Here is a 130,636-nt window from a genome sequence, read left to right on the forward strand (position 1 = left end):
ACCTATTCTCTCCTCTGCCTCTTCAATCCGAGCTGTGGTGGTTTCCATTTTGTTTTGCATTTCATTTAAAGCGTTTTTCAGCTCCTCGTGACTGTTCCTTAGTCCCTTGATCTCTGTAGCAAGAGATTCTCTGCTGTCCTCTATACTGTTTTCAAGCCCAGCGATTAATTTTATGACTATTATTCTAAATTCACTTTCTGTTATATTATTTAAATCCTTTTTGATCAGTTCATTAGCTGTTGTTATCTCCTGGAGATTCTTCTGAGGGGAATTCTTCCGCTTGGTCATTTTGGATAGTCCCTGGCGTGGTGAGGACCTGCAGGGCACTTCCCCTGTGCTGTGGTGTATAACTGGAGTTGGTGGGCGGAGTCACAGTCAGACCTGATGTCTGCCCCCGGCCCACCGCTGGGGCCACAGTCAGACTGGTGTGTGCCTTCTCTTCCCCTCTCCTAGGGGCGGGATTCACTGTGGGGTGGCGTGGCCCGTCTGGGCTACTTGCACACTGCCAGGCTTGTGATGCTGGGGATCTGGCGTATTAGCTGGGGTGGGTAGGCAAGGTGCACAGGGGCAGGAGGGGCAGGCTTAGCTCGCTTCTCCTTAGGTGATCCACTTCAGGAGGGGCCCTGTGGCAGCGGGAGGGAGTCAGATCCGCTGCCGGAGGTTTGGCTCCTCCGCAGAAGCACAGAGTTGGGTGTTTGCGCGGAGCGAGGAAGTTCCCTGGCAGGAACTGGTTCTCTTTGGGATTTTGGCTGGGGGATGGGCGGGGGAGATGGCGCTGGCGAGCGCCTTTGTTCCCCACCAAACTGAGCTCTGTCGTCCGGGGGCTCAGCAGCTCTCCCTCCCTTTGTCCTCCAGCCTTCCCGCTTTCTGAGCAGAGCTGTTAACTTATGACCTCCCAGACGCTAAGTCGCGCTTGCTGTAGGAACACAGTCCATCAGGCCCCTCCGCTTTTGCCCGCCAGACTCGGGGGCTCTGCTTGGCCGGCGAGCCGCCCCTCCGCCCCGGCTCCCTCCCGCCAGTCCGTGGAGCATGCACCGCCTCGCCGCCCTTCCTACCCTCTTCCGTGGGCCTCTCGTCTGCGCTTGGTTCCGGCGACTCAGTTCTGGCGGTTTTCTGGGTTATTTAGGCAGGTGTAGGTGGAATCTAAGTGATCAGCAGGACGCGCGGTGAGCCCAGCGTCCTCCTACGCCGCCATCTTCCTAGCATCCCTCTTCACATTTTTTATTACCCTCTTCTGATTCCTTCACAGAGTCCTTCAATCTGATATTCCACTTTACTGTTCTTACCTCAGCTGCATTCATTCTTCACTTTAACCCATCCATTGAGTTACTTCAACAACCCAAAGATTAACTGAAGTCCACTGAGTAACCCACATGGAGTAAAAGAATCACCCAGGTGATCTCTGCCCAAATTCCTGATGCACAAAATTGTGAGATAATATTTTCTTAAAGATGTCATTAGTCTGTCACATTTTGGTACATAATTGATAACGAGCTCATCATGAGATGGTGGTAAAGTTGTTACCATGAGAGACAGATGAAGATTTTCATAAGAAAATTAAAATAACCTAAAACTTGTTTAATATAGACTTTAAAAAGAAAATAAAAGCCAGCCCAGACTGGTCCCCATGGCAGATGATCTCTTCCAGGCTCTAACCTCTCAATGGTGTCATAGGAGTCATGGCATCAGAGAAATGTCGAGCTCCCAGGGGTCTTGCACATCACTAGACTCATTTGTGTGAACCATTTGGGGGGGGGGGGTCGGTTTCACAGTGTTCATAGTGTTATGGCCTATTTGTTAACTGAAGTAGCTAGCCTCATTATGAATACACCAAAATGTGCTTGTGTTTGCTCTTTGGATTCTCAGAGTGATTTTTAAAACACCTTTTTGATATGCTAAGAGCCTCTAATGAGGACAGAAACCATCAATTCAAAAAAAAACCACTAGGCTGCAAAAACAACAGCTAACTATCTTTTTTGCTGTTAGTTGACAGTCCACATATGGAGGTCAAACAATGGATTGTCATTCGTCAGTAGGCCCCTCTACACAAGGCAACCTACTACTGACCTTGAATAAAATAAACATGCATTTGCCTTTAATTTGTCTCGATTATGTAAAATTCATAATTGTCCAGGAAAGAGCCAAGTAATGATGTGAGGAGAAGTGGGGGTAGAATTACATATCCTAAGTGCATTGTAGTGTATGGAAAGAGTAGAAAGGTCATGGAGAAAGTTGTTTTTGTTTTTGTTTTTTCTCTACTTAACCTCCATTTCCTCGTCCATGAAAGGAAGATAATAATACCCATTCTTAGGGCTAGTGTGAGAATTTATATCTAAGTTGCCTGAGAAGCACTCAATAAATGGTAACTGTCCCTTTTATTACTACCATCATCACCATCAGTAATATGAGAGGATGAATCTCAGTAATTCAAAACATGGTTAAAACCTCAAGAGACCAGGTAAAGATAGCCTTTTGTCAAGATGTCACTCCAAAACCAGTGAAGTTATAGATTATCTAGAAAAAGACTAGAAATAACCATGACTAAGTCACTTGGAGGTACCAGACCAGAACCCAGAAAGTCAGGTTAGGCCAAGTATTCAAATGGAGTCAAGAGGATGAAGGACTTATAGAGATAGCAAATTTTTGACTTGTACAGCTTGTTCCACTCTCTCTGACATTTTGAAAGGGCAATTTGCCTTGATTAATTCCCACTATAATATTCAAGAGCAGGGAAATCATTTTGATGAGGGGGTAATAAAAATAAAATGGGAGAGAGCAATTCTGTGCCCCAGAACTCCTCTTGAAGAGAGCATTCATTTTGGAAAGGATATTTTGATAAGGGTAGCAGACATGGTTCATATTCAGCCTAAATCTTCTTGGATCCCACCTCCCTGTTTCTTTGTGCCCTTCTGTGCAGCCTTAATGTGCACTTGCCTCTCAGGGCTCACAGTGGTATCTTTTCTTTGATGGACCTTAGGCAATGGAAGCCCTTAGCCTGCACAAACACAGAGCCTCAAATACATATGAGCTTACTACCCTTTGGGTTGGCCCTTTGCCAATGATTGTGCCACAACTTGGAAGCCTAGCCTTCTTGCCTCAAGGCACAAACTATGGGTATAATTTTTACTGCATAGGACTAGATCAAGTCTAGGACTTCATCTAAAGTGTCAACTTTGCTTGGTTTCTTCCATTTCTGTGTTCTACTCCTCTCACTCCTTTCCTAGTTTCTCCTGGGAACACCTTAAATAAATTACTTACACTAAAATTCTCACCCAAGGGTTTGCCTCTGGGAACCCAACCTAAGACAATGAGCCAGTTAGGTACTGGTTACAACCCCAAAAGCAAGCATAAGTAACAAAAGATAATTGCTATCTGCCTTCTACAATTGATGGGTCCTATTAATCAGCCCTTTGTTTCAGTGGGTTTGAGAATATAAATTTAGTAGTAGTGGCTGAGACAGAACTGGTGACTCATGTGACAGAACTATTCCCCACTATAACTACACATACACTATACAAATCATCTCTATAAAATCCCAAGTAATGTCTGTGTCACACTCTATGATGTTTACACACAAGTAGATTCTTTTAAGAATGGGACCAAGTTCTGAGGTCTTCACTGGGATGAGCAAGAAGCAAAAACAGAAATCGTCCTTTTGTGCCTCCTCAGGGCAGAATTAGGGCACATTTCGCTCTGGTTACACATATAAAAGATAATATTTTAAGGTGTGATCAACAACATAGAATGGAAAAATAACAGTAATACTATTAGCAAATCTAGTTGTTCTCTCATTAGCCCTTTAAAAATCCACTCTTCCCATTTTAACCAAGTTCCATTCTTGTCCTTTTACCTTCATCTGGCCAACACAAGTAATCTAGATATATAAACATTTCAAAATGCTTAATCCATTTGTACTAAGTTTCACATCCTGTTATCAAAAGTCTAACATAATTAAAACCTTTGCTTCCCTCCTTCCTTCAGTGGTCAAACACTACTCTCTACCCTGTCAACTCTTCATCAGCTCTTTTCCCATCTTTCCATTTCTCCTTCCTTAGGGTGTCCTCCCACCTTCCTATAATTGAAGGCTGATGTCATCTTGAAAGAACATGCACTCTGTATTTTCAGAGGCTCTGTCATTAATGCAGCTGTCTGGCATCCTGTCACTGCCCATCTCTGTCAGTTAATACAGGAACACAAACCTTCGGTGACATTATGCAAATGTATACCCTTCCCTGGAGACTTTCTGCCTGGATGCCAGTACTTAGGTTGCACTGAAATAACACATTGTCCATTTAGACAGCTGTAACCTACTCTAATATGTGTCAGAAAAACAAAGAAAACTTATCTTGATCTCATCTGCTAAGGAAATCTGTAATTTGTAGAGTGGAGTAGTAACCCAAGACCAAAAGTCCTATAAAGAAAAAATGCTTTGAAATACTGTAACCCAAGCCATCTAGGAGGAGCCCTTGATAGAATTAGAGTTTAAAATTCATTGAGCAAAATTGCCTCTTCTGGTACTCCAATAGGCAATGTAGGCTTTTCATGATCCATACGACATCCAAATAGAAAAGGAAACCACGGAAATCCACTTTTCCCACTTTAACTAACTCCACTCTCCTCTTTTCTCTATTCTCCTCTCCCTTAGGTTTATCAGGCAAATGCAAGAAATCGAGATACACAAACATTGCAAGATAGCAGGGCATATAAACTATCATCGTTCCCTACAATTGCTCATCACGGCCATTTTAGCTACCAACATCCCTAGTCTTCCCCTTTATTCCTTCTTCACTGCACTCAAAAAATATTTCTTAACTATTAACTGTTTTTGAACACTTAATAAGTCCTGGGAAAAATCCAGTCCTTAAATCACCAAGGACCAGTTCTCAATGATCTTCCATCCTAGCAGAACTAAGACATAAAATCAGTGGGAGATCATGCACTGTTTTGATGACTAGAAGTGTTTCAAGAAGAAGGTAACATTTATAAGCAAAGATAGAGAAAGAAGATTATAGTCATTTTCTTGTGGCCACTATAACAAATTACCACAAACTTTGTGGCTTAAACAACACAAATTTACTCTCCTACAATTCTGGAAGTCAAAAGTCTAACTTAAGTCTTAAAGAGAAAAATAAAGGTATCAACAGAGCTGGTACCTTCTGGAGGCTTGGGGGGAGAAACCAATCCTTGTGTCTTTCAGCTTCTGAATGCTACCTTGGCATTCCGTAACTCATAACCACTTCATTCCAATTTCTGTTTCTGTTTTTAAATCACCTTTTCTCAGTCTGATCTCCCGTGTCTCTTACAAGGATCCTTATGATTACATCTGGGTAATAATAAGCAGAATAATCTAATCTCCCATTCTCAATATCTTTAACTAAATCACAGCTACAAAGTCCCCTTTATGCCATATAAAGTAACATATTCACAGATTCCAGGGATTAGGACATGGCTATGCCCAAGAGAGGACATCATTCAGCCATGCCTGAGAGGACATCATTCAGTCAACCATCATTCAGCTATAGGTCATAGAAGTTTTCTAATTAAAGGCGTAGAAGCAGGTAGGGATATCACCATTTGAAAAATGGAAAGGTGAAGGGTTTATGCAATGGAGATAGGGAATCTCCACATAAGTGGAGGACAAAGTGCTACTAAGGAGGCAGAAAACTTTAAAGACAACTAGAATCAGTCAAAAGTATGAAGAAGAAGAATTAAAAAAAATTAACATGGCAGCAATGTACAGAGTTATTTGGAATAGAAGTCTCAAATATAAATGCTACAGTAGCCAACCAGGTACCTTAATGCATGAGATGCTCTTAGCATAAAGAGAATATGGCCCTGGGAGCACTAAGGAGAACAGGAGGGCATAGGCTCCATTCTAAAAAGGCCAGCACTGGGTAGCCCAAGCCAACTGCTGGCCCAGAGAATGAAGGTTCATTGGTATCCATTAGATTTTTCAAAAGAAGTAAGAATCAGAATTTTATGTAACAGCTCAATACCAATAAGTATTTAAAAAATTTTTAAACATTGTAATATCAAAAGCATATCTGTGAACTCAATACAGCCCACAGCTGGCAGTTTGCAACCATTAGGGGAAGATAAGACCAGCCAGCCAGCCTCACCTAGTAAGCAAAGCCAGTCTCTGCTATCTACGTGGCATCTTAACTACATTTTGTTTTGTTCCATTTTGTCTTTTTTTTTTTTTTTACAATTTCATTTAAACAATATTTGTATTATTAGTTGTAAAGGAATTCAGCTCGACTCCATTTCTTATGCATGATTCTGAACATAAAAGTGTAGAATTCTGTCCCTATTTATTGATAAATATATAAATTGTTTTTTATTAGCAAATGATCAACTGATCATCCTGTAATATGTATTTTCTGAGAATGCTCATACTGTTTGAAAATCCAATATAGTTTTAAGAAGCTAGATGTATTTAGAGGAAAATACTACTATTAACTGCTGAATAATTTTCAAACTCAAAAATAAACTTAAGACTATGAATACTTAATACTATTTCACAGGTTAAAATGCAATCTATTTAATGAGTACTTTCTAAAAATCCTACCCTAGCAGGGCTTAGTGAGTTATATTCTTAGGGAATTTGACCAGTATGAGGTAGTTGTTTATTGAAATAGCAACGTTTCAAGTGTCTCATAAAACATAGTATATATGTGTAAGTTTTTTATAGTGTAAAAAAAATTGTATTTGTATTCTCAGATATGTATAATCCTAATGGATTAGTGGTTCTCAATCTTTTTTTCAGCTTCAACAGATATGATAGGTGATGTTCACATGTTTACATTTCCATGGTTATGCAGATCTTGCTGAAACAAAGATATAACTGGGTGGGACCTGAAGCATTTTTGACCAATGCTTGTCAATGAATGTATGCAATGAATGTAATGTAATGTAATGTAAACTTGAATGCATGTAATATAAACTTAAGATTCACAATCTTATTCACATTTTTTCACTTTCTTCCTTGTTATAAACTTAGTTGGTAATTTTTTTTAATACGTGAAACTTTCACGTATTTAAAAGATTCATAATCCCTCATGTACTATAAGCACATTAATAACAGTTACATTCCAAGGACAAGGCTGGGAATTATGTACGATTTTCATCCAGATAATGAATTACAACTCAACCATTTTTCTCCCATACCAGAAAGTAGGTGAGAGAGAGAGGCTTGGGTCCACCTTAATTTTTAACAGAAGGTAACTCATTTATAAACTCTGGTACTCTTGTTAGTAACAAATGACCTATATTGAAGTTCACCACCCATTTTATCATAGCTATATGAATGTGGCTTGACATCATTTTGAGAACTGCTAGCCTGTTAAATGCAAACTAATGTATGTTTGCAAAGAAAAAATTTAATTTCATATGTTTGTGCTTTAAGTGGGGGCATAAGAAAACGTGCCCAGCATAGTAACTCTGAATCATCACATAACATGCATTTGGAGAGCAGGGTCAGTGCATATTAATAATTTTTACCATTTTCTATCTCCTAAAGTCACTGTATTCATTCTACCTATGGACCAGAGTTTAATGAAAATATGAAATGTTATTATAGAAGAAACTGCATACGAAAATTCATTCACCATGCAGACCCTATGCAGATTTTTAAAATCTCATTATGACCTTAATATGCAATTTCTAATGTTTTTCGTGCCTGATGATACACATTGGTGGGGGGGTGGGTGGGAGGGGCAGAGGTGGCAAGGAAAAAGTGGCTGAAAAGATTTAGCAGTTTTGAGTGATAGCAAAGCTCAATATGAGTCAACAGTGGGGCAGGAGGCCATCAAAAAATCTCGCACATTCTTTATTAGAAATGTAATATTCACAATGAGTTCTCTTCTCTGCCTCTCAGACTATGTCTGGATTAATATGTGCTGTTTGGAACTCACCTTATTGAGTGGAATATGGACAAACAGAAGAGAATTAAGAGGAGTGAGTGGAGTTGTTCAGGGGCTTGAAATCATGTTATAAAAGAACTGCTTCAGGCCATTATGCTAGGTGACACAGGCCTTCACAAAAAGACAAATATCTTATGACTCCATTTACATGAGGTTCTTAGAGCAGTCAAATTCATTGAGACAGAAAGTAGAAAGGTTGCCAGGGGCTTGGAGGAAGGGGCAATGGGGAGTTGTTGTTGATTAGGCATAGAGTTTCAATTTTGCAAGATGAAAAGAGTTCTGGATATTGGTTTCACAACAACGTGCGTGTCCTTAACACTACTGAACTGTTCACTTAAAAATGGTTAAGATGGTAAATTTTATGTTATGTGCATTTTACCATAATTAAAATATCAAAAAGAAATCTGCTGAAAGAAAAGAGAAAGGAAAAGGAAAAGACAAAGACTCGTGGTGCAAAAGATAAAGAGAAAAAAAGAGGGCAAATCTTTTAATGAAGAATCACTATTTGGAAAATAAATAAACTTATTCTTGTGACTTCAAGACAAAGCCAACACCAACTAGTATTAGCTACTAGCTACATATTTTAGCTCAATATAAATATGAATAATTTAACAGTCAGAATTTAAGACACAAAGATACAATAAATTATTGGTACCTGTGGTCCATGATTTTAGTTGCTCTGGAATAATTCATTCCTCAGGAACCAATCAGTTGCAAGAAACCAGTTGGTAGCAGTGATGTAGTATGAAAGAAAGAGCATTAGGGAAAGAGTCAAAAAATCTACATCTAAGTCCATTTTTGTCACTTATTAGCTATGTTACTACCTTAATATACTTTAATGTACCTTAAAGTTTTTATTTGAAAATCAAGACTTAGAAAGGATTTCCAAGTTAAACAGTATTTAACTCCATTCTACCAGATTCCTTTCAAATAATCAATTGTGGAAAAAGTTGTGTAGATATGCCAGAAACTAGAAAAATTTTGGCAGATATAGCACACCTGGGTCAGAGCAAAGGAAGATTCCAAGATGCTACCCATAGCTCTTACCAGTGAGAGAGAGCATCTCGAGTAAAAAGACCCTTGGAATATCACATTATCAACCTAATTATCAATATAACTTAAAGTCAAACCTGAATTCATGGCTGAGTCTAGGGAAGTAATTGAAAACATCACTTGGAATCACTGCAGCACAACGATAGATTAGATGTCCACGATTGTAGTTTGACGGAGAATATGCATTGTCTCCTCTCTACTAAATCTCATTCAAAAGACAGCAAAGGATAAAAGACCTCTAAGATTAGATGTAGGTCCTCAGCACATGAGCTATTTCAAAATATTTATAGAAGAGAAAAAAAATATGGAAAAATGACAAATGAGACAACACTGTGGAAGCTGTAGCCCAGAGTTTAAACAAAATGGGATTCAATATCACAGAGCACTAATCGAGTCTCCAGACTTAAGACAAAGAGCAGGTAAGACAAAGGACTGAAGGTGGTGGGGCAGAAAATAGGGTACTGTAAGTCTGTGTACACTACAGAAAAGTCTATTCCCTTCCCACTCTACCCTCACATCCCCATACTTGCATGTAGAGTATTGGTAACTGACATGAATTTCCCAGGAACAAAAAAGAAAAAGTAAATAAACCATTTCTAAACAGTTGTTTTTAAGACCTTGGAATAATAACTAGGATAGCTAGTGAATATGTTTTAATGTCCTTGAGTGTATCCATTCTGATTCTGACACTGTGATCGCTCCTTCAATATAGTATTTTATAATACACACACACACACACACACACACACACACACACACACACATCTAGAAAAACAAATCAAAAGCATATTGTTACTAACCTAGCCCATATACATAGAGCTCTCACCCATCAATTCTTCTTTCTAGAATTTGACTGAATATCCAAGGTCAATATCCAGAAGCTGAGAAAAACCTGTAAGATTAAAGATAAAAACCAAGACAAATGACCCTGGATAAAAGGGAAGCTATTTTTGTATCTTCAGAGATATTCAAGGGGATATTGCAGGCAGAGAACATGAACAAAATTGGAATGATGATTTTTAAGAGTCTTAGCATTTTTAGTAATAAAACTGCAAAGAAATTTTCACTACAATTTTAAAGGCAAGAATATTCTCTAGGGTTCCAAATTTACTTATTTTCCTCATCATTATTTTAAATATCCTACAACTTCTAGGAATATTCCTAGATCTAGATAAGTTATTGCCATGTTAATTCCAAAAAAATCTAATGCACCCCTTAGGAAGATATCAAGGGAGGAGAAAGAACATAAATTGATAATATTTAGAAAACAAGAGCACTCAAAAATTAATATGTTTTTGAAATAAATATTTCAATAGATAATTGGAAACAAGGCAAGGAAATCTCCCAGAAGGCAGACTAAAAGATAAAAGTATGAAAATTCTCAGGAGAGAGAGAGAGAGAGAAGAGAAAAGAGAAGAGAAGAGGAGGGAAGGAGGAAGGTAGGAGGGTAGGAAAGACAGACGAACCCAGAAGTACAATTATTTGGACTAATAAGCATATCAAAAAGGGGGGTGGGGAATATATACAAAATGTATACATTCTGGCTGTTATTTTAAATTTTTTTTTTCAACGTTTATTTATTTTTGGGACAGAGAGAGACAGAGCATGAACGGGGGAGGGGCAGAGAGAGAGAGAGAGACACAGAATCGGAAACAGGCTCCAGGCTCTGAGCCATCAGCCCAGAGCCTGAAGCAGGGCTCGAACTCACGGACCGCGAGATCGTGACCTGGCTGAAGTCAGACGCTTAACCGACTGCGCCACCCAGGCGCTGTGGCTGTTATTTTAAAAAAATACTTATCTGTAAAACCTTATACGAACAGATTCTGATTCAGGATATCAAGGGTCTTATCCCCACAACTATAATTTTTAAGTGCCTCAGATGATTTTTATTTTAGTGGAATTGAATTACCTTCATTTGAAAGGTTGGGTAGAAGTAAATGCAGAGAAAAGAAGGAAATTTATAAGTCAGAAGAGCTAATGAGTTCTCTTACCAAAAGCATTTCTCCTATCTTCCATTCTTAAAGGCTATAAAGTTGTATCCATGGGGGAACATACATGCTTATGTTTTACCTCAAGCCTGAACAGAAGGTCCATTGCAGACTCTATGCTTTGACTTTCTGACAAATATCTCTTCGTAAAAGAACAAGACTTGAGAAATACGTATTGGAGAAGATGCAGAGTTATAAGAAAAGAGTTCCAAGATAATAATGAGAACATCAAAATACTGTGAAGATACTGGTTCTAGTGAAACGACCAGAGGAAGTGGGCCCTCCCAGAACTATACAAGGATGCATCCCTTCCATTAAAGTTAACCCACACCACTGGACCACTGATTGTCCTGCGCTTGAAAGATAAAGAGGAATCAGGCCCTACGAAGTTTACAAAACTCTTTTCAAGACCATAAATTCTAGCTTCTTCCATTATGGTATGCTACCACTTCAAACAAACTCATATATATATGTATTTTTTCAGGAAAAGCTACAAATGTGGGGCACCTGGGTGGCTCAGTCAGTTAAGTATCCGGCCCTTGACTTCCACTCAGGTCATGATTTCATGGTTTGTGGGTTCGAGCCCCACACCAAGCTGTGCACTGGTAGTGTGGAGCCTGCTTGGGATTCTCTCTCCCTCTCTCCCTGCCCCTTCTCTGCTCTGTCTCTCTCTCTCAAAATAAATAAACTTAAAAAAGAAAAAAGAAAACACAAGCTATAAATTCAATACTGAAAAAGTGAAGAAACTATAGGAAGTTACTGTCTACCCATGTAGAAATTCTTTTATAAAAATATTACAATGCTAGGTCTCAGCTTATATTTTTATTGGAAAAAAATTATATATGTTTGGATCAATATTGGCAAACAAATAATATTAATAACAAAAATAAGAGTTTATGCTTTTGAACACTTCATACTAGGCACTGTCCAAGCACTCTACATGTGTCCACTTATTGAAGCTCACAATAACCTGGTGTGTTAGGTTTTAAGAGGTGAAGTGACTTCCTCCTGTTCTCACAGTTGGGATCAGAAGCAGAGTAAGAAGTTCAAGCTAACAGTTTAGCTTCAAAATCCATCCTTTTAACCACTAAACTTAGAAGTCTTAAGCTGACAATGGCAATATAGAAGATAACATTGTCATAACATGACAATAAGAGATGATAGGGAGGTCAATGGCTGTGGCAAAAAGAACAAAAAAAAAATGAAAAGGATAAGTGATAAGAATAATCATCTTAACTTCAAGCATACTGGAACAAAACATGGGAAAATGGAGATAGAACTGTACAGCAAAATTATGCAAATTATTTTAGGTATCAATCAGATCAAATAAAGAGCTATATGTAAAGAAGATATCAAACACTTCAAAAATCAACATATTTGAGAGTGGGATCATTTAAATGAGAACATCCTGGTAAGAATTAAAGGAAAAACAAATGAGAGTTTTGAGAAAGTAGAGAACATGTTGTACAGCCTGGATATGGCTGGTATATTCCTAATGCTCACTGTAAAACTACCAAAATGTAGTCAGCATAAGGCCATTCTCTTTGTCTCTTGGGAGGAAGATGTAGTGGAAAGGATATGGGCTTAGACATGGCACAAAAGTAGGTTCAAATCCCTGATATATCATCTATTACTGTAACTTTATTCAAAATTACTTAATTTTTCCAAGTCTCATAAGTAAAATGGAAACAATTTTCCTTACCACGTGGTACTTCAATAACTTAAAATAACACATAATGGTACCTGGGTGGCTCAGTCAGTTAAGCATCTGGCTGTTGATTTCAGTTCAAGTCATAATGTTGTGGTTCGTGAGTTCAAGCCCTACATCGCTGTCAGCATAGAGCCTCCTTGGGATTCTCTCTCTCCCAATCTCTCTCTCTCTGGCCCTCCCCCACTCATGCTGTCTCTCTCAAAAATAAAAAAATTAACATTAAAAAATAAAATAACACATAAGAAACATAACAAACCCATTAAATTTCAGTTCTTTTGTACTGAATCTCTTGTTATGCTGAAAGTAGAAGATAGAATAAACATATGACTTCTTTGCTGTCCTATTGCTCCCTCAAGGTGGAAAAGACAAAAACAGCTGTTTCACTGATTACTGAACAGTTGGGAAAATTGGGATCAAATTAGAAGAAATATAGATTATTGTAGGTGGTGAAAAAATGATAAAACCTTGGGAAGATCTATCCATACCATCTTAGAATACATAATATAAAAGGAACACAGATGTAAGATGAATATGAGCAATGGCATGTTCTATTAATTGCAAGTAATGTGTATTTAGAGTAGGATCTGCTCCATACAATAAATTATTCTTTTTTTAATTTTTATTTATTTTTGAGACAGAGAGAGAGCATGAATGAGGGAGGGTCAGAGAGAGGGAGACACAGAATCTGAAGCAGTCTCCAGGCTCCGAGCTGTCAGCACAGAGCCCAATGTGGGGCTCGAACTCACAGACGGTGAGATCATGACCTCACAGTCAGAAGCCCAACTGACTGAGCCACCGGGCGCCCCTCCATACAATAAATTATTAAAATTTTTATTCAGTATTTATTTTCCTGATCCTTATCTCATAATCTGACATCAAGAGTAGACATACTCCTTAAGGAATCTACTCCTGAAATCATTGTTTCACTATATGCTAACTAATTTGGATGCACACTTTAAAAAATAAAAAATAAAATTAAGTCAGAGAAAGACAAAAATCACATGACTTCACTCATATGAGGACTTTAAGAGACAAAACAGATGAACAAAAGGGAAGGGAACAAAAATAATATAAAAACAGGGAGGGGGACAAAACAGAAGAGACTCATAAATATGGAGAAAAAATTGAGGGTTGCTAGAGGGGTTGTGGGGGGGGATGGGCTAAACGGGTAAGGGGCACTAAGGAATCTAGTCCTGAAATCATTGTTTCACTATATGCTAACTAATTTGGATGTAAATTTTAAAAAATAAAAAATAAAATAAAGAGTAGACATACTCCTAAATAACTAATGGATCAATAAAGAAATCACAAGGGAAATTAGAAAATACTTTTATATTAATAAAAGTGAAAACACAACGTACCAAAATTTTGAAGGATACCACTAAATCAGAGCTTAGAAGGAAAGTTATAGCTCAAACTTTCTATATTAAAAAAAAAAAAAGATTTTGAATCAATAATGTAACCTTACACCATAAGAAACTAGAAAAAGGAAAGCAAACTAAACCAAAAGCAAGCAATAAATACTAGAATAGGGTATAAGTGAGAGAATAGAAAAATAAGATAGTAAATCAATAAAACTAAAGGCTGGTTCTTTGAAAAGATGAACAAAAATTGGCAAAACTTTGCTTAGACTAACAAAAAAAAAGAGAGAGAGAGAGAAGACTAAAATTATTAAAATCAGAAATGAAAGCGAGAACATTACTACTGAGTTTATAGAAATAAAAAGGATTGAAAAAGAACACTAGGAACAATTGTACACCAAAAAAAAAAAAAATGACAACCTAAATGAAATGGACAAATTCCTAGAAAAACACAAATTTAAACTAACTCATGAAGAAAATTTTTAAAAATCTGAACAGACCCAGAGAAAGAAAAAGATTGAATTAATAATAAAAAAACAAAAATAAAAACAAAAAAATCCAAAACAACAACAACCCAGGGACACAGAAAAAGCCCAGGGACAGATGGCTTTACTGATGAATTCTACCATATATTTAAAGGAGGATTAATACCAATCTTTCATCAACACTTCCAAAAAAATAGAAGAGAGAAATTTTTCCAATTCTTTCTATAAGGCCAGGATTACCCTGATACCAAAATCAAACAAAGACATCACAAGAAAATAAAATTTCAGGCCAATATCCTTTATGAAAATAGTCATAAAATTAATCAACACAATATTAGCAAAAAGTATCTGACAATATATAAAAAGGATTATTTACTATGATTAGTGGGATTTATTCCAGAAATGAATGGGTCTTACAATATACTAAAATTTATCAATGTAATACACAATATTAGTAGAATAAGAATAAACACATGATCATCTCAAGAGGGAAAAAAAATTGACAAAATCAAAATCCTTTCATTACAAAAACAGAAAACTAGGAATAGAAGGGACTTTCTTCAACTTGATAAAGAACATCTATTACATACCTGTAACTAACATCATACTTAGAGGTGCAACACCTCTAAGATCAAGATAAGGATGTCCACTCTAGCCACTTTAATTCAACACTGTAATGGAGGCTGTAGCCAGGGCAATTAGGCAATCAATCAATCAATCATATATTATAAAAATGAAAAGCACCCAGATGGAAAGGAATAAGTGAAACTATCTCTACTCCCATATGGCATTATCTTGTGTATAGAAAATCATGGGGCACCTGGGTGGCGCAGTCGGTTAAGCGTCCGACTTCAGCCAGGTCACGATCTCGCGGTCCGTGAGTTCGAGCCCCGCGTCGGGCTCTGGGCTGATGGTTCAGAGCCTGGAGCCTGTTTCCGATTCTGTGTCTCCCTCTCTCTCTGCCCCTCCCCCGTTCATGTTCTGTCTCTCTCTGTCCCAAAAATAAATAAACGTTGAAAAAAAAAAAAAAAAAAAAAGAAAATCATAACAAATCCAGAGAAAAACTACTAAAGCTAATAACTTCGTTCAGTGAGGTTGTAGGATACAAGAGCAATATACAGACATCAGTTGTATTTCTATATATTAACAATAAAAAATCAGAAAATGAAGTTTAGAAAACAACTGCATTTTCTATGGGGCACCTGAGTGGCTCAGTTGGTTAAGCAACTGACTTCGGTTCAGGTCATGATCTTGCAGTTTGTGAGTTTGCGCCCCACATCAGGCTCTGTGCTGACAGCTCAGAGCCTGGAGCCTGCTTCAGATTCTGTCTTTTTAACTGAAATAAGTTAAAGAAGAACTAAATGAAGACATATCCCACGTATGTTTGTGAATTGGAAGACTTAATATTGTTAAGATGGGAATACTTCTCAAATTTATCTGAAGAATTGAAACAATTCTTACCAAAATTTCAGCTGCCTTTTTTTGCATAAATAGACAAGCTGATCCTAAAATTTATGTAGAAATATATGAGACACAAAATAGCTAAAGCAATCCTGAAAAAGAAAAGCTAAGTTGGAGACCTCACCCTGAGAAATTTCAAAACTTACTAGAATTCCACAGTAATTGAGACTGTAGTAGACAGAGACTAGCAAAGGCTAGTCTTCTAGATTAAGGAATAGAATTAAGAGTCCAAAAATAAACCTTTATGTTTATGATCAGTTGTTTTTTAATTTTCTTTTTTAATATTTATTCTTGAGAGAGAGACAGAGACAGAGCATAAGCAGGGGAGGGGTAGAAAGACAGGGAGACAGAATCTGAAGCAGGCTCCAGGCTCTGAGCCATCAGCAGGGCTCCAACCCATGAACCAGGAGATCATGACCTGAGCTGAAGTCAGAGGCTTACCCAACTGAGCCACCCAGGCACCCCTATGATCAGTTGATTTTTGACAAGGGTACCAACGAATTTTTGACAAGGGTGCTGGGACCATTTCACACACAAAAGAATGAAGCAGGGAACTTACCTAATACCATACATAAAAATTAACTCAACAGATCAAAGACCTAAATGTAAGAGCAAAAAGTGTAAAACTCTTAAAAGGTAATGTAGGAATAAATCTTCATAACCTTGGATTAGGCAACAGTTTCTTAGACATGATACTACAAACACAAGTGACAGGAGAAAAAATAAATCAGATATCATCAAAATTTAAGTTTTTTTTTTTTTTTCAAAAGATACCAATGATAAAAAGACAATTTACAGAATGGGAGAAAATATTTGCAAATCATATATTTGATAAGGGACTTGTATCTTTAGGTTGTAAAGGATTCTTACAACTCAATAATAAAAAGACAACCCCATTAAAAAATAGGCAGAGGTCCCGCCTGGGTGGCTCAGCCAGTTGAGCGTCCGACTTCGGCTCAGGTCATGATCTTACAGTCTGTGAGTTCGAGCCCTATATCGAGCTCTGTGCTGATGGCTCAGAGCCTGGAGCCTGCTTCCGATTCTGTGTCTCCCTCTCTCTCTGCCCCTTCCCTGCTCATGCTCTGTCTCTCTCTGTCTCAAAAATAAAAACGTTAAGAAAAAAAAAAATTTTTTTAAATAGGCAGAGGTAATGAACAGATATTTTTCCAAGGGCAATGTACAAATAGCCAAGAAGCACATGAAAAAATGTTCAGTATCCTTAGTAATCAGGGAAATGCAAATCAAAGCCCAAATGAGTTGCTACTTTACAGTTCCTAGGATGTCTAGAATCCAAAAGTCAGATAATAATATGTGTTATGGAGAATGTGGAGACTCAGAACCCTCAGATACTGCTGCTAGCAATGTGAAATGGTACAACCTACTTGAGAAACAGTCTATAAGTTCCGAAAATGATTAAACATGGTTCACCATGTGAACCAGCCATTTCTCTCCTATGTATATACCCAAGAGAAATGAAAACATATATCTACACAAAAACTTGTATACAGATATTTTTCACAGCACTATTCATAATAGCACAAATGTGGAAACAACTCAAATATCCATGTGCTGATGGATTGATAAACAAAACACAGATCTGAATAATGGAAATTATTCAGTCATAAAGAAGTGAAGTACCCATAAATGCTACAGTATGGATAAACCTTGAAAGCATTATGCTAAGTGAAAGAAACAAGTCACAAAAGGCCACGTATTGTATAATTCCACATATATGAAACTATCAGAATAGGGAAATCTATAGATACAAAGAGTAGATTAATGTTTCCCAGGGACAGGATGTAGGGCTAAATAGGGAATGCTTGCTAACAACTGTGAAGTTTCTATCTAGGGTTATGAAACTGTTTTGAAATTAGATGGTGGTGATGGTTCCACAACCATGAATATACTAAAACCCAGTGAATTGTACAGTTTAAAAGGGTGACTTCTATGACATACGAATTAATTATGCCTCAATAAATCTGTTATTAAAAAAAAAAAGTAGGCAAAATGAACATAAAAACACAATTGAAGAAAATAAATTTTCAGGATTATATTGAAATATTTTTATTTAGGAACTGCATGTGAGGCACTGCCAGCCTTCCAGGACACCCTCTTCCCAGATTCAGTCACAACATGGCAACTGTGTTTGTAAGGAAAATGATGCTGTCTGCCCTGAACCTTCTGCTCCATCAAAATCATTTCCCAGTGAACCACCCAACACCCCTGCCAACCTTCTCCAACCCGTCCCCCCTACCCTCTGCACACTCTCCACTCTCCTTCTAGGACCCCTTCAGCTTCAGGTCTGTTGGTGCAAAGCCCAACATGGCATGACCACAGTGGCCTCGCTTCTCCCCATCCACCTCCTGCCCAAACTGCAGCTTACCCTGTGGTTCAAGACCAAGGGTGTCATCAAGGAACCCTGCAGGGACTGTTTACTGGGTGAGGAGGCATGGGCACTGGTTCATCTATTGAAAAACAAACCAAAACACAAGCAGAGACAAATGGAATTCCTTTCACTATAAAGTAATGTGCAAAATTGCATCGCTTCTTTGAGGAAAGGTGCCACCTTATAGAAAGAAAAATAAAATTTAAACATTGCCTAAAAAAATTCTATTTACATAAAAATATTGCATAATTTTCTTTGTATCAAACATTGATTATATATTAATTGTATTTTCCTTTTTATTTGATTTTAATTAAATTTACTCATTTTCTGCTTGTGACTCAGTAGTGCTCTGATAATCAATAAACATAAAAGAATCGCTTTCTTTGGTGTAGTCTTTGGAAAATTATGAGTTGGCAAACAACAGTCAGAATATTATCTGAGGTCAGCTTTAAAGTTTTCTTAATGTTCCTTGCCTGTAAATGAACATGTGTATACACAATGTTTCTTTCACTGAAGTCACCAAACAAGTTCCAGACCCAAAAGGAAACAAAAAAAACAAGAATTGTGTTTAACATCACCCATAGAGAAGCTATTTATCACCATTGACTACATTTTTGTTAAATTTAAATCCGAGATGGCAGATTTGCTTAGCAGATAAATCAAGTGGGATTAAGCTTGGTTCCTTATAACAACAATAACAAAAACCAAACAGAAGTAGCTTATACAAGAAGACACAACTATATCTCTCATAAAATAGACTATGAGATTGCCAGTCCTGGGCTGATATAGGCTCTCCACAATGATGAAAAAAGACAAATGTTCATCCAACACTTCTTTTGACTGACCACTGGCATTTAATCACACAGCTAACTACAATGGATACCTGGAAATGTAGTCTTTTAGTTGGGCTAAAAGATTTTATATCTATACTAAGGAAGGAGGGGAGAATGAGTAGTAAGAGGCAACAGCTAGAAATCTCAGCTATTTGTAACAATGATCAAAATTTCTGTTGGTCCAATCAAGTCTAAACAAATAATGAGCATAAACAATGTAAGGTTTTTTGTCTATTTTTATGGGCTGGTGGTAACTATTCTGCAGCCATTTTATACATATTTTCCCAAAGATGTGTGCCAGATCAAAAAATCACAATGTTCTATGTATACAAATGAACTTTATTTTGAATTCAGAAGCAATGAAGAAGGATGTTAAGAAAAAGCAACTAATCGTCTAAGTAATGGCAGAATCTGAAACAATTTTTAGGATGCCATGATAATTTCTCACCAGACATGGAGAACTATCTCCCTGTCGTGGATTAAAGATGGCTGTAAATTCTTCAATCTCTCCTTCCATTGAGATGTGAGCTTTATCACCACTCCCCTGGACTTGGGCTGACCCTATGGTATGCTTCCATTCATAGAATATAGCACTAGTGATAATGTGTAACTTCTGAGGGTAGGCCTCAAGAGATTTTGTTTCAAGAGCAGTTTCTTCCTTCACTGCTTGAAATACTACTCCCCCCCCCCCTTTTTTTTTTGAAAGGCAGTTGACATATTCTTAGAGGTCTAATCCAAGTCTAAGTTGAGAGCTGTATGGAGAAGAACCAACACACAAAGGGGTGGTGTAGCCAATACTAACTGCCAGTCACATGAGCAATACATATTAAATGAGTCAAATCTACAGACGTCTTCAATCTCAGCTGATACCATGCTGAGCAGAACCAACCAGGTGAATCTAGTCAAATCAGTTTCGTGAAATATGACCCATTTTTTAAGTCACTAAATTTTGTTATATTAATATGTAAATGACACACATATACCCTTCCATGTTAGACAAGTGATAAAATACGATTTGTCTGACTTAGATTTAAAAGTTTTGTTGCCTTTCAAAATAATCATTTTTAAACTTGTTTAAATCATCAAGAAAATTTATCCTCATGAATCTGAAACTATGTCTTCTGAGGGAAACTCAGTGGCTCAGTTGCTTAAACATCTGCTTTCAGCTCAGGTTATGATCTCACAGTTTGAGAGTTTGAGCCCCACATTGGGCTCCGTGCTGGCAGTGCAGAGCCTGCTTGGGATTCTTGCTCTCTCCTCTCTCTCTCTGCCCCTCCCCTGCTTGTGCTTTCTCTCTCTCTCAAAATAAATAAATAAAACCTTTTTTAGAAAATCATAGCTGTTAAAAAAAAAAAAGAAACTATGTCTTCTCATCTTTAATTCTATAGTGCCTGTATATGACTAACAGTAGAACTTGTCAACAGGTAAATACTTACTTAAGAAACAATGCTTTTGGGGGCATTTGGGTGGCTCAGTCAGTTGAGCGTCCAATGTTGGCTCAGGTCATGATCTCATAGCTCATGAGTTTGAACCCCGTGTCAGGCTCTGTGCTGACAGCTCAGAGCCTGAAGCCTGTTTCAGATTCTGTGTCTCCCTCTTTCTCTGTCCCTTTCCTGCTCACACTTTGTCTCTCTCTCTCTCCCCCTCTCTCCCTCTTTCTCAAAAGTAAACATTAAAAAATTAAAAAAAAAAATGCTTTTGGACAGATACATATTTATAATATGAAAAGTAAATGGGGTGTAAAGAGTGAAGACTTTTTTGGGGCGCCTGGGTGGCGCAGTCGGTTAAGCGTCCGACTTCAGCCACGTCACGATCTCGCGGTCCGTGAGTTCGAGCCCCGCGTCGGGCTCTGGGCTGATGGCTCAGAGCCTGGAGCCTGTTTCTGATTCTGTGTCTCCCTCTCTCTCTGCCCCTCCCCCGTTCATGCTCTGTCTCTCTCTGTCCCAAAAATAAATAAACGTTGAAAAAAAAAATTTTTTTTTAAAAAGAGTGAAGATTTTTGATAAGCAGTGTAAAATTTTCAATGAAGGACTTACTCTTTTGGAAATTATTTTGAGCATTGTAAGAAGAATGCATTGAGGTAGAATGTTTTCCTTCAATAAAAAATCCCCCCCCCCCGACACACACAACAGGAAGGAAGAAAAGAAAACACATTCTTGATAATTTATTTTGTTAGTCATATTGAATTAACCTTGGATTTCTTACTACTTTTCAAAACATATTTCCTGAAATGTTATATAGAATTTTGCAAGTTTACAAGTTCAGAGCCCAATTTCAACTTCACATATTTTTACTACACTCTGAAGAACAAAACTTCAGACTACAGACATTTTTTTAGATCACTTTCATGTGATTATTTTGTGAATTTAATAGTCCATGCCACTTAAAGTCTCCTTTTCTAATTTTTGAAGGAGATACTGAATCTATGCGTGATTGAGAATCCAGTGTAAAGATTAATCTTGATTAGAATTTATGATTCTCCTATGCCATTGAGAGTATGTAATTATGACTAGCTCAAGAAAATATCCTTTATATTCTGTCTTTAAAAATTGAGGTTTAAGGGGTGCCTGGGTGGCTCAGTTTGTTGAGGGTCCGACTTTGGCTCAGGTCATGATCTCACAGTTCATGGGTTTGAGCCCAGTGTTGGGATCTGTGCTGACAGCTCAGAGCCTAGAGCCTGCTTTGGATTCTGTGTCTCCCTCTCTACCCCTCACCTGCTCATGCTCTTTCTCTCTCAAAAATAAACATTAATTTTTTTTTAATTTTGAGGCTTAAAAATAAAAATATTTTCATCTAATAATATCTCCTTATTAAACAATGTAAATAGCCTCTTTTAAGAAATTACTCATTGCCTTAAATTCATATGAAGGAGGGGCGCCTGGGTGGTGCAGTCGGTTAAGCGTCCGACTTCAGCCAGGTCACGATCTCGCGGTCTGTGAGTTCGAGCCCCGCGTCAGGCTCTGGGCTGTTGGCTCAGAGCCTGGAGCCTGTTTCCGATTCTGTGTCTCCCTCTCTCTCTGCCCCTCCCCCGTTCATGCTCTGTCTCTCCCTGTCCCAAAAATAAATAAACGTTGAAAAAAAAAATTAAAAAAAAAAAAATCATATGAAGGAAGCATAATAAATAATCTATTACCAGAACTACATCATAGTTGTATCTTGGTGTACAACAAAGCATTCCATAATTTTAAGAGTATATGGCATTTATTAAAGATTCATTTGATTTATCTGTGATTACATGGCATCTATAAAATATTTCAAATTTAGATAGGTTGTAAATATTCTGATAATAATATGACAACTATTACCAATCTGTCTTGGAACTGGAAAGCTTCTGGAGATGCCATTCCCCTCTAAAATATCAGACCTATTTGATGTCAAAAACTCTCATTTCTCTTGACGGCCAATAACTTTGTCTGCTTTGGTCAAGTACATCTATCAGATGTTTACTCCCCATGAGAGAATAAGCAAGCCCTGAATTTACAAAGGCTAGTATGTTGTCGAAAGCCTCCTAAATTATAATTCCTTATATCTGCAGAGGATCTAAAAATTTACACATGCATTATTACTTGATATATGAAGCCACCCTGGGATAGTGAAAGATTATTTTTTGACACAGGTCAAAAAAAAAAAAACAAAAAACAAAAAACAAAAAACAGACTTTGAAAGGCCTTGTCTTGGTTGACAGTAAATGGCCCAGTGGGAACTCAATCCAGAACTTCCGTCTCCTGGTCTAATGCTCTTGCTACTATATTATGCTGCTTCAAACCACACACAATATACTTTAACTTGAGGGATTGATAGCAGAACCTACAACTGCTGACTTAAAGAGGAAAGTGTAAATTTATTTTATGTGGTGTTAGAAATTATAGAATATTGTAAAGGACAGGAACATAAAGTGTGGTTATTGTCAAGAAGAGCCTTTGCAAAAACAGTGCTCAGAAGAACATATATTTACTTCCCATGTGTCTTCTGATTCACATATGCTTAGTGTACTCAGAAAAAAATAAATTTTTTACTACCACCTCCTGTGCAGAACCAATATTGCTACAGAAGGGCAAAACGTGTGCTATTCTCTCTCATGAATCAAAAATATTATTAAATTCTGAGTTCAGAGTCACCTCAGGTTGGCACTGATATATAAGCCAAGAGGAATCCTTTGTTAAGGAAAAAATATAATGTTTTCCATGCTATGTTCTTAATATATAAAATAAACATAAATATTTGGCAAAATGTTACATTTGAACCCTGTATCAGAAATACTTAAGTTTGTTCTGATAGAGACAGAAATGCTTGACATCTTCAGTCGTGGATATGAGTGTGCTCTGATATGAGTGGCAGTCACCAATCTTATTATCAGGAGGTGGGTGATTTAATTTAATACATCCTTGACTTTTATGTGGCAGAAATATGTAGCAAAGCTTTAAGAAATTGAGAAACATTGTACTGGCCCAACCATGCCTGGCAGTGATTTGAAATTAGGTAGAGCAGAATCCTTCAAGCCATAGAGTACATCTACATAAATACCAGGAGCTTCTGTACGATTGCATCAGCTCTTATCTGTATAATAGCAAAAACCCAGCAGCTGAAGCCAGCAAACTCATCAATGCCACAGTGAAACTGGCTGTACTCATAAATGCAGAAAACAAATATGCCTATCTTCCAACAAGGGCAATGACAACTCAAGCCTACAACATTAAAGACTTGGTTCTGGATTTTTGGTAAAATCCTGACAGCTCAGCCCTTAAATATTTCTCCAAAAATTTTAATGTACTTTTTTCACTAGATGGGACAAATCTGCCTCTTTTATGTGTTCTTTCATTACTAAAATATTTTTTACCTAATAAGCAAGAACCTTCTCTGAAATGACCTATGAGAGGATAAAAAATCAATTTTATCAGATCTCAGGCAAAAGAAATGTATACAGGCCACTGTCCTCTCTCAAATGCCGGCATATTAAAATCACATTACTTTCATATTTTAAAGCAGATGGGGAGACATCATAGTTATCTTTTTCAGCCAGGCCATTTCCCAGCATTATAAGAAATTTGCCATTAGCAGTGAACCTGGACATTATTCTACACGGGTTATATTTCTATCTGTTTCATCCATCTTGCATTGGAACTCTTGAAGATTCTTTTACTACTTAACCTCTCAGAGACTCTCTCATTTTTAAAATGGGACAAAAACAGTCCTGAGGAAATGAAGGCTGTTGCAAGAATTATTTAGCACATATAAAGCAATGAAAATGGTGCCCAGTCCTGGTAGAGCATGCAGCAAGAAAGCATTCATGGCTACCTTGACCATGTAGGCCTAGCTTTAAGGAGTCTGTAGAAGTCAGATCAGTTTCTGTAATAAAAGCCAAAGGATTGTTGACTTTCACCAATAACAAAATTAAAATTTGGTAATTTTTTGATAGCTACATTGAGTGAATGTTGAAGTAAAAGCCATATTCTGGGGTGGAGGGTACAGGAAAAGAAAACCAATAATGGATGGGAGGGGGGTGGAGAGTAGTGTTCCATTGACTCAGGTGGATGAACTTCTGATGGCTTCCTAAAAGTAGATAATTCCAAGAATCCTGAGAAACATATTTTCCTCTTGGATGACAAAGCTAGAAAATAACTGCAGAGTACTGAAGGTCAGAATTTTTGACACTGAATGCCACTGAACAGACAACAAAAGGATCTCAACACGGAGCAAAGCAGGAGAACGGTAGTATCAAAGTCAATGGAAGTCTGGCAGAAGCAAAAAAAGAAACAAAAAACAAAAAACAGTAAGCAAAGGACAACACGATCAGTCTTCTGTTCAAGATGTAGGACAGAGATGGAAGCAGATAACTTACTATAAGAAAAAACCTATTAAAAATATCTGGTGACAGAATTAGCAAGAAGAAAACACCCAAATATAAAATGGAGAAGAAAAAGGAAAATCTACTAATCAAAGACTCTGAACTCCGGTTCTATAACGTTTTTGCTCAGATGTGATGCAACATTTTAAACAAGAAAACTGAAGCAGTGTGCTATTTTTAGAGGTCCTGAAGATCACCTACAAATGGAAATGATTTATAAAGGAACAAAATTTTGGAAAAGTTTCAAAGCAAAAGAAGTTAATGGCTCAGGATCAAGATTCTAATTCACAATTTCTTGACACTCAGCACATGCTAACAAGTTTAGTAGGGATAGTCCCATGAAAGACATATTCAACTCTTAAAATTTTTTTTCTATAGATTCCTTTCCTTCAAAAATTATTGTATATTATTTAAGATATTCCACAGACGTAACTACCTGAATATGGTATTTCTAAAGATTATTTACTACCCATAGTAGGATCACTGGTTTATTGCCCCTAACTTCCACGATGTAGGGATATTTTGAAATTGAATGAATGTATTCTCTTATAGATGAAAAGCCACAAGATGACAGTGAATAAGCTTATCATACCTGCCAATTCTATCTTTTTAAAGAGGTATAATTGAGGGGCTCCTGGATGGCTCGGTTGGTTAAGCTTCTGAGTCCTGATTTTGGCTGAGATCATGATTTCACAGTCGTTGAGATCAAGCCCCGCATTGGACTGTGTGCTGAGTGGTCTTTAAGATTCTCTGCCTCTGCCCCTCCCCAGCTTGGGCTCAGTGCTCATGCTCTCTCTCTCCACACACACACACACACACACACACACACACACACACACACACACACACACAGTTTTAAAAAAGGAGGCTAATTGACATGAAATGCTGTCTTAGTTTTAGGTATACAACATGATTTGATATACACACTGAGAAATGATTACCACAATAAATGTAATTACCATCCACCTTTATATGGTCATATACTTTTTTCTTGTGATGAGAATTTTTAAGATTTACTCTCTGGGCAACTTACAAATATGCACTATGATGTTATTGACTATAGTCACCATGCTGTACATTACAACCCCATGGCTCATTTATTTTATAACTGGAAGTTTATACGTCTTCACCCATTTCATATACCCCCAACCCTCCTCCCCTCTGGCAACCCCCATTTTGTTCTGTTTATTTGTTTTTAGATTTCATATGTAAGTGAAATCATACAGTATTTGTCTTTCTGGCTTATTTCACTTAGCATAATACCCTCAAGGTCCATCCATGTTGTAGCAAATTGCAAGATGTCATTCTTTCCATATCTTGGCTATCATAAACAATGCTGCAATGAACTTGGGGGTGCATGTATCTTTTCAAAGTAATGTTTTCATTTTCTTCAGATAAACAGCCAGAAGTGGAATTGCTGTATCATGTAGTAGTTCCATTTTTAATTTTGAGGAATCCCCATACTGTTTTCCATAGTGGTATACTAATTTGCATTCCTACCAATGATGCACAAGGGTTCCCTTTTCTCCACAACTGTTATTTCTTCTCTTTTTGATAATAGCCATCCTAACAGATGTGAAGTGATATCTCACTGTGGTTTTGATTTGCATTTCCCTGATAATTAGTAATGTTGGCCATCTGTAGGTCTTCTTTGGAAAAATGTTTACTCAGAGCCTCTGCCTTCTTTAAAATATTTTTTATTTATTTTTTGTTGGGGGGGGGGCACCTGGGTGGCTCAGTCGGTTAAGCGTCTGACTTCAGTTCAGGTCATGATCTCACGGTTCATGGGTTGGAGCCCCACATCGGGCTCTGTGCTGACAGCTCAGAGCCTGGAGCCTGCTTCAGATTCTGTGTCTCCCTCTCTCTCTGCCACTCCTCCACTCGTGTTCTGTCTCTGTGTCTCAAAAATGAATAAACATTAAAAAAATTTTTTTTAAATATTTGTTTTTGGTTTTTGCTATTGAGTTGTATGAGTTCTTTATATATTTTGGAAATTAACCCTTCATCAGATATATGAGTTGTAAATATTTTCTCCCATTCAGGTTTCCTTTGCTGTGCAGAAGGCTTTGATGTTGTCCTGCTTGTTTATTTTTGTTTTTGTTGCCTTTGCCTTTAGAGTCATATCCAAAAAAATCACTGTCAAGGTCAATGTCAAAGAGGTTTTTTTTTGAGGAGTGTTATATTTACAGGTCTTACATTCAAGTCCCTAATCCATTTTGAGTTGATTTCTAAGATAGTCTAGTTTTATTCTTCTTTCTGCATGTGGTTGTCTAGTTTTCCCAACATCATTTATTAGAGACTGCCATTTCCCCAGTGTACATTCTTGGCTTCTGTCATAAATTAGTAACCATATATGGATGGGTTCATTTCTGGACTCTATTCTTTTCCACTGATCTATGTGTCTGTTTTTATGCCGATACCATACTGTTAGATTACTACAGCTTTCTAGTATCGTTTGAAATCAGAGAGCATGATGCCTTCAGCTTTTTCATTCTCAAGATTGCTTTGAGTATTTGAGATGCTTCATGGTTCCACCCAAATTTTAGGATTATTTATTGTTTCTGTGAAAAATGCCTTTGGAATTTCAAATGGGATGGCACTAAATCTGTAGATAGCTTTAATTAATATGGATACTTTAACAGTATCAATTCTTCCAATCCATGAGCACAGAATATCTTTCCATTTCTTCAATTTCTTGTGTCTTCTTGTTTCTTTTGTCACTGCTTTATAGTTTACAGTGTATAGGTCTTTCACCTCCTTAGTTAAATTTATTCCTAGGCATTTTATTCTTTTTGAAATAATTATAAATGAGATTGTTTTCTTGATTCTTGCATAATGATTTTGTACCTGGAAACTTTACTGAATTTGTTTATCAGTTCTCACACTTTTGGGGGGCGTCCTTAGGGTTTTCTCTATATAAAATCATGTCACCTGCAAACAGTGACAGTTTTACTTTCCAATTTGGATGTCTTTTCTTTCTTTTTGTTGACTAAGCGCTCTGGTTAGGACTTTCTTTTTTTTTTTTTTTAATTTTTTTTTTTAACATTTATTTATTTTTGAGACAGAGAGAGACAGAGCATGAACGGGGGAGGGTCAGAGAGAGAGGGAGACACAGAATCTGAAACAGGCTCCAGGCTCTAAGCAGTCAGCACAGAGCCCGACGCGGGGCTTGAACCCACAGACCGCGAGATCATGACCTGAGCCGAAGTCGGATGCTCAACCGACTGAGCCACCCAGGCGCCCCATGGTTAGGACTTTCAATACTGTTCTGAATAAAAGTGGTGAAAGTGGGCATTCTTGCCTAGTTACTGATCTGAGAGGAAATGTTTTCAGTTTTTCACCACTGAGTGTGATGTCAGGTGTCAGTTTGTCACACATGGCCTTTATTATGTTGAGGTACATTCTCTGTATACCCCTTTGTTGAATTTTTATCATAAATAAGTGTTGAATTTTGTCAACTTTTTTTACATCTATATAATATTTATCCTTCAATGTGTTAATGTGGTGCATGATCTTGATTGATTTGTGGATGTTGAATCATCCTTGCATCCTTAGAATAAATCTCACTTGATCATGATGTATGATCCTTGTAATGTATTGTTGAACTCAGTTTGCTAACATTTTGTTAAGACTCTTTGTGCCTTTGTTCATCAGAGATATTGGCCTGTAATTTTCCTTTTGTTGTGTCCTTGTATGGTTTTGGTATAAGGATAATGCTGGTCTTGTAAAATGAGTTGGGGAGTATTCTCTTCTCTTCAATTTTTTGGAAGAACTTGAGGATAGAGATTTAAATCTTTGAATGTTTGGTAGAATTTAACAGTGAAGCTGTCTGTTCCTGGACATCTGTTTGTTGGGAGGTTTTTGATTACTGGTTCAATCTCCTTATGGGTAATTGGTCTATTCAGAGTTTATATTTCTTCATAATTCAGTCTTGGAAGATTATGTTTTTAGGAATTCATTTCTTCTAGGTTGTCCAATTTGTTGGTAATAATTGTTGAAAGTAGTCTTTTGTGATCTTTTGTATTTCTGTGGTATCAGTTGTATCTTTTCCTCATTTACTTATTTGAATCCTCTTTTTTTCTTGATGAGTCTAGCTAAAGGTTTATTAATTTTATCTTTTCAAAGAACCAACTCTTAGCTTCATTGATCTATTGTCTTTTTCGTCTCTATTTATTTCCACTTTGATCTTTGTTATTTCCTTCCTTCAACTAATTTTGGGCTTCCTTTGTTCTTTTTTTAAGTTCCATTAGGTATAAAGTTATTTATTTATATATTTATTTTTGAGGTAGACTTGCATCCTGTGAACTTTCCTCTTAGAACTGATTTTGTATAGATTCTCAAAAAAAAAAAAAAAATCTTTTGAGTATCTGCATCTCATACATTTTGGCATGTTGTATTTCCATTTTCATTTGTCTTAAGGTATTTTTCTGATTTCTCCTTTGATTTCTTCATTGACCCATTGGTTATTCAGTAGCATGTTGTTTAATTTCCACATATGTGTGATGTTTCCAGTTTTCTTCTTCTAATTGATTTCTAGTTTCATACTACTGTGGTCAGATAAATGCTTGATATGATTTCAGTCTTAAATTTATTGAGGATTGTTTTGTGGCCTAACGTAGGATCTATCCTAGAGAATGTTCCACGTGCACTTGAGAGGAGGGTGTGTCCTGCTGCTTCTAGATGGAATGTTCTCTTTGTATCTATTAGATCCATCTAATGTATCACTTAAGGCAAATGTTTATTTATTGATTTTCTGCCTGTATGACCTATCCATTGATATAAGTTGGGTATTCAAGTCCCCTATTATTATTGTACTGCTGTCAATTTCTCCCTGTAAGTCTGTTAATATTTGATTTATTTAGGTATTCTTATGTTTGAATACTTATAGTTACAAATGTAATTTCCTCTTGTTGGATTGACCCCTTTATCATTAAGTAATGCCCTTCTTTGTCTTTTATTACAGTCTTTGTTTTAAAGTCCACTTGTCTGATATACGTATAGCTACCCCAGCTCTCTTTTTGTTTCAATTTGTATGGAATACTTTTTTCTATCCCTTCACTTTGTCTGTGTTTCCTTACATCTGATGTGAGTCTTTTATAGGCACATATACACGAGTCTTGTTTTTGTTTGTTTGTTTTTGTTTTTTAATCCATTCAGATATTCTGTGTCTTTGGATTGGAGAATTTAGACCATTTATATTAAAAGTAATTATTGATAGGGGCACCTGGGTGGCTCATTTGCTTGAGCTTCTGACTTCAGCTCAGGTCATGATCTCGTGGTTAGTGAGTTAGAGCCCCATGTCTCTCTCAAAAATAAATAATTATTAAACAAATTTTTTTTAAGTAATTATTGACAGGTACATACTTATTGCCATTTTGTTCATTTTCTGGCTGTTTTATAGTTCCTCCCTTTTCCTTTCTTCTTCTCTTGCTCTCTTCTCTTGTGGTTTGATGACTTTCTTTAGTTCTATGCTTAGGTTCCTTTCTCATTATATTTTGTGTATCTGCGATAGGTTTTTGCTTTGTGGTAATCATGAACCTATCTATACAACAGTCTCTTTTTAAGTCAGTTGTAACTTAGTTTTTATGAGGGAGCTGCTCAGCTAGTTTTCAGGTCTTTTTCAGAGGGAACTGTCCCATACATAGCTGTAGATTCAGTGTGTTCTTGGGAGGCGGTGAGTTCAGAATCTTGCTAGGCTGCCATCTTGGACCACCCCCTCCACATTCTGGATACTTGCCTTTTTTTTTTTTTTTTTTAATGTTTATTTATCTTCGGCAGACAGAGAGACAGAGTGCAAGCAGGGGAGGGGCAGAGAGAGAGGGAGACACAGAATCTGAAGCAGGCTCCAGGGGCGCCTGGGTGGCGCAGTCGGTTAAGCGTCCGACTTCAGCCAGGTCACGATCTCGCGGTCCGTGAGTTCGAGCCCCGCGTCGGGCTCTGGCCTGATGGCTCAGAGCCTGGAGCCTGTTTCCGATTCTGTGTCTCCCTCTCTCTCTGCCCCTCCCCCGTTCATGCTCTGTCTCTCTCTGTCCCAAAAATAAATAAAAAAAAACGTTGTGAAGCAGGCTCCAGGCTCTGTGCTGACAGCTCAGAGCCTGACGTGGGCTTGAATGCATGAAGCACAGGATCATGACCTGGGCCGAAGTTGGACACTTAGCTGTCTGAGCCACCCAGCCACCCCTGGATACTTGCAAATTCTTAAGAAATTATTATAGTGTAATATAAAAAGACAAAAAACAATTATTCTAAATATTTCAATTTGTCCTTTCTTCTTCCTCAACCACGGTTACAGGAGATTAATACAGTTTCCACTTGATATTCCACCAGCCAAAATGCCCAATTGGTCATCATCAATTGACCTTATCTTTTTGTGTTATCATTGATAGCTCTTTCTCTTATACTTTTTAAAAACTCCCATTACCTCCCCTACATCTAGATGGCTTTCTTTTAGAAGATCTCCTAACTTTTAGATAGATCTTTTAGATCTCCTATCAATACTGCTTTTACTTTTAGGTTATAAGAGTTATAAATCCCAACAATTCTACCTAAAGAAAAAAGTCCCTGGCCAAGAGACTTAGATTGAAAGGCTAAAAAGATTATCCATGAAGTACTGATATTTTGTTATAGAGTACTATGAATAGAATCAGTGGGCTTATCAGGGCAGGAAACGATTCAACCATTTAAAATCATCATTCAAGGGCCCAAATCGCATTCAGAAAAGAAACTGTTGATAAGTTATGTTAGTAAGTTGTCCTAAGCCCCACATGACTAACCTGCCTTTTTTTTTCATCAAACATTATCTCAAAGGGTCACATTATACCATTTAAGACAGGAGTATGTCCAATTATTTCCAAATGGCATAAGTAAACCGAAGCATCATTTTGTTAACTTTATGTAAAAGGTAGAGTTATATGTAATTATATATAAAACGTTATCAGAAGAATGAGTACAAATGTGCTTGCAGCTACCTCTGGCTAAAATCCACTGAGTAATCTGACTGACCCCTGGACACAACATATGGTAGGTGAAAATGGCTTCGTAGATAACAAAGGTCAAAACCAAGTGCCTGCAGACAGGCATAGACAAGAGATGCTAATTCACTTCTCAAAACCTCACTCTGAAGGAAAACAATTGCCACAAAAGAATTACTTGCCAAACCAAAGTCAAAATCACGAGGGATAGCAGAATGAAAGTAAGTCGCAAGATAAAAGCTTTGCAGTAGATTTCATTGGCAAGCAGTCCAGTCCACACTGAAGAGAGAAGACAGAAGCCTTCACGAGGAATGCTTCTGGGAAGAACTGAAGCTAGTCTGTTACCCAAACAAGTTTTTGTCTCAGAGAAAAGTTATATTTTGAGACTTTTTTCAAAGATGTCAGAAAGTAATTGAAGATGTGGACATAGGTTGAAACCTTTAGACAGACATTTAAAAACTTATAAAATTTGGGGCACCTGGGTGGCTCAGTCGGTTAAGCATCCAACTTCAGCTCAGGTCATGATGTCACGGCTTGTGAGTTTGAGCCCCATGTCCAGCTCTGTGCTGACAGCTCAGAGCCTGGAGCCTGCTTCAGATTCTGTCTCTCCCTCTCTCTCTTCCCTCCCCCACTTGCATTCTCTTTCTCAAAAATAAATAAACCTTAAAAATTAAAAAAAAAAAAAACTTACAAAAATTTAAGAGAAACAAAAAATATTTATAAAAAGGAAATGCAATCACTATAAAAAAAACACACAAAACTTGGAAGATCAGGGAATATGTCCCATAGCCATCATTGTGAAAGTCCAAGAAGAAATTTAAGTTACCTGTTTGGAAAGATTTGGAAAGGAAAGAAGAATCTTGGAGCACAAAAATAAATGAATGAATGAATGAATGAATGAATGAATGAATCAGCTACCATAATAGATCACAGATGTCTAAAATAGATTAATCACAAGAATGCAGTACATACGTATTTACTCATGTAGAAGGTAAATGCCAATATAAACTTCTAAAAGAGTACAAAGTGATTGTTTCTGAGTAGAAACTCAGAAATATAGGAGACTGACACATTTTACTCTAAACCTTTTAGTACTACTTCACTTTTTAAACTATGTACACAAATTAATTCCCTATAAAATGGAAAATTTCAAAATAGCAACAATTCATTTAAAAATGTTTTTTACATTAAAAAAGAGAAAATCTTCCTTCTAATGACTACATCTGAATTCATAGAAAACCAGTATGAATATTAAAATGATGCATTTTTTTTCAAAAAGGTAGATGAAATAAATCTAGAGAGCTTCAACTACTCTTTAAATTATCTTGAGATTAAACTTGCTAACTTAGCAAATTAAACACTGATAGCAAAAAACTCATTTCCTATTCATGGCTTCAGCAAGCTGCATTTCCTATTTCTGACTTGTCTTCCTAATTAAAGGAAAAAAATAATTTAAAAAATCCCTCTAATAAAATATGGATAAAATGTCATTCTCCTCTGCAGAAGACAAGACATATCACTCAAGGGGAATCAAAAAAATGCTTAGTGAATATCATGGCAAATATTAAGTCATCTGATCCTAAGAACAAGTCCTCAGTACCCTTTCAAAAAATACTTGATTATGTCCAGAACAAGCACTGGTTGTTTCTTCTGCCAAGTAGGTGAGGTAGACCTTTAGAAGTATGTCCTGGGGCACCTGGGTGACTCAGTCAGTTAAGCTTCCGACTTCTGCCCAGGTTGTGATCTTGCGGTTAGTGAGTTTGAGCCCCGCATCGGGCTCTGTGCTGACAGCTCTGAGCCTGGAGCCTGCTTCAGATTCTGTGTCTCCCTCTCTCTCTCTGCCTCTCCCCTGCTCACGCTCTGTCTCTCTCTCTTTCTCAAAAATAAATAAACATTGGGGCGCCTGGGTGGCTCAGACAGTTGAGCATCAGACTTCAGCTCAGGTCATGATCTTGCAGTTCGTGAGTTCAAGCCTGCATAGGGCTCTGTGCTGACAGCTCAGAACCTGGAGCCCGTTTGGGATTCTGTGTCTCCCTCTCTCTCTGCCCCTCCCCTGCTCGTGCTCGCTCGCACGTGCTCTCTCTCTCTCTGTCTCAAAAGTAAAAACTATAAACAAACAAACATTAAAGAAAAAAAAAGTAGAAGTATGCCCTGACATAGACATGCCCATCGGTGTGCAGGACTCCACCAAGGCGTTTCTCCTGCATAGGTCTCAGGGTCCTGCTTCCCCAAGAGCAATGCCTGTGCAATCTTTACTTTCTACTTTACTCCTTTACTTGTTTGGCTCTCCTGCTAGAGCATAAGCCCCTTAAGGGTTGTAGCCATGTCTTATTCATCTTGGTTGTTCGAAGTGAACAGAGCCTGATATCCAGTAGCTTCCCAATAAATATCCAATGAATCAATGTACACATTAGTGAGTAGACCAGTATCAGACTCTTTTTCAACCTCTTTTGAAAATTTAAAGCCAGATGTATATTTTTTTCAAAAAAAGAGAAAACTCCTATGCATAATGCCAGTGAATCTTTGCATAGCCCTTTAAATAAGAGGATACTTACTGAAAGTCAACTGCCTACTCTTCATGCTTCTGTCACATAGCTGCAAAAGAAAGGTTAGTAGAAGAAAACCTTCAGACTTGGTTTACTTTTAAGAATGTATTAATTCCCTTTTAAAATAAATTAAATATCACCCTTGCTAACCATTACCTCCACCACCCAGAAAAATAATCCCAACTTACCACCAGCTGTCAGAACATCAGCACTCACAGGAAAAGAAGTCATTATTACGATGGGAACAGTAGCGATGGTGAGGCATATGCATCACTGTATTCTCCATCAAAGTCCACATACCTCAATTTCAGAAATGCTTGTCTTAGGGAATCAGACACATTACATTCAAAATATATGGTCACGTTTGGACATACACACACACACACACACACACACACACACACACACGTTTTGCATTGCACTAGGTGCCTGAATCAGAAATACAATTTTGAAAGGAATTTTCCAACAATAAATGGTGCCAGGCAATGACTTGCAGCTGTGGTAAATGATGGCATTAAAAATCACCTAGAAAGCTTTTTCAAATATATTTCTCCTTCCTACTCTTTCCTTATCTTGGAGTATTTTGTTTTTGTTTTTGTTTTAACCCCTTTAACTCCCAACTAAGAGGACATGCCCTGCCAGTTGAGAACCATTTCTGTACCGAGCCACAATTATTGACTGCAATATGTCCCTATACTTTTGGCATGCTGTGGGGAAAGTAATAAACACATGAAGATCACTTCAATTTTTAAGGCATGGTTCAGTTTAGTGATGGCAAAAACGTCCTCTGATAAACCAACTTCACCAATTGGTTGTGGCTGCCTGAAACACAAGCTAAAAAAGATTTTAAGACTCTTTTTGTTCTCAAAACAGATGTAGTAATTAATAATGTTTGCTGAGGTAAAAGTGGGGGCTGCAGCCCATTTGGGGTAGATGCCATCTCGCCTTCTGGATGTCCAGACTAGCCCAATAAGCTCACTTAAGTACAAGATGACAGGCTCCTATAATAGCAAACACTTCAATTTACTTAAAGCAATGTAGCTTGGGAAGTGGTTTGGCACAATAAAGGGAACACACACACTTAATCTGGGCCCTGCCAATGAAAGGTTCTTGAGTTCCCCAGGCCTGTTTCCTCATCTTAACACAGGCAAGGTGATCTCTGAGGTCTCTACCGAAAGGCCTAAGATTCCTCTTTTTTTTTTTTTCCTTCCTTTTTCTTTTTTTCTTTTCTTTTTTTTTTTTTTTTTTTAGGTTTTTTAACATTTATTCATTTTTGAGAGAGAGAGAGAGGGAGAGAGGGAGGGGCAGAGAGAGAGGTAGACACAGAATCTAAAGCAGGCTTCAGGCTCTGAGCTGTCAGCATAGAGCCTGATGTGGGGCTCCAACCCACGAACCATGAGATCATGACCTGAGCCAGAGTCAGACGCTCAACCGACTGAGCCACCCAGGCACTCCTTCTGGTTAGTTTCTAAACCGTAAGAGTGGGAGTGTTTTGAACCTTATGTGTAAAGTCTCAGCAATTCATGAAAATCATAGCAATCAATTAAGGCTCATTTTCTAATTTTTGTATTTTAAGTGTAACTACAGGTCTTAATTTAATTGTGTAGGGTGCGCACTGCATTTTTTAGAGATAGTAACGACAGGTGGTAACTTAGCTTGACATTGTAAAGAAAACCTCCTCCTTCCCCCAGGACCTACGTTTATCACAACAATGTTTATACAGACTTACCTATAACTGAAATAACCCAAATATACAATAGCAGGGATTTAGTTAAATTATCATCATCCTGTTGATAGGCTACAACTATTGGAAATTACATACAATAATATTTAATCACGTGGAAAAATATGGGAAGTCAAAGTATATTCAGGGTTTTATTCCTTAGTTATAAAAGCTGTGTGCACTTGAAAAGGGAAAAAAAAAAAAAGGTAAGAATGGTAATAGCGATTTTTCTGGGTTGTAGATTAACTTAGTATGTCCAAAACCCAAGTAAATGAATAAAGGGGTGTGTATGTCAAGTGTGGAGACCCAAGCATTCCTGGTACCCAAAATAGATGCATCCATGGGATGAAAGCTAAATCAAGTGTTCGCTGAATGGGCAGGATAGGCCACACAGATGGGGACACTTCAGAAATGGGGAGAGAGGTCAGAGAGGAGAAATTAGACAGGCCAGGTCCTCATTGTTAAGACTAACCCCAGCAACGTGAAGACAGGACAGCAAACAGTAGAGCAGAGGCTGGGGACAACAGGCAGGACTACTCAGGACTGAGATGAGCCTTGCTACCCAAAGCCACCTTTTAATGAGCTGCTTTTAGAGCGGTCTCTGATGTATATTGCTCACCAAGGTTTCAGGAGGTTGATCCTGTGAGTGCCACAAACAAGGTGCTCAATGCTTTTTCCATCTTTACGTCTACGTGAGATGGGGAGCATTTTTCCCACTTCATAAACGCAGACACAGGTTAGCTAAACTAGTAAAGGGATGATACACAAATCCAGGTCTAACAGACTTCAAAGCCTGCACAGGAGTCACGCCCTCTCACCACCCCTCCCCCCATCCACACCCCCGCCCCCCCCCCCCCCAGTATCTTTAATCCAATCTCCAAGCCTGACAGTAGGCTTACTGACCTTCTGGAAGTGGCCTGCACAGGCATATGGGAGCACTGAGGGCCAAAGGAATCCTCCTTGGGTCTGGAGAGTTAGTCATCAACCTTCTAAGCCAGGTCACAGAACAGTCTGGTGCCTTCCCCACTTCTCCCACAATGCCATCCTAATTAACAACTTCCAGTTATCAAAAGGTGCAGTATGTGCCTTAGAAAGGCACACAAATAATCAGCAATCCTTAATTCATAAGACAGTATGCAACTAAGTAGCCAAACATAGTATGTATTAGCTGACTGAAAAAAAATTTTAATTGCTTAGTTTTTACTTATTGGGTGATTTGATGATAAAATCATACGTCAAGTTCACAATTTGTAGGGCAGTCCATCTTCAAACAAAAAAGTGGCTTACAGCCTTAAATATTATTTCCTGTCATTTTAATGTGTTCTGGTTATAGAAGAGAATATACATCTGTGACTGTGATGAGGTCCACGAACTTTCAAATCACAACGGACACTGTTTTTGCCCCAACCCAAGGAGATAATTACAGGTAATGTGCAACCTGACTGCCCCTCCCTGAATCTTCTTAGTCCTACAGGAACATCAAACCTCCCAAAACATACAGAGGTCACCTAATCACCAAATTCACAAAGCAGTCTCTAAAGAAGTCAAGACAGGTAGAATAAATAGTAAATCTTATCTACAAAATTGAAGTATCTAACTCATGGGTGAATCACCAAAACCCTCACACATTCTTTATCCCCATTTTGCTCGTAATTCTAATATACTTCCCACCTGGTTTTCATTCCTTAGCAAGTCAAAAGAAAAAAAAAGTTAGATAGGGTAAAGTATTAACAGGAACAGAGAAGTAGTGACAAAGTAGCGGCTGCCAAGGGGGAAAAAAACTACAAAACACAGGCAGAACTAGAAAGCAGCCATGTGTAATACTGTGGCCAAGCCACCTACCCTCTGGCTTTAACGGAACCATGAAGGAATCATCCTGTTAATAACTGATGCCCTTAATGAGGATTCCAACTATCAAGGTTACATTGTATTCAGACAAATTTATGTAATGTAATAAAGTGCCTAATATACTTTAGAAATATTTCTATCCAAAATTAATTGCAATGCATTAATGTCCCAAAAGATAAGCTTTTGTTAGCACAGGTCTTGCTAACCTGTGTTGTTCTTCAACGGTGCAGAATGAGCTACTTCTATAGAAGATACAGAGACACAGAAACACAAGTAACTTTAATGATTTGTAGTAAATAAAAAAGAAGCTGGAATCTATGATCAAAAAATGGAAACAGTTACAAGTGTATCTATACGGAAATCACAAGATTTAACAGCTTAACATCAACCAACTGCTGTCAAAATATATTTAAAGAAACCAAAGAAAAACTACAAAACAACTGCTTAATAGTGGTAGACACAGTAGAACGAAGGGAGAGGGAGGATAAACCCAGAAAATGACTGAAGGAGAGTGAGCGGCAACCGTCAAAGTTGTTTCACAAACAGGGATTCATATCAGAGGAACACACACAAACCTGTCTAGGAAATGTGACCAATGAGGCAATAGAAACTGACTAAAGGTCAGTTATAAGTCAAAAATGACAACCCAAATCCCAGAGAGTCTTAAATTATGTAATCCAGACATTATCTAACCCCTCAGATTTGTTTGGTGCTATGGTGTTCATCATTCTCCATTAGGATGAAATGTGGGACAAACGCATTACTGGTTGGAGAGCTTTTTCAGAGCCGATTCATCCTTGAAGGTCAGGGTCCACAGTTTATCACTGCATTTACATAATGTATTTCTTGATATGGAAAAGTAACATGTCAAAAGAGGAATTACAGTAAAATTTATTTTTAAATAATCCACAGAATCTCAAACTTACAAATAAATGAACTTTAATAGGTTTATTAACTTCACACTCTCAGTATTCTCATCCAGGACTTAAACTGTTCTCTAGCCCACCAGGGACCAAACCTGGCCGGGCCCACAGTGTCTCCCTTCCTATGTCTTTAATATTAGCACTAGATTCAATTTCTAGGGAGACTTACTCAAGAATTCTGCTTCTTAAAGAATATTTTTAAATGATCTCATTTACCTTGTCGATTCATTCACAAATGAGAACACTTCAATCAGAGGAACCTCCCCCAGGCCTCCCGTTCTCAGGTGGTGTCCTGTCCACTCTTCTCATCAAACCTTAACTGTCTTGGTATTAGAAGTAAGTCCTTCCCACTCCTACCCTTAGACTTACTGTTAGAGCCTTATGTATCACATGGACAAAAATCTGTTCTAAATCAAGTAATCCCCAACTTCTGCCTCCACAGCAATCTAAAGTGGAAAAAAAAAAAAAAAACTTTACAAAAAAAGAAATTAAGACCTTCAAAAACAATTATTTTAGCATATATAGCAAGGTCTACCAGAGAAAGACTGGATCCTAATTTGTTAATATTTGATTGACAATTTGCTAGTCTAGTAAGACCTTCCAAGCAATATTGATACTAAAATGTGTTAAAGAAAATGCTCTAAGTGTGTATATGTATTTATAAGTGTATATATACATTCATATACTCTAAGTGTATCTATACATACATATAGTGTAGAGAAACACAGTTACAAAGTGATAGCTAACAATAAGCAAGCATATACAATAAAAATATGTACCATAAGCCCAATGTTTTCACCACCAAAGAATAATGTTATGGCTTCAGTCATGATTTCTTGATGAATAGATAAAAAGGGATAAAAATGTAGGAACTGACATCCACGTACATTATAAGAAACTAAACACAACGTAAGATGACGACAATTGTAGACAGAAGAATTTAACACCTGTGGTGGTACATTCGGACCAGGTACTCTACTTTCATTACAATAAAGCCAGAATCAATTATTTGACAATATTCCTTGTTCACCAAAGGATGGGAAGTATTTTTGCTGGTGGCAGCAAGTGTGGATTTTTTTTCATCAAAGAACATTAAAAGGCTGAGATGATAATGATACTACCTGTATATTTAACCCATAGTTCTGAAACTCTCTCCTTAATCTTTAATAGCTGATAATCTGAATAAAAAGACATGATGAATCAAAACATACACCAGTTTTAAAAAGAAACATCCTTCAAAGCAATCTCAGCATCTAAATGGCAAACACAGAATGAATTCCTAATCTGGCCTAAGTTTTTTTTTTCTTTTTTAATTCGAGGAAAAAACATGTATGAATGAGTCTACCTATTTGTAAACATGTTTATGATGAAAACAGTGCAATGGCTGGTTCTCACACTGTAAGTTCAATTTGAAACATTAATCTGATGCTATATTTAGCTGTCAAGAGGGAGCAACTCAAAGGACATCACACAATCTATAAACCAGCTGGAAGGAGCCATCCAGACTTTGCCCTGCCGCACCCTCTCTGGGCGATGGTTAGACAGATCCTCATAGATGATATACTGCGTGCAGAAGCGCTGATCGGAGTCAGCTTTCGCATGGTACGCGACAGTATTGATGGTCTGAGTCACGTCGCTGTCCGGCTTGGGCTTTCTACTGAGAACCTGGCCCCCAGCTGCAGTGACAAGCTTAACAAGGTTGTCCTTTGGATGGTGTTTGAAGGCTCCCCCAAAATAGAAGTAGCAGCCATCAAACAGCTTTGGCAACTGAAATAACAAGAAAAAACTTGTTAAAAGCAGATGAAAACATTTAAAAACACTGCATAGGAATGAGGAAAATAAAGATAAATAGTCATGAGCAGTTAAGAAGCTGCTTCAAAGAAGTGCTGGGATAAGCTGCATTTCAAGTATACTATTTGGGTCAGGAAAAAGACTTCGCTGTATAGATTTCCTATTTATGATTTCTTCCTTGAGTCACCATCTCAGGTACTTTCCCCCCTTCAGATTTTAGGTGTGCTTTGCGTATGCGTGTGGGAATGAGTGTGTGTGGGTATGTATTTTAAAAAGCAAACAAACACTGCTCATCACACTTCTTTTAACAGAATGTTATTCATATTTGGTGGGACTTAAAGCCTCAAGAATTCCTAGGGTATCTGAAATGTGCTTCAGGGATCCTGGGCTACATTTAATAAAATTATAGGAGTAACATCATTTCTCTGGATCTTTATCCAGTTCTGCCCATCCTTACTCAGGTCTCTATATGTTACCAACCTCAGGTCTCCAGGACAGTCCTGGCGGGCGGGTGGCCTCCAGGGTTCCAGATACATATTCCTTGGGGTAGAGTATGTTATGATGCCATGGCTAGGGATCCAATTAGCTATGAAACACATTTCTTTGTGTTCTATTGAATAAAAAAGTTTCACAGTTGCCTTCTGTGAAAATTCTTCTTCGTCATTTCTAATATATATATGTACACAGGATAATGGAATAGCATCCATTAAACCTGCAGTATGTGGCAATAAAGACATATGGGAACTCAATCCAAGCAGCAGCCATAAGTCTTCTTTCAAGTGATTTTCTGCATCTGAGACTTCTCCCCAGATTCTGAAAGGTTTATGGGAATGTTCAAGATGCCAACAATCCATTAACAGTATGAAATTATCACCTTCTGGATTTTACTGCTCATTGTGATCATCTCTCAGAATCAAGTGCTTGAAATAAGCACAATTAAAATTTTAATCAGTCACCTGTACTTGTTGAAAGGGCAAGAGAAGTTTTTCCTGATGGTGATGATATAAAGTTATAATAAGAACAATGAAAGTAGTAACAAAAGAAAAATACCAGCTGTTCTTTGTTGAGCCTGCTTCGCTGTGGTCCTTCAGGAATCTCATACTTTTCCTCCTGTTCACATGCTTTTCTTTGTAGACATGCTTTCACCCCTAACAAAAAAAAAAAAAAAAAAAAAAAAAAAGGATAAAAGGAAAATAAATATCAAGTATTTGTTTCTTACTGAAACAATTTACCTAGATGACTTTTCTTCTCCATCACTGTTTTAAGTATTATTCTGAAACAGAAACAGACACCTTATTTATGTTAAAAAAATATATTATTAAAAATGTTTTCCACATAAAGAAAATATAAAAAAATCTTTCCTTCAGAGGACTGAACAATGAAGTAGTACTGAACACTAATTTTAGTTTCTTTTCTGAGAAACCTAAATCAATACGCTGTTCACAGCAATTATACAAATCTAAATTTTTATTTATACCAATTACCAAAATGAAGGTGAATAAAAAGTCCCTCATGTAGTGCAGCCCACAATGGTTTGAACCTGAGGGCCTACCAGCAGCACCTCTCATTTCCAGTCCTAGGTCTACCCTCCTGTTAGATTCTTCAGTGGGTCCACACACCTAGCTCAGCTGGGCACCCAGTAGGGACACTACAGTGCTTGTCCCAGAGCCTGGGACAGGTCTGGGATTTGACAGGTACATAATTGAAGTCTCCAGTCCACGGACGACTTGGAGAATATGCCAAATGCTTTAGAGATGTTTCAATAGAGATGATCCAAGATGCTGCTTTAATATATAAAAGTCGGAAGATTTTAACAACAGAATTCTCCATCTCTCCAAAAGCAGAGCTCTGTCAAGAGACTGAACTTTTTTCTTAACCTGGGACTATTAATAACGTATATTCAAATTCAACATTCAACTCTGGGATATCTATAATTCCCTATCATGTGATTATTAATTTGTTAGTTTTGCTTATGCTTTGGTGTGCCTTCTCCCAATGTTTTTAATACAAAATTCATATTTAGCCAAGTTTGTTATGATGAATTTCTGAATCTTATTATTCTCACTAACTTATCATAAATATAATGGCTCTATAAAAACTGTTGGGGGGCGCCTGGGTGGCGCAGTCGGTTAAGCGTCCGACTTCAGCCAGGTCACGATCTCGCGGTCCGTGAGTTTGAGCCCCGCGTCGGGCTCTGGGCTGATGGCTCAGAGCCTGGAGCCTGTTTCCGATTCTGTGTCTCCCTCTCTCTCTGCCCCTCCCCTGTTCATGCTCTGTCTCTCTCTGTCCCAAAAATAAATAAACGTTGAAAAAAAAAAAAATTAAAAAAAAAAAAACTGTTGGGTTTCTGCATTGCATAAAAATTGCATTTTAAAAATACTGTAATTTTTAATAATTGCCCACTGAGTAAAAAACTATCTTTCTAATGGAGCTAATATTAAAATATGTACTGTCTATTGAAAAGGAGTCTCAAAAATTTTGACTAGGTCAAAGTATCATACCAGAGGCACTGCCAGTGTGCTTACATCATATACTGTTTCTATATTAAAAACCAACCTAAAAAACATTAGCAATCTAAATCGTGGACTTACCTTAAACTCATTATTTTACATGTGAATATTTTTTTTTTACTTCTTATGTCTTCAGCATGAGCCACCCCCACCCCCCCCACCCCCGCTTCCTAAACCTCCTTTCCTATAGCTCTGCAGAACATTCCTATCAGTATCTTTAGATGAACATGCCAGCATATAAAGTCAAGGACTGAATACTCCCATGGTAACTACTGTAACAAGTGAATGGCAAATGTCTAACTACAAGGATAAATAAATGGGCTGTGCCTATGCCGGCTGCTTACCCATTTTGCAAATTTATTTGGTTGATTATTTAAACTGTCAAAAAAGCCTTATTTATTACACTGGTATCTTTTGATCCTGGCACTGTGCTGGCATTAGTATCAATCAGCAGACACAAGAATGTCACAAACTGCCCAGGGCAGTCACAAACAGGGCAGCATGGCCGTTTCAGTGCTTCTGTAGTGGGAAGGTGCCCCAAATCATAAAACTTACAGCTTTATAGCAGATGCTCAGTACAGTTCTATAGGGTAAGACAGGAAAATCCATTGCTCTAATTAGTGAGTTGAATTAAGAATACATTCCTCTGATGTTCTCTTATTCTAAGCAACAATCTGCCAACTCTCTGTGCCACTTATATCAAGTTAAAGAAGAAAATAAAGCATTTTCCCCCTGAAAATTAAAGAATAGTGTCCAGGTCTTTAATAACATGTTTGAATGATGACTAAGTATTGTTAATTGCTGTCACAGCACAGAAAACATCAATTTTTGAAAGTCAGGAGTGACATCTAGTCCAAGGGTTGCAACTCGAGTGTCTCCGAGGGCCCTCAAATTAGGTAAATGTGTGAGAAGCATCATGTTAAGTGGTAGGAAGCTGGGGAGACTGCAACCACTAGGAAATGTACAGGAAACTTGAAACTTGAATGGCTACATGGGACAGAGCTGGTCCACATAAGTCGTATCTGCTCTGGTCCTCAGGCTGCCAATTTGAAACTCTTGATGCTTTTGTCTAATCGACCTCTTCATTTCAGATAGAGACTGAGGTCTTAAGAGATTTAAGCAGTTTTCTCAGTGACACAATGGAGATGAGAACTCTGATATCTTCCAATTCCTAGAGCAGTTTTTTTAATCTTTTTTCTTCTTTAAGCTTTACTCTTTGTTTAAAAAAAAAAAAAAAAAAAATGAAGCATCTAAGGAAATGCCAGGCATTTTCTACACAGATTTAAGGTATTGTACCTCTCTTACAATAAGTCATATAACCACTTGATAGATGACTAAGTAGGAGGATCCATATTTTTTAAGAGATTAGCAAAAAGTATAACGAATGGCAAAAAGTGCCGACTATCCTGGGGGAGGGGGTATGGGGTGAACAATGCATTTGGCTTTGTTTTCAGTGAATCAATGATTTTACTTAATCTGATGCCTAAGTTGCTACTCTTCTAGACACTTACAAAAATTACAAATTCGTATCAATTTTCTAGTGAACCTCTTTTGAGGTAAACCAAGATTTACTAAAAAAAAAAAAAAAAAAAAAAAAAAAAAAGAAACTTTCAGCAATTTAAAGTGAGACATTAACATCATCAATGAAATGGAAGAATCTACCAGGCAAAATATGACCTAATTAACAAGTCAAAACAATGGATGGTATTTACAAATTTTTATTTATTCAATAAAAAGTTAAGCAAACTGCAGCAAAAATTCTTAAACCCATCTTCTGTGTTAAAGTATCAGAACTTTCATAACATCCACTGACATAAAATCATCCAAAATACAATATATACTGTAATGCTTATTCTCTCTATATGTATGTCAAAATTTAAAAATAGACCACTTTCTGGGGCACATGGGTGGCTCAGTCAGTTGAGCGTCTGACTCTTGATTTCCACTCTGGTCATGATCTCGCAGTTTGTGCGTTCTAGCCTTGTGTTGGTCTCTGTGCCGATATCGAGAAGCCTGCTTGGGATTCTCTCTCTCACTCTCTCTGCCCCTTCCCTGCTTGCTATCTATCTCAAAAATAATAAACATTAAAAAAATTTTAAAAATAGGCACTTCCCTCCAATTAAAAGATAGTTCTTAAAATTTAACCAAAAAATGTTTTATGTTTATACCATGTACTTGGCAAAGTCGTCATTATTCCATCATCCGTCACTAAAATAGTTCAGTAGAAAGAACTTATCCTTTACCCTCTCTTTTGAAGAAGTAAGCAGCATATACAAGACCACTTATTAGCTTTCTCAGCTAATAATTTCCAAACTGAAATAACTAGGTGAATAAGCTATGTTATTTATGTAAACACAGATTTCTACATATGCCGGAATGATAGATACTTTATAATGTGCCCAGCCACTATCCTTATAAAAAGTTTAGATCCTTTCTTCCTTTTCACATGTTCATTGTTTTGGGATTTTGACTGAAACTACCATTTTCAGAAATATAGGAATGAAGTACCGGTTTTATTAAAACTCAAAAATTCTTTTAGCCCAGATATATTCCTGATCATGTCTACCATTTCAGGTAAGCTTTCCTTTGGCCCCGATCTTATTACTTTTTTATATATGGGAAGCAGCCCAATTCCCCAAGTGCTGCTTAACTCAAAGTCATTAACTCAGTCATTAAGGTAGCTCTGGCTACCTTAGTAAAGCCTGGAATCTTTGCATAGTAATGCAGCCTATGGATTCTGGGCTACAATGGCTTTAAGAGAAGCTTGTACTATACAGAAAAATATTCCTTCATTCTAAATCTCTAGTAACCACTCTTAACCTCCTATATCTCATAACATCACATATATCAATGAATGTGTATTTTCACAAACCGCTGATGATGTTTGTGAATCTATACTAAGCTTAATCAGCTTTATCTTAATCTAGTTTTAGAAGGGGGGAAAAATCTAGTTTTACATCATGGAAATGGGAAGGAGTAGGAAAAAAGGGGTCCTTGAAACCACAGCTATACACAAATGATTACAGAATACAATGAAGATGGTATAAAGCTTTGACATGGAGGTCTGTTAAATGTCCAGAGGGGGAAACTACCCCTCCATGAAGGGCTATAGAATCTGCTCTTTTTCTTCAAAACCTAGAGCAGTAAATAAACCCTTATTTTAAAGAACTGCTATTTTTCTGGAGCTATCCATAGCTGAAATAGCACTGAAAATTTCAGAATTAAAGATCACTCTCAGCCAACATGTAATGTCCTAAAAAAATAAATAAAATACAGAATCAAACATCATTCTATGTCAAAATTAAGTCCTAATAAATATGTCATTATATCCAAAGTGGACACTTATGGAACTCAAAATATTAGTAAAATAAATATTGAAGAATTTACCCTCTGACTCTATTAAAAATAAATATCCAAATTGTACAAACAAAATAATTTATTTTTCAAATGCTTTTCAATTGGGCTTTTTAAGCAAAGAGCCTATGATATCACTAAACTTTAGAAAAAAGGAAATCATCACAGGAAACCTTACACAACTGTGACAAAAAAATGGAAAAACAACTTATGCTCTCCCTGCAATTTCTGAAAACCTGGGTGGCCAGTACAAGAAGAAATAAGTCCCATATTACAAAATGCCACAGAAGAGAGTGGAAGGACAATGAAATGAAGGCTGAAAATATAAAATAAAAGCTCAGTGTTCCACTCAGGCCATCATCAACATCTAGACTTGGGATATCACAGGAAACACTACTGCAGATCATTAGGTTTTGTAATTCTATATAAATACCAGTTAACAACTGGCTATTTCTGGCTACTTTTTAGGCCAGTATTCTAACTACAAACATATTTATATATAAAAACAGATTTCTTCATGGGATAGTATGCTGAATTTATTTTACTTAATGTATATTGAGAAGCAGGTCAAATTCTATCTTAAAAATGTATTATAGGCTGTATCATAAAATCTTCTTAGGCAAAATATGGGTATCAATTCTAAAACCCTATATTATTCATAATATCAAAATAATTCCCTTTTTAGAGTTGTCGTTAAAGATCAAACTCAGTCTAATATCCAAAATCTCTTCTTAATAAAATAATTTAAAAATTCATACGTGGTATTCTTTTTTAGTCATATATTTAAAGTTTATGTATGTAGGAATTTCCTCTTTGATTGGCAGGACAATCACCATAACAAAATGTCCTTGGTAGTCTAGAGAACAGGTGTAAAAGATCTGGCATGTTAGACTACAGAAATATACACACCGGTTCTAATTTCCCTGATAAACACTGAAGCTCTTACCTATACAATTAATCTTTGGAAAGTTGAAAAAGAAGATATACTTTCTAATTGTTATTCAAATTTGAGAAGCTAAATTTCTTCCAGAGAGCATGGATTTCACCCAACCGACACACATTGGTTTCAAAAGTGTTACAAATAGGACTCTGCCTATTAATCCACCAGTTTTCTTTTGATTGTTCCTTTGCCTGTATGCTTTCACACATTTATCTAGGGTTAAAAGTGAAGATATAATTGTTTTATGCTTTTTTAAAATGTAAACAATCCTTTTTTATAATACTTCAAATGTAACCATTATCATATAATAACATGATTTTTTTTTTCAGAAACTATCTTTAAACTTTTCTTAATTCTTTCATATTTATTCCCCCTATGTCCTGCTATTAGAAATAACAATGAAAATGTTATTTTCCGTATTTCTTCTGTATTTCTGGCTTAGGACAAATTCTCAGAAGTGGGGCTATTAGATCAAAAGACGTTCTTTTTTTTTTTAATGTTTATTTATTTTTGAGAGACAGAGAGACAGAGCATGAATGAGGGAGGGGCAGACAGGGAGAGGAGGACACAAAAACCGAAGCAGGCTCCAGGCTCCGAGCTGTCAGCACAGAGAGCCCGGTGCGGGGCTCGAACTCACGAGCTGTGAGGTCATGACCTGAGCCGAAGTCAAAGGCTTACCTAACTGGACCATACAGGTGCCCCGAAAGATGTTACTTCTTAAAAAAAGTAATCCTCAGAGCATTTTTGGTGAAGGATTTCTGTAAGCATGAAGTTGCCTATCAATCTTAGTTGATAGAATGCTTTGGTATATTTACTTTTTGGTAATTAGCAAAGTTTAAATAAAACTGAACAGATTCCATTTTATTGAAGTGAATAAAATTTGAAGAAACATTGTAATGGAAAAGTGTGAGTCTGTTAACCTGACTACGAGGTTATATGATGGTATAACGATTGTCTTTTAGGCTCCATCGTCCTCAACTAAAACAAAAACAAAAGCAAAAACAAAGTACCCTATGTGGTGCCTCCTCACCTCACAGACGCCAGCCCAATGTAAAATGTTGGGCACGTTCCCCCAGCAATGCCCTCTGGTGCCAAGGAATTTCAAACCTTCTCCAGCAGCAACTGTATTTAAACTGAGATGAGGGTGGGCAAGAGAGAGAGATTACTAAAGAAAAGATGACAGCCATCTGCTCTCCTCTTCACACTGAGATGAGAAATGAAGAGGCAAAAGAAATTTTTTTTTAAAGGTTAGGCTGGAGGAAATTTTGAAAGCAGGGTACTACAAGGACAGGTCAGTAAAAGATGTTTCCCCCTTTTGAAGGCTAGGTGACATCTTTAGCATGCAGTTCCACCTTACTCACAGTCTAGAAGGGTGATAAAAATTACGTATTCATGCATCTTCTGTTTTTTTTCATTCTAGACATGTTTTAACAACCTTTGTACAATGATGGTTCTACATTGCCTGTGAGGAACTGGCACCAGACCAGGGCTTAAGCCCTAAAATTTAATCTTAAGGAACTTTTCCTATCTCTATTTCCCATTTCTACTAAATAAAAACTACAAAACAGATGGCTGGTACAATAGTATCACTATGGCTTAATCTCAGAATCTTCGTTGGTATATGCATTAACTACGACACTGTAATATACTCTCACATATCACATGGAAAAAAATAAGAGATGGACCAAGTAAGACAAAACATGGTTAAACAGAAAATATCCAATAATTAAATTTAGCAGTAATTCTTTAGTGTTCGTTTGTTTAAATGTGTTTAATTTGTTAAATGAGTCAATTATCCACAGAGAAAAGTTTAGATAAAATTTCCTCTTGACAACTCTTGGGTAGTTCAGTTGTTAAGCATATGACTTCGGCTCAGGTCATGATCTCACGGTTCATGAGTTCGAGTCTCACATTGGGAGAGCTCAAGCCCTGTTTTGGATAAGCTTGAGGCCTGCTTCAGGTGTACATGAGCCCTACTTCAGGTGAGCCCTGCTTGCTTTTTTCTTTCTCTTTCTCTTACTCTTTCTCTTCTCTCCCTCCCGCCCTTGTGCCACTTCCCCTCAAAAAAACCCAAAAAAATCCCACTTGAATCTTCTTGGTTTATGGAAAATCCCATAAAAAGATAATAGTGACATTTCTGTATAGTTAAGCCAATAAAGATTTTGTCTACCAGCAAGCTAATGGATATCTTCAAACACAAGACCTAGTTTTAATAAGTCATAAATCTTTACAACTAATTTTGAAAGCTTTGGTCCACTTCATCTTTCTTCAGTGTGGATGTTTTCAGACAGTTTTGAATAGATTTGAACATTTTTAAAAATCAAACTGACACGTCTGACATTAAGATCAATGTAGTGAGAAATAAAGACTAGAAGAGAAGGTATTTGCAGTTTCTTACCTTCTGTTGATACACCCAGTGACTATTTACAGTAACTGTCTTAAAATCTGACCCTATTTCTCTTTGGATTCTGTGTTAGAAAGTACAAGCATATGAACTTCAATAAGAGATCCCATGCATCCCTTATCCTACAGAAGCACTGACACTGGAGTGTTATTCACAACTGAGAATCACCAAATAGCACACTATTGAGTCAGTTTGAGTCCATGGTGATTCTATAAAAATGACATGGCTAAGCCATTAAACTGATAAAACTTCCATTTCTTAAAGGCAGATTTTATGGAAACCAATCACGTAGCCTATATATTTAACCAGATGCAAGTTGAACATATGCACAAGAACTAGACTTAACCGGCAATGCCTTAACATTCAAAATTTCACACGACTTCTTCATTGTTAAGACCTTATTATTATGAAAACCCACTCCTTCTGATAACCACTGGCAATATTTCTGCAGCAGGTTCAGTAAAACAGCATCTACCATCATGGAACCATTTTAAATCAATGTTTTAAAAGGACTGAAGCCCAATAAAACTTGCCACAGATTTGAAAGGTAAAAAGAGGTTCAAAAATAAGAGTAAAGCAGAAATTTTTTTTCTATGTACGTAATAACGCAGTCCAATTGCTTATTATACTTCTTAAATTGGCCATGACCAGGAGAGACTAAAGGAGAGACTAGTAACAGTTAGGGATGAGAACAGATGAGTGGCAGTGCTAGTCGTAGCCTCAGCTGGGTCTGACCCCTGGGTGGACACGGGCATCGCAAGGAAAGTGGCGGCTGCCTTTAAAAAGGACATGAATACCAACTGCTAAAGGGAAACTGTTCTACAAACCAAATTAATTTCAAACTGAGATTAAATTAGTAACACAATTAAGATCTTGGTAAATCAAGCATTTCTATCATAAAACCTTCAAAGCACAAAGCCATAACATAAAGTTTCTTAAAGCTAATTCTAATCCATCATTCGCTTCTTACAAAGAAAGTTTCATTTAAAATACTATTCTTTTTTAACTTTTTAACCTGAAATAATTACAGATTCATAGGATGCAGAGATGTCCCATACGCCCTTCCTCCAGTGTCCAATGTTAACACCCCACACACTACAGAAGAATCTGACACTGATACAACCTATAGGGCTTATTCTGATTTCATGGTTATACACGCACTCAGCTACATGCGTGCACACAAGTGTGTGCAGATCTATACAATTTAATCACATGTGTAGCCCTGTGTGATGTACCCACCACTGGGGTCCAGACACTCAGCTGCATTATCACAAGACTCCCTGGGCATTTACAGGGAGGGCTCTTTACAGCCATTACTCTTTTCTAAAAAATTAGTTAACAGAAAAGGTATACACATTGTCCTACTTCAGCCATCACATCAAAAGTAGATACTTTAGCTACTGAAGAATAGGAAGTAACTCCATATGAGCTTTCTTTTTGTCTGAAGTCCTAAGTGAATCCAAGGTCAGGAAAAGCAAACAAGTGAGAGCAGGGGAGGTAGAAGGCAGCTCTGCAGGTGGTGGTGCTGGACCAACCAGAAGCAGGTAAGAGTTTGGATAATGGCTGGTGCAATCGCCCCAAATCAGGGAGTACAAGGCAGTCTAACTCCTAACAGCTTCCTAGAATATACTGGATCACTAAGAAAGCATACACAGTTTTTAGAAATCATAAGGCAAAAGCAACAAATTATTTCATGTCATGGTAGTATACTTAAAATGTGTTTAAGTTACATATATTGTTGGATTGCTGGAAGCTTAAAACCCATTTACTCTTTATTAAAATAGTTCCTATTGTGAAAAAGAAGACTTTAAAAAAGACTAAAAAATTCTGTGGACACTCATCAAGAACATCTAAACAATACCACCAACATAGGAAGCTTTTTCAAACTGCAGCGACTAACCAGAGGTAAGAAAAATTAGCGTTAAGTTCCTTAAATAATTATTGGCAGTAGTACACCATAAAAAATGAAATTAATTGGGGTGCCCGGGTGGCTCAGTCAGTTGAGCATCCGACTTCAGCTCAGGTCATGATCTCACAGCTCGTGAGTTCGAGCCCCACATCGGGCTCTGTGCTGACACCTCAGAGCCTGGAGCCTGCTTCTGCTTCTGTGTCTCCCTCTCTCTCTGCCCCTAACCCACTCACATTCTGTCTCTCTCTCAAAAATAAATAAACATTAAAAAAAATTTTTTTAAGTGAAATTAATCTACTCAATTCATTTTGTAGTTCTCCCAAATCTAATACTTACATTCAAATTTTAAGATCCAACATCCATTGAGAATCCCAAGCATACATTTTAGGGTACTTTGAACTGTATCTCCAGGAACAATGACATGAGTTACTAGAATACAAAAAAGAAGTAACAGAAACAAATATACACCAAAAAAATTCTTCAATGATTATAACTAGTCTGTGCTTCATAATCTGAATTTTCTTCAAAAGCAACCATTTGTATACTTAGATATAAGACTTTAAACTGAGTATCACTCTCCATCCTGGCCAACAACATGAAAAACCAGATCATAAACCATGTTATCTTAAAGCCACATTAACATATATTTTTCTTTTATTTTCAAATTGTAACTGAAGAATTAAAGTATTACATTGCACACAATTTATTTGTCATTAGCAAACACATAAGTTTGCCCTTCTGACACACTGTTCTGTCCTAAAATATGTGCAAAGCTTTAAACTTTACATTTCCTGACTAAATTAGGTCTGTAAAAACATTTTAGATTATAAGATTCAAAGTATACTGCCATTCCCCAATGATTAAAACATGTAATTGATGAGGGGAATTCTACAAATAAAATAGGATTGCCTATTTAAAATTTTTTTCAGACAAAAATAAATAAGTATATAAAAATCCTCACCTGTACTGTCGAATTCAGCACATTTTTTAGCCTTAAGAATCACTGCAAGCTCACTGAGCATTTTTTGCTGTTCTGAAGAAAGCCCACTGCCTATAAGCACGAGAGGTCCATCCCTACGCTGACCAGTGTTTGTCTATTAATGAAAGGGGAGATACCACAGTGTTAAAATCATTTAAAAACTAAAGAAACCTATTAACTTTCACTTGATAGAAGCTTGAATCTCAGTATTTATCTTCCTTTATCTAGTAATTCCCCATAATTTCCATCGAATTGTGGCTCAGAACCTAATGCTCAGTGCATTTGAATAGTTAATTTATAGTCCTTCCTCCCCACCTCACCCCAGAATAAAATGCTAAATAGTAATGTAAACGCAGGACATCTTGTTTCCTTGATTCTAAACTGGATCTCTCTAGAATTTTATAACTTCATTCTGTCACCAGTAAGCCTTTCTTAAAAAAAATTATTTATAATCTCTGCACCCAACGTGAGGCTCGAACTCACGACCCTGAGATCAAGAGTTGCATATTCTACCGACTAAGCCAGTGAGGAGTTCCACCTTCTTTTCTTAAGTAACCCAAAACACCCACTTAAAATTATTAATTCCCTATCTCCCCTCCACTAACTTATTCTACTAAAGTTAAACTTAGTTTGGTCTTTTTTTTTTTTTTTTTAATTTTGAGAGAGTGTGTGCAAGCAGGGGAGGGGCAGAGAGAGGGGGACAGAGAATCCAAAGCAGGCTCTGCACTGCAAGCATGAAGCCTGATGCCAGGCACAAACTCACAAACCATGAGATCATGACCTGGGCTGAAACCAAAAGTCAGGGGCTTAACCGACTAAGCCACCCAAGGCACCTCTGGTCTTTTCATTTTAAACTGAGATTATGTAAAAAAATCAAAGAACACTAGAGGCGCCTGGGTGGTTTAGTCAGTTAAGCGTCCAACTTCGGCTCAGGTCACGATCTCGCTGTTTGTGAGTTTGAGCCCCACGTCAGGCCCTGTATTGACAGCTCAGAGCCTGGAGTCTGCTTCAGAGTCTGTGTCTCTCCATCTCTCAGCCCCTCGCCTCCTCATGCTCTGTGTCTCCCTGTCTCTCAATAATAATTAATGTTAAAAAAAAATAAAAAATAAATCAAAGAACACTAAAGAGTCTAACAAGACTGAGCTCAAAAACAGAAAACAAATTCTTTTTTTTTTTTAATTTTTTTTAATGTTTATTTCTGAGAGAGAGAGAGAGACAGAGGATGAGTGGGGGAGGGGCAGACAGAGCGGGGGACACAATCCGAAGCAGGCTCCAGGCTCCGAGCTGTCAGCACAGAGCCCGCCGCGGGGCTCAAACTCACAGACCACGAGATCATGACCGGAGCCGAAGTTGGATGCTCAACCGACTGAGCCACCCAGGTGTCCCAAGAAAACAAATTCTTAACATCAAAACAGTTACCTATTAAAACCAAGACAATTAAAACAGACAAGAAAATACAGAAGTTAGACCAGATCCACCAACAGTAATAACTCAATGCAGCTATGAAAAAGAATTGCTCTAACAAAGACCAATATTTTCAGTTGTACAGAAAGAAGCAGAACTTCCAGGAGACAAAAACAACAAGTATAAAGAGAAAACACCAATGGATAGCGTTAAGTGAAAGATTCAAAGAAACAATGAGCTAATGCCTTCAACAGAAGCCAAGAGAATTTAACAAATGGAATTGGAATGAGAGTCAGCCAAAAGCTACCTGATAAAAGACAAGCAATGTCCCGGCAAAGAAGAAAACAAAAAGTAAATCAGCACTATTGTGTTAAAGAATAAAAAACCAAACACAGTACTGTAATTTTCAAATACAAGACAGAAGGCCCTCCGATGTGTGTGACTTTGTATGCATGGGATTTTGGGGTTCTCAAAAGCTCTGAAGAACAAAGTGAAACAGTAAGGTCTGATCACCAGTGCAGTTCAACAACTAGATTAGAGAAAGTTAGTGTTTAAATATTCACATATCAACGTAGTGATAATTCATAGTCTGATGCCCTACCATATAACACTAAGTTGTTAGCTACATCTATAAACAGATCGATTCCAATCATTCATTCGCTCAAAATATATTCAATGAAATTCTGCCATGTATTAAGTAAGTACATACACAACATTTTAAAAAAATTTCTGGGGGCGCCTGGGTGGCGCAGTCGGTTAAGCGTCCGACTTCAGCCAGGTCACGATCTCGCGGTTCGTGAGTTCGAGCCCCGCGTCGGGCTCTGGGCTGATGGCTCAGAGCCTGGAGCCTGTTTCCAATTCTGTGTCTCCCTCTCTCTCTGCCCCTTCCCCGTTCATGCTCCGTCTCTCTCTGTCCCAAAAATAAATAAACGTTGAAAAAAAAATTTAAAAAAAAAAAAATTTCTATGAAAGGTTTTTCTAATGGCGATATTCAGCACTTGAGTGTTGAAACTTGAAAACTATTTGAAAACTGAAAGTTGATGTCCAGTTTCCTGGGGCGCCTGGGTGGCTAAGTCAGTTGGGCATCCAACTTCAGCTCAGTTCATGATCTCATGGTCTGTGGGTTCGAGCCCCGCGTTGGGATCTGTGCTGACAGCTTGGAGCCTAGAGCCTGCTTCGGATTCTGTGTCTCCCTCTCACTCTGCCCCCCCCCCCCGCCCCCGACTCGCACTCTGTCCTCTCTCTCAAAATAAATAAACATTTTTTTTTAAATTAAAGAAAAAAAAAAAAGTTCCGTTTCCTAAGTGCACCTGGGTGGCTCAGTTGGTTAAACGTCTCACTCTTGATTTCTGCTCAGGTCATGATCTCATATTCATGAGACTGAGTCCCACATTGCTGAGCATGTAGGCTGCTTAAGAGTCTCTCTCCCTCTTGCTCTGCTTCTCCCTGACTCGCATACACATGCTCGCTCTCTCTCTTTCTCAAAAAAATGTTGTTTCCTGAATTATTCATCTGAGGTTCAAGTTGCAAAGGTCTGACTGGACATGCTATACACATCACACACATATTGACATCACATTTCTGTATATGTTATCTTTCCTATTCACTAAGTTATAAGGTGCTTTAACTATGTCTAACCTAAACACTGTAAACATTCCCTAAGATGAAAATAGTGTAGTGCACTTGATGGATCATTCAATTACTAAATAATAGTAAAAAATAGTGATTCAATAACTGTCAGTTATACAAATATGTGCCATAAAAATAGCTCTAAATGGAACACATTACTTTCCAGTTTATGTAACTCCACTTCAGCTGAATGAGTTCTCTGTACAAAATACAAGAGTGAAAAGATATCAATTCTATATATATAGCATATGATACTATCTCCATCAGCCCAAGAAGAGCACCAAAGTGGGCCAAGCATTTTCCTATCATCGCTTGTAAGTCTGAACAAAAAATAGAAACCGACACTAATTTCTCATAGTTAAGGAATACTATTAACAACAACAACAACAACATAAAGCAAACAGCCACCAAAGCCACACATCTGTTGGGGGCAGGAGGTGCGGGTGAGGAGGCACGTGGTTTGAATAAGCAGAGGTTATTCACCATGAGGTTCAAAAGATGTTCAGAACACATCCAAGGGTTCAATACCCTGATTTTATAGATATTAGTTGCTATGTACATGGCATTAAACTCTTATGAAAAATTTTCTTAAATTCTTAATTAATGTTTATAAAAAATAGGGTTTGAAATTATGAAAAGAAAAAGGATAAAAATGCTACTCAAAAGGAGCATGGGCAGAGAAGTAACAAAATGAACACAGCAACAGCCTTTTAAGTCACTAGAGATAGCTTCTCAGATTTCAAACAATGCCTTCCAACAGCCATGAAACAAAAATTCTAGATTGGAAGTAAAGACACTCAAACCCCACACACTTATCACCCAATTCCTTCCACATGATGCTCTTCCTGAAGCAGCTCCCAGGACTTGGAAATCACAAATCTGAAGGAATTCAGACTCAGCTACTAAGCACTTGTCCTGGTTTTAGGAGCAAGCATGTATCAGGGAGGGCCCTCCAGTACTCTCTCATGCATTTAACATACATTTATTGAGCGCCTACTATTTGCCAGACACTGTTGTCAGTACTGGGGTTGCTACATTAACAAAAGAGGCAAGTCCTCGACCTCATGCAGGTTATAGTCTAACTGGAAGGGAGGGTGGAAACCCAATAAAATAAAAATGTATTTTGTCAAGTGATCAGTGGTGAGGGAAAATAAAGCAGGGTTGGGAGGATACGAAGCCCTGGGAGGCTGCTACTTGACAAACAGTAGTACAGAACCCTCTCAGATAGGATGACACCTGAGTGGGATTTAAAGGGAGTGATGCAGAGTGCCACATCTATGTCCAGTTCCCTACAATTGTCCCTGTCAGAGAAAACAGCTCGTGCTGAGGACTTGAAATGGGAGCATGTTAGTGGATTCTAGAAACAGTGAGGTGGTGCAACGTGGCTGAAAAATGATGAGTGAAAGGGGGTCTGGCAGCAGCTGAGGGAAGACAGATTCCAGAAGGACACAACCCTTTCACCTTAGGACTTACCATATAACCATTACCTTTTCCTTCACCAGAAATCTACCATGAATATAGTAATAATGATACTGTGAGGCCATGTCCATGAGACATGCAGAAGGTACAGGCTTCTTACACTTTATAAAAACACAGCAGTAACTGGGTAGAACTGGGGGGGGTGGGGTAAACAACTTCCTCTTCTCTGAGGACAACGCCATGTTCACACTCCAAGACCACCATAAAGGTATCTTTGTTTTTGACACATTTGATGTAATTCTTCTCCAGCTTTTCATAAAAGGAACATTGGCAAATGACAACTCAGTTATGCTATGTTCTGCCAGTAGAGTTCAAGTCCAAATGAATAAATACATGCCAATTTACACCTGTTAAGTATGGTGGAACTGAATGAGTACTGACCTAAGATTTAAGAAATTCAAATTCTCACTGATCCATTCAAAAAAACCCTACTTTCTTTCTTCCGTTTTTTTTAATGGCTCGTTAACCATGAGCAAATCATACTAGGTTTCAGCTTTCTTCTTTGTAAACTAGTAAATTTCTACTAGTAAAGTAGAAAGATTTCTACTTTCTCCTGTAGTTCATTATGAAAACCACCTTGGTGCACACTTGCAGGGCTGACGTCCAGGAGAAGGCAAGAGATAAACAGTTGTCAGAGCACAAAAGTAACCAGCCTGCGACAGCAGCTATGACCACATCTTTGACCTGAACTCATCCCTTTCTCTCTTCTTCCCCTATCTGAGCAGCTGAGTGTACCCACCACACCCCTCTCTTGAAAAACCCTCATCTTCTCTCCCTGCCCACATCACACCACCATTTCCCATCAGAGTTCTGTTTACCACACAGCCTCCTAACCAGGTTTTGGTCTTGGCCCACTCTCGGCTGTCCTCTGCGGTCCCAATACACTGAAAATGCACAAGAGTGCCCTGTTGCGTAGTAATGTCTAAACTCCTCCTGGGGGGAGCCAAAGCCTTTTACATTCTGATCTCAACTTCACTCTTGACCTCTGGTTCTTCTCTGATAATATACCTTGTGCTCCTCTCACACTAACTAGTTTCTCAGATTTCAAAGATTCTTTATGCTTCCTTGTCTATGACTGCCATCCCCACTTTGTATACCTGACTGCAGTGCGGCAATGCTCACTTCCTCCACGCTAACAGAATCCCATTTTTCCAGATATCCACTCTTCAAGAACCTTCCCGGCCTTCAACCATGAAGTATGTCAACACGAACTGCGTGACCAGTTCTGACCAGTAAGACATAAGGGGAAGTCCAGTGGAAGATTCTAGGAAGGGTTTTAGTCCTTCTTTTAATGGTGGACACAGTCACATGTGCAGTTGTGGCTATCACCCTATAACCACTGGAGGGAGATTGGTGAGGACAAAGCCACCAAACTGAGGATGGCAAAGCAGAAAGACAAAGAATGTGGGTCTCTAGCACAGCCATTTAATTGCTGAACTCACCAAAGAAAGCTATTCTAAATTGGGATTACCTTTATATAAAAGAGTATACTGCCTTTAGGCATTTGAGTAAATGTTTTGTCATCTGCAGCCAACAGCATTCTATTAGATGCCTTGCTAAAACTTTTACCTTTACAAGTTTACAAGCTTTCTTGTTACCTTCTCTGTGAAGCTCTTCTGATCCCTTCTGGAATCAGCTTCTTCCTTCTCTGTGGATCTCCTGTACATTTTTATGGCTTCTATTATAAATTTATTACAGTATGTAATGAACTTTTTTTATATCTATATTCACCATTAAACTGTAAATTCCTATGGAATAAGCATTCTTTTCACTTTCTCTAGCTTGTAGCTCTTTCCTGAACTACAGACTCACGTGCCTGTTCAAGATCTCCATTTGCTCCACTTATGCTGAGACATAAAATTGGTCAAGAGAATTATTGATTTCCTTCCCCCACAGCAGGAAACGGCCCCACCATCTACTACCCCTTTGCTAGTCATATTAATTCTACTCTTTATCCACACTTCACATATAATCCATCAGAAAGTATGGTACCATTAACTCAAAAATAGACACTCAACTTCATACTTCTCGTAATTTCCACTATTACCTTAATCCAGGAGGTCATGATAGCTCATCCTGTCACAATGAAATAGTCCTCAGTGATCTCCCTGCCTCCACTCTTGCCCCACCTCAGTCTCTTTATTACAAAGTAGCCAGAGTGAACTTCCTAAAACATAAACCAAATCATGTCACTCCCTTGCTTTAAATCCTTTCAGCGGTTTCCAGTACTCTTAGACACTGACTAGTCACCGTCAAGTAGGACCTTCTCTCTAGCCTTCAAATATGCCACACTCATCCACTAAGGGACCCTATACACTTGCTTGGAACACCTGTCCTCCAGATGTTCACCTGGATACCTCCTCCTCCTCATTCAGGTTTCAAATCAAACATCAGTTCTCTAAAGGCCCTCCAATGACTCCAGCTAATGCAGTGCCTTTTCTGGAGCCCTCAAGCTCCACTCAATTATACTCTACAAAATCTTCAAACCACACAATTTAAGTTCCTGAAATTATTTCATTTATATTAGTTTACATATTTACAGAGTGTCTCTGTAAGAGACATCTGTCTTACAGACATCTCTGTCTTACAGACATCTCTATTAGAATGTGAGTTCCTTGAGAATAAGAGTTCTATCTGTCACACTGATTGCAGTATGAATGCTCCCTAAAATATATATGGGAGTCAATAAATATTTGTTGATGGATTTATTCTGATTATAATAGTCTTTGAACTCACAGTAGTTAATACAAAGAAAATGTTGAATAATTTTTTGGTGATTGAAAGCAACTTGCTAACTGGAAATTGATGTATTATGTTCCTTTCATAATCAATTTCAACAAAAGACCTAAATTTCCCAAAGCCTAATCCATACTTACTACTGAGCAATGGCGAGTTGATGATGATTCATTCTCCTCTGGTAGCAGCAATAGTGACTTCATATTTTCACCGTCTGCATAATCCACAGGCCGCAAACCAAATATGTTACTGGTAAAGTAAGTGCAGATGGGTTTAAGTAAATAGAATGTGTGACTTGATATTTAACTAAATGGATGCACCAGGGGATGAATTTTTTCAACTTCCTTAATAATACACAACTTTTATACTAAAATAAATGACTCAGAATTCATACAAAGCATAAGAATCAAGTACCACAAGCTGTTGAATTCAACGGAAAAAAACACGTGAAATTTCAATTTGACATTACACCATTCTAGGGAGTATTTTTAATTGGATATATTGTTACTTACACATGAATTTTTTCACAACTCTGTATTCTTCTGTATTCATATTCACATTTTTAATATAGCTTTATAATCATTAATCACCAAGGGTAGGATGCTTTCAAATGCAAATAAAAATAATTTACCATACTTATTATAGTCTCTGTATTCTATGTCAACAAATACAGAAATTAGATAAATACACAGGACAAGCATTCAGATCCACTAGAAAGAAAACCGTGCCACATGACAAACAAATGAATAAAGTAGTGGACAGGGCACTTTTAAAATTAATTTTAATATGTATGTACATTATATAGTAACCACAGCCATCAAGAGAACCAACTGTGGTTTAGGGAATAAGTTGATGCAGACTTCTCAGAATGTGCTAATTCATAAGTCACTGAATATTACACTGGAAGGGAATTCAGAGACCTGTAGAAATCTGTTATTTCATAGATAAGAAAACAAAAAGGTTCCAATGACTTAACTAAGGTTGTGTTTTTCCTTGTTTATTCCAATAATATTCAATACTGCCCATCATTCATTTTTTAATTATAAGTTGGTAAAACTGTACAACTTTTGTCTACTATTCCACTTCCTTACACATGGTTTCAAAATAATTTTAATATATTGTATTATGGTAAAAAGTTTTCTAAAATGATAGAGTTAAGATGGTGGAGAAGTAGAGGGGACCCTGGGCTTTCCTTGTCCCTCAAACACAGCTGCTTTGAAGTCAGAGTACTTGGAACACCCCGGAAATTGATCTGCAGAGTGGCAGAAGGACCTTCATAGCTGTAGGGAGACAGCTTGGCAAGTACGAGGCGCATGGATGTGAATCAGCAGAGAAAAACAGCTTAGCTGTGGAGGAAAAGGGAACCTTTCCATGAAGAGACAGAACAGAGAGGTGTTGAGATAGGGCAGCATTGAGACAGCACAAGAAGAAAACCTCCCTGGACCATGGATGGGGGAACAAGAAGTACTGAGGTTTCAGTTCTTTTTTGCAAACAGCTTATGGAGCTCAAACTCTGAGGTTGTGGAAGTGCACAACTCTCTTTGGAGCAGAACTGTGGAGCATGCTCCTGGAGAGAAGGGACGAGGTACTTGAGTGCATAGTGTCGTGTAGTGATCTTTGGGATACACTGGGAGGGAACAGTCCCCTTCCTGGAGTACTTTTGGAAGGGGGTTTACTGCCCCCCTAAGGACAAAAGACCTTGCAGGTGCCAGCCAAGGGCCTTTCTTCAGCAGAGAGGCTCTGCTCTGGAGGAGGAAGGGAGTGAGTCTGAGTGATGCCAGGTCCTTTAAGACTTTGGGTTTTGAATCCCAGCTGTGCGCCAAAGAAAAAACACAGGAGAGTTATGATGCAGGGCAATCTGACTGCCCTAGCTATTCTGGGAGTAAACAATCAACAAAACTAAGAGGCAACCGACAGAATGGAAGAAGATATTTGCTAATGACATATCAGATAAAGGGTTAGTATCCAAAATCTATAAAGAACTTCTCAAATTCAACACTCAAAAAACAAATAATCCAGTGAAGAAATGGGCAGATGACATGAACAGACATTTTTCCAAAGAAGACATTCGGATGACTAACAAACACATGTAAAGATGCTCAACATCACTCATCATCAGAGAAATACAAATTAAAACCACAATGAGATACCATCTCACACCTATCAGAATGGCTAAAATAACTCAGGAAACAGATGTTGGCAAGGGTGTGGAGAAAGGGGAGCCCTCTTGCACTGCTGGTGGGAAAGCAAACTGGTGCAGCAGCTCTAGAAAACAGTATGGAGGTTCCTCAAAAAATTAAAAATAGAACTATCCTACAGCCCAGCAATTGCACTAGTAGGTATTTATCCAAAGGATAAAAAAATGCTGATTTGAACGGGCACATGCACCCCAATGTTTACAGCAGCGCTATCAATAGCCAAATTATAGAAAGAGCCCAAATGTTCATTGACTGATAAATGGATAAAGAAGATGTGGAATATATATACAATGGAATACTACTCGGTGATCAAAAAGAATGAAATCTTGGGGTGCCAGGGTGGCTCAGTCAGTTAAGTGTCTGACTTCGGCTCAGGTCATGATATCATGGTTCATGAGTTCAAGCCCCACATCAGGCTCTGTCTGGGCTGATGGCTCAGAGCCTGAAATCTGCTTCAGATTCTGTCTCTCCCTCTCTCTCTGCTCCTCCCTCACTAATGCGCTGCCTCTCTCTCTCTCTCTCTCTCAAAAATAAATTAAAAAAAAAAAATCAAAAAAAAAGAATGAAATTTTGCCATTTGCAACAACATGGATCGAACTAGAGTGTATTATGCTATGCAAAGTAAGTCAGTCAGAGAAAGGTAAATATTATATGATTTCATTCATATGTGGAATTTAAGAAACATAACAGATGAACATAGGGGAAGGGAAGGAAAATCAAGATAAAAACGGAAAGGGAGGCAAACCATACAAAACTTAAATACAGAGAACAAATTGAGGGGAGGTGGGTGGAGGGGATGGGCTAAATGGGTGATTGGCATTAAGGAGGGCACTTGTTGGGATGAGCACTGGGTGGTATATGGAAGTGATGAATCACTGGGCTCTATTCCTGAAACCCATAAACACTGCATGTTAACTAACTTGAATTTAAAATAAATAAATTTTTAAAAATAAATTTAAAAAAATATGCCAACATAAAAAAAAAGTTTTCTTTTAAAAAAAAAATTTTAATATTTATTTATTTTTGAGAGACAGAGAGAGACAGAGCACAAGTGGGAGAGGGGCAAAGAGAGAGACACACACAGAATCCGAAGCAGGCTCCAGGCTCTGAGCTGTCAGCACAGAGCCTGACACAGGGCTTGAACCCACGAACTGTGAGATCATGACCTGAGCCAAAGCTGGACACCCAACTGACTGGGCCACCCAGGAGCCCCCCAGAAAGTGTCCTAAAATGAGCATTTCTTTTATAAGACTTCATAGTTTTTAAGATTATGGTATGTCCATGTAATGGCCGTTAAAGTGAGCCATGAAAATGCAATGTGTTCAACTAGATATAAAATGGCAAACATGGTACAATACCAGCTTTTAAAATTGCACTGAATGTATAGAGAAAGATCTGGAAGGAAACAGAGTGGAAGGAAGAGGGAGGAGGAAGCTGTCAACTCAGATGCTGCATGAAGGGCACATAAATGAGGGACAAAAGCACCAGTTTGGAGACAAGGTCATTAATGACCATGGGAAAGATGTTTTGATGGCATAGCAGGAAGAGAAAGCTAGTGATCAAGAAAAGAAATGAACCACAGCAAACATTTCTCTAATCACTGTTACGTATCACTATCAGGTTCAGTCACTGTTTCTTTTTGGATTAGCACTGGTAAATATCGATAAATTTGTACTCTCAGATTTCCCTTTAGGCCTAGGTTCAATAACTTGTAACCTTCCTCCGACAACAGTCTTTCTCTACAAGAACTGTATTGTGTTTTGGCTCTCTAATTTACAACAAAGTGACAAGTCATTGTGCTACATTTGGGGTCTTTCCAAATTCCCATACACTTAGAGCAAACAATCTCAGTTTATTTCAAAAGGCAACTAATTTCATCCACTATACTTGATACTTCTCAGTTTCATTCTCTTAAAATACTGTGCTCACATACCAAATAAACAATCTCCTCACACATATATTCTGTAAGTATGACAATCAAAAAACAGAAATCTGAGATAATGAATCCATATTCTGGGTCTTAAACCACCAAGTGCAAAAATGAATAAACAACAAAAAACCATGTCACACTATAAGCCATCAAAAAAATCACTGTACACAAAAAGACTTTTTTAACAAAACAACTGAAAATTTCACACTTCACAGACATAAAAGGTAGGAGCCCAATCAAGTGTACTTTAATAAGTAGTAACTATAGCATAGTTGTTTTTACACAGGTATGAATAAAAGTCCATTACGACAACATAGAATAATATTAATGAAATGACTTCTCAAAGCACCACCATCAGCTTGTGGGCTTCAAACAAAAGTAACCAGTAAAACAATTGTCTGCACAAGTAAGATGCTTGTACTGAAGTTTTCCTTCATAAAATGACAGGCAGGATTCTAATTTACATTTAGAGTCCTTACTACACAAAGCTTACTATCTCATATGGTCTTTAAACATGCACTTGGATTATGGACAGCTTCTGCTTATACACAGTTCACTAAACCCTGAGCCCTCCTGTATTGCTAATGAACTGGAGAATGGCACATACAAATGCTACAGATTGAAAGATAATCAGTTAAGCCTCAGTCCTGCATCACAGGAGACAGAGCCTATTAAATCCTGTCATGTTTCTCCTTTGTCGTGGACTACTGAAATCTGAAATTAGAGACAAGTTTTTATACGGCACCTTCGAAAAACCAGAGTAAGAGGAGACAGCATATCACATGGGTGATATGGGTACAAGAAAGTCACACCTCTTTCCCCATAATGATATATTTGCATGGACTAACATTTTCTTTACAGACTTAGTGTAAAAAAAAATCAGTTTAAAATGTACATAATTGCAGGGCACCTAGGTGGCTCAGTTGGTTAAGCATCCATCCAACTCTTGGTTTCAGCTCAGGCAGTGATCTCATGGTTTGGGAGATCAAGCCCTAAGTTGGCCTATGTGCTGACAGCGCAGAGCCTGCTTGGGATTCTCTCTCTCCCTGTTTCTCTCTTCCCCTACTTTGCTCGTGCTATCTCAAAAAAGAACAAACATTAAAGAAAATAAATAAATAAATAAATAAATAAGTAAATAAATAAAATTTGAAAAAAAGGTAATACTTGAAGAAAAGTGACATGTCACACGTACAGGAGACTATCACTGTGACTGATTATTAATTGAAGACAGAATAACTGTCCTCACTAGGATTCTTTTTGATCACTAAGACTGATGAGAAGTAAGTTCTTACTAAAGAGTTGAACTGCTGTGTGTAACTATTCAGCTTCACCCCAAAAGCAACAGTTCAGGTCACAGCATTAACCCTTTCATGTCCTTTCTGTCCAAGAATATGGTGGAAACTGCCCATGACTATTCCCAAGAGAAGTCTCACCACTTTTAAAAGGGGAGAAGGAGAGGTGGGCAAATTTAGACTTCCATTTGCATACATAGATCATTCAGTCCCAGATACTCATGCAAAAAGCATTTTTACTAATACTAAACCTATCACGCATGACAGGCTACCAAGACAGTCCATGAATGAAATCCTTTATGAATCCTATAAAATTGCAAACACATAGATTTTAATTTTTCAAGTCACTTGGCTTGCTGTGAAGCAGGAAACAGCACAGAAATTCAAAAGAGCAACATTTATTTTTTAAGCTGTAAAACATAAATTATCTGTTATAGGAGATTAATTTTTTAAAAAATTAACTAGGGCAATGGGACAATTAATAGGTCCAATTTCCATATAATATTTTCCAATTACGAATTCTACACGCTTGCAAGGGAAACTACGCTAATGGCAGACCATGTGCCAAATCCTAAACTTTATATATCTCTTAAAAAAAAAAAAAAATGCTATTCTCCATACAGTCAAAATAGTTCTGATGGGATGTAAGAGCTTTGTTTTAGGTTCGCATTGGATGCACTGAAGGCAGTAGGGAAGATAGATAGCCACTGAAGTTTTGACCAGTCACCAATATAAATATTCACAGACACAGAAGAAGCATAGAAGATATGAAACTTTTTATCTGAGTTTAAAACAGAAGTAATTTTCCCTCTTGGGTAATGGGCTCTTATTTTAGTACATAAGAGGTAATTTCTCATGCAAAACATAAGTAAAATCAGAGTTAAATGAATTAATATTATATTTAAATGTAAAATGTATTTTTAAAAGTGGCAAAGTTCACATAGCAAAAGGCCAAAGCAAATAAGAAAGTATTGTAAGTAAATTGTGATTTAAAAAACAGTAAGGTATTAGAATAACATTAAGTCTAAACAAAAGATAAAGTTTGAAGTAGATATATATGACCTTCTACTATACACATATTCCCTCCATTATCGTAAAGACTTAGGGCCCCAAAACCTTACAGTAGGAAGTTCACAGCGGAGGATCACAGCCTCCATGAGAAAATACAGGACTAGAAGACTTCACTGGTGAACTTTTAAAAGTCCCTGGATTTTTTAAATTAAACAATGAAGACAGTAGATAAAGAATATCAATGATAGTACTATACGTAGTTAATTCCTAGTTACCAAGTCTTACCTTATAAGGTTTCAAGATTTCTTCCACCAGTATTCAACAAATTGCTTTTAAATTCATTTAGCTTTGTGATAAACCATATTCCATTCTTTCTTTTCTCATACCTGGCCTTCCATAAATATTCAATTCCTAATTATATTTCTGAGTTGTTGACTCTTTCCACCGCCTGGGCTATAAAAAGACTGTTATTTTCACACGTTATAAGCAATACTAAAAAAAAAAAAATGGTTCTTGAGCCTTCTCTCCAAAATTTTAAGTTACATGGTCTTTTTGGTTAATTTTTCTTTTTAATGTTTGTTTATTTTTGAGAGAGACAGTGTGAGTAGGGGAGGGGCAGAAAGAGAGGGAGACACAGAAGCTGAAGCAGGCTCCAGGCTCTGAGCTGTCAGCACAGAGCCCAACACAGGGCTCGAACTCGCAAACTGTGAGATCATGACCTGAGCCTTAGTCAGATGCTTAACTGACTGAGCCACCCAGGCACGCCAAGTCTCATGGTCTTAGCACCATTTATGACAACTTAATAGCAGAACATATCCAAATACAGAACTTTCTAACATGGATCCCTTAGTCCTCATATACAAGCTTTGCTACATTCCAAAGACATCCAAAAATACCCTTAGTCTAAGGCTGGATTTTGTCTCAGGTTTTCTTCTCCCTCCCAAGACTAAATTATAAAAATCTTTACTCTTCTCTACAAGTTTGCTTTATATCCAATTGAAATAATTCAAGTTAAATTCCTACAGTAGCAGAAAAGGTATAAAATCAATCAAAATATATCAAATGTCAAGTAAAAAGAATCTACGTTTGGTGTCAAGGACATAAGTCGTCTATTAAACATGCTTTCAATAGGAACTATATTAACCACCAATTCCTTGTGTCTATACTACAGTGCAAATCAGTGGACCCAAGGCTGGCTTCCATGTCTCCTTAGCTTAAAGGGCCCTGAAGTATGTAGAAATAAAGACAGTATTTTTTAACATTCAGTACTCAAGAACGATCACAGCATTTGACTAAATCATATAAAGGCAGATCCAAACCTTTATGGGTTTGCGATACTCTGCTATACATATAAGAAATATAATAAATACAGTATTTCCTCACAGACCCTGTCTCACTGGTATGCCCTATGCAAAGCATCAGTAAGATGATCTTCATGGGCAGACTCCTAAAAATCACAGTCTCAGATAAAACTGCAAAATAAGTAAACTTTATTTTTATAGTATACAGGGAATATGTAAAGATAAATTTAAAGGGCATCTGGGTGGCTCAGTTGGTTAAGCATCTGACTCCTGATTTTGGCTCAAGTCATGATCTTGCCATTTGTGGGTTCAAGCCACATGTCAGGCTCCTTGCTTACAGTGCAGAGCCTGCTTAGGATTCTCTCTCTCTCCCTCTACCTCTGCCCCTCTCCTACTGGCACTCTCTCTCTCTCTCAAAATAAATAAACATTAAAAAAAATAAAATATAAAATATATGTAAAGATAAAGTAATGAGACAACAAAAAGTCCATCTTCACTCTAGTTCCTGTATTCTACTATCAATACGTTACTATTTCAGAGTGGCAACTACTAGTAACAAAACTAGAGAGATTTTCAAATATTATATACTATACAAATTATCAAAATAGATAATGATGTGCCGAATGGAGGGAGAGCTTATTTCTGTAAGATACTCCACGCGTGTTCCAGAGACCAGAGAAGGCAGAATGCATCCTTGAGTATCTTTCTAGGAAGTGGAAGAGAAGAGGCTGGTAAAATGGAGGAGTAAGAGGACCCTAAGATCACCCTGCCCCACGGATACAACTAGGTAATACTCATATCAGTGTAAATAACCCAGAAAACAACCCAAAGCTTGGCAGAACAAACCCCACAATGAGAGAGAAGAGTAGAGGTCACACTGAAGAAGGTAGGAAGGGCATACAAGTGGTAGGAAGCTAATTGGACCACAGTCTCCCTGGGAGGGAGGGAGCCACAGGCACAGAGAAGGACCATCGTGGGAGCCTACACAGGTAAGACAAATCCCAAAACATTTGGCTTTGAAAGTGAAAGAAGCTTCACAGTTCTTACAACCAGCAGGACTTAAAGCCTGAAATTTGAATACTCTCCCTCTGGGAGAGCCCAGAGGGCATTAGGAAGTAGAATTCAGGTCTTAAAGAAAGCTCAACATACAGCCTGGGGAGATGCAGCAGCATCTTGCAGCAGCAGTTTGGAAACACCTGGGGGATACGGGAGAGTTATTTACTCATCTCAGAGCAAGGGGTAGGTTTTGCAGGGAGACTACACCGAGAACATTTCCCTCCCCTGTTGCCAGGCATGAACACACAGCCACCTGTGGGCAACAGTGCAGCGCCAACATTTATTAACTTGTCTATAGCAAGCCCCGCTCCCGCCAGTCGAGCCGGCCTCAGTTCCAGTGCTGTGGGTCCCCTCCCCCAGAAGACCCGTGCAAGCCTTACTAATACCACATCTCCCTACCTGCAGACTTCACAGGGCCTTGGTCGTGGTAGTGGCAGAGGGCCCTCATGGAATATCACGCATTCTGTTAAAACTGTGCACCCCACCCTTGCCAGGGACCCAACACTGCCCACAACTGGCAAAGAGAACCACTGCAGATGACTAGATTGAAGGAAAAAGCAGTCAGGACACAATAGCCGGGCTCATGCAACACACACAGGAGACACCCATGAAGTGCCATGTTCTGGCGAACAGGGGACACTGCACTGCAAGACACTACAGGACCTCTTCTTCATAAGGCCATCACTTCACAAGGCAGGAGACTTGGCTGACTTTCCTAACACACAGAAACAGACACAGAGAAGGACACCTGGGTGGTTCAGATGGTTAAGCATCCAACTTTGGCTCAGGTCATGATCTCAGTTCATAGGTTCGAGCCCAATGCTTTGGATTCTGTCTCTCTCTCTCTCTGTCCTTTCCCCACTCACGCTCTGTCTCTGTCTCCCTCTCTCAAAAATAAACAAACATTAAAAAAAAAAAAAAGAGGGGCGCCTGGGTGGCGCAGTCGGTTAAGCGTCCGACTTCAGCCAGGTCACGATCTCGCGGTCCGGGAGTTCGAGCCCCGCGTCAGGCTCTGGGCTGATGGCTCAAAGCCTGGAGCCTGTTTCCGATTCTGTGTCTCCCTCTCTCTCTGCCCCTACCCCGTTCATGCTCTGTCTCTCTCTGTCCCAAAAATAAATAAACATTGAAAAAAAAAAAAAAAATTAAAAAAAAAAAAAAAAGAAAGAAACAGAGACAAAATGATGAAACAGAAGAATATGTCTCAAATGAAAGAACAGGACAAAATCACAGCAAGAGAGCTCAATAAAATGGAGATAAAAAAAAATGCCTAATAAAGAATTTAAAGTAATGATAATAAAGACATTCACTGGACTTGAGGAAAAGGTGGAGGACATCAGTGAGACCCTTAAAAAGAGCCAGAGATGAAGAATAAAATAAATGAAATTAAAATTAAAAATAGAGTACACAGAATAAATAGTAAGCTACAGGAAGCAGAAAAGTGATTCAGTGACTGAGAGTACAAAGTAATGGAAAGTAATCAAGTGACCAGGGGTGAGAAAAAAAATTATACAAATTGAAAACAGACTAAAAGAACTCAGGGACTCCATCAAGTGTAACATAATGCAAATATTAGAGAGACCCCAGAAGAAGAAAGAAAGAGAAAAAATGAGGCAGAAAATTTAATTGAAGAAATAACTGCTAAAAACTTTCCTAATCTGGTGAAGTAAAAAGATATCTAGATCCAGGAGGCACAAAGATTCCTACAACAAAATCAAGCCAGGAAAGTCCACACCAAGGTACATAGTAACTAAAACAGCAAAAAGTAATGATAAAGACAGAATTTGAAAAGCAGCAAGAGAAAAGAAGATCGTTGTATCCATACAACTATCAGCAGATTTTTCAGCAGAAACTTTGCAGGTCAGAAGGGAATGGCATGATATATGCACAGTGCTGAAAGGAAAAATCTGCAGCCAAGAATACTCTACACAGCAAGGCTATTATTCAGAATAGGAGGGGGGGAAAAAAGTTTCCTAGACAAATAAAAGCTAAAGGAATACATAACCATTAAACCAGCCCTGCAAGAAACATTAAATGGAACTAAGTGGGAAGAAAAGACCATAAGTAAGGTAAGAAAAGTAGGAAGCACAAAAGCAGTAAAAATTAGCATGTCTATAAAAGTCAAGGGATTCACAAAATAAAAGGATGTAAAGTATGACACCATATACCTAAAACATGGGGCAAGATAAGTAGAGAATAGATTCAGATTTAAACGACTATCAATTTAATATAGACTGCTATATGCAGAAGACATTATATACAAAACTAATGGTAACCACAAATCAAAAACCAGTGACATGCAAAAAATAAAAACAAAGGTGTCCAAATGTATCACTAAAGAAAGACAGAAAACTGTGAGAAGAGAGCAAGAAAAGATCAGAGAATTATAAAAACAACAGCAAAATAAGTAACAAAATGGCAATAATACATACCTAGCTATAATTACTTTGAAAGCAAATGGACTAAACATTCAAATCAAAAGACACAGGATGACACGATGGCAAGGCTAAAGAAACAAGAGCCATCCATATGCTGACTACAAGAGAGTCACTTCAGACCTAAAGAGACATGCAGATAGAATGTGAGAGAATGAAGAAACATTTATCATGCAAATGGATGTCAACAGAAAGCCTAGGTAGCAATACTTACATAGGACAAAACAGACTTTAAAACAAAGACTGTAACACAAGACAAAGAACACTATATAATTAGTAAGAGGACAATCCAACAAGAAGACAGAACAAATATAGGGGCACCTGGGTGGCTCAGTCGGTTGAGCATCCGACTTTGGCTCAGGTTATGATCTCACAGTTCGTGGGTTCAAGCCCACATCAGGCTCTGTGCTGACCACTGGCTCAGAGCCTGGAGCCTGCTTCAGATTTTGTGTCTCCCTCTCTCTCTGCCCCTCCCCTGCTCATGCTTTGTCTCACTCTGTATCTCAAAAATAAATAAATGTAAAGAAAAGAAATTTTTTTTTAAAAGATAGAATATAAATATTTATGCATTCAACATGGAGTACATAAAACAGTTAATAACAAACATATAGGAAACAATCAATAGTGATACAATAGTAGGGGACTTGAATACCCCACTTACATAAATTGACCCATATCAAAAGAGAAAATCAACAAGAAAACAGGGGCCTTGAATGACATACTGGTCAGATGGATTTAACACATATATTCAAAATATTCCATCCAAAAACAGCAGAATACACATTTCTTTCAAGTGCACACAGAACACTGTCCCAAATAGATCACATAGGTCACAATACAAGTCTCAACAAATTAAAAAAGATCAAAGTCATACCATGCATCTTTTCAGACAGTAACACAATGAAACTAAAAATCAACCACAAGAAAAAATCTAGAAAGAGCACAAATATAAGGAGATTAAATAACATGCTACTAAACAATGACTGTAAATCAAAGAAGAAATCAAAGAAGAAAGCAAAAAATGCATGGAGACAAACGACAATAAAAACACAATGGTCTGAGGACCTGGGTGGCTCAGTCGGTTGAGTGTCTGACTTCAACTCAGGTCATAATCTCACAGTTAAATCTGAGTCCCACAATGGGCTCACTGCTGTCAGCACAGAGCCCCCTTCAGATCCTCTGTCCCCCTCTCTCCCTTTCTGTCCCTCCCTCACTTGGGCTCTTCCAAAAATAAGTAAACATTTAAAAAAAAAAAACAAAACAAAAACACAAAGGTCCAAAATCTTTGGAATGCATCAAAAGGGGTTCTAGGAGGGAAGATTATAGCAATACATGCCTACCTCAAGAAAAAAGAAAAATCTCAAATAAACAACTTAATCTTATACCTAAGGAGCTAGAAAAAGAAAAACAAATAAAACCCCAAACGAGAAATCATAAAGACGAGAGCAGAAAGAAATGATACAGAAACTAAAAATGAATACGTAAATGAACAAGCAAATCAATGAAACCAAAAGAGGGCTCTTTGAAAAGATCAACAAAGTTGATAAGCCTCTAGCCAGACTCATCAAAAAACAAGACAGTACTCAAAGAAAAAAAAAATCACAAATGAAAGAGGATAAATAGCAATCAACACCACAGAAATACAAAGGACAGTAAGAGAATATTATGAAACAAACTGGACAAACTGGAAGTCATGGATAAGTTCCTAGAAACATGTAACATACCAAAACTGAAGCAGGAGGAAATACAAAACCTGAATAGACCAATTACCAACAATGAGGTTGAATGAGTAATCAAAAAACTCCCACCAAACAAAAGTCCATGACTAAACAGATTCACAGATGAATTCTACCAAACATTTAAGAGTTAATACCTATTATTTTCAAAGTTCTCCAAAACATAAAAGAGAAAGAAAAACTTCCATTTTCATTCTATGAGGCCAGCATTACCATGATAGCAAAACCACATAAAGACATCAAGAGAAATACAGGCCAGTATCTCTTAAGACCACTGACAAAGTATCCAACTGAATCCAACAATACATTTAAAAAAAATCAATTCCTACAATCAAGGAGGATTTATTCCTGGGATGCAAGGGTAGTTCAATGTTCACAAGTAAATCAATTTGATACATCATATCAATACAAAAAAGATAAAAAACATATGATCATTTCAATAGATGCAGAAAAAGCATGTGAAAAAGGACAACATCCATTCATGATAAAAATCCTCAACAAAGTAGGTTTCAAGGAAACATACCTCAACATAATAAAAGCTTTACATGAAAAACACAGCTAACATTATACTTAATGGGGAAAAACAGCTTTCCCCTAAAGTCAGGAACAAGTCAAGGATGTCCAATCTCACCATGTTTATTCAACATAGCACTAGAAGCCCTAGCCACAGCAATCAGACAACAAAAAGAAATAAAAGGCATGCAAATTGGTAACTTTCGCTATTTGCAGATGACATGATACCATATAAAGAAAACCCAAAAGACTCAACCAAAAAACTACTAGAACTGAAAAATGAATTCAGTAAGGTCAGAGGATATAAAATCAATGTGCACAAATCTATTGCACGTCTATAACACTAATAATTAAACAGCATAAAGAGAAATTAATAAAATAATCCCATTCACAACTGCACCAAAAATAGTAAGATACCTAGAAATAAATCTCACCAAAGAGGTGAGAGACATGTACTTTGAAAATTATAAAATACTGATGAAAGAAATTGAAGACAACATGAATGGAAAATAAGAAGGCATTCCATGCTCACTGATTGGAAGAACAAATATTGTTAAAATGTCTGTACTAGCTACCCAAAGCAATCTACAGATTTTTTTTAATTTTTTTTTAAATTTATTTATTTTTGAGAGAGAAAGAGCATGAATAGGGGAGGGGCAGAGAGAGAGGGAGACACAGAATTTGAAGCAGGCTCCAGGTTCTGAGCTGTCAGTACAGAGCCTGACACTGGGCTCAAACCGACAAGTGGTGAGATCATGACCTGAGCCGAAATTGACACTCAACTGACTGAGCCACCAGGAGCCCCAGCAATCTACAGATTTAAAGCAACCCCTATCGAAATACCAACAGCATTTTTCACAAAACTAGAATAAACAATCCTAAAATTTGTATGAAATCATAGAAGACTCAAAGAGCCAAAACAACTTTGAAAAGGAAAACAAAGCTGGAGGCATCACAATTTCGGACTTCAAGTTATATTGCAAAGCTATAGTCATCAAAAGAATATGGTACTGGCACAAAAACAGCCACATAAATCACTGGAACAGAATATAAACCTCAGAAATAAACCCACAATTATATGGTCAATTAATCTTTGACAAAGCAGGGAAGAATATCCAGTGAAAAGAGACAATCTTTTCAACAAATGGTGTTGAGAAAACTAGACAGCAACGTGCAAAAGAATGAAACTGGACCACTTTCTTACATCACACACAAAAATAATCTCAAAATAGATAAAGGTCTAAATATGAGACCTGAAACCATAAAAATCCTCTAAGAGAGCATAGGCAGTACTGTGTCAGACATCAGCCATAGCAACATCTTTCTAGATGTATCTCCTGAGGCAAGGGAAACAAAAGAAAAATAAACCATTGTGACTACACCAAAATAAAAAGCTTCTGCATATTGAAAGAAACAACCAACAAAACTAAAAGACAACCTACAGAATGGGAGAAGATATTTGCAAAGGACATAGCAATAAAAGGTTTGTATCCAAAATATATAAAGAACTTCTACAACTCAACACAAAAAAACACCCACAAATAATCCAATTAAAAATGGGCAGAAGACATGAACAGACATTTCTGCAAAGAAGACATCCAGATGGCAAACATACATATGAAAAGATGTTCGACATCACTAATCATCAGGGAAATGGAAATCAAAACCACACTGAGCTATCACTCCTGTCAGAATGGCTAAAATCAACAACACAAGACACACACATGTTGAGGAGGATGTGGAGAAAAAGGAACCCTCTTGCATTGATGGTAGAAATGCAAACTGGTGCAGCCCCTGTGGAAAACAGTATGGAGGTTCCTCAAAAAAATTAAAAATAGAAGGGCTCCTGAGTGGCTCAGTCAGTTAAGTATCTGACTTCGGCTCAGGTCATGATCTCATGGTCCATGAGTTCAAGCCCCATGTCGGGCTCTGTGCTGACAGCTCAGAGCCTGGCGCCTGCTTCAGATTCTGTGTCTCCCTAGCTCTCTGCCCCTCCACTGCTCAAGCTCTGGTGTCTCCCTCTCTCTCTCAAAAACAAACATTAAAAAAATTTTTTTTTAATTAAAAGTAGAATGATCCACTATGGATCCACTAATTGCACTACTGGGTATTTACCCAAAGAATACAAAAACACCAAGTTGAAGGATACATACACCCCGATGTTTATTGCAGCATTATTTACAATAGCCAAACTATAGGAAGCAGTCCAAAGGTCCGTCATTTGATGAATGAATAATGATTCAGTATATGTATGTGTACACACACACACACACACACACACACACACACACACACAGTGGAGTATTATTCAGCCATAAAAAAGAATATAATTTTGCCATTTGCAACAACATGGATGGATCTAGAGAGTAAATGCTATGTGAAACAAGCCAGTCAAAGAAAGACAAATAACAAATGATTTCACTCATATATAAAATTTAAGAAACAAAACAAATGAACAAAGGAAGAAAAAAAAGGGGAAGAGACGCAAACCAAAAATCGACTCTCAACTGTAGAGAACAAACAGACAATTACTGGTAGGGATGTGTGGAGATGGGTGAAATAGGTGAAAAGGATTAAGAGTACACTTACCTTGATGAGCACTGAGTAATGTATGGAATTGCTAAATCATTATATTGTACACCTGATACTAATATAACAGTATGTTAACCATACTGAATTAAAAATTTTTAAATAAATTTTTAAAAAGAAACTATGAATATGATTTTAATATAAAAATCTGCGGGCAAAAAAATTAAAAATAAAAAAACAGATAATTTCAACTCATAACTAGAAATGCAAAAATACTAAATAAAATCCTAGCAAACTGATGTAAAGTATTTGCTTAAAGAATAGCACAGTGTATTTAAGTTTATCACAGAAATACAACATGGTTTAATATTTTAAAATGTAGGGGTGCCTAGGTGGCTCAGTCAGTTAAGAATCTGACTTCGGCTCAGGTCATGATCTCATGGTTCCTGAGTTCAAGCCCCGCATCAGGCTCTGCGCTGACAGTGAGGAGCCCGCTTGGGATTCTCTCTCCTCTCTCTGCATCTCCCCAACTCATGCTGGCATTCTCTCTCTCTCTCTCGAAATAAAATAAAACTTAAAAAGATATTTTAAAATGTATTAATGATACCAACAGGCAAAAGGTCTAAGATCACCTCATTATAAGCTAAAAATCATTTAATAAGGTATAGTCTTCTTAAAAAATAGCAAAATAAATAGAAGATCTTTATTTTTTAATATTGATTTTAATACTGACTGTAAACCTAGAGTCAATATTTTTGAAAAATGAGAATAAAACAAGTATGCCAACTATCACCATTATTTTATAATATTGTTCCAGAAACACTGGCAAATGCAATAAGAAGTTAGAATTGATAAATGATAATCAGATCCTTAGAATTAGGTGTTGGCTAGATATAAGAGAAATGTACTAAAATCAACAGCTTCCCTATACATCAGGAATGACAAGTTGTATTTATTAACAGAACATCCAGTTAACCACAGCAACAAAAGAATCAAATGCCTAGAAAAATCTAATAGTTAAGTGCATGCATAAATGCAGATACATATAAAATAGATGAAAAACTTTACTAAGATGTGTAACAGAAGGCTCAAATAAATGGAAAAACATACTGTTTCTCAATGAAAAACCAAATTCCACTATAATCCACACCCTTACCCAATTTTAATCACAACCCTAGTAAGATATTTCTTAACTTATCAGACTTCACGTGAAGGAAGAAGCTGATGAAAAGAGTGAATTCTCTCCCTCCCCTCCCACCCCCAACACTGCTCACTGTCACTACCTCAGCTCAGACTCACCTCTCCAGGTTATTGGACACACCTCTTCACTGAGGTCCTGGCCCATGTGCAGGAAGAACTTTCCAATGTAGCATTTGAACCCTGTGGCACACTATGCCTCTGTCTGCCTCTGCCACCTTCTCCAGCCTCTTACCATTGTCCCTTTAATACCAGTCTTACCGTCACTAATCGAAGCTCCTAGAACTGAACAGACAAGCAGTCTTGGCCGTACCACCCACCATCTCTTTCTGAAAAGCCCATCCCCCTATTCTTCAAAATTCAGTAGAAGTGCTCCTTCCCCTAAAAAGTCTTTCATGACTTCCTCTAGTCTCACTTACAGTCCCTACTCTAGGTTTTCACACAATCTTGTGCACTGGCCTATGAAGGTATGTGTCACATGGCTCTGTAATCAGTTTACTCCACTAGAACAGAAAGAGCAGATAACCAACTGGGGGATGAGGAAGTAAAGGAGCAGGGCAAGAGTAGGAGAAAACCTAACAGGATGTCACTGAAGAACCAGGAAATGAAGGCATCTAAGTAAAACAGACTACTTGAACCTTGAGGGAATGAAGAAGACTGCCAAAATGTTACGGAGCTGAAGACTGCCATTTAGAAACACAGATGAAGCAGAAAGACCCTACCCACCTACAACTTCGAGCAAAGAACTAAGCCATAAAAAGCAAAGGACAAACAACAGCCTTTGCCCTTTCCAGTTCCAAACCTTCTTCCTAGTCCTGGTTATTGAGAGAAAAGTTTCATTCCATGTAAAAGAGATACAAGCAAACTGATGGTTGGGGAGTGGGACACACAGGCTGCCAGTTATGGAACGAGTAAGTCACGGGAACATGGGAAACAGCACAGGGAATACAGTCAGTGGCACTGCAGTAGCACTATATGGTGACAGATGGCAGCTAGACTTGTGGCGAGCGTAGTGTAATATGCAAACTAGTTGAATCCGTATGTTGTACGCCCGAAACTAAAGTAACGTGGTATGTCAACTATTCCTCAAAAAAAAAAAAAAAAAAAGAGTAAAAGAGATAATGAGCAGAGAAAATAAAAGTAATATACTTGTGAGTGATGGATCACTGAATTGCACTCCTGAAACCAATATTGCACAGTATGTTAATTAACTAAAATTTAAATTAAAAAAAAACAACAGAAAGTATTATGCTTGCCAACTCAGATTCCAGAGTCTGAGATATTAATGGCTTATAAGGTGGCATTAAGGAGCCATCTTACCAGACAAGAGCTTCAGGAGAAAGGGGGAAAAAAAAAAAAAAAAGAGTACTAAGAAGCCCATACAGTTCCCATGCCCCTCCCCATGCTCCTCTTAAATGGAGGAAGTCAAGGAATGAATTTCATCTATAGTCACTTGTCAGTACTTAATTCAAAAAGACAATATATAGAACTCTGGCAGAAAAACAGATCTTAAAAACACCAAGGCTATAGGAATTACTTTGGAAAGCCATGAACCCACAAAAGGTAACATGCTATGGATTATGGATGCCCAGTGGACAAGAGACTAACAATTCTGCCTGGGGAGCACGTAGGAAACCAGTTCTACCACCCTAGCAAAGGTGCAGCTTATGGAAACATGGCTTTAGACTTTCACTCCACACTTATAGTGAATTAGGGAGCAGAGGGAAGCAATTCCTGTTGTCATCTCATAGGACCCTTTTTCAAAAGAGAGGAAAAAATATACCATCTTTTCATGCATTCAAATACTTACTAACTTGCACCACAAATGAATGTCTGGAAGTTTTGAAAAACATTAAGAGGTGCCAATGAAGGGTTTTAAGCTAGTAAGTGATTTTGCCAGACTTGTGTTAGTTAGTTAGTTAGTTAGTTAGTTATTTTTTGAAGTTCTTGGGTTGCAGTAATGGGGAATGAACAAAAGAAAAGCCATCTGAAAAGAAGGAGACCAGTTAGGAAACGGGTGAAGTCAATTAGGTGAACAACCACTACTAGGAAATACAGCAGCGAAAAACACAGCAAATACTTAAGGATGATGACCACCAACCAGTCTGGAAAAAAAGGAATAACAATATTTAGAAACAGCTATCACACTCTTAAACCCTAGATTCAATCTACTGATGCATTCTCTCCACGGTCCCCTAACCGTCCTCTACCTAATGTTATTCCCAGCCTTTCCCCAAATAAATCCTTCTTCCCCACTATCCTAACTATATCAACCAGCTGTCCAATTCAGTGGCCACTTGGCACATGTGGCTATTCAATTAAAATAAAATACATTTCCAAATTTAGTTCCTCAGTAGCAACAGCCACATTTTAAGTCTTCAACAGCAGCAGATGGCTAGTGGCTACTGAGTGCTCAGCACAGATATACAGCATTTCCATCAATACAGAAAGATCTACTGGATGGTGCTGGGCTACAGATATACCTAAATCTGCCACTTCGCTAGGTAAGCCTATTTAAAAACAACATATTTATCTTAGGGGCACCTGTGAAGGCAGACTAGGCTCACTGTCTCATGCCCACACCTTGTATATTAATAAGCTTCACAGTATAGTGAAGAATCATGGTGTACAAACCACAAGACAGGCCCTGTGTTTTGGCTCATTAATCCTCCCTATACTCTGAAAAAAACAGAAAAGCAGCAGGCATCACCCATATTTTATAGGTGAGGACACCAAGGCACAGAAATTAACCTGCCTGAGGCTATAAAGTCAATAATGGAGTCACAAATAAAAGCTGAATTCCCTAACGCCCTGACCAGTGCTCCATTCATTAAAGTAGTCATGGCTGATTTAAGAACCCACGGATGGAAACTATTCAGTTTCACCTGATCCAAGTAACCATTTGCTTTATCAAATGGCTGGCTATCCCCCCAGGAGGGTCATATCTGTTAGGTCCATGTGTATATATATATGTAATGTGTGTGTGTGTGTGTGTGTGTGTGCACGCACGCGCATGAGCACACACACTCACAAACCAGAAAAATAAAAATACATAAAAATATGTACCCCTTGAGTTTGCCCCAACTATCTCATCACATGTGATAGACATAAAGGATATTAGACACACTTACCAAAACTAACAGCACCAAGATATGGTACATTCCTGCATTATTTATTAATTTTTCAATTATGCTATAAAAAAATTACAACCTAGAAGTTCTGCATTTTGTAATTCTTATTTGCCTCTGTAACCACAGTAAGCCTGATTTTCAGGTGCTCTTTCTAAACCTATTGAAGCAACGGGGACATGAAGAGGCAATTCTTCTATTTCCATTTCAACTACCTCATTAACTGAAAAGAATAAAATAATATATAGGGAGACATGAACCAAGTTATATAGATTAAAGATATAAAATCCACATATGGCAATTGCTTGTGACACTGTTGACAATAGCGATTTTAAAATGCAGCCGCCAGCATTCACTAATGCATCTCTGTGCCCTGACACTGCAAAACAATTTACCCACAGCTTCATTTGAATGATGTGAAAAATCTAAAAAATAACTCAATAGCACTTGCCCAACATCAGAATTCTTACATATTTTACCTAAATATGCAGGAAAATCATAACAAAATAGAATATTTAAAACAAATTCTGAAATACTGGGAAGCATACAAAACAGTTATTTCTGTGCTTCTAATTCTTTTCTTATTAATAAGTATGACTCAATCTACAGACTCTAAGTAAGTGAATTTGTCCAAAATTAACTTGGCAATTGTTTCTGAATTAAAGGAGCAAATCTCCCTCAAATATGTAAGTATCACAAAGGAAAAGAGCATGAGTGCTGATTTTAAATACAGAATATAATGGTCATGTCTAACCTCAGTTGTGAAAGACAAGAAAGACAGCCACCAACTTCGGTATTCAAGTCCTTGCTTCCTCACAGCCTTCACTCAAGAACACAAGTCAACTAAAAACCAGGTTTTAAGTTGAACAACTTACACGGCGTTCCTGGAGGCTCCGTAAGAAAGTAAGAGCTTGACTATATCCATGTGCCCATTCTTGGCAGCGTCATGAAGTGGTGAATCATTCTGATACCCAGTGGAGTTCACCAACGCCTTGTGCTGTAGCAACAATTCCACCACCTTCAGGTGCCCATGGTTGCAGGCTTCGTGCTGATTAAATAAGAAGTGAAAAAAGTGATGAGGAAGAATAATGCATCATATCATAATAAAATTGCACTTTAGAAAAATAAATGTGAACTTCAGTCAGTAAATTGGTCTAACCTAAATATTCATACAGACCGTTAAGTGTCGGCCCGGAGTAAAAGCCCTATTACCAATCTTAGTGATGACATACATGATGATCAAGATGTATGCAATTCATGGAAAAAGATGGTATTTATTTGAGACTTCAGTCAACTGCTCATTTTTTAAGAAGAAAATGTAGCTATAAACCAACTCTAGCTCCTCAACTGTTCCACAGTAAAAAATTAAAAACAAGAAACTTAGAAAGTATTTAACAACTAGATCATGCATAAAAGGTGAAATTCTCCAAGGCTGAATAGAATCTACTAAATCAGGTACCTAGCCATACCCTAAGTGGTGCACCCGCATGTATACATAACCACCCCACAAAGTGAGTATCCTGGAGAAGAGTATTTACAAGACAAGACTATTTGCTGAAGCTACAGATTACTGTATGGCTGGTGTCGATGATAACACAAATAACATAGAGTAAAAAGAGCTTACTGACATTAACAGGGCATTCATTCAAGGCATTCAAAGATGCCTCGTGTGCAAATCTTTCCTTATGTCTAATGAACTGTTAAAAATGCCACTATACTATATTCTAATAAACCACTGACATACTGTGCTTTTTAAGAACATCTATTCAATTCATAATGGGCAATACCCCACCAAATATCTGTAGGTCTATTTCCAGGAGAAAATAACAGAAATTAGACATCAGGTGTTCGAATAAATCACTCACCAATCTTTTTTACAACTTGCCTTACTGGCTTTAAAAAAAAAAAAAAAAAAAAAAAAAAAAAAAAAAAATTGACCTTTCTTTGAAAAGGTTAACTAGCCTGCAGAGTCAAAAACAACAAAGTGACTCTGATCCAGACTAAACCCTCCCAGCTTAAAAATTTGGCAAGGAGAAGTCATTCTCTACAACTTTAAACCTTTTTTACACCTGGTTTAATAAGACTCTCAATTTTATGATAAATTTCCAGCTTACAGGGTAAGGGCTTCTACCTCCTCTGTTGACACTTCTATAGCTGTCTTCAAATTGCATGCAATTAGCTCACACAGCACTTGTTCCCATGTATTCGTGCTATTCGTTTTCCAGACTATACTCCACATTGCAGTTTTAGTAATAATAAGCAGATTTTTAAAAACGTTCACTGTAAGCAAAGATTTCTACTGCCTCTATATATTTGCGATTGGGTAGGGTATAAATGAGGCTACAATAGATCTTCAGTAAGAATCACTGCCTTATGATATAATCCTATACCCAGTCCCTCTGACCTCTCTTTGTTCCAAGAAATCTGGTTCCAATAATTTGGAATGTGGCAAAATGAGGCCTGATGTTGGCTCCAATAGTTACCTCCATGTTATTAGCTACATTCAGCAATGTGGTGTAACTGGATTCCTAAATCTAAAGGTAGTCAGTGAAAAGGCAGCCAATTTCTTCCCTGTCACAATTGAAAAGCTAGATGAAAAGTAATCATTTTCTCTTGCTTAGTGAAATGTATGTTCTTCAGATTAAAAAGAGAGTGTATAGACAACTGCATACAGTATAATAACTATAAGACATAAAACGAGAATGAAAAAACAAATAGAAAACTACCAATGGTGTCCATCCAGCATGGTCTTTAACATTTGGGTCACTTCCATTTTGTAAGAGGTATTCCACAGAAGGTAGGTCGCCCTAATAGAATGAAAAAATAAAAAGAAATTAAAAATCATCAATAAAAAAAGAAGATATTGAGATTTGAGTTCTGTTTTATTTTTAAAATTTTGTCTTCTTAAAGATAGAATCAAATTTAAATCTCTTCTCTAATGCCTACTGCTCATGAGTAATAAATAATAAGTCATGTATAGATGAACTGTTCTAAGGTACCAAGAAGTCATGAAGTCATATGGTCCATCCTTGAATATCAAGTTCAAAATCTCTAAGATTAGCAACCCTTATCAAAAGTCATTTCAAAATACCAAATAAAGGGCACTAACCAAAAATCAACGGATGATAATGAAGTATTTAAACTCATCACTTCATTTGTGAAAAACATCCTTTTTGAGCATGCATTAAAATGATTTCCAAGTACTGTTTAAAACAAAATCAAGGTCAAGAAGGCCACTCAGTTGAAACTTCCAAATTGTTTTTTTATCGACAGTTACTCCATTTATCCTTAATACATTAATTTAGTTTATATTCGCCTTATTTGCTATAAGATATTTTTCTAGGTAAAAGCAAGGCTATTTTCTCCAAATATTACTGACAGAGTTTACTCTGAAAAAGGCTGAATAAATAAATTACATATGGCAAATGGGGCACCTGGGTGGCTCAGTCGGTTAAGTGTCCAAGTCTTGGTTTCCGCTCAGGTCATGATCTCGCAAGCCCCGCATCAGGCTCTGCGCTGACAGGGAGGAGCCTGCTCAGGATTCTCTCTCTCCCCCGCCCCCTCTCTGCCCCTCTCCTTTTTGTGCTCTCTCTCGAAATAAACTTTAAAAAAATTTTTTTTTAAAAATTACATATAGCAAAAGTTACCTATGACACATAGGTGTTCAACTGGTTTTGTGAAGAGCTTCTTTAGGGAGAAGGAAATCTCTCCTCTCTCACCCCCATCCTCAATATTCTAAAATGAGTTTTTCCCCTATTGGTTTGATTATATGCAGAAGTCACTAAGTCTCCTAAAAACACTAACATTTGCTTTTATTTGATTGTTTTGGGCTGCTGCCTCTCAAGCACAACAAATCTTAAGATGGTAGCTTACTTAGTTTTCTAAAAAATAAAAATAAAAATAAATAATCCATTTGCTTGGGCACCTTGGTGGCTCAGTTAAGCATTATGACTTGATCCAGCCAGGATCAAGTCATGATCCCAGGGTTGTGGGATAGAGTCCCATGTTGAGTTCTGCACCGACAGCACAGAGCCTGCCTGGGATTTTTTCTCACCTTCTCTCTCTCTGCTCCTCCCACCACACATGCTCTCTCTCTCTCTCTCAAAATAAACTAAGAGAAAATCCATTTGCAACATACTTTTTTAAGTTCCTAAATTACCAAAATGACCCTAAATATTTAATGGATCTAAAAAATAAACATTATATATGTTTCAAATCAATTGTCCCAGTTCCAATAAAAACATATTTTCCCACAGTTTCTTAGGGGTGCAAATTCTATATTAGTAGTACAAATTACCATTTATTTAGCAACCTTTGCTCTATATTTAAGTCCATTCCCAATGAAACTAGGAATGTCTGTCAAGATACTTGAATTTTTTTAAACAATCCCATGATTATTGGGGCAGATGAACTGCCAGAACCACACACACTTCCAACCTTCAACATGAAAGTATCCACACACAAAACTACACAAAAAGCCTTCTGAAAGATTTCCCCATTCTAATTCTACATAGTAATCACAAAAACATATTAACCTAACAAAGCCCATAAATATAAATACAACTGTGGAATGAAAAGTCACATGAGGACACTCACATAGAAACAGAGACATTTAGAAACTAAAAGCAGATTCTCTTGGAAAGATGCTACACAGTGGTATTTTTCTTTCTTGTAACCTTGTCAAACTATCAAAGGGTCTTCTATTACAAAGCACCCCTAGACTTCCCCGGAACATATAGCCCATTTGCAAACTGCTTGTTTTTCATACTCAATATGCTTTCTCTTCCCTAGTACTTAAGTTTGTCACATTTTCATTGTTCTACTTTATGTAAATTTAATGTCATGCACATAAATAAAATTATGAAAATTAGACAGAGTTCACAGTAACGGAGTAAGCTTGAACCAATATGGAGTTTCTGGGAAATAAATGAACTTTTGCTTCTAATTTTTTTAAATTACTTTCTTCACTACAAAAATATTTTCTGAGTAATAAGAACTCACTTTCAGACTCTCCACAACTTAAAAGAGTAACTGAGAGTTTCTTAAACCACAGCAAGAAAAAAAAAAAAAAATCATCCAAGAAAAGTATTTACCAAGGCTTACAAGAAATTTTAAATGGATTTGGTATTTTCAAGTAATACCTTAAAGGCTGAAAACAAACGAAACGTGTGTGCCACAATGAATTTTCTAATTGCTAACCTTTCATTCAAAAACAGATTCTTCACACATCCGTTCATATTACAGCAATATAAATTAACTTTCCAACACACACACATTTTTTTCCTTACTATAAAGGTTAGCTCTTCTAAAATACAATTAAGAATAAATATCTTGATAAAAAAGGTACAGGGCATTACAATGACGATGACTTATCCCAAATGGTTAAGCTTTTCCACATATGTGAACTAATCAGTTACCTAGAACTTTTCCTTTGGCAAGTAGATATTGTTTAAATTTTTTTTTTTTTTGTCATCCAGAATGAAGCTCTAAAATATATTAAACATTTCCCTAGCTTTTCAAGAGTTTACTGAATAAAATAACTTCACAGAAGCTTCTGACAACCTAGTCTGTGTAATGTTAAGCTACTGGTATTAAGGAGGTTCAGTATTATAAAGGTGGTGGTTGACAGAGGGAAAAATGGATACTGCCTCCAAGAGATGTTCTAGAAATTACAATCTTGAAAATATCATAGATGCCAGTTTGCTCAGGAGTCCTCTGCAACTTTCTCAGGAAGCTGGTATGAAGGACGAGCAGTAAACGGGGTTCACACAATGTGACTGCCTAAAAATACGATGAATGACAAAGTCAGACCCTGAAGGAGACTCTTCACAAGGGATGTTCTTTCCACCCAGGAGATCCTCATCACCTTTGCTATGTTAAGTGTATCATGCCTTATAAGTTGCCTGAAAAATATGATTCGTTCTCTCTGCATCAAAAATATATCATGACATGCCAACGTCAAGCCTTCTATATCATGATACATGCAATGCTGTGGCATGAATTATGAGCAATCATTACCATTTGAAGAATCTGTGTTAGAAATCTGAGGCTAATTCCAGCAACCACAAATCCTACATGATAAAATAACAAATCAAAATTTTCTTTATGTCTAGAGAAATATCAAATACTAAGTTTTCAAAAATTAAATCAAAAGAATAAATGAGTGTTTATCTTAGTTTCTACCTAGGCACAGTAACACTTTCTCATAAAATCTCTCATTTATAACAAAATGTTCTCAGTAGCATTTTAACCATAGGTGACATCCACATTCAAATAGAAACACGGGCAATAAAAAGAGCCAACTGAATCACAAATTTGTTCTGGTTACATGAGAATACACACAATATCCCAGACATCATATTAATGAATATTCTGCTTGAAATTCTGCAGTATAATAAAATGAAAGTATAAATAAGGAATTCAAGAAGAATCCTGTAGGGTCTGTATGGTTTGTATTCATACAGGGCTGAATGTCCAAAAAGTAGAATGGCTCACCTGTAAATCCAGGATCCTGAGGGAAAAAAGGATTTGAGAACTGACAGTACAAACAGTATCTGCCGGTGACATAGTAGTGGTCTAACATCCAGCAGCCTGAATTTAGGCAGTCTGGATATTTACCAAGACCCTTCTATTGCCAGGTATGGAGGTTATCAGGGTAAATAAGGTAAGGGATGCTCTACATTAACCCAGAAGTCGACTTCTAGGAATTTATCCTAAAAATACACCTGGTCACATATGAAACAAAGATTCCTTGCCACAGCACTGTTTATAAAAGCAAAAGAATGGAAACAAACAGACATCCATTAGTAAGGACTAGTCAAATAATAAAAATGTACAGAAGGCAATGCTACTATAAAAACATACAGAAAGCTGTGTACCAATATGGAATAGACTTGCTTATATTTACATAAAGAAATTCACAAAGGACACACTAGTAAGGTGGTTAAGCAAAAAGGGCTTGTCAGTAATAGTGCAGCTAGGGGTAGAAACAGGAGTGAGGTTTTCTACTATAAATACTTTTATTCGTATTTTTGAAACCTGCAGTTATTACTCATTTTGAAATTAAATTTTAAATGAAGAATATATTCTGGATAACCACAGAAAGCTAAATGAATATAAATGCAAACAAAATAATGTCACCATAGAGGAGAAACTAACTCTAGGAATCCTGAGAAAGACTTATTAAGAAGGTAGGATGTAAACTGGATTTTTAAGGTTACATACAAAGAGCCAGGAAGAAAAAGGGAAGCATGTAGAGGAAAGAATATAAATCAGAGAAAAGAACACATGCAAAGTATTGGTAGCATTAATGAACGTACTGAATAGCTCATAAGGCTAAATAAAGTTCAGTGTGACAGGAGAATGGGGTTCAGATCATGACTGAGTGGAAAATTTGCTCATTTATTCATCAAATTCATCTGCTATGTTCTAGGCAATGTTCTAGATCCTGGAGATCTAACAGTGAAGAAACAGAATTCTTGCTCTCATTCTAAAGAGAGAAGCAAGAAACTAAGAGATCTATAATAATAATGTCAGGAAATAGAGGGACCCAGGTGGTTCAGTCAGTTAAGTGTCCAATTCTTGATTTTGGCTCAAGTCATGATCCCAGGTCAAGGGACTGAGCCCCACACAGAGTGGAGCCTATCTGGGATTCTGTCTCTCTCCCCCCGCCCCTCTCCCTTACTTGCACTCAAAAAATAAAATAAATCTTAAAAAAATAAAACATGTCAGGAAATAACTGAAAGAAAACAAAACAAGCAGGACTGCTTGGTTAGGTAAGCGAGAAAGTCTCTCTGAAGACGTGGCATTTGAGCAGAAGCCTGAAGGAGGAGGATCATACAGGGTTGTGTAGACCATAGGAAGGACTGTGGATTTTATTTTCAGTGGGCTAGGCTTGGCTGCCTGAAAGGTCATCAAATCTACATTCTGTTCAGCAGCAGTAACTTTTACTTCCCTGTTTCTTGTTCCATTTTTAGTAATTTAACTTCAGAGCCACCTCAAATCTTTTTCTAAAGTAGGTGGACACAAAAAATAAAATAGCAGAATCACAATATTTGGTTTTCTAGTATACATTTGCAGCCGCAAATAAGAAAATTAGAGCAGAAAATGAAATGAATACTACTTATAAAAAGACAAATATACTGACAAATCAACTGTTTTTTCGCACGTATTTGTTCTATGAAAATCAACCTGGGTGGGGGTTTACATTCAACTCATAACATATTTTTAAAAGAGAGCACTCTTATTAAACAGTGATTTAAAAAAAAACAATAGAAATCAATTACCTTGTCTTAAATGTACTGTATCAGAATCTGCCAACTAATGACAATAACAGTATTTGATAAGTGCAAAAGAATCAAATGGGTAACTTTAATGCTGGCAAGAAGACTCTTCCTAGGTAAACTAGTTATACGACAAAACTTGTATGAAGCAATCTTCACTGGAAAAAATTCACAAGACGCATCTTATTTTTCCTGTCTTAAGACTCTTTGTCTTTTTTCCACTGCTGAGGCCAAGGGTAGGCAAACTATGGCCTGTAGACCAGATGCATGATTTTGTATGTCAACTTTTATTGGTTTATATATTGTCTATGGCTGCTTTTGAACTATGGGCAGACATGAATAGTTGTAGAGACTACATGGCCTGGGAAGCTAAAAATATTTGCCCCTTTAAGAAACAGTTTGTCAAACCATGGCCTAGGTCTTAGAGATCTTCATTAGTAAAGATATGGTTAAAAGAAAAATTCTCTACCCATGTAAATGGAATCCTGCCTGGTAGTCTGAAAATAATTCCCAGAAAGGAAAATGTAGAAACTAAAGCAGTCTACATTCTTATATATTAGTCAGAAATGAAAACATCATTATTATGCTAGCTACTTGGGTCTATGAAGCATTTATAGCAATATAAAGTTAAGATTATAATAGCTTATTCGCATATTATTTACATAACAAATAGGACAAAAATATAGTCTGGTTTTTTAAATCAATACTTTGCAAAAAAAAAAAAAAAATATATATATATATATAACAGGGACCAATTGAAAATTCAAGTTGTTCAAAGGATATGTGTACAGAAACCGGCATGTAGTCATGTTGCAGTTTCCCTCCTCACTGGTATCAGATATAGAGTACTCTATATTCATCATTTATTGAAAGATAAAGCAAGGAAAAAAATAAAATTAAAGCCCTAACAGTTGGGGAAGCTCGTTTTTGTGCTTTTCCCTTTCTCCATACAAAAATACAGGAATGTCTGGACTCAATGTCTATTCCATATTCTTCCCAGATGTTGCCTGATGCTCATCAGCCTTATATGCGGGGGCCTCCAATGGGTTCCTTCCAGATCTTCCAAAGATCTCTATCTGTGCAAAACACCCAAGGATCTCCTGGTGAACTTATTAAAAGATCATAAAAGCTATCCTAATTTAGTACTAAGCTCACCTGTATTTGATTCGTATAACACTTGCATGAAATCACAAAGTCTGTAAAGCTGTGGTGCTAACTGCTCCCCTCTATGTGCAGTTCTTGAGTCAGTTCCAAAGGTTAACCCTTGCACGTATACCTCATGCTTGACAAATGGGCTAGTTTCCAAAAAAACTAACACTGCCATAGCCCTAGGGTTGAGGCAGTAACTAAAGAGAGGTAACTTTAATGAACACACTATTAAAAGAAATGTCTGGCTGTGGGATACAGACACGTTCCTTCAGCGTCAACCACGGGAGCCATTTTTGATAATCAAATTTCCAGGTCATTGGAAAAATGTACAGATCACATCTTTCAACCTTGCAAATTCTGGCAGTGCCCACTACAAGTGTCAAACATACAGAAGTCTGTCATCTCCCACACTGTCCCTAGCTCTTTGGCTGGGTAACAATGTGTTGCCAGCAGTAACTTGGCCCCTGTCTATATTCCTAAAGCATGAGAAACTGGTGAAAACTGAACAAAATCATTATGGAATAGAGAAATGAAAGCCCTTGGCAAAGGAGAAGCTGAAATACTGAAATACTGGTTTTCTCTTATAAGATTATGTTCCTCAGGCCCAGGGGCCACCGCTCTGAGGTAGGGACACAGTCCCTACGAATTCTACTTCTCTGGTTCAAAGGAGGTATCACATGAGCAGGTTAATTATCCTAGTAATCTCATGTCACTGTTCACAGGCCCCACAGAAATTGTTTCTTATAGTCGGTCTCATTCTAAAATTGTATTTCACAGCAAGCATCCTACCTTAATTGAAGCAATATGAAGCAAAGTCTCTCCTCTATGATTTCTTTTCACAGCTGTAAGGCTACCGGGAGACAGCTTCATTGCTGAAGGGCTGAACATCATCCGTCTGTAACTTGGACTATTCAGTGTAGAAGGTGGTGTACCTGGTGAAAGGCTCATGGATTCGTCTGATATATTACTGTTTTTCCTCCTTAATGTATCACCAACTTTACGTTTGCTTGGAGGTGGTGAAGAGCAGCCAAGCAGTGGTTTGTTTTCTGAAAGCAGCATTTGCTGCCCACTCGTGCCAGGAATGCTGCTTCTGCATCTCTTAGAAATGGGACTGGACCGTCTGCTGCGACGTCCAGGTCGCCCATTATGACCTGATGGCAAGGGCTGCTTAGATGTAAGATGATTCACACAAGCATTCTTCTCGGGAGTCGCGTCTTCATTCCTGCTCTCTGTTTCTGGAGACTCTATTTGCTCAGCCAATGGTAAAGAGACTTCAGTTAAGCTTCTAGAACACTCCGATTCGGTTACAGAGTCACTTGCTAGTAAGTCTATGTCACCATTTGTCTGAGGACTAGCGATAACAGATGGCTGGCTACAGAAAGACACCAGCTTTTCCTTAAATTCCTCTTTGGAGTCAGGTTCACCATCTTCTTTTTCTGCCTCGAAATTCCATTCTTGGTTGATTTCAGCTAAAGTTTTCTTTTTTTGTTTTTTTCCGGACCTCGTGGAAGCCTTTTTAGCCCTCTCAGGAACACTGGTTGGAGGACTTGTAGAGACAAATTTGTACACTGAGGCCTGCTGAGCGTTCCCATCATCTATCACTTGAGGCTGGGTTTGCACTGAAACTTTAGTCACAACATATCTGACCTTCTTACTTCGAGGACTAAACCACATTTTTATTGAATTCTTCTTATTTTCTGCATCATTGAATACATTTTGCCTAGATGTGTCTTCTTTCAAATCTGATAGAAAAAAGGAAAAGAAATCTGTTACACAAACTTAGTCTCCCCCATCTTGAGCTCCCAAAGGATTTTGTTCATAGTTCTCCTAAGGTGTATCACACTTCATTTGTGTACCTTTCCCTTTTCCTAGGCTATGAACTCCTTGAGAGGAGATATTCACTCATTCAACAAATATTTACAGAATCCTACTTTAATTCCAGACAACATTCTAGGGACTGGAGATACAGCAGAGAACAAAATATGGAACTTCTATTCCACTGAGGATGGGCAGAACATACAAGTAAATTAGTAGAACATACAGCATGCTGGTGACAATAAGAGCCATGGAGAAAAGATATGCCAGATAGATAGATAGACAGGCAGGCAGGCAGATATGGGATTTAATAAGCAGTAGTAAAAAAAATTAACACTTGTTCATTGAGACTTCTGAAAACCAATCAATAACCAACAATTCATTACAACAATAATTCACTACATCAACAAACTAAAGGAAAACCATGTGATTTTGTGAACAGATACAGAAAAAAATGACAAAATCTAACATTCATTTATGACTTTATAAAAAGACCAACTAACAAGGGATAAAAAGGAACTTCTTCAACCTGATGAAGGGCAAAAATACACACAGCTAATATCATGCTAAATGGTAAAATACTGCAACTACCATTTTGTTCCTATTGTCAAGAACAAGGCAAAGATGTCTGTTCTCACCACTCCTAGTCAACATATACTGAAATTCCTAGATAGCACCCCAAGGAACAGATATGAAAGGCACACCAATATAAAACCATCTATTTATAATTAACCTGAATCACTACATAGAATATCTCAAGGAAAATTTTTTTTAAAAAATTAATGAAACTAACAGGTAACTTTAACTTAACAAAGCCTCAGAATACAAGGTCAATATAGCAAGTTCAACTTCAACTATGTTTCTATATATCATATATAACAAAAAAATGCAGAATAAATTAAAAAACATTAGTACCATTTGTAAAAGTACCAAAAAAGTCCATAAAATACTTAACATAAATCTCACAAAATGCATACAAGTTCTGAAAATTATAAAATATTTACGAAAGAAATCCATACAAATGGAAAGACATTCCATGCTCATGAATAATAAGACTCAATCTTGAGACATTGATTCTCCCCAATAGAACTACAGACTGTAATATAATCCAATAAAAATCTTAGTTGTTTTTTTTTGTAAAAATAGACAAGCTGATTCTAAAATTTACATAAGAAAGCAAAGGAGCTATAATATGGAAAGGCACAAGACCTAGAATAGCCAAATCAATAATGAACAAAAACAAAATTGGAGGACTCACACAACATGACTTCAACTTATTTCAAACAAAATGAATCTAGGGGATTGAAGATAGTCACAACTCTTTAGGTGTCATCTCATATAATCTCAAGCTATGTAAACAAGAAACTAATGCGAATGAATGAACTTTAACTACATACTGAAATATACACTTGAGCAAAAGAAGCCAGATACAAAACAATACATAAAACCAGCTGAAACTAATATGATGTGTTAAGTCAAAATACTGACTATCCGATAACTATGGGGAAAGGAGTTAGTGACTAAAAAGGGGCAACAAGAGGCTTCTAGAATAGTGTTTATTCTTCTAGGATACTTGTATTGTTTATTGGGTGAGTTCAGTTTGTGAAAATTCATTAAGCTATACAGTTACAATATATGTACTATAAGAATTTCTTCAACTTTTTACTAATAATCAGAAATTAGGGGCATTTGGGTGGCTCAGTCGGTTAAACACCCAAACCCTTTATTTCAGCTCAGGTCATGACTTCACGGTAAATGAGTTTGAGCCCTGCATGAGTTGAGCCCTGCAAGCCCTGCTTGGGATTCTCTCTCTCCTCTCTCTGCCCCTCCTCAGCTTGCACTCTCTTTCTCTCTTTCAAAATAAATAAACTTAAAAATAAATAAAAATAATTTTAAAAAGTAAAAATAAATAATCAGAAATTAAAACACAAAGAATCAGTAGACTTTAAAAAAGAAAAGAATCACTGTCCCCAAGTAGATAAGGTGCCACAATTTGTGAGTACTCGTACAAACACTTTCCTGCGTTAGCTAAGGTCATCAAGGAAGGCCTCTCTGTAAAACTCATTTTTGAGTTGAGACCTCATGACAAATTACAAAAGGGAAGCAGTCACATAAATATCTAGGAAAGTGGTTCCCAAGTAGAAGGTAAAACAAGTGCCAAGGTCTTAAGGTAGAAATGAGTTTAGCATATTCAATGGATAAAAAGCAACGTGGCTAGAGCTTAGCATACAAAGAGCTCAGCATATAAAGCATATAAAGAAAGAGCTCAGCCACAAGTATTACTTCTGGTATTCCTCATTCCATCAATCTCTGAAGTGGGAGGGCTTGAGACTTCTTCACCTGCAATCACCTCCTTGGTAATCTTATATATATACATACATACACACACACACACACACACACACACACACACACATATATATATGTGAAAGATATATATATGTGAACAGATATATCTGTTTATATATATGTATGTGAACAGATATACATATATGTTTATATACATATATATATCTGTGAACATATATATATGTGAACATTATATATCTATCTATATCTATATATATCTATATCTATATATATATATCTGCTTATATACAGGGACAACTTCAAATGTGTATGTGCCACCCAGACCTCTCCCCTCAACTTCAGACTAATATTCAACTGCCTACTCAACAACTCTTAACATGCACGTCTACTCCTAATAAGTATCTCACACAGAGCATGACCAAAACTGAGTTCCTGATCCACATCTTCCCAAACCTGCTCCTCTTATAGCTGTCCCCATTTCAGTAAATGGCATATCATCAATCCAGTAGCCTAGGGCAAAAACCTTACAATCAAACTTGCCTCTCCTATCTCTTTCATGCCTTATATGCAAAATGCAAGTTCTATAGCTCCAACTGCAAAATACATCCAAAATCGGACTTCTTACTGCCTCCATTCCTGCCAGCATGGCATAGGACACCATCATCATGCACTAGATTAGTAATGATAACCTCCTAAATCATCTCCCTGATTCTGTACTTGCTTCCTCCCCCATAAGTCTATTCTCAACAGAGCAGTCAGCGATCCCTTTATAACGGTCAAATTATGTCACTAAAACCCTCCAGACTTCCACTTTGGCTCTGAAAAAAAGCCAAAATCTTAGTAGCCACCTAACAGGCCAGAAACAACCTGATCTTCCACTACCTTCCTGATCTCCTGTTCTCTCCTTACTTGCCATTCCAGCCACTGGACCTCCTCGCTGCTCTTCAAACCAATAAAATGTTTTATGTATGTCAGATGGCATGAGTGCATCTGTGTTTTACAAAATCAGTCTTGAGTGGAGCGAGAGAAAAGAGATTGGAAGAAGGCAATCGTTAAGAGGCCAGAATAAGAGTGTAAGTAGAAGGTAACAAGACTGGAGAGGTGGTAAGAGGGAAAAAAAAGAAATCTTTGAAAAGTATTTAGGATATAAAATTTATAAAATTTGGTGATGAAGTGAATACAAGAAGGTGGCGGTGACAAGGATGAGTCACGTGCTTCTGGCTTACACCACTGAAGGCAACTAGAGAAGAAACGCTGATGGGGGGAAGGGGGGAACATGAGCTGCCAGGGGTTCTGAGTGTCCTGCATGCGTCTGCAGGGTGTGCCAAGAAGGCAAGGCCCTGGCTGCTCTGTACCCAGACACTTCTCAGGACTGTGTTTGCAGCGCGCATATCTGAGGGACTGGGCAGTGTCTCCCAGCAGGAAAAAAAAAAGCAAGCCCATTTGGGCTTACCACAAAAAGTCAATTCCCTAAGCTTAGAGTTCATGTCCTGTATCGCAACCCACTCTGTGTATGCAGGAATCCATGATGGACCTTTTGCCAATTACAATCAAAGTTGCAAAACTGCCAAATAAAACATCAGCAAATCAAATCCAGGAATTTCAAAGGCAATATGGTAAAATACTTGCAAATTTTAAATGTATACACCCTTTCACAAAGCAATTTGGCCTCTAGTCATCTATCTTACCAAATATAGAAAATATCCATGCATGTACCTGCAAACATAAACGTGTAAGAATGTTAACTGCAGCAATATTCCTAATAGCATAAATCAGGGGGGGAAATCAGTGTTCATCAATTGGCAATGAATTTATTACTATGGATCGTTTACACTACAAGATCTTATGTGGCCACTTCAAGACACTTGTTAAGTGTAGCACAATCTCATTTATGTTCTAAAAATTCTATTGCATTTATGTCCAAATATCTTCATAAATTCGTGGAACTAGAAAACTAAACAATGAAAACAGCACCTCTGTAAAAGAAAGCAATTTCTACTTTTCAGTTGAGGTAAAATGGTGGAGGAGGACTTTCACACTCTACACTTTTATATAGCTTAATCTGTTGTAAAAAGAATGCTCTCTTATATTTCTTATATAAATTGAACAGAAAACAAAACTTGTTTAAGGTCATACACCTAGTTGCTGAAAGGGCTGGCATTTGAACTCATACCTATTTTCACAAAACATTAAAACTTTTCACCAAGTATCACTACATGCGATATTGTAATTTAAAGTAATAAAATATATTAGGTCTTCATCTACAGTTCTTGGTACAAAGGTCCAAAAACCTTTGTAATTTCCCAAGAGAACCTATAGGGGCATCTTTTGTTATAAATATTTAGTTATGTTTCCAGTTTCTAAAATAGTACGAGTGATAAAGAGAAAATGGGTGTCTTTTCTTCGTAACTGCTTCTTTCAACCACACCTAAGCTTACATTAATGAGGTGACTTCTTGGAGTCCCTCTAAGGATAAAGGCTGGTTGCCTGGGGAACCAATCAAGATGAAAAAGTTAAAGCTTTCAGTCCCACCCCCAACCTTCAAGAGGAGAGAGGAGCTGCAAGTTGAACTAATCACTAGAAGCCAATGATTTAATCAATTATGCCCAAAAGGAAGGGTTTAGGAAGCTTCCAAGTTGATGAACATATGGAGGTCTTGGGAGAGCAGCACACCCAGAGAGGGCAATAAAGCTTCACACCCCTTCCCACACTCCTTGCCCTATGAATCTCCTCTATTTGGCTGTTCCTGAGTTACATCCACTTATAGGGAACAGTAATCTAGTTAAGTAAAACATTTTCCTGAGTTCTGTGAGTCACTCTAGCAAATCAAACTCAAGGAGGTCCTGGGAACCTCCAAGATACAGCCAGGTAGCATCTGAAGGGTGGGGGAGGGGGGGGAGGGGCGGGCAGACTTGTGGGACTGAGCTCTTAACCTGTGTTGGCTCTTAATGCTATCTCTGGACAGGCAGTGTCAGAACAGAGTGAAACTGTAGGACACCCAGCCAGTGTCACAGAACAACCTAATGTATGGAAAACCCACACATCTAGTGAAGTAGAGGAGGCACACAGGAAAAGTGAGCTTTTCTTTCCTCTCTATATATTATCATCTCTATATGTATTGTATTTTTTTAGACCTACCAATCTTGCCCATTAACAGATGAGTAAGAAATAGTGAATGAGTTGTATAGTGATCTACTTTCGGATTCTGTCAGTGATCCTCCTTCAAGTTGTCTTATTTAGTTTCTGCCTTTAAGCCCATTTGTTTTTCTTTAAAAAAATATTCCCAGGGCACCTGGGTGGCTCAGTTGGTTAAGCCTCCAACTCTTGGTTTCAGCTCAGGTCATGATCTCACAGGTTTGCAAGATCAAGCCCCACATTGGGCTCTAAGCTGACAGCAAGAAGCCTGCTTGGGATTCTCTCTCCCTCTCTCTCTGCCCCTCCCCAATTTGTGTTCCCCTTTTCTCTCAAAAATAAAAAAATGTTTAAAAAATATATATATTCCCTCAAAATTCTTTCCTCCCGCCCCACACAGGGGTGGTAAAACCAACCCAGGTCAGCCCAGCACAGTGGTGAGCACAATCAGTGGTGCTCGAAAAATACTGGCGAATAAATTATTTGATATCTGCTCTTAAATCTTGAGAAGCATTTATATAAGAGAGGTTACGTTTTAAAGGCTAGAAGAAAACTCGAGAGTCACTCAATTCTCTCACTTAAAGAATTAAAGCTAAAAAGAGAGGAGAGGCAGGGAGGTCACCCATTCCAGCATTCCTCTCCACAGGAACTGGATTACCAAGATGCTGTTTCAGGTATAGGAAAGAACCCAGGAAAGGCAGGGAAACTGGAAAAACTACCACCACCACCTGACAAGGTTAACAATGCCTAACAAATAATTTCCTACTGCCTGAACTCATTCTCCAAATTGACAGAATTAGTAATCTCCTTTGACCAACAAAGGTACTTGGAGTATGTTTTATTTGTCCTAAGAAAGAAAGAAAAGAAAGAAAAGCAAGAAAAGAAAGAAAGAGCAAGCTATCATATTAATGTTTTTTTCCTGAGAAGTCACTCCTCATTCAAGATGAAGAGAACTCTTTATTTATAAAACTTTTCTTCCATTACAGACTCTAAAGCAAAATTTTAACAAACTTCGTTCTAACACTATGCTACTTTAAAAAGAAAACCAGTGGTATCTTTTTCCTAAGAACTGGTAACATCTGCTATGTAGGAAATAAATGTGTCTGATGCTACTAAGGTGTTATATAAAATTGCCAAGTGTGCTTATTCCTGAAAAGTTTGAATACTTAAGAGATACAACATAATTTTAGTTTCATTTTTCTTATTTGTTTCTGGGAATAGATTTCTTCTCAACATTCTCATGCCTTAAAATATTAACAAGAGAAAAGGAAATTATGAAGGAAGTTATTTTTAAATTCCTTTTAGGTATTTTTTATTCACACAGAACATTTTTTTATTTTATCATTTAAAATTATTAATACACCAGAGGATGAGTAAACTAAAATCTCCAATCTCTTTAGTTCAAAACTGATTTTTCTATTCCTCTTTCACCTCCTATTTCGTGAGCATAAAGCTCCTATGTTTATAAATAGATCCGTAAAGACAGCACTTTAAACAGATAAGAAAAATGAAAAATAGATTTTAAAAAACAAATAATTTGTATTTAGCTCTGTAGAAATTTCATAGACATGATCTCTAGCGAAGGAATTCAGTCAAACTCCATTCTATTCCAAAGAAGCCATCCCTTCCTCCTGGTGCAAATGGTAACATTATACTGGCCAGAGAGTAAACCAACAAACCCAGCTGAAGCCAGGAGTGTGTAGCTGAGTAACATCAGACTCTCTGGCATCCTTCTTACATCCTAGCTGAACATCACTTGGTCCACAAAGTGTTATTATATTAGGATCTTGGAAATAAAAACAATCAAGATGAGGTATCTTGGAAATAAAAACAATCAGAGTGAGGTATCCATTCACACAGAAGACTTAATGTCTAATTTCTAACAAGGTCTTTCCTCTGCAGTGATTGGTAGATTTCAAAAACAAGTCATTTCTGATATAATTTCACGTCTAGAGGAAAGGTCAACATGAAATGTTACCAGTGTTACTTTTTAAGAATCTAGATTACAAAGATTTAACAGTTAATCCTCTGGTAGTCTGTAAAAACTTGTATTTGATTTTCCAAAATTTCTTTTAAAGATAGATGATGACATTTTCAATTAAAAACAAGTCAAATGCTAGGACCCTCGGGTGGCTCAGTCGTTTAAGTGTCCAACTCTTGGTTTCAGCTCAGGTCATGATCTCAAGGTTCATGAGTTCAAGCCCTGCATGGGCTTTGTGCTGACAGTACGGAGTTTGCTTGGGTTTCTGTCTCCCTCCCTCTCTCTGCCCCTCCCCCACAGGCACACTGTCTCTCTGGGTGTCAAAATAAATACATTAAATTTTTTTTTTAAAAAACAAGTCAAGTGCTAAAGTCCTTAATGCTTATAAAATTTACAAAATGTAGAATTTCAGGGTGCCTGGTTGGCTTGGTCAGTGGAGTGTGTGACTATTGATCTTGAGATTGTCAGAGCCCCATGTTGGGTATAGAGATTACTTAAAAATAAAATCTTTACAAAACAAACAAAACACAATTTCATACTCAGGTCTATGTATCCCTTAAATTACAAAGTAGTGAATGAAAAGAGCATATATTCATGTAATTTATACATACACAATAATCTCACTAATCATCCAGTAGCAATAAATACTCTCAGGAAGATTTCATTTTGACCTTTTTTCTAGACTTGCAATTGTATCAGAAATGACTTGTTTTTGAATTTACACATCTTGTCCTAACTAAGCAAGGACCACAGCAGCAAACATGATTGTAAATTCTGCATTTTACACAGCATTTCTAAGTTTAACCTGGAAAAAGCAAAACCCCCACCTTGCTGGAACATAAATCACAATATTAACAGCTACAACAATTTTTATGAGTGAATGCTTCTAAGCATTATAAACTGTCATATTCATTTCATGAAGAAAAATATTGGTCCTTCCTCCACATAATAAATTTCTTAATGATGACATTTTTAAAAATTCTATCCCCGAATATAAATATTTCCGAGGACACCACAAGATATCGAGGAACAGAGATGCACATGTTGCTAAGAAGCAGCTTTGCCAAGTTTTTTCTTAAAATTTAATAATAAACTATAGAAAAAAGAGGCAATTAGAAAATGTGATTTAGCTATCATTAATCTACATCAAAGGATTATAATGATGTACATTGTGTGCCTTTCAAATTATTCTCTATTATAGGTTTCACAACAGAAGTTGAGAAATCTCTTTGACAAACTAGTCCCTTATTAAAAATCAAAGGAAAGTACTTTGCTACCATCTGTGCAACATTAACGCCTTCAACCGCAAGAATGATTATTTTGTAAGTTAAGAAGTATTCAGTTCTATTTTAAAAAAACAACAGCAACACAACTATTCAAATGTTCATCTTCATCTATTATAAGAAAGTCATAACATATATGAAACACTATGTAATTCACTATAGAAAGACAAGCATCTCTTTGGAAGCCAGAAAACAGAAAAGGAAATTGTGATCCCATGAAAGCATAATCAAAATGTTGTTTTTTTTTTTAGACGTCACCACCAATACCAACAAATGCTTCACAGAGCCTGACCAGCACCTGCAAGGTCTGATTTAATATGATGGGAAGCAATATAAAATACAAACTTTTAAATTTAACTCCATTAGAAAACAGATTATGTTATAAAGAATAAGGTAAAATTATCCATAAATGGTTTTCAGAAAAATTTGTGACAATCTTTTCTCTTGAAAATACACTGAACTGAGGAAAACCTGTTCAAGTATTTAGAAGCTCATTTTAAAAAGCATTACTATAAATCAGGCTTCTTTATCTCTAGTATATCATATACCATGTCCATGATTTGACAAGTTCTTCCTAATTACCCACCTTAATTACAGTAATTATATATTTCATAGTAAATGCAACTAACAAGGTTCTTTTGAAAGATAAATTGTGAACTACAGGGCTTAAAAAAAATAGAGATGTAGATATCTGACCATCCCACTTAATTCATCATCGTCAACACCCATTTAACAGAACTAGATGATTTTCAAGCTACACCTTGGGATCACTTAATCTAACACCCTTATTTTATGAGATCTGTTTCCAATTTCCTCATTATAAAGAGGATAAACCAGGATGCCTGGATGGCTCGGCGGGTTAAGCATCCAATTCTTGGTTTTGGCTCAGGTCATGATCTCATGGTTTGGGGCATCAAGCCCTGTGTTGGGCTCTGCACTGACAGCATGGGCCTACTTGGGATTCTCTCTCTCCCTCCCTCTCTCTCTCTCTGCCCCTCCCCACCCCACACACCTGTGTTCTCTCTCCCCAAATAAATAAACATTAAAAAAAAAAGAGGATAAAACATAATTTGTCCCCAACTGTTAGTTCCCTCTACCTAGTAACCTAGTACACCTTACACCACTTTAATTTTAGAGGTACTTGCTACATAAACTAACATAAGGTACTACATAAAATATCGAATACACTATAAAGAAACAGAGAAATACCCTCAAAAAAACTCCAATGCCCTTTGAGGCTAGTTTGTTTTGGCAGAACCTCAGGAGGAAAAGTTAATGCGATGCCACTAATCAGCAGAATAAGCTTGGCACCATGTAAATTATAGCTCTGGACAGAGATTTATATTTCAATATGTTTACACTCTAGATTTACCATCTTCTGTAAAAGGAGAAAAGGAAGATGTTACCATTATAAAATGAATTGTTGAAATCAAACCTGAGAATTTGTTTTAAAATTGTTTTGGGGATGCCTGGGTGGCTGAGTCAGTTAAGCGTCCAAATTCGGCTCGGGTCATGATCTCATGGTTCATGAGTTCAAGCCCTACACAGGGCTCTCTGCTGTAGGCCAGAGCCCACATCAGATCCTGTTCTCCTCCCTCTCTCTCTCTCTCTCCCCCCTCTCTCTCTCTCTGCCCCTCCCCCGCTCATGTGCACTCATGCACATGCTCTCTCTCTCAAAAATAAATACACATTAAAAAAAGTTTTTTAAATAAAATAGCTTTAATTAAGTTTAGTCTCTGGGGTATGAATTAACCCTTACCACTGCCAATTTGTCTCCAATTCAACAAGTATAATGAACACCTATACACCTAACCAAAGCATTGTGCTAAATGTACAGTGTAAGTAAGTAAACAAACTCACACTGTGACCTTCCTGCATAACGTAAGTCCTCAATTTCCTCACCTACAGAATAAGTGATTTAGGATGACCTTCCTGCTCCTAAAATTTTGATTGTATGTTATCCAAACTGTGAAATTTCAATTCATGCTAAAATAAGTAATGATAAAGCCAGCACTGCTGAAGTCTGGTCAGACAAAAGTAGTTACTACTCACTATAATAAGGAAAATGAACACAAAACGGCTTTCGAAAAATGAATCACCATAATCCTCTCCTCAAACTCCCAATCTATTTTTACATGACAAAGACAACATTCTAAAAGGCCTCTGGCCCCATGCAAAAACTTATTCTAAACCTGATAATTTTTATAAATATCCTTAGCAGTGATTAAATATGGAGACATTTCATACATGGTCCACAAAATATGAAAACCATACTAAAGACTCAACCATCATTAATGACAGTAGAATTTCTGGAAAAGTCCCCTACCTTATTCTTCTTTGCACCCCAAGGCACTATACCCGTACCCCACTATGCTATAATTCACTACCCATCAAGAGTTACTCCGCTCCCTTTTTATTAGCATTAGAAAGGTCACATTACACATTACATTGTTATGGGTTAAACTGTGTTCCTCATAAAATTCATCTATCCAAGTCCTACTCCCAGTACCTCAGGATGACCTCAGGAAACAGGGTCATTACAGATATAATTAGTAAAAACTAGTAGAGTGGGACTCTATAGTGCAAAAAGACTGGTGTCTTTATAAATATGGGGAAATTTAACATAAACACGCATGCAGGGAGAACACCATGTAACACGAAGACTGCTATCTACAAACCAAGCAGAGAGGCCCTCCTCTCACAGACCTCCCTCACAGACATCCTTCCCTGACAGACATCCTTCCCTCACAGACTATGACGGCACTAACTATACCAACACCTCAATCTAGAACTCCTAGCCTCCAGAACTGTGAGATCATAAATTTGTATTATTTAAGCCACACAGTTTGTGGTGTTTTGTTACAGCAGCCTGAGCAAGCTAATATATTACTACACAGAAACTGGAGAAGAATCACATCAAACCATCACAACAGACAGAATTCTCAGAATAGCACCTCAGATGTCAATGCATGGCCAATGTTCCTAAGAGGCCACACATCTTGAAGATCTGACAAAAGCCACTTTCAGGCAGACATGAACATTTTTCATATTGTACACTTAAATCAAGGGTTTAAGGGCACCTGGAAGACTCAGGCTGTAGAGAATGCAACTCTTGATCTTAGGGTTGTAAGTTTGAGCCCCACAGTGGGTGTAGAGATTACTTAAAAATTAGAAAATCTTAAAAAAAAAAAAAAAAAAAACACACTAAGATTTTAATCCTCCCCCTCAACTCCCTCCAAAGATGCATGAACTCTCTTTAATCAATGGTATCTGTATGGGGGCGGGGAGGGGGGAGGGAGGGGCATATCATACACTAATCATTTTAATTAGAAAATTAAACACTATCAGCCCTACCTCTGAGTAAGAAGGAAAAAAATACAGATGATAATAATGAAGTTTCTTCATTATGCTCTTAAAGAGATTAATAATGCAGTATTATTTTTTCAAAAAGGTAAATACTTTTTGAAATGTATATAATTACATCTGAAAACATGTAAAACTTTATCACATAGCATATTATATCCTAAAAGAATAGAGTCTAATACAATGATGAGATGAAGAAAACTTTTCATAGGTAGACTATGATTTAAATTCTTCTTAAAAATAGGGACCTAGTCAATAAAACAAAGTATTTGCCTTGTTTCTTTAATTTGTCTAATCAACTTCACCTTTAGTAGCTGACAATAACAAAGCTTGTCAGAAATCTAAGATCAGAAGATTTAGAAATGGAAATTCAACCATTTTATGTGAGCATTATCAATCATTCACAGCATCCTGCCAATCAAGAAAAGGTTATCCTATAAACATAAGCTAAAATGACATGATCTGATCAATAAAAAGACAATTCCAGTATCTAATTATGAAGATTCGAAACCCTTTACTTTCTTTCCACAGCTAATTAGTTCTCAGCAGAAAGCACAATGGGAAGATATATAGTTAATACACAGAGTCTAAGAACAATTTGAAAAACATTAACCCCCATTTAAATAGAAAAGAAAATGAATATTAGATTTTTGCTCTTTCAAAATGTGCTCATCTAATTAATTCAGTCTAGAAAAGCGATGCACAGAAGGTTGTATTCTATCTTGTAAAAGTGTATTTAAGTGAATTTAAGGACAAAATCACTTTTCCATGTATATTATTCAGAAATTATTATAACTGTAAAAAGCAGGCAATGTAGGTGGTGCAAAGTGTCTGGACTGACAATCAGAAGAAATGGGCTCTATTTCTCATTTCCAGTACTAACTACACATGTGATGTTAGGTGAGATCATTTAACCTCTTTGGACCCTGCTTTCTCTAAGTGATCTCTAAGTTATCTGTCACTTCTCAAAATAATTGCAAACGCTGTCAATCTTCAAATCTGAAATATGCCATCAGAATTCCTGACAGATCTTTACATACTTTCTGCGATCAATATGAATTCATCATCAGATATTTCATGAAGAGAGAGAGTGATCTTTCTCACCTGATAGCTTATTGTCATGCAGCAAATTCCGGAGCTTACTACAAAGCTGGATCATGCTGTCCAACTGTCTATTTATCTTCACATCTTGTATCCAGGCTGGGGTGTAACACACTGGACATCCGGTTCCAATGCAGTCACTTACACAATTACTTTAAAAATGTTAAAATATATATATATATATATATATACACACATATCAATGCATTCAGCAGAATTTTAATTCCAAAAGATAAACATAAACAGTTTGAACAGAAGTAAATAAAGGTTGTCTTAACAAGCAATGGGCAATCATATAATATTTGTTACAATGATGTTTTTGAAAGAGTATGATACATACATACAAAATCTGTACCTAAAGTCACTTAGGTCATTTGATATGAAGAGATTTTACTTAGACATTACTCTGCAAATCTTTTTCATGCAAATAAATCTATAGCTTCTAAGGGGTAAGAGTACAGAGAGGGACATAAATAAACATATTTAGTACCAAATGCATAACAGCCATGCATTTCAACCTTTTCTATCCTAAATCTTAACACTATGTTTCATGGAAAATTACTGCAAAGAGACTGGAAAAGGTAATTTTTGTTTTGTGTGCAGACAAGTGTCTAAAGGTTTTAAAGTAGTTTCTGAGAAAAGATACTTGATTCTTTCAGACATTTTTATAACCTGTAGACTCAAATCATCTCAGGTTATCTGTCTAGGAGTTAAAGTCTCACAGTTAGGGGGATTTTCTTAACTTTAGGGGTTACAAACCCTTTGCAAATCTGAAGATATACATAAGCTCTTGTAGAAAAAAAGGGGGGGGGGTCACAATCCCCCTCCAAAGCTTATCTGTGGATTCAGAAATAATAAACCTAACAATCCACTCTTCCCTTAGCCTCACCAAAGGAGCTCCAACAAGACTGGGTAACCTAACTGATAAAAACCACATCTCTCCCAAATACCACATTCCTTTTCATGTGACCCACTCATTTGTAGGCACAGAGGATTCTTATGAGATCCTTCCAGAAAAAGCCTGTGGTTAGTTCTATTATTTGTATCTTAGATTCTGGCATGATTTCTGATGCAAAGTAACTCAATAAATGTTATAAAACAAATCTGTAATCCATACCTGGGCTAAGAGAGAGTTTCCAGATGAATGTCAAATTTCTTTAGCAAAGAAAGGGACTTCTTTGAGTTTCTTTGCTTGTACTTAAGAACCCTTAACTTAAAACTCCAACAGAGAAAATAGGGAAACTGATTGCACAGGGGACTGAAATCGTCAATTGTTATGTAATACTTAAGTATTTGAGGAACACGATGGACAAGAGTCACAATCCACTCATCAGGAAATCATTACCTTATTTTCAGATAAAGAAAATGAGATCCAATTAGGTGAGACACTTACCCAGCACCACACCAGTACTCAGTCTATTTTACACATTCTATAATGTTCATCTTATAAATGTTCTCAAATTATTTTGTAAACATTAATCTAGAATTCTGGGGAAAGATATCATTTCTCAATAGATCTGTATAACTCAGTAAGCCAGTATTTTCCAAATGACCGACAGATGTGGTCAGGAAATCATGCCGGGTGAAAGATCCATTCACAACATAGGATAAGTCAATGAAATTTATTGGAACAGAATACAAAAAGTTCACTGGTATCCTTTTAAAGTCCACACTGTAACAAATCTAAAGAAACTAGCACTTGCTAAGTAATGGTGTCGTATCAAAGAAGAATATCCATAATTATCTAAAAAGGCTATTTAAAAATCCTTCTTTTTTCCAACTATGCATATGTATAATACAAGATCTTCCTCACTCACATACTGCAATCAAAACATTAGATCGCAACAGAATGATTACATAAGTAGATACGAGAATCTACAGTCTTCTATTCATCAAAACAATGAAGAGATTTGCACAAATATAACACAGTGTCACTCTCACTAGTTTTTCTTTGGTTTATAAAATGGTTATTTTTCCTTAAAACAGTGTGACTTATGTTACTACGTAATGAGTTTATTACTGTTATTTTTAAGTGAATGGTATTTTTTAAATGTCTCAGTTTTACATGGTAAATACACACATACACACAAAACTGCTTTGGGATCCTCAATTTTTAAAGGCGTAAAGTGATCCAAAGCCAAAAAGTCTGCGTATGTCTGCCATATGTTTTAAATGATTTCTACCTTAGAGAGAATACATGGACTACTTTTATCAGGGATTGACACAAAAGTACCTTGGAACTACCACAACACTGTCAAGGACATAAAAATCTGTGCCCCTCCAACCAGCACCCCTCCACTTCAATGCTTCAACTAGACTGGTACATATCAAACCATCTTTTAAAACTGCATGGTATTTACGGGGTGCCTGGGTGGCTCAGTCGGTTAAGTGTCTAACTTCGACTCAGGTCACGATCTCACGGTTTGAGTTTGAGTCCCATGTTGGGCTCTGTGCTAACATCTCAGAGCCTAGAGCCTGCTTCAGATTCTTTGTTTCCCTCTCTCTCTGGTCCTCCCTCCCTCCCTCCCTCCGTCTCTCTCTCTCTCTCTCAAAAGTAAATAAACATTAAAAAACTGCATGGTATTTACAACATTGCTTAGCAGTTTTACACAGCTGCAAATCTGCAAAGAATACAGTTACCCAATTCTTGGCATCACATAATCAAAATTTGTCACCGATCTATTACATACAGCGAGTACATCAGCTGAAACAAAATACATCTGCTTACTACCAAGTAAGGACAGGAAGTGGGCATATTTCATAAGGGCATCATGGGAGGAGGTCTTTTGGAGGTGGTGACATCTGAGTTGAAATGTAACTGATGAAAAGTTAGCCTCACAAAAATTTGGCAGTACATTCTAGAAGGAGGAAATAGCAAGTGCAAAAGTTCCGAGGCGGGAATGACTTTGGTGTGTTTAATGAACTAAAAGGAGAAGGTAGCTAGACAGGGTGAGCTAGAAGGAAGTGTGGCTGGAGAGACAGGCAGGAATTGGGTCCTGTACAGGTCTTCCAGACCTTATAGTGAAGAGTAAGGATTTTATTCTAACTGTAAAAGAAGCCACTAGAGGACTTTAAGGAGGGTAAGGATATGGATGTGATTTACGTTTTTAAAAGATCACTATTAAGAATGTAGAAAATGAGGAAGGGGAGCAGTTAAGAACTTATTATACTAGTCTGAGGAGAGATAATACAATGGTGGCTTGGATCAAATAAACAGTAGTAAACACAGAGAAGAGTGGGAAAATTCAAGATTCAAGGCACATTGTGAGATGGAGGTGACAGAACTTAATGATGTGACAAGGAAGAAAAGAGCAGTTGGGTATTACTTGTGGTTTCTGCCTTGAGCAGCTCTGTAGTTGGCAGTCCGCTTTATTGCCATGAAGATCTCTGACGTGGGCACAGGGGAAAGGAGGATGACTGACGCACGTGCCCTGCCCACGTGAAGTCCTTGTCATCATCCAAACGGAGAGTGGATGGGCAACATGTACTATTCCCTATCCCAGCCTCCAGCTGGATATGCCCCATATATCACATCCATGTTTCCAGAAGGAAAACTGGGACCCCAAGCATAGTCACTTCCCACACATCAGCCCACAGCAGTCACACAGTAAATTATTTTCTTGTGTGCTTAAACTTCATGCCGAAGTCGTTCATGCCAGATAGTCATGCGTCATTACTGAAGTCATTAAAAAACTGATGCAAAGGAGGCTACATGGACCCTGTCTCAGAGACAATTAAACCAAGACATTCAGTCCTTTAATTGATTTCTCCAGAATAAGAAATAGAATGAGATGAAAATCTAATATTCTAATCTATATGCCAGGGCTTTCATACTATAACATGGACATAATTCCATAGTAACTATTATGGCTTGAACTGTGTCCCCCAAAAAGATGTTGAAGTCCTAACCCCCAGTACCTAATCTTATTTGGAAATAGGGTCTTTCTCGAGATCAAATTAACATGAGATTATCGAGGTGAGCCTTACTCCAGGAAAGCTGCCATTCTTACAAAAAGGGCAGGTTTGGACACAGAGACAAACATGCACACTAAAGAGAAGGCTGTGTGAACATGAAGGTCAAAATCAGTGATAGACCTACAATCCAAGGAAGGACAAAGATTGCCAGAAGACAAAGGTTCTCCAGCACCAGAAGGTAGGACAGAATCATGGGACAGGATTTTCCTCACAGCCCTCAGAAACAACCACCCTGCTGACACCTTGCTGTTGGACTTCTAGCCTCCACAGCTGTGAGACAATACATTTCTGTCATTCCAAACCACTCAGTCTTTGGTACTTTGTTACAGAAGCCCCAGAAAATTAATCCAGAGCAAGATTTTCACAATCTGGAAGGTCTAGACTCCAAAGTAACCAGAAGGGAAAAAAAAAAAAGAGCTGTATTTCAATTACATAACAGATTTTTCTCCCCAAGCTACTTGCTAAGCTATGCAACTCTGAACAAGTCACCCCCTTTGAGCTTCGATGCTCTTATTTGTAAAGTAAGACAGTTTTATGCATCAAAATGAGACAATGTACAGTAAGTTATTTGTAGCCTATGAGAGTTACACAAACATAACACACAACATATTACTAATATGGTTACAGGAGGATGACCTAGTAAAAAATATAGTTACACTATGGATCAAGTCATAATTACTTACCTACAGAAGATGTGCTCACATCCCCCTAAACACACAGGCTCCCTCAGAATATTAGTGCTGTTTGAAGAAAGGAAGACAATCAAGACTTAGGTCATTGTGAGATAAACACTTATTACCCAACATTTCATAAATCCAAGGGCCAACACTATTGTATTTCTCTTTCCAAAGCAGAAGATTAGGATATATTTATTTGAAAGGCTGTTACTCCCTGATTAAATATTGTATCATCACACATCTGCTGAATTCAAATAGCTACTAGCAAACTCAGTACAAACTGTAACATTTTTTATAATGCATGTAGTGGGAATTCAGAAAGAAGGAACTTTGTGTAAGTATCCCTATACCTTTATAGAGGATGGCAAAACCGACCACTGACTGCTTCTTTCAATTACTAAGATACATCTTCGCTTAATGATTCAAAGTATAGACCATAAATTTCAAAATAAGGCCTAAAAGGCAGAATGACCATATAACATATTGTCCAAATGAGAACATTTCTGGGAGTGACAGGGCATGACAACTAAACAGGACACTGGGATAGCAGGTGTAAACCAGAACTGACCCAGGAAAATCAGAACATCGGACCACCTTGACCATAAGCATTCATGGTTTCCCATAGGAATGCACTGGTTTCTGGCTATTGTTAAGAGGCAATTTATTTTACATAGATGCCTTGTCAAAAATACAGCCATTCTTTCAGTTCACAATTAACTGACTGTTTTGTTCGTTAAGCAACTGCAAACAGGAATCATCAGGTTGACATTCTATGGACTGAATGAGAGTCATGGCATTGGGGAAAGAGAGAGAGAAACACAATTACTGTGCATCAAAATACCTGCTACATTTGATAATCCTCAGAAAGTAACAGTACGTACTTACTAATAAACACCAAGTCATTGTATTCAGAGAGCGTAATGCAGCAAGAGCAAACAGGAGAAAATAAAGCTTTTGAAGGATGAATATTTTTTGTGCTTGGTTTATTATACTAACCTTAGGACCTTTAGGTATTTACAGCATTATTATCCAATTACCTCTGTATATGTACCACATATCAATAAAAACAGTTTTCCACATTTCTTGAAAGATCAAAAGTATCAAATAGCACATTTAATAGATGTGAACATTAAAGTGAAATTGAGCTTTCAGAAAGAATGTTAAAAACAGAGTACACACCTATAATGTTATCCTCAAGATACCAAAAATGGTGCTCACTGACATTATAAAACCCATTGCTTTTTAAAAACTCACAATATCTGATTTTTCTATCCCACCACACAGATCACAGTGTAAAAATATGACTTGTGAAGTGCCAGGCACTTTTGTGACTCTGGCAATGAAGATGATCTCTGCTACAATGCTCATGCTCCTCATAATTTCTGCTCACTATTTCACCCACCAAATCTAATCTGATCTCTCCTAATCAAGTGTGTTGAATTCTACTTCATCACAAGTTTGGCTCTAAGATCTCAGAAGTGATGTATCTCACTTCCTCCTATCATTATATATATACTCCCTATATTTTTTTTTATTCCACCACTCTGACCAAACCTCCACCTTCAGCTGCTCTCTGCCTTCAGAGAAGGCCATTCAGTTCATTAGCTCCTTGGATTCCCAGGCCACAATTACTACTTCACGGACATCTCCACCACCACCCTATCTGCACTGACCTTTTAGACACTCACAGATGCCAGTAATACCAGATAGGCCCCACAGTCCACTCCTTCCTTGCCTACTCTCAGGGGATGAATAACAATGATAAAAAGATATATACAGACAGATAAATACACGTGTCTCTATAAATTCAGTTGGTACTTTCTTCACCTTTGTATAACAAATGCTTGAATAGATGGCTATTCAAAACAATCTCCATGTTCCTAAACCCCATTAACCTGACTGTGAGCTTTTCACCACCTGAGCCTATTCCTTCCTCTTCACCCATAACCCTGTCCCTCCCTCTGGGCTCAGGGCGAAAGATGTCCTGCAGTCATTCTTCCTTCTTAAAATGTGCTGCTCTCCCTGTCCCTAGATCCAGTATCTTCCCTGTCTCCTAAAGTAGTCGATTCTCATCATTATACTCAGCAAAATTGCTTCTTCTATCTGCAACTAAACACGCACAGGTACTCTCTCCTCCACCCTAAAAAGTAGCCCTTTCTTCAGCTCCTGCCTCACTCTACCTTCAGCCCCAGCTCTTCCCCTCTCTGTGGATGTAAAGTCCTCAGAAAGGGCTCTACTCGGTTCTCTCCATCTCCTTATCTCCCTAGGTTGAACTCCCAACTCCGCTGAAACTGTTCCCCAAAGCATTTTTAGGCCTCGTTCTCCCTGACTTCTCGTGAGGCAACACTGATCTCACATTCTTTCCTGAAACCTTTCCTTCTGTTGAGTTTTAATTTTCTTATAGCACATTTATCCGCCTCTTCCAGCATTTCGTTAGCTGCTTCTTTTCCTGTCTCTCAATTGTAGGCTTATCCCCAGGATGCAGTTCACAGTCTTCTGGCTTTCTATGGCAGCACTCGACTCAATGCCTTGATTCTATTTCTAAACTTAAATTTCCTTTTTACGATGACTCTGAACCCTTTATCTCTGGTTCTGACCCTTCACCCTAGCAATGAGATGCTATAGTGTGATTAGCAATGATTCTAGTATCTATGAATAATTGATAAATTATACTAATTCTAATTAGTGAGCTAGAATATATTTTTTGTTGCTGTTAACAGATGAGGAAGGACACTGGAAGACTGACAGAGAAGTATGTGCATGTGCAGAAAAGTATGTACGCATGCATAGTGGAAGGAGCAGGGAGAGGGGTGTTATACCCAAGACTGGGAGAGGGAGGTGTGGTGTCAAGTTCAAAAAATTGTTAATGAAGAGCTCACAGAGCAGATAAAGAGTGGCACTGATCTCTGTCAAAGCCAGGCTTTCAGACAATGGCTAGAGCTTAGAGGAGAAGATACTCTGCAATAAAACAATTTTTATTACAACCAGACAATAAGTATCAAAATTTTAAATGCATCCACTTTTAATTCAACTATTCCTGTGTCAGGAATTTATCCTTCAGAGATACTTAGGTGCTTGCAAAACTGAAACTCTAAAATACCAAAGATGTCTATCTAGACAGGATAATAAAGAGATTCCAGAGATTAAGAAATAAAACGTCATATATATATGTCTGTATACACACACACACATACATATACACATATACATACATACATACACATATATACATATACACATATATATACATATATGCATATAAATATTTTTTGTTTTAAGGATCCAGAACAGCATATGACATCCCAAGGGTGACAAGGATACCCAGCCTTCAAAATAATGATTGAAAATTATTTTGTCCTTCAAATTTTATACCCAGTCATCTCCCACAGTAGAAAGTGAATAGATAATAGTAAGAAAACTGATCTTTTAGTGCAGGAAGTTAGAAAGTTAATAAATAATGTCTAAAATGGAAAAAATCAAGAGGTAGCGATAGAAACCTATTATTTGGAAATGTAGATGTAAACCATGAAGAACTAAGAGATGAAAGAGGTTGTATCTGGAGTACAGATGAAGCAAATGAATATTTTTATTATGTCTCTGACTTAATGACTTTGTTGATTATAGTCATGCATAATTTTATTTTATTTTTTTAAGTTTTTTTTTAAGTACTCTCTACACCCAACATGGGGCTTGAACTCACAACCCTGAGATCAAGAGTTGCAGGCTCGGGGCGCCTGGGTGGCGCAGTCGGTTAAGCGTCCGACTTCAGCCAGGTCACGATCTCGCGGTCCGTGAGTTCGAGCCCCGCGTCAGGCTCTGGGCTGATGGCTCAGAGCCTGGAGCCTGTTTCCGATTCTGTGTCTCCCTCTCTCTCTGCCCCTCCCCCGTTCATGCTCTGTCTCTCTCTGTCCCAAAAATAAATAAACGTTGAAAAAAAAAAAAAAAAATGTAAAAGAGTCGCAGGCTCCACTGACTGAGCCAGCCAGGCACCCTGTTCACAAATAATTTCAACTAAAACTTTGTAAAGGCCATGGACAAGGATATTCACTCCAGCACAGCTTATTAAAGCCAAAGACCAGAAACAATCTAAATTTTAACCAACAAGAAAATGGTTAAATAAATCATGATACATCTCCCGGATGTATAGTATCTTCTCATCTGAGGCTTACAATGCTTATACAAACACAGAGAACCTCTTAAAGGACACATAATAAGTTGATCATAGTGGGTTCTTAAAGAAAAGGATTCAGGCCCACCTGTCATTTCCTTAAATATTTAATCACCATATACCTTAATATTTTAATGCATGTATTATTTCAATTTTTAAAAACTTAATATTAGAAAGTTCTTCACAATCCAGTTAACTCCAAAGCAAGCAACATTTTCTTGCACTGCTCCTCCACAAAAAAAAACCTCTGCTCTCAGCAGGCCAGTGTCTGTAACATTTCTCAAATAATACCCAAGATCCAAAACCAGACTGCTCAGGCTGTTCTCCCATCCTAGAATACACTTCCTCCTCACAACTCCCAAAACTATTCAAGCCCAACACATTATCCAAATATTATACAGGATGATATAATAAAAATGACACTAAACAAAGCACAGAAATTCTTGAATTTTAGTTTCCATACCATCACTCATGCAAAATCTGTACCTTACACCATACATGTAAAGAACACAAGGTTGATTGCAATACAATCTATATTAAGGAGCTTATAATCTAACTAGGTAATCTGATAAGCAAAGTTAGTGTATGATTTAAGAGAATTACATAATGTTCTCAAGTTCCAGAGAGATGGCATCTCATTGGAGCCCTGGAAATCAATGCTGAAAGCTAAATTATTTTGTATTTTATCTGCTTGATTCCTTATTTTTCCCCCTGGTCTCCAAATAGATTCTAGCCCTACAAACAAGAGATCTTCACTTTCATTTTTTCTGAGCTCCCCACCACTACCTCCCTAGCATGGTGCTATACGAACAGCAGAATTTCGATAAATCCTCAGTGAATGAAGCAAATGGAAGAGTACATGCAAAAATGAATTTATATTAAGAATTCTATTTTATCTTTACCCTATTCTTTGTTTGATATACATATATATTAGAAAGAAAAAAGTCCAGAAGAATAAGAAAAGACATTTGCATGGTAACAGGATTTTTGTACCTTGAAAATTCAGCTACTCTACTTTTTCCAATCTGCAGTCATACTTCTGTTACTTCACATGTAGTTGATTTGGAAAGATCAGCGCAGTCAGAGGATTATAACTTGGGGAAGAACTAAGTAGGGAGAACAAACAATTTTTTTTTTTTTAAAAAGGGCCTATTTATATAAAAATTTCTTTGCAAAGAAGAAAAGGAAAGTAAATTCAGTTGAGATTACAATACTGAGGCAGACCTATTTCTTAACAGAATGGCTCCCTAAGCTTACTGAGATAAACTGCTACTTAACATTAGGCAAGATAGCTACCACAATGCTCTTACATTTTAGAAAATCGCCAAGTTATCTTTAAGTGTGGACCTACACATTTAACACCAAAATGCACAGGCTCTTCAAGCCAATTAAACAATCTGTTGTATTTGTCTTCAGAATAAACAAAATTGTTAACAAGGGATATGAATAATGACACAAAGGCATCTTATTCTGTGTATTTTGTATGCCAGATTCAAGTAAATCACATGGGAAAAAAATTTTTTTAATCATGTCTAATTATTTAGTGTTGATAAATATTGAATAAATCAAGGAGCCAATATCCCAAAAGCCAAATGGGCAATAGACTCCTGTCTATTAATGACTGATTATAATGGGATCTATTGTTATGAGACAGATGAGCACAGAGAATATTACGCATACCTGCCTCATATACTTCTGGTTATTCTGTCCTCTATTTCTTTTCTTCCAAAGCAAAACAGTATCTAAGTAACTGTCCTTAAAGCTTTACCTCTTCCACCTAATGCTCAAATGTTGATTTTAAGGCTCTTTATATTCTCTTCCCTGCTCACTTCCAGAAGTGTGCTTTCAAACCATCTAATGCAGATGACTGTCAAGAGTGCACTCCCAGCCTAAAATCTCTCCTCAAAGTCCCAGGTTCATATTAACAAGAACTTCACTTGTAAGACCATCCCCAATGCTATGGGGAACAGGTGCTCAATGTCTCTGGTAAGTTTCTCTGGCAGACACAAGCACTATAGAACACCAGGTATGTGGAGGCCTATAATGGGTCTGTGTAACTCATGGTTCTACCTTTACCTCCCAGGGCGAAAGACCTTGGCTTCTACATCTGCTCAAGACCCTAGTCATTGTTTACTATGGGTAACTAACCCCAGGAACCTACAGAGGATTCTAGGTGAGTCAAGTGAAATTAACCAGGCCCTTATAGGTATTTCCACTTGCAAAGACTCCTTAAATGTGATCCTAACTTAACCTAGATTCTTTCATGCACTAATTTAACACTAAGAAACCACAAATTCAGCACTGTGGCCACAAATGTGAACCTGTCTTTATGAAATGTGTATCAAAGAATCAAAATACCACATAAGTAAATACATTCTACATTTAGAAGAGATATAGGATACATGCTGAACACCAATGATTTGTGCCCTTTTCTGGATGTATGTTAAAAGTCAATAGAAAGTTTTAAACAATAATTTGTATCCAAAGGAAACTCATAATTATGGAATCTGCAGAACTAGAGGGAGTCTTAGAAAGCCCTTTGTCCATTTTCCTCATTTTATAAATGAGGACATCAGAGTGACAGGAAAGTTACACAAATTGCTCTACTTAGGAATTATGTGAACCAACTGAATAGTCAGTTGTTAGGCTACCAATTACTCTCTGCCCATCTGACTCACTTCCCCTTTATTCTACAGTACCTTTTAGCATATTGTGATTAGCATACTCCACCAGTCTCCATCTATGAAACTCTTTCCGAGGCCCAATTCAAAAGCCATGAACCTTTCCTCCACTGGCACCATCCAAGTACACTTCTCTACATCTCCTTGGCCTTCATCATAATTTACCCTGAACTCTGTGTGCACTTTACCCCTTATAGGTAAGCGTGTGCTCCTTAAAGGTAAAAAATGTCTCAACATGTCACCACTAATGTGGTCCATCAGTGATCACTTATGGTCCTAAAGAAGAACCAGCATCAGAGCAAGCTAAAGGAGTAATCATCTCACTTAAGGATCACTGGCCTATTAAAGTGCTTCTGAGCAAAGCTAATGAAGACAAAAGCTTAATGGTGGGGTCAGGAAATCTATCCTTTATTTTACAAACATCCATATAGCACATAGAACATAATAGGCACAGCTCTAAGAATCTTATAAATATTAACTCATTTAATTCTGGTAATCTCATAAGATAGAAACTACTACTAATTCATTTTCACAAATGAGAAAAGGAAGCATACAAGATAAACTAATTTACCCAAAAATCACTGAAGCAGGATTTCAAGCCAGGGTTCAAAATTAATGTTCTTAATCACTAAGCGATGCTATAAGAGAAAATAATCTTGATCGCCTTTAAAATGACAAAAAAAAATTTAGAAAAATAAAATCATCTATGCCCAAAATCACAAGATTGCTTTTTTACTCTTTACTAAAAGTTGATTTAAAAAGTGCTAGAACTCCAGGGGCGCCTGAGTGGCTCGGTCGGTTGAGCGTCCAACTTCAGCTCAGGTCATGACCTCATGGTCTGTGGGTTTGAGCCCCGTGTTGGGCTCTGTGCTGACAGCTCAGAGCCTGTAGCCTGCTTCGGATTCTGTGTCTCCCTCTCTCTCTGCCGCTCCCCCACTCTCACTTTGTCTCACTCTGTCTCTCAAAAATAAATAAATGTAAAAAAAATTTTTTTAAAAATGCTATAACTCCAAATTACACTATAGTAGAGGTCAACCTGCACACACCCAAAAATGTCAAGAGGTACCTAATTTTAACCCACAAAATAGTGTCATATGATACTTGGGGTTTACATTACAGCCCTTATTATTTTTTCCTACTTCCTTTAGGAACACATTATTACTATGCTTTCTGTCAGCCTCTCAAATGATACAGTCTTCCTGTCTCATTTTTCCAAATCTTTAAATAGCTTCTATCTGGTGTGGGGCTTGGACCGAACACAAATGTCACATCTGGCCTCTTGAAAAAATTTCATCAGCTTCACCTTGGAGTCCTACTTATGTTAAAGGTCAAGAAAGGATGCCCTGTAATGTAGCCAATCCACCCTCACCCACAAGCAATGCTTCCCGTAAAACAGATGCAATATGCTGTATAAGACAGGTGACACCTGGGAACACAATATAGATGACAGCTGCAAGCTGAATGTGAGGGTAATCGGGGTAATCCCTAGTCCACTGGGTAGAACTTTGAAACTCTGTAAAAGGGCATACTGACACACAATTTCAAGTAACAGGACACTGCCAGGAATGGTAGGTAGCAAAGCAAGAAGCAGACCATCCTGAGTTGTTCTTTGAAGCAATGGCGTCAGGCAGCTACAGGGAAAGGCACGGGTGGGAAAAAAGGGGTTATCTTCCCCGGGTAAGAAGAAACGGGCCACGCTTTATACACTGTAGACAGTGCCAAGACATACAGAGACACCAACAGGAATGCAAAATCACTTCTAAATATTAAATCCCATGTCATATAAAATTTTACACTGAGGATTTTTAAACTTAAGACATTCTACCTATTAAAACAGTTCAGCAAACTATAGCTTATGCACCAAATCAAGTCAGTAGACTGTTTCTGTACATCCTTGAGCTAAGAATGCTTTTTATGTTGTTAAGGGTTGTAAAAGACAAAAAATATTAAGAACACAGATGGTGGTCAGCATCAGTTATTATATGACTCTTTACAGAAGAAGTTTGCCAAGCCCTGGTGAAAATCTGCAAAGACACCATTGAGATTTAGTTGTTATTCCATCAGTGGTTCATATATTAACTTTTTAAGAAAATTCACTACAGTTCAGTATTATTCTCCAGCCAACAGGATAAGTTGTAATAAAAGTCTGGACCTAGTTACTGATGTCTACTTTCAGTCCTGTGGCTCTTATTGTCTGCTCACTTTTGTTAGAAACTAGAAAAATATTTGGCAGGGATAAAAACTGAAACTGGCAGGATGCATGGATGGCTCAGTTGGTTAAACGTCTGACTTCAGTTCAGGTCACGATCTCACGGTCCGTGGGTTCCAGCCCCACATTGGACTCTGTGCTGACAGATAGGAGCTTGGAGCCTGAACCCTGCTTTGGATTCTGTGTCTCGCTCTCTCTCTGCCCCTGCCCGCTCACACTCTGTCTCTCTCTTAAAAACAAACAAACATTACGGGGCACCTGGGTGGCGCAGTTGGGTAAGCATCCGGACTCTTGGTCTCCACTCAGGTCATGGTCTCACAGTTTGAGTTCAAGCCCTGCATCTGGCTCCGCACTGATGTTGCAGAGCCTGCTTGGGATTCTCTCTCTACTTCTCTTTGACCCTCCCCCACCCGTGCTCTCTCTTTCTCAAAATAAATAAAATTAAAAAAAAAAAAAAATTTAAAAACAATTTAAAAATAAATAAAAATAAACATTAAAAAATTTTTTTAAGTGAAATTGGCTGTATTATAGTTCAGGACAACCTACAGATTATTCTTCTTTTTATAAAGCACCTATTTTGCCTTCACCAAACCATTCAGCAAGCAGGCTATGCTTTTTTTGTATTTTTATAAGACACCTATTACTTATCACTTATTCTATAACAACCACCATACTCAACACTTTACACATATAATTTCATTTAGTTTCCCCCTTCCCACAGAATGTTAGCTTCCTAAAGACTGAGGTTTTTGCCTGCTCTGTTCACTAACGAATCCCCAACGCCAAAATAGCACTTTGCAGGTGTTCAATAGTATCTTTTATTAGTAATGAATCCCCATAGGTGGATAAGCAGAGCACAATTATCACTCAGATGGGGAAACTGAGGCACAGAAATTAAATTACTTGAGACATGGTATGCCTGGATGGCTCAGTCGGTTAAGCATCAGACTCTTGATTTCAGCTCAGGTCATGATCAAAGGGTTGTTGGGAGCAAGCCCCGCCATAGGGCTCTGTGCTGACAGCACAAGCCTGCTTGGGATTCTCTGTCCCTCTCTCTCTCTCTCTCTCTCTGCCCTTCTCCCCACCTCATGCATTCTCTCTCTCTCAAAATAAGTTTAAGAAAAAAAAAAATTAATAAATAAATAAATGACTTGGGCCATGTCAAAGCTGGAACCTGAACTCAGGCATCCTGACTCTACACTCTAAGTGAAGCACTATGATGTTGCCTTAGTGCCTTCCATACAGAAATGTCCCATCTGAATGTCTAACTTTTAACTACTAAGGTGTTATTATAATTGCTTCTATTATAGCAACTAGCAGAGCTAGTTTTAAATTTCTTATTCTCAGATGGAGGACCCCTGTGTTATTAAAAAACACACACAACTCAGAATGTCTCCATGTATTCTAGCAAAAGTGCCGCATTTCTAAGGAGCGCGGTGATTTTTTAAGTTTTTGTAAAACCAAATATAAGTGCAAAACTCGGTGACAGTTAAGTCCTCATTTTTAAAGAAACAGCTGCGGTAACTTGTGCTTTACGTAAGTTCTGCGGGTTGGAAATCGGGGGGGAAGGGGGGGGGGGGGTCAAAACAAAGTCCAAAAAAGAAATAGGCCAGCTACAAGCAGAGAGAAAACCTGAGTTATATCCATGCAGAAATATAGAGCTGTGCACACAGCAGGTGCTCAATCAATGCTCTTGGAAGAAATGATAAGGGTGACAAGCCCTTCTTGGTTTGTATACTAGGAAGAGCTACAGGAAAAGCATGGAGTACCAGTCATGAACATGATGTCTTCATATATAATGAAAACCTTGAAGTGAGAGCGCTCCCATGGTGCAACAGCATGAAGGAAAATAAGAAGCAAAAAATGATAATAAATAGCATCTCTAAGAGCCGGAACCCCAAGCCATACAGCCTTTTGACTAAACCAAGGAAATGAGAAACTGAATGAGAAATAGAATGGCGGTGTCCATCACACTGCCATCTTCAATCTACCTCCAGCAAGGGTCCCCCAAACTCTCCTCTCCCAAGAAAGAGCTGCTACGGAGTAATGGTCAAAGGGTCAGCTCAGCAATGAGTGACAGCTGTTTGAAGCTTAGCGGGCCCCTTCAAACTTGCGCAGCCCTGGGCAGGAGGGATCCCAAGCCGAGTAAAAAGTCCCGATGCCTTAGCCCCACCCCAGCCCTACAGATTCAAAGTATGGAGGCGGGGCCTGAAATCTGCATTTTTTTAACCACACCTCCAGACGAGTCTTCGGCCCGCTAAAGTTCGACAACTACCACCTTAGTCGGGTTTGACGAAGAAAAGACAAGCAAGCAGCTCGGAAAGGAAGGGGATGGGAGCGAGGGAGGGGACAACTAACACCAGATCCCTGGGCAAGCACAAAGTCCGCTCGCCGACCCGCCTGCGGGGCAGGCGTGGAAGGAGAGAACCGGGGGTTTGAAAAGATCCCCTCCCCCCGCCCTCGCGGCAACTCGCCCGAGGGTCCATCTTTACCAACGCGAGCAGCGCAGCAGCTTCTCCAACCGGTCGAACGCGGCGCGGCTGTGGGCCCAGGCCCCGCGCCCCTCCGGCTCCATGGCGGGCGCGGGACGAGGCTCGTTCCCGGACCGGACCCTCGGCTGCCGGTTCCGCGGCATCGCCCCGCCTTCGCCGGAAGGGCTCTTCCCAGAGCTGGAGACGCGGCGGGCTCGGCGGGCTCGGCGGGCTCGGCGGGCTCGGGCAACGACCGAGACGCCACCAACCTCCAACCCGACCCCAGCCCGAACGGTCCCAGTTTCTGTGCCGGCCGGGACGCTGGGAGGGCGGGGCCCTGGGAGGCGGAGCCCCGGAAACGCGCGAAAAGTCCCGCGCGCGGGGCCGGAGGGGTGGGGCTTGCAGTTGGCGGGAAAGGGGACGGGTCCAGGCCACCTGGAGGGAAGAAGACGTGAAAAATCGAGTCCTTGACTTTTATGAACCGTGGGTTTTAGGGACCTCAAAGCGAGGAACTTTTAGTAGAGATTAATCTCTAAGGAGTGCTGTTTTGACTACCATAGAACTTGGAAAAGTCTTGGTCCTGACACTGAATGTGCCACCTTCTTCACTCCTAACAAAGTTAACTTTCTCCTTCCCCTCCCCCTTCCAGGTTTTTTTGTTTTGTTAAAGATATGATGAGGGAGCTTGGGGAAAGCTAAAGGCAAAATACAGGCTGGCCACCACCCACCCCCAGGCGCAGGTGGAAAACGTGATAATCCTCAGACACTTCCTGGCTACCCAGAACAAAGGAAAGGGGTTTATGCGCTTGCGTGGTAATGTGGGAAACTAAGGCAAATGAAAAATTAAATTCCTTTACTGCCCATTGACAAATTCCTTTACTGCTCCCTCTAGGAGCTCAGCTGCTTCAAGGATGACACTTTGGGGGGCAAAAGAGAAAATTAACATTGTCCCAAACTCCAGGATCCTGTAAGTCAACTTCCTTTATCTCAGCTACCCCAAGATATATGCTGGCAATCATACTCCAAGTTTGTGCCCCGCCCCCATATATATCTAAAGGGTCTCATGGCTGAAGTTTTATTAAATGGTAATAAATAGTGTTTCCCTAGCAACAGCTAGCCCCTCAAGGTCCTGGAAACCTTGTTTCCAAAATTCCTTAAAGACTTACTCTATCCCAGACGCCCTCCCATCCTGAGGATATATAATGACCTGTCAGGACCCCAGTGCAGCTCTTCCTGCCCATGGGTCTTGTCCCCATGCTTTAATAAAATCACATTTTTGCACCGAAGACATCTTCAAGAATTCTTACTTGGCTGTCGGCTTCGAACCACCCCACCATCACCCCAAAACTTCATCAGATCCGCACAATGATCTTTCATTGCTCACCATATTTTATGGATAACACATACTGAGCACCTTCACCCTCTCCATCCAATCCGCTGCCAAATCATTGCATTTTCCCCTCTGACTTATTCTCAAATCTACCCACTTCTCTGTCTTCACTCCACCACAGGCCCCTTGTCTCATTTTTTACTTAGATTGTTGCTGTAGCCTTGTGGCTGATATCCCTGTGTCCACCCAAGTCCCCTCCAATCCTTAGGCTACACTGTAGTCATCTAAAATATTGCCAAATAACCACTTGGTTAGTGGAAACAGAATAGGTAAAACTAAGGAAGATCTTAGAGGGTGTTTTAACTGACCTATAATAGCATATTAAACTAACCAAATATTTTCTTAAACTCACAGGCAGTGAAGAAATTGATTTTGATTATTAACCCTGTTAAGCCATTGCTTACTCTTTGCAGAGCCTCAGAGAAACCAAACTCTAGAAAAGTTAAAACATTAAATACACTTACAGATGCTATGGTATATAATGGAGTAAATTGGGGATTTCAGGAGCCAGACATCCCTACTTCTAATCCCACTTCCTCTTCTAAATAATTGTGTGATTTAAATCAAGTCTTAAGTCCTCTGAACATTAGTTTCCCTATCTGTAAAGTGGGAATATTTATTTTGTAGATCTGGAGGATTATTATATGAGATAAATGTAAAATCACCTACATCCTAAGTGCTCAATATATGGTAGGTAATATGAAAATGATTACATATATAACCAGTACTTTTTTTTTTTAATGTTTACTTATTTTTGAGCGAGAGAGAGGGAGACATACGTAACCAGTACTGTTAATGGTTTACTTACCACAGAATAACACTGAATATTTTTATCAGATGCTTTTGTAATTAGGACTTAATGTAACTGGGCAGAGTAAATGCAAATTTCACACTTTGGACCAAACAGTTGTTACTGAACTATATGTACAGTGCTGTTAAATGAGTTGTGGTGCAGGGGCAGTGAGGTTTTCCTGCTGTCAGTTTCCTCTTCTTTCCCTCTGCCATTGCCCCATCACCTCTTGCTTCATCTCATGAAATTCTCAGCAGCTGGTTGATGGCAGCCGTAGTAAACTCATCAAGAGAATAAGCAAGGTTACTCTCTCATCTGCAGCTTCCCTTTCCATTGCCTTCCTCTGGTGCTGCTCTGTCATTATTTTTGAGAGACAGAGACAGAGTGCAAGCAGAGGAGGGGCAGGCACAGAATCCAAAGCAGGCTCCAGGATTTGAGCTGTCATCACAGAGCCCGATGTGGGGCTTGAACTCACAGACTGCAAGATCCTGACCTGAACTGAAGTAGACCGCTTAACCGACTGAGCTGCCCAGGTGCTCCCGCCAAATTTTTTTTTTAAAGAGAGAGCACACAAGCAGAAAAGAGGGGCAGAGGGAGAGAGGAGAGAATCCCAAGCAGGCTCCACACTCAGCACAGAGCCTGACTCAGGGCTCAATCCCAGGATGCTGGGATCATGACCTGAGCCAAAATTAACACTCAGACGCTCAACCAACTGAGCTACCCAGGCACCCCACTTTACCTTTCCTTTTAAATTTTTTTTTAATGTTTATTTATTTTTGAGACAGAGAGAGACAGAACGGGAGAGGGTCAGAGAGAGAGGGAGACACAGGATCGAAAGCAGGCTCCAGGCTCTGAGCTGTCAGCACAGAGCCCCACGTGGGGCTCAAACTCATAGACCATGAGATCATGACCTGAGCCGAAGTCGGATGCTTAAGCGACTGAGCCACCCAGGCGCCCCCTACCTTTCCTTTTTAATTCCAGTATAATTAGCACAGTGTTATATTAGTTCCAGATGTGCAATATAGTGATTCAACAATTCTACATATTATTCAATGCTCATCACAATTAGTGTACTCTTAATCTCCTTCATTTATTTCACCCACCCACCTCCCCTCTGAGAACCACCAGTTCTCTATTAATAAGACTATTTCTCAGTTTCTCTCTTTTTTCCTGTGTTCATTTGTTCTGTTTCTTAAATTTTGCATATGACTAAAATCATATGCTGTTTATCTTTCTCTGACTTACTTATTTCACTTAGCATCATACCCTCTAGATTGATCCATGCTGTTGCAAATGGCAAGATTTCATTCTTTTTTTATGGCTGAGTAGTAGTATACTGTGTGTGTGTGTGTGTGTGTGTGTGTGTGTAGATAGAGATAGACACGTAGATAGAGATAGACACGTAGATAGATAGATGATAGATCAATCTTCTATATACATTCATCTATGGATGGACACTTGGCTATTTTGGCAACTGCAAATAATGCAGCAATAAACATAGGGGTACATATATCTTTTCTAATTAGTGTTTTGGTACTCTTTGGGTTAAATATCCTGTAGTGGACTTACTGGATCATATGATAATTCTGTTTTTAATTTTTTGGGAAAACTTCATACTGTATTCCACAGTGACTGCACCAGTTTGCATTCCCACCAACAGTGCATGAGAATTCCTTTTTCTCCACATCCTTACCAACACTTATGCTTTCTTCTATTTTTGATTTTAGCTATTCTGACAGGTGTGAGATGGTATGGGATATGTGTTTTTTAATCAACCTTTCCTCCCAGGCTTAGATCCTGAATTTTAAAAGCTAGTCCTTTAGGGGTGCCTGGGTGGCTCAGTCGATTAAGTGTCTGACTTCGGCTCAGGTCATGATCTTGCTGTTTGTGAGTTCGAGCCCCTCATCGGGCAGTGTGCTGATAGCTCAGAGCCTGGAGCCTGCTTCTGATTCTGTGTCTCCCTCTCTCTTTGCCCCTCCCCTGTTCACGTTCTGTCTCTTAATAATAAATAAACGTTAAAAAAATTTTTAAACATAAAAAAAATAAAAATAAAAATAAAAGCCAGTCCTTTCTCCCATGTGCATTTATGTGTACAAAAGATGGGCCAATCCAGGATGAGGTACACCAAGAATGCCTAAGATCCTGTAACTCTGCTTCCAGAGAAAAACTTCCCAGGAAAATCCATTCCATCTGTGGGGTCTTGGTAAAGCCTTAGCTTAGTGTATTAACAATATCCTGTCTCCAGTTTAAAAGGGACTAAAATGTCTTAATTCCCTTTTTGTGTCCCTGCAAGGACCTCCTGAGTACATCAGAGTTTAGGTTCGTTGCTCCATTTTGCTCCTAGTCTGTTCTCTTCCAGCTAAGCAGTACCTTAGACTCTTCCAAAATTATTCAGCCCACCCAGTGTAACATTTGGGTCCTACGGGCATTGTGAGGCAGACAAATTGGTTTGCTTTAGCCTGTTTGTACATCCTTCTCTCTTCATGCCCTTCCTAACTGCATTGATTACCATCTGTAGTGCTGTTTATACTCCAAAGGCATCTCGGTCTGTTCTCTTTCCTGATCTTCAGGCTCAATATAACAGTTTGTTGAAAACAAACTGTCTAAATGCTAATTTCTTTCTTCTGTTGTGTTGTGAAGGATTTCACATAGTAAATCTCCCTCCTATGCACTTGGATAAACATATTTAACAAGCAAAATGGGACAGACATAATGCCAAGGCTCTCCTCCCGTGGAATGCGAAGCTACCTCACAAATTCAGCATGTACCCAAATTCTTCTCTGACTTTTAATTATGGTGTCACACGGTGGAATCAACTGCTTTGACTCTTTTGAGTGCATTGTCTTTTTCAGATATAAATTTGGTTTGCAAGGACCTCTATGAAACCTAGACCCTCCCCCCTGTCCCTGCAAAAAAATGCAGTTTGAGAACAATCGATAAGGAACACTTGAATGGAAGAAACCTCCACAGCATCCAGGAGTGTGGTCTGTGCTCTCTACATTTGACTCACTGGCCTTCCTGCGTGAAAATGCTCTTAACCTAAGTTAAAGTCATAAGCTCTGTGCTATTTTTTCTGGAATCCAATGTGGCATAATGATTAAGTGCATAGAGCTGTGGAGTGAAGCAAAACTGGGTTATAAACCAAGTCCTGTCATTTCCTACGATTGTACCCAGGGGCCCGTTGTGTTAACCTATTTTGGAACTTAGTTTCATCTCTTGTAAATTTAGGATTGACGTCTCCCAACCTCACACTGGTAGGGTTGTGGTGAGAAAGGAATTACAAATTGTGAAAATGTTCTAAACCAGTAGTGTAGCTCAACCAATGGAAATCCCTTCATGATGGACTGGACTGAGCTTTAATAATACATCAAAGCTTAATTCACAATAGGCATTGAATACATTTTCCCAATTATAGGACTAGTTCTGGCATTGTTGAGCTGCACTAAGCCAGTTATACTTGCTTTAAAATCCTCTTAAGAGGGGTACCTGGGTGGCTCAATCGGTGAATCGTCCAGCTTCAGCTCAGGTCTTGATCTTGCGGTTCGTGGGTTCAAGCCCCGCATCTGGTTCTGTGCTGTCAGCTCAGAGACTGGAGCCTGCTTTCGGATTCTGTGTCTACCTCTCTCTCTGCCCCTCCCCTGCTCATTCTCTCTCTCTCTCTCTCTCTCTCTCTCTCTCAAAAATAAATAAACAATTAAAAAATTTAAATTCTCTTAAGAAAGAGTGCATATTGGGGCGCCTGGGTGGCGCAGTCGGTTAAGCGTCCGACTTCAGCCAGGTCACGATCTCGCGGTCTGTGAGTTCAAGCCCCGCGTCAGGCTCTGGGCTGATGGCTCGGAGCCTGGAGCCTGTTTCCGATTCTGTGTCTCCCTCTCTCTCTGCCCCTCCCCCGTTCATGCTCTGTCTCTCTCTGTCCCAAAAATAAATAAACGTTGAAAAAAAAAAAATTAAAAAAAAAAAAAAAAAGAGTGCATATTCTGAGTAAGAAGGAGCCACTTATTTCATGACTGTTGGATCAGAGATGCTTGCTGGAGTAATTGCTTTGCAAATATGACTCAATAACTCTGAAAGGAAGCTTGAATTTTGTTTAACGATCCTAATCTCTTTCAGTATCATCTCAAATGAAGTGTCCACTGGATTTCTAACACCATCCATGGAATGATGTTAGTACTAGATAATAAAAAAATCTTTATAGTGTGTGTTCTATTAAGTTGGAAATTGTTTACAACATTTTGTTCATCCTCTAAGAGCAAAACATCCTCAGCAATTAAAAACAGTAACTTTGTTCTGTGTGCTATAGATAGCTTATATGAACCAAACAAAAAAGTGTGGCCAAAACTAATCAGGACCCACCACTCATACATGCCATCATGACCGATGTGGATCTCTTCTTGATTGGCACAATTGTGCATATGATCAAGTTATTGCTGCAATGGATTATACTGAACTTTTCTGACATGCTGCCGTCTCAGACTTGCACTTAAGGACAGAGTCTGAACGTCACATAGACCTTGACATTTACTGAAAAATTACCCACGTCTCTAGAAGCATCTAGATATTCTGAGATGGTGTTTGAAAGAGTGTTAACTCCATTCTTGTGGGCATCTGCCAAATTTCTGTCACAGGCTCAAAAGTAACTAGTCTAAGGACATAGTTACATTAATGTGTCCCTATAGCAGTGGTTTTAAAGGTTTTGGTATCTTCTGTATTTCCTGACCATTTATCAAATTTAGCCTGACACAGATATTTCACTGGTCATTGTTTTTTGTTCAATAGACTTCAGAGTTCAGCCCATTCCACTGCCTTTTATTGCTTGCTATTTTTAAGGAGACACCTCAGTAGAAACCCCCTTTTTCTGTACAGTGTAATTACTGAAGCACATAAAGTGGTTATAGCAGGAATTTATCACTTTCAGGTGGAAATACTCCCAGCCAAATAAAAGATAGAGTAGGAATGCCAGAAGCAATTTATAACAGGCTCACTGACATTTTGTGTTGAGAAGCTCTACCACTGAATAAGCATCAAGTCATAAATCTCTGTAAACGTGATTAAAGCAAGCAAGTTATTCTTCGAGGGGACATGATAATAAAAAAATGCTGCGATGCAAAGCAGGAAAATTCTGTTGACAAAAATCACCAAAAACAGCTGTCAGTAAAATTTACAAACAGCTTGTTTTAAATTCTGTTGAATTCCAGCAGCTGTTTGTTTGCACATAAAATGTTCATTTAGGAAATGAGCATTGGCCTTAGTTTGGGTTCCATTGTGTTTCAAAATTTTGTAATCAGCTTAATCAACATCCATACAATAATTTAAATTTCTTCCAATGGACAAGTAAGAGGTAACTAGTATGTTTAAGTATGCCTCGTATACAGTATGTGTTCAATAAAAAGAATAAATGAGTGAATGACTATATACTATTATCCCTGAAAGCAATGGTCATTACAAAGTTTTATTTTTTTTCCATCTATATATACTGCTTTAGAAATTATGCCTTGTTAATATTGGATTCACTTTACTAGTATTGGTAATAACCCTTAATAGCCCTTCAGCAATACATTCTAGAGTTTTAGAAAGCTGAATTAAAATTTAGTTACTGTTGTAAAGTCACTCTCTGTGAGAGATAGTTCATTAAATCTCTCCTCATATTTTTGCAAATCCCTTCATTTAGTTACTTTTCTCACTATAGCAAAAGATAGATTAGATATTTTTTCATCTGTGAAGTAAGGATAATAGAAAATATTTTATTGCTGTTGTATGAATACAATAAGCTAATACACTTAGTAAAGTCCTTAGAACATAGTAAATTCTTAATAAATGCTGGCACTTATTACTGTACAAAAGCCTCAATGTTTGGGGTGCCTGGGTGGCTCAGTCAGTTGAGTGTCGGTTTCTTGATTTCAGGCTCAGGTCATGACCCCAGAGTCGTGGGATCAAGCCCAGCATCTGGAGCCTTACTGGGCAGGGAGCCTGCTTGGGATTCTCTGTCTCTCTGTCTCTCTCTCTCTCTCTCTCTCTCTGCCCCTCTCCCCTGCTTGCCTACTCTCTCTCCAAAATCAAAGCAAAAGAAAAAACTCCAGGTTCAAGAATGATACAATGATGAGAGTTTTATTCTTAGGTAATAAGAGACATAATATCATCCTGTGTACTCAACTAGACAGGAATCCAGTGTGTTTCAACTTTTAAAAATGTCTGTGCCCCTCACTCTCCCGAAATCTATCTATCTATCTATCTATCTATCTATCTATGTACCTACCTATCTATCTATACATCTATCTATGCCATTTTTAGGTATCAATTTGGAAGCTTGGGAAGTTGAGTCAAATCAAAAAGCATTACCTTTAAAATAACTATAACAATACTTTTCATTCTTAACCCAGAATTACACAATGATAATCTTACCTTTCCTGGAATCACTCAAAATATTAAAAATACATTGCATTTATATTAAATTTCCAAAAAAGAGTCTATAGCCCTAACATCACCCAACAGTGTTGACATCATTATCTCTCCATTTGACAGAGGAACAAATGGGGCTTCATATTGTTAGTAACTATCCCAAGGACATACATCTTATAATTGAAAGGGCAAGGAAATAGACCCAAGTCTACCTAACTCTAAAGTTCAACTTTTAAGCACCTACATAAACCTAGGTTTAATTAAGGTCAACTTTGAAGGATGTTAAGTCCAAATCAGTTGAAATACCGGAGGACATATTGATTTTCAGCACAATTATTCATTGAAAGGCTACAGAAGAAGCTTAAACTTATAGTTTCTCCCCTCAGAGAATTGACTGTCTAGTTACAGACAAGACTAATGTGAGAAACAATACAAATAATATGAGACAGATTATAATTGTGTTCAATTATGTGGTGTACATAGAAGTATCACAAAAGGTCAGGGGAGAGAATGCTTAAAATTGCTTAATGAAGATTTGAGTGATCATAGCTACGTTTGTGGGAGAGGTGAAAGTAGGAGATAAGTCTCGGAAGATGAGAGGTTTGAAGTAGTAGGAGGGAGGAGAAAGATTATTTCTGATGGGAAAAATCGCGTGAACACAGACACAAATGACAGGGAACATCGGCACCGGTTTGACTGGAGCAAAGATATTAGAGTGAGGCGTATGAAATTACTGTTTTTCTAGGTCAAAAATGGTTGGATAACAGTGATTCCATCTGGCTCAACCTAATACATATTAGATAGTAGTGATTATAGATACTACCTAGCTGAATGCAATAAAGAGCTCCTAGAATTTGGGGAGTCATCAGTGAAAAGTCACCTTCTTGAGAGGAAAGCTAGCAGGAAACAACAAATAATGGTTGAGATTATTATCTGCTCATTTATGTACC

At 37.9% G+C, this 130,636-nt stretch overlaps 1 protein-coding gene across 3 annotated transcripts; it reads right to left on the reverse strand.

The window, feature by feature from the left end:
- Nucleotides 1-38,393: 38,393 nt before the first annotated feature.
- BARD1 (BRCA1 associated RING domain 1) lies at nucleotides 38,394-121,447 on the reverse strand. Of its 3 annotated transcripts, none has more exons than XM_045481136.1 (11): nucleotides 121,133-121,447; nucleotides 109,589-109,645; nucleotides 104,934-105,082; nucleotides 90,735-91,687; nucleotides 83,241-83,321; nucleotides 81,390-81,562; nucleotides 60,332-60,440; nucleotides 52,926-53,058; nucleotides 52,301-52,393; nucleotides 41,898-41,995; nucleotides 38,394-40,823 (listed from the first exon to the last, which is right to left on the reverse strand). In XM_045481136.1, exons 1-11 carry the CDS (start codon nucleotides 121,273-121,275, stop codon nucleotides 40,491-40,493), a joined length of 2,322 nt encoding a protein of 773 aa, XP_045337092.1. In that variant the 5' UTR covers nucleotides 121,276-121,447; the 3' UTR covers nucleotides 38,394-40,490. The 3 variants fall into 3 exon arrangements, with proteins under 3 accessions (XP_045337092.1, XP_045337093.1, XP_045337094.1); XM_045481137.1 differs by lacking the exon at nucleotides 121,133-121,447 and adding an exon at nucleotides 114,744-114,852; XM_045481138.1 differs by lacking the exon at nucleotides 104,934-105,082 and having other exon boundaries at nucleotides 121,133-121,188.
- Between the last annotated feature and the right edge of the window lie 9,189 nt (nucleotides 121,448-130,636).

The sequence above is a fragment of the Leopardus geoffroyi genome, chromosome C1 (assembly GCF_018350155.1).
Source record: "Leopardus geoffroyi isolate Oge1 chromosome C1, O.geoffroyi_Oge1_pat1.0, whole genome shotgun sequence".
In the NCBI taxonomy this organism is placed as follows: Eukaryota; Metazoa; Chordata; class Mammalia; order Carnivora; family Felidae; genus Leopardus; species Leopardus geoffroyi.

Bases quoted from the DNA above. Each gene is read 5' to 3' on its own strand.
- BARD1 (XM_045481136.1), bottom strand. From the start codon at position 121,275: ATGCCGCGGAACCGGCAGCCGAGGGTCCGGTCCGGGAACGAGCCTCGT. The intron at 91,688-104,933 runs GTGAGAAAGATC...TTTTTCTATCAG, and splicing joins GCATGACAATAAGCTATCAG to ATTTGAAAGAAGACACATCT. The intron at 81,563-83,240 runs GTAGTTTTCTAT...TTATTTAATCAG, and splicing joins ATGCTGGATGGACACCATTG to CACGAAGCCTGCAACCATGG.